General features: G+C 39.1%; 2 protein-coding genes across 2 annotated transcripts; both read right to left on the reverse strand.

Moving 5' to 3' along the window:
• Positions 1 to 11462: 11462 nt before the first annotated feature.
• Positions 11463 to 12112, reverse strand: LOC118889076 (frataxin, mitochondrial-like). The gene has a single exon (XM_036840694.1). The coding sequence runs from the start codon at positions 12110 to 12112 to the stop codon at positions 11465 to 11467; it is 648 nt and encodes a 215-aa protein (XP_036696589.1). The 3' UTR covers positions 11463 to 11464.
• Positions 12113 to 49160: 37048 nt separating this feature from the next.
• Positions 49161 to 114563, reverse strand: EDA2R (ectodysplasin A2 receptor). The gene is made up of 8 exons (XM_036840010.1): positions 114400 to 114563; positions 100846 to 100942; positions 55209 to 55387; positions 54570 to 54655; positions 52767 to 52931; positions 52176 to 52177; positions 50131 to 50185; positions 49161 to 49958 (listed from the first exon to the last, which is right to left on the reverse strand). The coding sequence occupies exons 2-8, from the start codon at positions 100930 to 100932 to the stop codon at positions 49576 to 49578; spliced, it is 957 nt and encodes a 318-aa protein (XP_036695905.1). The 5' UTR covers positions 100933 to 100942; positions 114400 to 114563; the 3' UTR covers positions 49161 to 49575.
• Positions 114564 to 144179: the final 29616 nt, after the last annotated feature.

Raw genomic sequence — 144179 nt, forward strand, 5'->3', positions numbered from 1 at the left:
CCATGCTAGGGTTAGAGGGAAAAGAAGGGAGATGTTTTAAGAGAATAGATGAGATGATGCTGAAAAGAAAGTCACTAGATAAATAATTCAAGACAAGTCTAACCTTGTGATACTTTCATTTCTTTTTTCTTTCTTTTTTTTTTCCCCTCGGGCCTGGACCCGCCAGGTGGCCCTGACTCCTTGGTGGCAGGTGGCATGGCGGGCCCTGCTCGCTCGGGCAAAAGCGCTCAGCATCTACTCCTGCCCTCGGCCAGGTTTGCGGGGAGCGGAGGTGGATAAGGGGTGGGGTGGGGCTGGGCGAGAGCAAGGGCGCAGAGAGTGCACACAGACAGCGCCCATCCAAGATGCAAGCCCAGTCAGAGAAGATGGCGGAAGAGTAAGACGCCGAGATCACCTTCCTCCCCACAGATACATCAGAAATACATCTACACATGGAACTGCTCCTATAGAACACCCACTGAATGCTGGCAGAAGAACTCAGACCTCCCAAAAGGCAAGAAATTCCTCACATACTTGGGTAGGGCAAAAGAAAAAAGAAAAAACAGAGACAAAAGAATAGGGACGGGACCTGCACCAGTGGGAGGGAGCTGTGAAGGAGGAAAGGTTTCCACACACTAGGAAGCCCGTTCACGGACGGAGACTGCGGGTGGTGGCGGGGGGAAGCTTTGGAGCCGTGGAGGAGAGTGCAGCAACAGAGGTGCAGAAGGCAAAGTGGAGAGATTCCCGCACAGAGGATCGGTGCCGACCAGCACTCACCAGCCCGAGAGACTTGTCTGCTCACCCGCTGGGGCGGGCGGGGGCTGGGAGCTGAGGCTTGGGCTTTGGTCAGATCCCAGGGAGAGGACTGGGGTTGGCGGCGTGAAAACAGCCTGAAGGGGTTAGTGCACCATGGCTAGCCGGGAGGGAGTCCGGGAAGAAGTCTGGAGCTGCCGAAGAGGCAAGAGACTTTTTCTTCCCTCTTTGTTTCCTGGTGCGCGAGGAGAGGGGATTAAGAGCACTGCTTAAAGGAGCTCCAGAGACGGGCGTGAGCCATGGCTTTCAGCGCGGACCCCAGAGACAGGCATGAGACGCTAAGGCTGCTGCTGCTGCCACCAAGAAGCCTGTGTGCAAGCACAGGTCACTATCCACACCTCCCCTCCAAGGAGCCTGTGCAGCCTGCCACTGCCAGGGTCCCGTTATCCTGGGACAACTTCCCCAGGAGAATGCACGGCACACCTCAGGCTGGTGCAACATCACGCTGGACTCTGCCGCCGCAGGCTCGCCCAACATCCATACCCCTCCCTCCCCCCAGCCTGAGTGAGCCAGAGACCCCGAATCAGCTGCTCCTTTAACCCATCCTGTCTGAGTGAAGAACAGACGCCCTCAGGCGACCTACACGCAGAGGCGGGGCCAAATCCAAAGCTGAACACTGGGAGCTGTTCGAACAAAGAAGAGAAAGGGAAATCCCTCCCAGCAGCCTCAGGAGCAGCAGATTAAACCTCCACAATCAACTTGATATACCTGCATCTGTGGAATACCTGAATAGACAACAAATCATCCCAAATTGAGGAGGTGGACTTTGGGAGCAAGATATATTATTTTCCCCCCTTTTCCACTTTTTGTGAGTGGCCGTGTGGATGAAAGGCTCTTGGTGCTCCAGCCAGGAGTCAGTGCAGTGCCTCTGAGGTGGAGAGCCAACTTCAGGACACTGGTCCACAAGAGACCTCCCAACTCCACGTAATATCAAACAGCGAAAATCTCCCAGAGATCTCCATCTCAAAACCAAGACCCAGCTTCACTCAACGACCAGCAAGCTACAGTGCTGAACACCCTATGCCAAACAACTAGCAAGACAGGAGCACAGCCCCATCCATTAGCAGAGAAGCTGCCTAAAATCATAATAAGGCCACAGACACCCCAAAACACACCACCAGACGTGGACTTGTCCACCAGAAAGACAAGATCCAGCCTCATCCACCAGAACACAGGCACTAGTCCCCTCCACCAGGAAGCCTACACAACCCACTGAACCAACCTTAGCCACTGGGGACAGACACTGAAAACAACGGGAACTGCGAACCTGCAGCCTGCAAAAAGGAGACCCCAAACACAGTAAGATAAGCAAAATGAGAAGACAGAAAAACACACAGCAGATGAAGGAGCAAGGTAAAAACCCACCAGACCTAACAAATGAAGAGGAAATAGTCAGTCTACCTGAAAAAGAATTCAGAATAATGATAGTAAAGATGATCCAAAATCATGGAAATAGAATAGAGAAAATGCAACAAACATTTAACTAGGGCCTAGAAGAACTAAAGAGGAAACAAGCAATGATGAACAACACAATAAATGAAATTAAAAATACTCTAGAAGGGATCAGTAGCAGAATAACTGAGGCAGAAGAACAGATAAGTGACCTGGAAGATAAAATAGTGGAAATAAATACTGCAGAGCAGAATAAAGAAAAAAGAATGAAAAGAACTGAGGACAGTCTCAGAGTCCTCTGGGACAACATTAAACGCACCAACATTCGAATGATAGGGGTCCCAGAAGAAGAAGAGAAAAAGAAAGGGACTGAGAAAATATTTGAAGACATTATAGTTGAAAACTTCCCTAATATGGGAAAGGAAATAGTTAATTAAGTTGAGGAAGCACAGAGAGTCCCATACAGGATAAATCCAAGGAGAAACATGCCAAGACACATATTAATCAAACTATCAGAAATTAAATACAAAGAAAACGTGTTAAAAGAAGCAAGGGAAAAACAACAGATAACACACAAGTGAATCCCCATAAGGTTAACAGCTGATCTTTCAGCAGAAACTCTGCAAGCCAGAAGAGAGAGGCAGGACATATTTAAAGTGATGAAGGAGAAAATTCTACAACCAAGATTACTCTACCCAGCAAGGATCTCATTCAGATTTGATGGAGAAATTAAAGCCTTTACAGACAAGCAAAAGCTGACAGAGTTCAGCACCACCAAACCAGCTTTACAAAAAATGCTTAAGGAACTTCTCTAGGCAAGAAACACAAGAGAAGGAAAACACCTACAATAACAAACCCAAAACAATTAAGAAAATGGGAATAGGAACATATATTTCGATAATTACCTTAAATGTAAATGGATTAAATGCTCCCACCAAAAGACACAGACTGGCTGAATGGATACAAAAAGAAGACCCATATATATGCTGTCTACAAGAGACCCACTTCAGACCTAGGGTTACATACAGACTAAAAGTGAGGGGATGGAAAAAGATATTCCATGCAAATGGAAATCAAAAGAAAGCTGTAGTAGCAATTCTCATATCAGACAAAATAGACTTTAAAATAAAGACTATTACAAGAGACAAAGAAGGACACTACATAATGATCAAGGAATTGATCCAAGAAGAAGATATAACAATTGTAAATATTTATGCACCCAACATAGGAGCACCTCAATATATAAGGCAAATGCTAACAGCCATAAACGGGGAAATCGACAGTAACACAATAATAGTGGGGGATTTTAACACTCAGCTTACACAAATGGACAGATCATCCAGACAGAAAATAAATACAGAAACACAAACGTTAAATGACACAATAGACCAAATAGATTTAATTGATATTTATATGACATTCTACCCGAAAGTAGCAGAAAACACTTTCTTCTCAAGTGCTAAAGAACATTTTCCAGGATAGATCACATCTTGGGTCACAAATCAATCTTCGGTAAATTTAAGAAAATCAAAATGATATCAAGCATCTTTTCTGACCACAATGTTATGATATTACAAATCAATTACAGGAAAATAAAACTGTAAAAATCACAAACACCTGGACGCTAAACAATATGCTACTAAATAACCAAAAAATCAGTAAAGAAATGAAAGAGGAAATGAAAAACTACGTAAAAATAAGTGACAATGAAAACACAATGACCCAAAACATATGGGATGCAGCAAAAACAATTTTAAGAAGGAAGTTTTTTAGCAGTAAAATCCTACCTCAAAAAATCAGAAAAATCTCAAATAAACCACCGAAGCTTACACCTAAAGCAAGTAGAGAAAGAAGAACAAAAACAACAACAACAACAAAAAAAACCAAAGTTAGTAGAAGAAATCATAAGGATCAGAGGAGAAATAAATGAAATAGAAATGAAGAAAACAACAACAATGGGACTTCCCTGGTGGCATAATGGTTAAGAATCCATCTGCCATTGCAGGGGACACGAGTTTTATCCCTGGTCCAAGAAGATCCCACATACCACAGAGCAACTAAGCCTGTGTTGCACAACTACTCAGCCTGCACTCTAGAGCCCACAAACCACAACTACTGAGCCTGTGTGCCTCAACTACTGAAGCCCACACGCCTAGAGCTCATGTTCCGCAACAAGAGAAGTCACCACAATGAGAAGCCCACACACCACCATGAAGATTATCCCCCAGTCAATGCAACTAGAGAAAGCCTGCGTGCAGTAACAAAGACACAACACAGACAAAAATAAATAAATAAATAAGAAAACAATGGCAAAGAGTAGTAAAAATAAAAGTTCATACTTTGAGAAGATGAACATAATTGATAAAACTTTAACGAGACTCATCAAAAAAAAAAAAGGAAGAGGACTCAAATCAATAAAATTACACATGAAAAAGGAGAAGTTACAACTGACACATCAGAAATACAAAAGATGATAAGACAATACTACAAGTAACTATATGCCAATAAAATGGACAACCTGGAAGAAATAGACAAATTCTTACAAAAGTACAACCTTCCAAGACTGAACCAGGAAGAAATAGAAAATATGAACAGACTAATCACAAGTAATGAAATTGAAACTGTGATTAAAAATAGTCCAAAAACAAAAAGTCCAGGAATTGATGGCTTCACAGGTAAATTCTATCAAACATTTAGAGAAGACATAACCCCTATCCTTCACAAACCCTTCCAAAAAATTACAGAGAGTGGAACACTCAAACTCATTGTACGAAGCCACCATCACCCTGATACCAAAACCAGACAAGGATATCACAAAAAAGAAAATTATAGGCCACTATCACTGATGAACATAGACACAAAAGTCCTCAACAAAATACTAGCAAACCGAATCCAAAAGCACGTTAAAAGCATCATACACCATGATCAAGTGGGATTTACCCCAGGGACGTAAGGATTCTTCAATATAGGCAAATCAATCAATGTGATAAACCATATTAACAAACTGAAGAATAAAAATTATATGACCATCTCAATAGGTGCAGAAAAAGCTTTTGACAAAATTTAACACCGATTCATGATAAAAATCTCTCCAGAAAGTGGGCATAGAGGGAATCTAACTCAACATAATAATGTCCATATATGACAAACACACAGCAAACATCATTCTCAATGGTGAAAATCTGAAAACATTTCCTCTAAGATCAGGAACAAGACAAGGGTGTCCACTCTCACTACTATTATTCAACATAGTTTTGGAAGTCCTAGCCACGGCAATCAGAGAATAAAAACAAATAAAAGGAAACCAAATTGGAAAAGAAGTAAAATTGTCACTATTGGGCTTCCCTGGTGGCACAGTGGTTGAGAATCTGCCTGCCAATGCAGGGGACACAGGTTCGAGCCCCGGTCTGGGAAGATCTCATATGCCGCAGAGCAACTGGGCCCGTGAGCCACAACTACTGAGCCTGTGCGTCTGGAGCCTGTGCTCCACAACAAGAGAGGCTGCAATAGTGAGAGGCCCATGCACCGCGATGAAGAGTGGCCCCCACTTGCCGCAACTAGGGAAAGCCCTCACACAGAAACGAAGACCCAACACAGCCAATAAATAAATAAATAAATAAATAAATAAATAAATAAATAAATAATTAAAAAAAATTGTCACTATTTGCAGATGACATGATACTATACATAGAAAATCCTAAAGATGCCACCAGAAATCTACAAAAGCTAATCAATGTATTTAGTAAAGTTGCAGTATACAAAATTAACACAGAAATCTCTTGCATTCCTATACACTAATAATGAAAGATCAGAAAGAGAAATTAAGGAAACATTCCCATTTACCATTGCAGCAAATAGAATAAAATACCAAGGAATAAAACTACCTGAGGCAAAAATCCTGTACAGAGAAAACTATAAGATACTGATGAAAGGAATCAAAGATGACACAAACAGATGGAGAGATATACCATGTTCTTGGATTGGAAGAATCAGTATTGTGAAAATGACTATACTACTCAAAGCTACCTACAGATTCAATGCAATCTCTATCAAATTACTGATGAGATTTTTCACAGAATTAGAAGAAAAAAATTTACAATTTGTATGGAAACACAAAAGACCCTGAATAGCCAATGCTATCTTGAGAAAGAAAAATGGAACTGGAGAAATCTGGCTCCCTGACTTCAGACTATACTACAAACCTACAGCAATTAAGACAGTATGGTACTGACACCAAACCAGAAATGTACATCAATGGCACAGGATAGAAAGCCCAGAGATAAACCCACACACCTATGGTAACCTAATCTATGACAAAGGAGGAAAAATATACAATGGAGGAAAGACAGCCTCTTCAATAAATGGTGCTGGGAAAACTAGACAGCCACATGTAAAAGAATGAAATTAGAACACCCCCTAACACCAGACACAAAAATATACTCAAAATGGATTAAAGACCTAAATGTAAGGCCAGACACTATAAAACTCTTAGACGAAAACATAGGCAGAACACTCTTTGACATAAATCACAGCAAGATTTTTTTTGACCCACCTCCTAGAGTAATGAAAATAAAAACAAAAATAAACAAATGGGACCTAAGGAAACTTAAAAGCTTTCACACAGCAAAGGAAATGATAGACAAGACAAAAGGACAACATTCAGAATGGGGGAAAATATTTGCAAATGAAGTAACTGACAAAGGATTAATGTTTAAAATATACAAGCAGCTCATGCAGATCAATATAAAACAAAAACAAAAACAAAAAAACAACCCGACCTAAATACACCTTTTTCCAGAGAAGACATATAGATTGCCAACAAACACATGAAAAGATTCTCTGCATCAGCAATTATTAGAGAAATGCAAATGAAAACTACAGTGAGATATCACCTCACACCAGTCAGAATGGCTATGATCACAAAATCTACAGACAATAACTGCTGGAGAGGATGTGGAAAAAAGGGAACCCTCTGCACTGTTGGTGGGAATGTAAATTGGTATAGCCACTATGGAAAACAGTATGGATGTTCCTTCAGAAACTAAAAATAGGACTACCCTATGACACAGCAATCCCACTACTGGACATATATCCTGAGAAACCCATAATTCAAAAAGACACATGTTCCCCAATATTCATTGCTACACTATTTACAATAACCAGGATGTGGAGGCAACCTAAATGTCCATCAACAGATGAATGGATAAAGAAGATGTGGTACATATATACAATGGACTATTACTCAGCCATTAAAGGGAACGAAATTGGGTCATTTGTAGAGACTTGGATGGACCTAGAGAGTGTCATACAGAGTGAAGTGAGTCCAGAAGAGAAAAACAAATATTGTATATTAACGCATATATGTGGAATCTAGAAAAATGGTTCAGATGATCTTATTTGCAAAGCAGAATTAGAGACACAGACATAGAGAACAAATGTATGGATACCAAGGGGGAAAGGGGGGGTGTGGGAGGAATTGGGGGATTGGGATTGGCACATATACACTGTTGATACTATGTATAAAATAGACAACTAATGAGAACATACTGTATAGCACAGGGGACCCTAGTTAATGCATTTTGGTGACCCAAATTGGAAGGAAATCCAAAAAGAAGAGGTTGTGTGTATATGTATGGCTGATTCATTTTGTTGTGCAGTGGAAGTTAGCACAACATTGTGAAGTAACTATACTCCATTAAAAATTAATTAAAAATAAAATAAAATATCCATTTAAGGAAATACCTGGAGACAAATGCAAACAAAAATACAATGATCCAAAATCTATGGAATGCAACAAAAGCAGTTCTAAGAAGGAAGTTTATAGTGATTCAAGCTTACCTCAGGAAACAAGAAAAATGTCAAAGAAACAACCTAACCTTACATGAACTAGAAAAAGAACAAACAAAACACAATGTTAGTGGAAGGAAAGAAATCATAAATATCAGAGCAGGAATGAGTGAAATAAAGAGAAAATATTGGAAAAGGTCAATGAACTAGGAGCTTGTACTTTGAAAAGATAAACAAAACTGATACACTTTTTGCTAGACTCATCAAAAAAAAAAAAAAAAAGAGAGGGCCCAAGCCAATTAAATCAGAAATGAAAAAGAAGTTACAGTTGACACCACAGAGATATAAAGGATCATAAGAGACAACTATGAACAACTGTATGCCAGCAAAATGAACAACCTAGAAAAAAAAAAGACAAATTCTTAGAAATTTACGATCTCCCAAGGCTGAACCAAGAAGAAATAGAAAATATGAGCAGGTCAATTACTAGTAATTCAATTGTATTAGTAATAAAAAATCCCAAGAAACAAAAGTCTAGGAACAGGCTTTACAGGTGAATTCTACCAAGGATTTAAAGAGTTAACACCTATTCTTTTCAAACTATTTGAAAACGTTGTAGAGGACAGAATGCTTCTAAACTCATTCTACAAGGCCAGAATCACCCTGGCTAGATACCAAAACCGGACAAGCATATCACAATAAAAAGGAAAATTATAGGCCAATATCACTGATGAATATAGATGCAGAAATCTTCAAAAAAAATATTAGCAAACTGAATCACAGTACATTAAAAGGATTATACACCATGATGAAGTGGGATTTATCCCAGGGATGCAAAGATTTTTCAGTATCTGCAAATCAATCAATGTGATGCACTACATAAACAAATTCAAGAATAAAAACCATATGATCATCTCAACAGACATAGAAAAAGCTGATGGCAAAATTCAACATCCATTTATGATAAAAACTCTCAAGCAATAGGGCATAGAATGAACATATCTCAACATAATAAAGGCAATATGTGACAAACCCACAGCTAACATCTTACTCGATGGTGAAAAGCTGAAAGCATTTCCTCTAAGATCAGGAACAAGACAAGGATGCCCACTCTTGCCACTGTTATTCAACATGTTATTGAAAATCCTAGCCCTAGCAATCAGACAAGAAAAAAAAATACAAGGAATCCAAATTGGGAAGGAAGAAGTAAAATAGTCACTGTCTGTAGATGACATGATACTGTACACAGAAAATCCTAAAGATGTCACCAGAAAACTATTAGAGCTCATCAGTGAGTTTAGTAAAGTTGCAGGATGCAAAATTAATATACAGAAATATGTTTCATTTCTATACACTAACAACAAACTATTGGAAAGAGAAATTAAGGAAACAACCCCATTTACCATCACATCAAAAAGAATAAAATGCCTAGGAATAAGCCTACCTACGTAGGTAAAATAACTGTACTCGGAAAACTATAAGACATGGATGAAAGAAATTGGAGACAATACAAACAGATGGAAATATATACCATGTTCATGGATAAGAGGAAGTAATATTTTTAAAATGACCATAGCACCCAAGACAAACTACAGATTCCATAAAATCCCTATCAAAACACCAAGGATCTTTTTCATAGAACTAGAACAAATAATTTTAAAATCTGTATGGAAACACAAAAGACCCTGAACAGCCATAAAAATCTTGAGAAAAAAGAACAGATCTGGAGGAATATCACTGCCTGACTTCAGACTATACTACAAAGCTACAGTATTGAAAACAGTATGGTACTGGCGTAAAAACAGACACATAGACCAGTGAAACAGAATAGAGAGCACAGAAATATACCCATATATTTATGGCCAATTAATCTATGACAAAGGAGGCAAGAATGTACAATGGAGAAAAGACAGTCTCTTCAATAAGTGGTGCTGGGAAAACTAGAGGGTTACATGTAAAATAATGAAATAAGAACATTCTCTAACACCATATACAAAAATAAACTCAAAATAGATTAAAGACCTACATGTAAGACTGGAAATCATTAAACTACTAGAGGAAAACAGAGGCAGAACACCTTTTTTTTTTTTTCTTGGCTTATAAACAGAAATTTATTTCTCATAGTTCTGGAGGCTGGGAAGTCCAAGATCAAGGCCCCAGCAGACTGGGTGTCTGGTGAAGGCTTGCTTCTTTCTTCATAGACAGCTGCCTTCTCTCTGTGTCCTCACATGGTGAAAGGGATGAAGGAGCTCTCTGTGGTCTCTCTTATAAGGGCACTAATCTCATTTATGAGGGCTGTGATTGGGGGTTAGGATCAACACCTTAACATTCAGCCTACAGCCCAGGCTTAGCACAGTAATGGCACAATAAAAGATGATCATTTGAACATGAATTCAACTGAAATTCAAGTAGAACAAAACCCAAAACCATATACTTACTCTATAGCTTAAAGTTCACTGTCATTTCCTCTACTAGAAGGAATTAAAGCTGGCCTGTTAAGTTGCCTGACAGGACCATTAAATGTCTAAATTGGGGATCGACTATATTCTATCCAGTTTAACCCTCTCTGTTAACACGGGAAAACAGAGGTCCCGGGAGTTCAAGAAACTTGCCCAGAGACAGACAACTACTTTTGGGCTGGGCCAAGTGTAAGACTGGGGTTCCTTTCATTAACACCAACATCTTTTCATTTATGTGGCCTTTCACAATTTACCAAGCACCTCCTCAGCTCCATGACCTCATTTATTATACTATATCCATGAGCTTACAGAGATGGCTTTTGGGAGATTTTTTGCATCCTCAGACCAGTGTTGTGATAGCTTATTTTATACTGACCCTTAAATTTAAAAAATATATATGTACACACACATGTAAATGTGTGTGTACATATATATGCACATATGGAAGACACGGCACCACATCTCCCTGTGTCACCCCATGCGAGCCACACCCTGACAGTCACAAAGCACAGAGAGAAAATGGTATTCGGTTTGAGAATTCCCGAGTTGCTACTGATGTTTCAATACTAAAGGGCTTAGAAGTGTTTACACTTTCAAGAGGAGTAGGAATGTTTTAGGCTTCCCTTTAATGAGTCTCATTTTGAGACAGGATGGCAAGGTTGGCCAGCCACTCTTCATGCAGTTATTGTAGTAAGTCTTTCAGAGAATGAATGGTGAAGCCAATTCATTTCTCCTCCTGGAATTTGTCCTTCTTCTTTTTCTTTGTTGTGAGGTTATATATTAAAGGTATGGGCATACAGACATTATGAAATATAAGGGCTATCACTTGAGGGAGGAAATCAGACAATAAATACAAAGAAACCAGTGGAAATTAAAAATCTGTACTTAGGGGCAGGGCAGAAGTTGACACGGTCTTTTCACAGAGCCGTTACACATAATGCAACTGTCCTCAAAAGCAGGAATGGAAAAAACTAGCCATTCAGCTGCAGAATGAAACTGGGATCTTGGCTTTAGAGCTTTCAATGTCTTTAGCATTAGGCTGGGCAGCAAGTGCCTTTTCCAGAGTAGGCCAGAGAAGATAAGTCCAATTTGGTTTTTAAGGCTTGAGTCAGCTCTGTGGCCAGCAGCTCGTGGAGGGACACACCATCGTGGGAGTACATCCAGTTTCTCCCAATCCAGTCGTAACACTTGGGGCCACTGGATGGTGAAGATAACCAGATTTTCTTGTTTGGGGTCTGTTTGTTGATCACGTACGTTCCTAGATCTCCACCCAGTTTAATTGTTAAAACACCACTCCCAAAGGAGACATCATAGTCTTCAAATGTGTAAGGTTTGTCTGCAAGGTCTTCAAAAAACCCTGCTAAGGAGTCCAGCGTCTCCTCGGCCAGTCTTTCATAGGTGGTATCGTCCAGAGGGCCAGCGTCATCCAAAGTTCCCATTGTCCTCAAATTCATCCAACAGACACACTGCTTTTTGACATTCAGGATCTGGTTGAGGCAGCAGAGGCTCAGACTGGGCTGACTGGGTGTGCCGGCCGCAGCGATCCCGGTGCGCAGGCCCCGGCAGCCATAGAGCTGGGGGTCCTTCATTGGCCGCAGGGCCCTGGCGTGGGCCTGGGCAGAACCCTGTGGGGCCGAGCAGGGCAAGAGGCTGGCAGCCGCTCGGCGCCCTAGCGTCCACATCCAGAACACCCTTTGACATAAATGGTAGCAATATTTTTTGGATATGTCTTCTAAAATAAAGGAAATAAAAGCAAAAATAAACAAATGGGACCTAATTAATCTTAAAAGCTTTTGCACAACAAAGGTAACTATCAACAAAATAAAAATATAACCTGCTGAATGGGAGAAAATATTTGCAAATGACATGACTGATAAGGAGTTAATGTCTAAAATATATAAACAGCTCATAGAACTCAACATCAGAAAATAAACAACTCAATTAAAAAGTGGGCAGAAGACCTGAATAGATATTTTTCCAAAGGGGAAATGAAAGGATTCAAATTACAGCATTTTGTTGAACACAACAGTTCCAGAAAGCATTGATTGTGTAAGCAAGGGTTTTTTTTAAAGGAGTGCTTTTTGGAAGACTAAGACCAAGTTGAGAAAGTAGGCAGACTGGGAGTCTAGCCCAGGTTGGAGCTGAATAATGGAACATGGTAACTGAGGCTTATGTCCAGAATGGAAGTGTAGGGTATGCGGCAGAGGGCAGTTGTCAAGGCACTGGGCTAGGCAGTTGCACACAAATTAGTAAAACGTCAACCCATGTAGCCCTTATGACAAACCTGTGAGAAAAAAATGAGGCTCAGAGAGGTTGTTACTTCCTTAAGTTAACAAAAATGGAAAGTGACACAGCTGAGGGCTAAACCCAGGTCTCTTCGAACTAAATTCTATGTTCCTACCAATACTCATGCTGCCCTAGTACACTGTCTGCTAGGGTTGTGGGAGAGAGGGGCCAGGGAGCCCCATTCATACCAGGCTGTGCGGAGTGTTGCCAGGGAAGCCACTAAATCTTGAAAGTTTAGCTCCTCCACAAACATCCAACAAGAGATCAAGAGGAAGTCAATTGAAGTAAAGTTTTCATACTTCACTCAAAGTGGTAAAATGTTCATATTAGTAGACTTATAAGTCATATATGTAGTGATCGAAAATAAAGAGCATATCCAAATAGCATAGCCTCAAAATACATGAGGCAAAAAATGATAGAGTTAAAAAGAGATAGACAAATGCAGAATTATAGTAGGAGATTTCAACATTCCTCTCTGAGCAACTGACAGAATTAAGAGACAGAAAATTAGCAAAGATTTATTAAATCTGAACAACTAATTCAACTAACAGGATCTAAATGAATATAACACTTCACCCAACAACAGCATAATACAAAATTTTTTCAAGTGCCCATAGAATTGTTACCAATGTATAGAAAATTTCAAGTGATAGAACAAACCTCAACAAATTTAAAAAAATTGAAATCATAATATTTAAAAAATTGAAATCATAATTTTCTGGTCATAATAGAATCAAACTAGAAATCAGTAACATAAAGAAATCAGAAAAAGCTTCAACATTTGGTTATTAAAGCACCCATGTTTAGTTATTCAATGACTCAAATAGAACGTCTCAAAGAAAATAAAAAGTACATAGATCTTAAGAGAGTGAAAAGACAAGCCACAAATTGGGAGAAAATAATTGTGAACTCACATCTGATAAAGAACTTGTATCCAAAAAAAAAAGTCTTAAAACTCAACAATAAGTAAATAAGCCACCCGATAAATAAGTGGGCCAAAGATCTGAACATATACCTCACCAAAGAATATATACAGATAGCAAGCAAACATATGAAAATGTGCTCAACATCATATGGCATTAGAGAATTGTAAATTAACAAAGATGAGTTACCACTACACACTTATTAGAATGGCTAAAATCCAAAACACTGACTCCACGATATACTGGCAAGGATGTGGAGGAGAAAAGATCTCTCATTGTTGGTCAGAATGCAAAATAGCACAACCACTTTGAAAGAAAGTTTGGCAGTTTTTTTATAAAACAAAATATACTCTTACCATATGTTTCAGAAATTACAGTCCTTGGCATTTACCCAAATGAGTTGAAAACTTATGTCCACACAAAAATTGTACACAGATGTTTACAGCAGTTTCATTCACAATTGCCAAAACTTGGAAGCAACTTAATGTCCTTCAGTAGTTGGATGGATAAATAAACTGTGGTACATCTAGACAATGGAATATTATTCAGCACTAAAAAGAAATGAGCTACCAAGCTATGAAAAGACATGTAGTAAATTCAAAGGCATATTACAAAGTGAAAGGATGTAAGCTGAAATGGTTACACACTGTATGCTTCCAACTACATAGCATTTTGGAAAAGATAAAACTATGAGACAGTAAAAAGATCAGTAGTTTCCAGGAACTTGTGGGGAGAGAGGAATGAATAGGCAGAGCACAGAGGACTTTTAGGGCATTGAAATTATTCTGTATGATACTATAGTGGTAGATATATGGACAACAAAAAGAGAACACTTGTGTAAACTATGGATTTGGGGCAATGACGATGTATCAATGTAAGTTTATCAATTGTAACAAATGTACCATTCTCAAATGTATTGAGAGTGGGAGAGGCTGTGTGCATGGTGGAGGACAGTGGTAAATGAGAATTCTCTGTACTTTTTGCTTAATTTTCCTGTGAACCTAAAATTTTTCTAGGAAATAGTCTATTTAAAAGAGGGGGAAATTAGAACTTCTCAAATCTTGTGAGGTGCAATGAGACCATCCTCTAAGGGAAATTTGTACCTCTAAATGTTTATGCTTGAAATAAGAAATGACTGAAGAAGTGATGTCACCAAATGGAGGAATAAAACATCTCCCACTAATATCCTCCTTCAACAGCAATTTGGCAACCAGTCACAGACAAAAGTGCCTTTGTGGGAGCTTTAATATTCGGGTAGAAGATTGTGAAACCCTAGTGGAGTCTGAGACCAAGGAGAGCTGTTTTGAGAAGAGAGAGAGAGCTCTGCACCCAGGCTCCTGACTTACTGACCAGGATCCTAGCTACAGTCCCAGAAATCGCTTTGTACACCTGAGGACTAGTCTACTGCCCCATCTTGTCTTGGTCCTGTTACCAGTATCATATGCCAATGCACCTGGGAGGAACCATGCCCTACCATGCCTTGGGTAATAGGCATAACAGAGCTCAGTTCCAGCTGTGGACCCTCAAGTAGCCCATGAACCTGCTCCATCTCCTCAGAGCTGTGAACCAGGGGCTCCAGGAAGGAAGTAAGCCTGCTAACCTCAGTCAGACTGTAGATCCTGAAAGGGCCCCATACTTGGTTCTAGGTCCCTCCAGCTGAAGTCTACATACCATTCCTGCTGGCACAGGGACCAAGCAGGACACACATCCCACCTGCACCTCAGGAGATATTGAAGCATCTCTATTCTTGACTCCAATCCCTCCAGCTGTGGTAAGGAAACATCCAGCCCAGAGACCTGGTGGGAAACATTCCCATCCATACATCAAAAGCAAGGTTTACAGACATCAGTCTTGGCAGTGGGACCTGAAATAGTCCTGGAACTCAGTTCCAGTGCTTCTCAGCCATGATCCAAGGGACCATGCAGCCATCCAGCCTGGATCCCCCCAATGACCAGGCAGGAGCTCTCCCAGGACCTGGTGGGAGCTACACCTAATTGTACACTTTGCAATAGGCCTGTGGTCTGTGGTCTGCAGTCAACTTTGGACCTTGAGGAAGACCCTTGTCCCAGAGCCTCCCTACCAAACAAGGTACTGGAGGGAGTCCCATCTACCCAGGGGCCAGACAGGATCCATGGAAACTTGAGTTCCTGTTAACTTGCCAACTGTGAACTCCACTGTAGACTCACCAACAGCCTCATAACCTGGCTCCAAGCCAGGACAACTGCAATTCTGGAGGTTCTCTTATCAGCCCAGTGAACTGAAAGCAGGAGGTCAAAATCAATCTGTAATGACTGGAAGAGGTGTTTTCTATTTAAAATTCTTAGACACCAAAATAAAACTACACAGACCACAAAAAATCAGGCAAAATGGCACCACCAAAAGAAACTAATAAAGTTCCAGTAATTGACCCTAAAGAAATGGAGATTTAGGGCTTCCCTGGTGGTGCAGTGGTTGAGAATCCTCCTGCCAATGCAGGGGACACAGGTTCGAACCCTGGTCTGGGAGGATCCTACATGTCACCGAGCAGCTGAGCCCTTGAGCCACAACTACTGAGCCTGCGTGTCTGGAACCTGTGCTCTGCAACAAGAGAGGCCGTGATGGTGAGAGGCCCGTGCACCGCGATGAAGAGTGGCCCCCGCTCGCCACAACTAGAGAAGGCCCTCACACAGAAACGAAGACCCAACACAGCCAAAAATAAATAAATAAATAAATTTATTAAAAAAAATAGAAATGGAGATTTACAAATTGCCTGATAAAGAATTCAAGATAATCATTTAAAATAAATTAAATGAAATGCTAGAGGAAACATATAGACTACTAAATGAAAACAGGAAAACAATGCATGAACAAAATGAGAAGTTTAATTAAAAAATAGAAACTATGAAAAAGAACCAAACAGAAATTCTGGAGCTGAGACTCTTTCAAGAATTGAAAAATTCAGCAGAGATCTTCAACAACAGAATTGATCACACAGAAGAAAAAGTCAGAGAACTCATGTGAAATTAGCCAGTTAAAGGAACAAAAAGAAGAAAACAGAATGAAGAAGAGAAAAGAAAGCATACTTGAATTATGGGACATCATGAAGCAAATGAACATTCACATGATGGAAGAAGAAGAAGAAGAAGGAGAAGGAGGAGAAGGAGAAGGAGAAGAGAAGAAGAAGAAGGAGAAGGAGAAGGAGAAGGAGAAGGAGAAGAAGAAGAAGAAGAAGAGGAAATAGAAGGAGAAGGAGAAGAAGGAGAAGGAGGAGGAGGAGAAGGGAAAAGAGAAGAAAATTATTTTAAAAAATTAGAGTTGAAAACTTCCCAAATCTTGTGAGAGATAAGGACATCCAGGTAGAGGAAGCTCAAATGACCTCCAAAAAAGAACAGCCCAAAGAAGATTACCTCAAGACAGATTATAATCAAAATGTTAGAAAAAATAAGACAAAGTTTTGGAAGCAACAAGAGGAAAAACAACTCATCTGATACAAGGGAACCCCCATAAGGCCATCAGCAGATTTTTCTACAGAAACTTTGCAAGCCAGGAGGAGATGGACTATATTTAAAGAACTGAAATAAAAAATGGCAACTTAGAGTACTATATTTAGTAAAAGAGTCCTTCAGAAATTAAGGAAAAATAAAGACTTTCCCAGACAACGAAAGCTGAGGTACTTCACCAACATTAGACCTGTTTTACAAGAAATGCCAAAGGGAGTTCTTCAAACTGAAGTAAAAGGATGATAAAAAACAACATAAAAACATATAAAACTATTAAACTCACTGGTAAAGGTAAATATAGAGTCAAATTCAGAATATCCTAATGTAATGGTGATACATAAATCACATTTATCTTTAGTATAAAAGTTAAAGGCCAAAAGTATTAAAAGTACCTATAGATAAAATAATTTGTTATTTGATGCACAATATAAAAGTGTTAAGTGTGACACCAATAGCATAAAATATGGGGAGAGGAGAAGTAAAAGTTTATAGGTTTTATGTGGAACTAAAGGTAAGTGTTTATCAGTTAAAAACAGACTGTTATATCTATGAGATGTTTTATGTAAGACTCATGGTAATCACAAAGGAAAATACTATAGCAGATACCAAAAAGATAAACAGAAAAGAATTAAAGCATGCCACTAATATATAAATATATAAGGCAGAAACAAGAGAATAAAGATACAAAGGAAGTTAGAAAACAGAAAACAGTGAACAAAATGATAACAGTAGGCCCTTACCTATCAATAAATACTTTAAACATAAGTGGATTAAATTTGTCAAATCAAAAAGACAGAGTGGCTGATTGAATTAAAAAATAAGATCCAAAAATATACTGCCAACAAGAGATTTGCTTTAGCTTTAAAAAATACACATAGGCTAAAAGTAAAAGGATAGGAAAAAATATTCCATACAAATAGAAACCCAAAGAGAGCAGGAGTGGCTATATTTATATCAGATAAATTAGATTTTCAGTTACAGTTGGTCACAAGAGACAAAGAATGTCCCTATATAGTGATAAAGAGATTAATTCATAAAGAGGCTATAAAATTATAAATATATATGGACCCAGTATTGGAGGGCCTAAATATTTAAAGCAAATATTAACAAAACTGAAGGGAGAAATAGAAAGCAATGCAATGATAGTAGGAGAATTCAGTACCTCACTTTTTTTTTAAAGATTTATTTATTTTATTGATTGATTGATTGATTGCTATGTTGGGTCTTTGTTTCTGTGCTAGGGCTTTCTCTAGTTGCAGAAAGTGGGAGCCACTCTTCATCATGGTGTGCGGGCCTCTCATGTTGTGGAGCACGGGCTCCAGATGCACAGGCTCAGTAGTTGTGGCTCACGGGCCTAGTTGTGCCGTGGCATGTGGGATCTTCCCAGACCAGGGCTCAAACCCATGTCCCCTGCGTTAGCAGGCAGATTCTCAACCACTGCGCCACCAGGGAAGCCCCAGTACCTCACTTTTAATAATGGATATACTTTACCCAGACAGAAAACTAATGAGGATACAATGTATCTGAATAACACTAAACACCAAATGGAAATTATTGAAAAAAAATGACCAAATGGACCTAAAAGAAATATACAGAAAATTCCACCTAACAGCATCAGAATACATATTCTTCTCAAGTGCACATGAAATACTGTCCAGGATAGACCATATGTTAGAACACAAAGCAAGCTTTAACAAATTTAAGACTTAAATCATATTAAGTATCTTTTCTGACTAACATGGCATGAAACTAGAAATCAATAACAGGAGGAAAACTAGAATATACACAATATGTAGAAATTAAACAACACACTCCTGAGAAACCAATGGGTCAAAGAAGAAATCGAAAGGGAAATCACAAATTACCTTGAGACAAGATAAAAGCACAACATACCAAAACTTATCTGGATGTAGCCAAAGTGGTTCTAAGGGGACATTTATAGTGATACATTCCTACATTAAGAAAAAATAAAAATCTCAAATAACAACTTAATTTTACACCTCAAGGAATTAGATAAGGAAGAAAAAATAAGCCCATAGTCAGCAGAAGAAAATAGCAAGAGAGCAGAAATAAGTGACATAGAGAATAGGAAAAAATAATCACTGATAGTAGGAGTTGTTTCTTTTGAAAAAAATAATAAAACTGACAAAATTTTATTTAGACTAAGAAAAAAAAAAGAGGACTCAAACAAAATTATAAATGAAAGAAGCCACATTATAACTCACAACACAGAAATACCAAGGATCATGAGACTACTATGAACAATTATATGACAACAAACTGTTAAACTGTTTTGTGTTCAGTCACAAACTAACAATAGTCACACTATCAGCTAGAATGCCTGGGAGCACTCACTAGGCTCTGTGCTACTTGTGGCTAACATCTACAGAAATTTGACAAGAGATAATCTTGTGGCTGGTCCAGCCCTTGTGGTTCTTATTATGATTGCAAGATGCACCCCAGAAACATCAATCAGGGAATTTTGGAAAAACAAGGTTTAGTACTCACAGGTCCTGGAGGGTACATGTCAGGCACAGGACCACACAGTGAAGTCATAGGTAGAGAGAAAAAGAGAAGACAAGGGAGAAGGAGAGGGAGAAGGAGAGGAAGGGAGGAAGGGAGAGAGGGAGAGAGAGAGAGAGAGAGAGAGAGCGAGAGAGAGAGAGAGAGGGAAGATCTGAGTTTCTGCCTTTATTGAGATTGGGAGTGGGATGCCTAGGATTTCATGGGTTCACTCTTTATTTGCAAATTAAAAAAAAATATGAGTAGGAATTAAAGTGTGGAGAAGGGAATGTGGGGTCACTCAAGTGGTCAGTTATCTAGTTTACCCAGGGCTTTCTAAAAGGGGAACATCATGGGTGGGGTAGCTTTGTTCTTTATCTAGTTGTGTATCTGGCAACATGTTCATTTGAAGTAAATGTCTTTGAAATGGATGCTTTGGAAATCAAAAGCTTAATGTCAGGCATTTACATCACAATCAAAGGAGCTTATTGTTAGGCACTTACGCTACAATAACCTATAAGAAATTGTTACATTTCTAGAAACATACAAGCTATCAAGACTGAATCATGAAGAAATAGAAAATCTGTAATGACCAGTAATGACTACAGACATTGAAGTAGTAATGAAAAAACCTCTCAGCAAAGAAAACCCAGGACCAGATTGTTTCAATGGTGAATTCTGCCAAACATTTATAGAATTAGTGTCAATCCTTCTCAAACTCATTCAAAAAAAATTAAGGAAGAGAACGTGCCCAAACTAATGTTACAAGTCCAACATTATTCTGATGCCAAGATCAGACAAGGAGAATATAACAAAAGAAAACTACAAGCTAATATCTCTGATAAATATAGATGCAAAATTTCAAAACAAAATACTAGCAAACTGAATTCCACAGCACATAAAAGTATCATACACCATGATCAGGTAAGATTTATCCCTGTGATGCAAGGATGGTTCAACATATGCAAATCACTAAACATGATATACTACATTAATAGAATGAAGGATAAAAATCATATGACCCATTCAATAAATGCAGAAAAAAAGAGTTTGAGAAAATTCAGCACACTTTCATGGTAAAAACTCCTAATAAGTTAGGTATAGAAGCAACATGCCTCAACATAATAAAGATCATATATGACAAACATACAGCTAACGTCATACACAATCAATGGTGAGAATTTGAAAGCTTTTCCTCTAAGACAAGGAAGAAAATAAGAGTACCCATTTCTTTTTTTTTTTTTTTTTTTATTCACACACACACACACTGTATTTTATTTTTACAAGACATAAGTAGACTGACACCAAGCATTGTACATGGATGACCACAACAAAAGCAACACTGATTGCAATTACCAAACATGAAACACACTCATACTATGTCATAATATTGACATTCAGTCCAGTAATCCTCCACTGTAACAGCTCCTTTACTTTGCAGTGAAAATTGATTTGTATATTCTTTGCCTCTGAGTCCTTGTGGGATTTTTTTTTTTTTTAATTCAGACAGAAAGTCACAGAAATTATACTCATCCTCATCAGTTCACTCAGTCCCATGTAATTAATTTTTTTTTTCATCTTGATCTTTTGTTAGCACTTTTATGAGTTCATCAGTTTTTCATTAGAGTTCTGAAAATGCTTATTCATTCAGTTCAGCAGTACAGTCAGTTACCAGAAACCTGTACTTGTCAGAGTCTTTTCCATGAATTTCTTGAAGATGAAACCCTTTTATAGGAACATATTTGCAAAATCATCAAAGTACACCCAGAACTGTCTGTAAATGACAAAAGACTTAAAAATGACCACGGTTAAAGATTTGATGAAAGTTCATAATAATGCAATTGACAAGAAAATTAGTTATTTCTGAGATATACATTTTAAAGTAATAACTAGGATTATGACTTATAACATTATACCAGAACATATAAGATTTTTAGAAATTTCATGTAATGTCTGAAACATTTATATTAACATATTTCCATACATATTTCCATACAAATACAAATATAAGATTTTTAGAAATTTCATGTAATGTCTGAAACATTTATATTAACATATTTCCATACATATTTCCATACAAATACAAATATAAGATTTTTAGAAATTTCATGTAATGTCTGAAACATTTATATTAACATATTTCCATACAAATAACCCAATGAAAGTTTAGTATTAGTTGTTTTGTTTGTTTTTTATACTGCAGGTTCTTATTAGGCATCAGTTTTATACACATCAGTGTATACATGTCAATCCCAATTGCCCAATTCAGCACACCACCATCCCCACCTCACCGCAGTTTTCCCCCCTTGGTGTCCATATGACCATTCTCTACATTTGTGTCTCAACTTCTGCCCTGCAAACTGGCTCATCTGTACCATTTTTCTAGGTTCCGCATACATGCATTAATATACGATATTTGTTTTTCTCTTTCTGACTTACTTCACTCTGTATGACAGTCTCTAGATCCATCCATGTCTCAACAAATGACTCAATTTCGTTCCTTTTTATGGCTGAGTAATATTCCATTGTATATATGTACCACAACTTCTTTATCCATTCGTCTGTTGATGGGCATTTAGGTTGCTTCCATGACCTGGCTATTGTAAATAGTGCTGCAATGAACATTCGGGTGCATGTGTCTTTTTGAATTACGGTTTTCTCTGGGTATATGCCCAGTAGTGGGATTGCTGGGTCATATGGTAATTCTATTTTTAGTTTTTTAAGGAACCTCCATATTGTTCTCCATAGTGGCTGTATCAATTTACATTCCCACCAACAGTGCAAGAGGGTTCCCTTTTCTCCACACCCTCTCCAGCATTTGTTGTTTGTAGATTTTCTGATGATGCCCATTCTAACAGGAGTGAGGTGATACCTCATTGTAGTTTTGATTTGCATTTCTCTAATAATTAGTGATGTTGAGCATCTTTTCATGTGCTTCGTGGCCGTCTGTATGTCTTCTTTGGAGAAATGTCTATTTAGGTCTTCTGCCCATTTTTGGATTGGGGTGTTTGTTTCTTTGATATTGAGCTGAATGAGCTGTTTATATATTTTGGAGATTAATCCTTTGTCCGTTGATTCATTTGCAAATATTTTCTCCCATTCTGAGGGTTGTCTTTTCGTCTTGTTTATGGTTTCCTTTGCTGTGCAAAAGCTTTGAAGTTTCATTAGGTCCCATTTGTTTATTTTTGTTTTTATTTCCATTACTCTAGTAGGTGGATCAAAAAAGACCTTGCTGTGATTTATGTCAAAGAGTGTTCTTCCTATGTTTTCCTCTAAGAGTTTTATAGTGTCCAGTCTTACATTTAGGTCTCTAATCCATTTTGAGTTTATTTTTGTGTATGGTGTTAGGGAGTATTCTAATTTCATTCTTTTACATGTAGCTGTCCAGTTTTCCCAGCACCACTTATTGAAGAGACTGTATTTTCTCCATTGTATATCTTTGCCTCCTTTGTCATAGATTAGTTGACCATAGGTGTGTGGGTTAATCTCTGGGCTTTCTATCTTGTTCCATTGATCTATGTTTCTGTTTTTGTGCCAGTACCATACTGTCTTGATTACTGTAGCTTTGTAGTATAGTCTGAAGTCAGGGAGTCTGATTCCTCCAGCTCCATTTTTTTCCCTCAAGACTGCTTTGGCTATTCGGGGTCTTTTGTGTCTCCATACAAGTTTTAAGATGATTTGTTCTAGCTCCGTAAAAAATGCCATTGGTAATTTGATAGGGATTGCATTGAATCTGTAGATTGCTTTGGGTAGTATACTCATTTTCACAATGTTGATTCTTCCAATCCAAGAACATGGTATATCTCTCCATCTGTTGGTATCATCTTTAATTTCTTTCATCAGTGTCTTATAGTTTTCTGCATACAGGTCTTTCGTCTCCCTAGGTAGGTTTATTCCTAGGTATTTTATTCTTTTTGTTGCAATGGTAAATGGGAGTGTTTCCATAATTTCTCTTTCAGATTTTTCATCATTAGTGTATAGGAATGCAAGAGATTTCTGTGCATTAATTTTGTATCCTGCAACTTTACCATATTCATTAATTAGCTCTAGCAGTTTTCTGGTGGCAGTTTTAGGATTCTCTATGTATAGTATCATGTCATCCGCAAACAGTGACAGTTTTACTTCTTCTTTTCAAATTTGTATTCCTTTTATTTCTTTTTCTTCTCTGATTGCCGTGGCTAGGACTTCCAGAACTATGTTGAATAATAGTGGTGAGAATGGACATCCTTATCTCGTTCCTGATCTTAGAGGAAATGCTTTCAGTTTTTCACCATTGAGAATGATGTTTGCTGTGGGTTTGTCATATATGGCCTTTATTATGTTGAGGTAGGTTCCCTCTATGCCCACTTTCTGGAGAGTTTTTATCATAAATGGGTGTTGAATTTTGTCAAAAGCTTTTTCTGCATCTATTGAGATGATCATATGGTTTTTATTCTTCAATTTGTTAATATGGTGTATCACATTGATTGATTTGCGTATATTGAAGAATCCTTGCATCCCTGGGATAAATCCCACTTGATCGTGGTGTATGATCCTTTTAATGTGTTGCTGGATTCTGTTTGCTAGTATTTTGTTGAGGATTTTTGCATCTATATTCATCAGTGATATTGGTCTGTAATTTTCTTTTTTTGTAGTGTCTTTGTCTGGTTTTGGTATCAGGGTGATGGTGGCCTCATAGAATGAGTTTGGGAGTGTTCCTTCCTCTGCAATTTTTTGGAAGAGTTTGAGAAGGATGGGTGTTAGCTCTTCTCTAAATGTTTGATAGAATTCACCTGTGAAGCCATCTGGTCCTGGACTTTTGTTTGCTGGAAGATTTTTAATCACAGTTTCAATTTCATTACTTGTGATTGGTCTGTTCATATTTTCTGTTTCTTCCTGATTCAGTCTGGGAAGGTTATACCTTTCTAAGAATTTGTCCATTTCTTCCAGGTTGTCCATTTTATTGGCATAAAGTTGCTTGTAGTAGTCTCTTAGGATGCTTTGTATTTCTGCGGTGTCTGTTGTAACTTCTCCTTTTTCATTTCTGATTTTATTGATTTGAGTCCTCTCCCTCTTTTTCTTGATGAGTCTGGCTAATGGCTTATCAATTTTGTTTATCTTCTCAAAGAACCAACTTTTAGTTTTATTGATCTTTGCTATTGTTTTCTTTGTTTCTATTTCATTTATTTCTGCTCTGATCTTTATGATTTCTTTCCTTCTGCTAACTTTGGGTTTTGTTTGTTCTTCTTTCTCTAGTTTCTTTAGGTGTAAGGTTAGATTGTTTACTTGAGATTTTTCTTGTTTCTTTAGGTAGGCTTGTATAGCTATAAACTTCCCTCTTAGAACCGCTTTTGCTGCATCCCATAGGTTTTGGGTCGTCGTGTTTTCATTGTCATTTGTCTCTAGGTATTTTTTGATTTCCTCTTTGATTTCTTCAGTGATCTCTTGGTTATTTAGTAACGTATTGTTTAGCCTCCATGTGTTTGTCCTTTTTACGTTTTTTTCCCTGTAATTCATTTCTAATCTCATAGCGTTGTGGTCAGAAAAGATGCTTGATATGATTTCAATTTTCTTAAATTTACTGAGGCTTGATTTGTGACCCAAGATGTGATCTATCCTGGAGAATGTTCCGTGCGCACTTGAGAAGAACGTGTAATCTGCTGTTTTTGGATGGAATGTCCTATATATATCAATTAAATCTATCTGGTCTATTGTGTCATTTAAAGCTTCTGTTTCCTTATTTATTTTCATTTTGGATGATCTGTCCATTGGTGTAAGTGAGGTGTTAAAGTCCCCCACTATTATTGTGTTACTGTCGATTTCCTCTTTTATAGCTGTTAGCAGTTGCCTTATGTATTGAGGTGCTCCTATGTTGGGTGCATATATATTTATAATTGTTATATCTTCTTCTTGGATTGATCCCTGGATCATTATGTAGTGTCCTTCCTTGTCTCTTGTAACATTCTTTATTTTAAAGTCTATTTTATCTGATATGAGTATAGCTACTCCAGCTTTCTTTTGTTTTCCATTTGCATGGAATATCTTTTTCCATCCCCTCACTTTCAGTCTGTGTGTGTCCCTAGGTCTAAAGTGGGTCTCTTGTAGACAGCATATATATGGGTCTTGTTTTTGTATCCATTCAGCCAGTCTATGTCTTTTGGTTGGGGCATTTAATCCATTCACATTTAAGGTAATTATCGATATGTATGTTCCTATGACCATTTTCTTAATTGTTTTGGGTTTGTTTTTGTAGGTCCTTTTCTTCTCTTGTGTTTCCCACTTAGAGAAGTTCCTTTAGCATTTGTTGTAGAGCTGGTTTGGTGGTGCTGAATTCTCTTAGCTTTTGCTTGTCTGCAAAGCTTTTGATTTCTCCATCAAATCTAAATGAGATCCTTGCCGGGTAGAGTAATCTTGGTTGTAGGTTCTTCCCTTTCATCACTTTAAGTATATCATGCCACTCCCTTCTGGCTTGCAGAGTTTCTGCTGAGAAATCAGCTGTTAACCTTATGGGAGTTCCCTTGTATGTTATTTGTCATTTTTCCCTTGCTGCTTTCAATAATTTTTCTTTGTCTTTAATTTTTGCCACTTTGATTACTATGTGTCTCGGCGTGTTTCTCCTTGGGTTTATTCTGTATGGGACTCTCTGCGCTTCCTGGACTTGGGTGGCTGTTTCCTTTCCCATGTTAGGGAAGTTTTCGACTATAATCTCTTCAAATATTTTCTCTGGTCCTTTCTCTCTCTCTTCTCCTTCTGGGACCCCTATAATGCGAATGTTGTTGCGTTTAATGTTGTCCCAGAGGTCTCTTAGGCTGTCTTCATTTCTTTTCATTCTTTTTTCTTTAGTCTGTTCTGCAGCAGTGAATTCCACCATTCTGTCTTCCAGGTCACTTATCCGTTCTTCTGCCTCAGTTATTCTGCTATTGATTCCTTCTAGTGTAGTTTTCATTTCAGTTATTGTATTGGTGATCTCTGTTTGTTTGTTCTTTAATTCTTCTAGGTCTTTGTTAATCATTTCTTGCATCTTCTCAATCTTTGCCTCCATTCTTATTCCGAGGTCCTGGATCATCTTCACTATCATTATTCTGAATTCTTTTTCTGGAAGGTTGCCTATCTCCACTTCATTTAGTTGTTTTTCTGGGGTTTTTTTCTTGTTCCTTCATCTGGTACATAGCCCTCTGCCTTTTCATCTTCTCTATCTTTCTGTAACTGTGGTTTTTGTTCCACAGGCTGCAGGATCGTAGTTTTTCTTGCTTCTGTTGTCTGCCCTCTGGTGGTTGAGGCTATCTAAGAGGCTTGATGGGAGGCTCTGGTGGTGGGTAGAGCTGACTGTTGCTGTGGCGGTCAGAGCTCAGTAAAACCTTAATCCACTTGACTGTTGATGGGTGGGGCTGGGTTCCCTCCCTGTTGCTGTGGCGGTCAGAGCTCAGTAAAACCTTAATCCACTTGACTGTTGATGGGTGGGGCTGGGTTCCCTCCCTGTTGGTTGTTTTGCCTGAGGCAACCCAACACTGGAGCCTACCGGTGCTCTTTGGTGGGGTTAATGGCAGACTCTCGGAGGGCTCACGCCAAGGAGAACTTCCCAGAACCTCTGCTGCCAGTGTCCTTATCCCCACGGTGAAACAGAGCCACTACTCGCCTCTGCAGGAGACCCCCCAACACCAGCAGGTAGGTCTGGTTCAGTCTCCCCCAGGGTCACTGCTCCTTCCCCTGGGTCCCGATGCACACATTACTTTGTGTGTGCCCTCCAAGAGTGGGGTCTCTGTTTCCCCCAGTTCTGTCAAAGTCCTGCAATCAATTCCCACTAGGCTTCAAAGTCTGATTCTCTAGGAATTCCTCCTCCCGTTGCCGGACCCCCAGGTTGGGAAGCCTGACGTGGGGCTCAGAACCTTCACTCCAGTGGGTGGAATTCTGTGGTATAAGTGTTCGCCAGTCTGTGAGTCACCCACCCAGCAGTTATGGGATTTGATTTTACTCTGATTGCGCCCCTCCTACCGTCTCACTGTGGCTTCTCCTCTGTCCTTGGACGTGGGGTATCCTCCTTGGTCTGTGACTTTCTCGTTCATTTTCCTTCTCTGTCCTGGGCTGCAGATCGAAGTGCCGGGAGCGGCATCCCTCTTCACCGGGGCTACCTTAAATTGCAGTGCCAAGAGTACCCATTTCTATTCAACATGGTACTGGAAGTCCTAGCCAGAGCAATTAGAAAAGAAAAATAAATAAAAGCCATCCAAATCAGAAAGGAAGAAGTAAAATTGTCTTTGCAGATGGCACCATCTTATATATAGAACTCTAAGGACTTCACAAAAAACTGTAAGAATTAATTAACAAATTCAGTAAAAATGCAGGATGTAAAATTAATATACAAAATTTAGTTGCATTTCTATACACTAATACTAAACTATCAGAAAGAGAAATGAAGAAAGTCTCATTTACAATAGCATCAAAAATAATGAAATATGGCTTCCCTGGTGGCGCAGTGATTGAGAATCTGCCTGCCAATGCAGGGGACACGGGTTCGAGCCCTGGTCTGGGAAGATCCCACATGACACGGAGCAACTGGGCCCGTGAGCCACAATTAATGAGCCTGCGCGTCTGGAGCCTGTGCTCCGCAACAAGAGAGGCCGCGATAGTGAGAGGCCTGCGCACCGCGATGAAGAGTGATCCCCACTTGCCACAACTAGAGAAAGCCCTCGCACAGAAACGAAGACCCAACACAGCAATAAATAAATAAATAAATAAATAAATAAATAAATAAACATGAATTTCTAAAAAAAATAAATAAATAATGAAATCATTATGAATAACTTTAACCAAGGAGGTGAAAGATCTGTACAGTGGAAACAAAAGACATTGATGAAAGAAATTGATGAAAGACACAAATAAGTGGAATGATATGCCGTGTTCATGGATTGGAAGAGTTAATATTATTTAAATGTCCATACTATCCCAAATCATCTATAGATTGAATGTAAATTCCTATCAAAATCCCAATGGTATTTTTCACAAAACTAGGAGGAAAAAATCCCAAAATATATATGGAACCACAGAAGACCCTGAATAGCCAAAGCAATCTTGAGAAACACAAACAAACCTGGAGCATAATACTTCCTGATCAAACTACTTTATAGAACTATAGTAATCAAAATAGATTGGTAATGTCTTAGAAACAGACACATAGATTAGTGGAACTGAATCAAGGGCCCTTGCATATTTCATCCATACAAACGAATGTCTGACAAGGGATTGAAGAATACTCAATGGGGAGAAAATAATCTCTTCAATAAATAGTGTTTTGAAAACTGGATATTCACATGCAAAAGAATGAAACCGAACCCCTAACTCTTATATCATTTACAAAAATTTGCTTGAAATAGATTAAAGACTTAAATGTAATATGTTAAATCATAAAACTCCTAGAAGAAAACATACGGAAAAACCTCCTTGATATTGGTCTTGTCAATGTTTTTTTGGATATGACACCAAAATCACAAGCAACAAAAACAAAAATAAACAGGTTGGACTACGTCAAACTAAAAAGCTTATGCACAGTCAAAAAAAGACCAACAAAATGAAAAGCCAACCTACAGAATGGGAGAAAATGTTTGCAAACCATATGTTTGATAAGGGGCTAATTTCCAAAATATGTAAGTAACTTATACAATTCAATAACAAAAATTCATCATCATCATCATCATTATCATCCTAATCTGATTTTTAAATGGACAATGGACTTGAATTTTTCCAAAGAAGACATCCAAATGGCCAACAGGTATGTGAAAACGTGCTCACTAATCATAAGGAAAATATAAATCAAAACCACAATGAGATATCACCTCAAATCTGTTACAATGACCATTATCAAAAAGACAAGAGAAAAATGCTGGCAAGGATGTGGTGAGAACACCCTTGTACACTGTCGGTGGGAATGTAAATTGATACAGCCGCTATAGAAAACAGTATGGAAGTTTCTTAAAAAATTAAAAATAGAGCTACCATAGGATCCAGCAATCCCAATTCTGCGTATATATCCAAAGGAAATGAAATCACTATCTCATAGAAATATCTGTACCCCCATGTACATTGTATATTATTTGAGATAGCTGACATGGAAACAACATAAGTGTCTGTCAATGGGTGAATGGATGAAGAAAATATGGTATTTTAAAATATATAATGAGATATTATTCAGCCATAAAAAATTTTTAAAAATATTCTGCATACGCCTGAAGATGGCGGAAGAGTAAGACGCGGAGATCACCTTCCTTCCCACAGATACAGTAGAAATACATCTACACGTGGAACTGCTCCTACAGAACACCCACTGAACGCTGGCAGAAAACGTCAGACCTCCCAAAAGGCAAGAAACTCCCCCCGTACTTGGGTAGGGCAAAAGAAAAAAGAAATAACAGAGACAAAAGAATAGGGACGGCACCTGCACCAGTGGGAGGGAGCTGTGAAGGAGGAAAGACTTCCACGCACTAGGAAGCCCCTTCGCGGGCAGAGACTGCGGGTGGCAGAGGGGGGAAGCTTCGGAGCCACGGAGGAGAGCGCAGCCAAAGGGGTGTGGAGGGCAAAGCGGAGAGATTCCCGCACTTCCCGCACGGAGGCTCGGCGCTGACCAGCACTCACCAGCCCGAGAGGCTTGTCTGCTCAGCCGCCGGGGCGGGCGGGGCTGGGAGCTGAGGCTCGGGCTTCGGTCGGATCGCAGGGAGAGGACTGGGGTTGGCGGCGTGAAAACAGCCTGAAGGGGTTAGTGCACCACAGCTAGCCGGGAGGGAGTCCGGGAAAAAGTCTGCAGCTGCCGAAGAGGCAAGAGACTTTTTCTTCCCTGTTTCCTGGTGCGCGAGGAGAGGGGATTCAGAGCGCCGCCTAAACGAACTTCAGAGACGGGCTCGAGCCGCGGCTAACAGCGCGGATCCCACAGCAACAGGGGCGCAGAGGGAAAAACGGAGAGATTCCCGCCCAGAGGCTCGGTGCCGAGCAGCGCTCACCAGCCCGAGAGGCTTGTCTGCTCCCCCGCCAGGGCGGGCGGGGCTGGGAGCGGAGGCTCGGGCTTCGGTCGGATCGCAGGGAGAGGACTGGGGTTGGCGGCGTGAACACAGCCTGAAGGGGTTAGCGCACCACAGCTGGCTGGGAGGGAGACCGGGAAAAAGTCTGCAGCTGCCGAAGAGGCAAGAGACTTTTTCTTGCCTCTTTGTCTCATGGCAACTGACAAAGGATTAATCTCCAAGATTTACAAGCAGCTCATGCAGCTCAATAACAAAAAAACGAACAACCCAATCCAAAAATGGGCAGAAGACCTAAATAGACATTTCTCCAAAGAAGATATACAGATGGCCTACAGACACATGAAAGAATGCTCAACATCATTAATCATTAGAGAAATGCAAATCAAAACTACAATGAGATATCATCTCACACCGGTCAGAATGGCCATCATCAAAAAATCTAGAAACAATAAATGCTGGAGAGGGTGTGGAGGAAAGGGAACACTCTTGCACTGTTGGTGGGAATGTAAATTGATGCAGCCACTATGGAGAACAGTATGGAGGTTCCTCAAAAAACTACAAGTAGAACTACCATACGACCCAGCAATCCCACTACTGGGCATATACCCTGAGAAAACCATAGGTCAAAAAGAGTCATGTACCAAAATGTTCATTGCAGCTCTATTTACAATAGCCAGGACATGGAAGCAACCTAAATGTCCATCAACAGATGAATGGATAAAGAAGATGTGGCACATATATACAATGGAATATTACTCAGCCATAAAAAGAAATGAAATGGAGGTATTTGTAATGAGGTGGATGGAGTTAGAGTCTGTCATACAGAGTGAAGTAAGTCAGAAAGAGAAAAACAAATACAGTATGCTAACACATATATACGGAATCTAAGGGGAAAAAAAAGGCCATGAAGAACCTAGTGGCAAGACGGGAATAAAGACACAGACCTACTAGAGAATGGACTTGAGGATATGGGGAGGGGGTGGGGTGAGATGTGACAGGGTAAGAGAGTGTCATGGACATATATACACTACCAAATGTAAAATAGATAGCTAGTGGGAAGCAGCCGCATAGCACAGGGAGATCAGCTCGGTGCTTTGTGACCACCTAGAGGGGTGGGATGGGGAGGGTGGGAGGGAGGGAGATGCAAGAGGGAAGAGATATGGGGACACATGTATATGTATAACTGATTCACGTTTTTGTAAAGCAGAAACTGACACACCATTGTAAAGCAATTATACTCTAATAAAGATGTTTAAAAAAAATATTCTGCCATTTGCAACAACATGGATGAACCTAGGGATAATTTTGCTTAGTGAAATATGTCAGATAGACAAAGACAAATACTGTATGATCTTACTTATATGTTGAATCTAAAGAAGATGAACTCATAGAAACAAAGAGTGGAATAGTGGTTCTCAGGGGCTGCAGGGAAAGGGGAAATGGGTTATGATGGTCAAAGGGTATAAACAAACTTCCAGTTATCAGATGAATAAGTTCTGGTGACCTAATGTACAGCATGTTGACTATAGTTAATGATACTGTATTGTACACCTGAGAGTTGCTAAGAGAGTAGATCTTAAATATTATCACCACACACACACACAATTGGTAACTATTTGTGGTGATGGATATGCTAATCTATAAATAGCATTTATAAACATAAATTCAAAAATGTTCAACAAACTTTTAGCAAATCAAATCAATATATAATAGTAAACCATAAAAAGAATTTATTTCATAAATGTAAAACTAGTTCAATATTCAAAAGAAATGTAAAATATCATATTAACAGTATAAAAAACCCCCACATAATTATATAAAAGCATTTTATAAAATTCAATACCATTTAGCTCAGGAATTGTCACCAAATTTTAAATAAAAAGGAATGCCCTCAATCTGATAAAGAACATGTACGAAATACCCACAGTTAACATTATCCTTAGTGGTGAAAAACTGAATGTCTTCCTCCTAAGTTTGTGAAGAGGGCAATTTTGTGCAGGCACCACTGCTATTACACATAATACTGAAAGTCCTAGCCGGTGCAATAAGGCAATAAAATATGTACAGATTGGACAGGGAGAAATTAACTTGTCACTATTATCAGATGGCATGGTTGTCTACATACAAAAACTCAAAGGAGCTACAGAGAGAGACACACACACACAGAGAGAGAGAGAGGGAGAGAGAGAGAAGAGAACAGAACTAATAAGGAAGTTTAACAATGGCACAGTATAAAAGTTCAATGCACAAAAGTCAATTGCATCTCTTTACATTACCAACGAAAAATTAGAAATCACATTTACAACACAATAACATTTATAATAGGCACAAAATAAAATAAGATCTTTAAGTATAAATATAACTAAATATGTAGGATCTATGTGCTGAAAACTACAAAATGTTGATTAAAGAACTTAAAAAAAATGGAGAGATATACTTTATTCACAGATTGGGAAACTCAAGAAAGAAAAGATTTCAATTCTCCCCAATTTGATCTATATGTTTAATACAATTTCTACAAAAATCCCAGCAGGATTCTTTTCTACATATTGACAAGCTTAATCTAAAATTGATAAGGTAAGTCAAAGGAACTAAAATAGCTATAACAATTTTTAAAAGAAGAATAAAATGGGAAAAACCACTCTATCAATTTAAAAGCTTGTATAGCTACATTAATCAGGACAGTGTGTTAATAGTGGGGGGTGGACACATATTTCAATAGAAAAGAATAGAGGGTTCTAAAATAGACTCATGCAAGTACAGCCAACTGCATTTTAACAAAACTTCAAAAAAAATACAAGAAAGGATAGCTTCAAACAATGGTGATTAGATTACATAAGCAACAAGGAACAAACATCCCCCCCCCCAAAATCCTTGCTGTAAACTTCATACCTTATTAAAAAAAGTAACTCATTCTATGACATACATCTAAGTATAAAATGTTCAGAGGATGTGACTATGAAGATTACTACTTAGAAGTTATTTAGAACAATTCTGTATCATAATTGTGGTGGTAGTTACATCAGTCTATCTATACATGTAATAGAATTTGATAGAAATACACACACACACACACACACACACACACACACACAATTCAGAGCAGAGCAATGAAGGAGACTTCCTGTTGCTCCACATCCTCATGAGCATTCACTGTTGTCAGTGTTCTGGATGTTTGACATTTCAATAAGTGTCTAATTGCAACTCATTGTTTTTTTTAAATTTGAATTTCCCTGATGACATATGGTTTGGAGCATCTTCTCATGAGCTTATGTTCCATCTGTGTATCTCTTTGGTGAGGTGTCTGTTAAGGTCTTCAGCCCATTTTTTAATCAGTTTGTTTTCATATTGCTTAGTTTTAAGAGTTCTTTATATATTCTGGATAACAGTCCTCTATCAGATATGTCTTTTGCAAATACTTTCTCTCAGTCTGTGGCATGTCTTTTCATTCTCTTGATGGTGTCTTCTGCAGAGCAGAAATTTTTAGTTTTAATGAGGTCCAGCTTATCAATTCGTTTTTTCATGGACTGTGCCTTTGGTGTGGTACCTAAAAACTCACCAACAAACCCAAAGTTGTCTAGATTTTTTCCTATGTTACATTTAGTTTTATAGTTTTGCATTTTACATTTTGGCCTGTGATTTATTTGGGGTTTATTTTTGTGAGGAGTGTAAGTTCTGTGCTTAGATTTATGTTTTTGCATGTAGGTGCCCACTTGTTCCAGCACCATTTGTTGAAAAGACTATCTTTGTTCCATTGTATTGTCTTTCCTCCCTTGTCAAAAATCAGTTAACTATATTTATGTGGTTCTACTTCTGGACCCTTCTGTTCCATTGATCTATATTTGTCTATTCTTTCACCAATACCACGCTGTCTTGATTACTGTAGATTTATAGTAAGTGTTGAATTCAAGCAGTGTAATGGAGCAGGACCCTATGGGGCCTTCCCAGGACAGACGTCCCCCAACCCAAGTCCTCTGACTGCCTCTTGTCTGTAGAAAAACTTTAGGCAAAGAATAAATTTAATCATAGAAGTAGAAAAATGCAGGAGAAAAGAAAAGCAGTCAAGCAGCACAAAATAATAATAGTTTAGTCATTAAACAAAATCAAGGACATTGAGTTCCTCCTCAAGGGCTATAGATAATATTCTGAGCTATCTCCTTTGGGCTGTTTTACAGGTACTGAAAACCCCCACCAGGTGAAAGAAGTTAACTACACTATGACCAGACTGTAGCCATGATATAAGCTTCTCCATCTTGCACAATTTCGAGAACTGGCCTCAAAGAAATGGGAACAAACCAACCCTGGAACTGAAGAGTAACTGTACTTAAAACAATCAAGATGATGCTGATCAGACCACTGCATGAGCAATTTCAAGATGATTGCTGGAGCTGACTGTGCTGTTCTGCACCTAGCACCCTTCCTCCACCTATACACTCCTGAAACTCCCCTTTAAAAGCTCTTTCTCCCTGATTGATAGTGTGAAGTTGGCTTTTGGACATGAGTCCACCTTCTCACTAGGTTGCCGGCCTCCTGAATAAAACAATCTTTCCTTTCCTACCAACATTTGTCTTTCGAGTGTTGGCTTTCAAGTGGCAAGCAGCCAAACCTGAGTTTGATAACAGTAATATCAGTCCTCTAACTTTGTTCTTGTCTTTCAATATTGTGTTCACTATTCTGGGTCTTTTGCCTGTTTATATAAACTTTAGAATCAGCTTGTCAATATCCACCACATAGCTTGCTGGGATTTTGATTGGGATTGCATTGAATCAATAAATCAAATTAGGAAGAACTGACATTTTGACGATATTGAGTCTCCCTATCCATGAACATGGAATATCTCTCCATTTACTTAGTTTTTTTTTTTTTTTTGATTTCTTCATCAGAGTTTTGTAGTTTTCCTCATAAAGATCTTGTACATATTGTGTTAGACTTATAACTAAGTATTTCCTTTGGGAGAGGTGCTAGTGTAAATAACACTGTGATTAAATTTCAAATTCCAGTTATTCATCGCCAGTATCTTGGTTCCTTTTTTTTTAAGTTTATTTTTCCTCTGTTGTTCTAATTGGATAATTAATATTATTGTATATTCAAGTTCAGTGATCTTTTCTCTCTTCTTCACTGTGCTCTTGAGTCCATCCATTGAGTTATTACAAGTATTGCATCTTTGAGTTATTACAAGTATTGCATCTTTCAGTTCTAAAAGTTATTTGGTCCTTCTATTTCTTTGCTGAGACTGTTATTTTGTTTTGTTTTGTTTTGTTATTTCCATTTGCTTCAAGCAAATTCATAATTGCTCACTGAACAATTTTTATGATGGCTGCTTCAACATCTTTGTGAGATAATAATATCTATGTCATTTCATTGACATCTGTTGTCTTTTATCATTTGCAATTTTCCTGGTTCTTCTTATGAACGTGATGTTTTATTTTATATGGGCATTTTGTGTATTATATTATAAGACCTTGGGTATTTTCAATATATTCTGTTTAGCAGGCCTCCTCTGACATCACACCAGTGGGAGAAGGAGAGTCACTCTTTCATTACTGACAGGTGGGGAGTAGAAAATCAGGTCTCCCACCAGCTTTCCTTGACACCCTAGAGTAAAGGGGTGACTCCTTACTGCTGGGAAAAGGTGGGAGTTTCAGATTTTCACTGGGGGTCTGATGGTACCACCCTGGCTAGGAGGAGGAGTGGCACCATTTTATTGCTCCCCATGTGGCCTCCACTGACATCTCTGGGTGGGGAGATGCTTTGTTACTTCTGGATGGTAGTGAATATTCTGGATTCCCACTCATCCTTCACTGACACTGGAGGGGAATGGGAAGAATGCCTTGTTATCACTGGGGAGGGGTAGAATTCCACCCCCCCACACACTAGGCCTCTACTGATACAATGGAGGGATGCTTGTTGCCACAAGACAGTAAAGTTCCCAGTCCTCATTTGGTCTTCTCTGATACCACCCTGGCAAGAAGGGAAGGGATAGTTCATTAGAGTAGGGAAAGGGTAGAAGTCTTGGTTCCCCACACTGCTTTTATTGACAAGGATGATGATGGGGTCACAGTTATTTCCACAATTTAGGGCAGTTATTAGCTAGAAGGTTTCTATCTTGCTAGGTTGCCTCTTTCTTTGCCTTTTAGCTGGAAAGAATAGGGTTTCCTTGGGGAATTTATTGGCATTTATTGCTCATTGGCATTTCTGTGTCACTGGATTTTCTTCCACCCAGTCTGAGATATATGCAACAAAAAGAAAACCCAGGGAACTCACTGCTGTATCACTCATCAGGTTCCATAGCCCCTAGATGGTCTGACTTCTTCTCTCCACTTTTCAGGGCTTTCTCTTATTTGTTTATTTTATTTTATTTATCTATTTTTATTTTTACATCTTTATTGGAGTATAATTGCTTTACAATGTTGTGTTAGTTTCTGCTGTACAACAAAGTGAATCAGCTATATGTATACATATATCCCCACATCTCCTCCCTCTTGAGCCTCCCTAGCACCCTCCCTATCCCACCCCTCTAGGTCATCACAAAGCACCAGGCTGATCTCCCTGTGCTATGCAGCAGCTTCCCACTAGCTATCTATTTTACATTTGGTAGTGTATATATGTCAATGTTACTCTCTCGCTTCATCCCAACCTCCCCTTCTCCCCCGTGTCCTCAAGTACATTCTCTATGTCTGTGTCTTTATTCTTGCCCTGCCACTAGGTTCATCAATACCATTTTTCTAGATTCCATATATATGCATTAGCATATGGTATTTGTTTTTCTCTTTCTGACCTACCTCCCTCTGTATGACAGACTCTAGGTTCATCCACCTCACTACAAATAACTCAATTTTGTTCCTTTTCATGGCTGAGTGATATTCTATTGTATATATGTGCCACATTTCTTTATCCATTCATCTGTTGATGGACACTTAGGTTGCTTCCATGCCCTGTCTATTGTAAATAGAGCTGGAATGAATATTTTGGTGCATGACTCTTTTTGAATTATGGTTTTCTCAGGGTATATGCCCAGTAGTGGGGTTGCTGGGTCGCATGGTAGTTCTATTTTTAGTTTTTTAAGGAACTTCCATACTGTTCTCCATAGTGGCTATATCAATTTACATTCCCACCAACAGTGCAAGAGGATTCCCTTTTCTCCACACCCTCTCCAGCATTTGTTTGTAGATTTTTTGATGATGGCCATTCTGACCGGTGTGAGATGATATCTCATTGTAGTTTCGATTTGCTTTTCTCTAATGATTAATGATGTTGAGCATTCTTTCATGTGTTTGTTGGCAATCTGTATATCTTCTTTGGAGAAATGTCTATTTAGGTCTTCTGCCCATTTTTGGATTGGGTTGTTTGTTTTTTTGATAGTGAGCTGCATGAGCTGCTTGTATGTTTTGGAGATTAATCCTTTGTCAGTTGCTTCGTTTGCAAATATTTTCTCCCATTCTGAGGGTTGTCTTTTCATCTTGTTTATGGTTTCCTTTGCTGTGCAAAAGCTTTTCCGTTTCATTAGGTCCCATTTGTTTATTTTTGTTTTTATTTCAATTACTCTAAGAGGTGGGTCAAAAGGATCTTGCTGTGATTTATGTCATAGAATGTCCTGCCTATGTTTCTCTCTAAGAGTTTTATAGTCATATTTGTTTTAAATATAATGTCCAGGGATTTTAGCTGTGCTTAGGAGGAGGGGTGGTAGAGAAATGCATCTCTTCCTCTGTGGTCTGGAACCTGAGACCCTTTTTTAAAGTGAGCTTTGGATGTTGCTTGTTTTCACAGCCTGAAGATTCTGCCCAGGAAGCTGGCATATTAGAAACCATCTGTACCTGAGCATAAGTTTACACTTGATCCTGTAATTGGGATGATTTGTAGGGGATTAGTTAATATAGATTAGGAAGAATACCAATTTCAACCTCAAAGGGCAAAGAGTTAAGTTTAAGAGATGTATGGAGAGGCAGGAAACAAACAGATGATGGAAGTTTTAAAAGGGCCTTTTAACAGAGTAAATAGATTACCTGTGGCCATGATAAAGAAAGCCATGAGTAGGAGAATTTTTCTATAGGGAAGAGGTTCTCAACCCTGGCTACTCATTAGTATCACCTGGGGAGGTGTTTTTTTGTTTGTTTGTTTGTTTGTTTGTTTGTTTTTTAATACTCAGGCTGTATTTCAGAACGATTAATTTAAAATCTCTAGGTCTGAGGTCTATGCATCAGCATTTTTAAATCTCCCCAAGTGATTCCAGTATAAAGCCAAGGTTAAGAATCACTGCTGTAGAGGTGTTGGACTAGAGTAGGAAGGTTCAACTAATGTTAATAAGAAACTCATCCCATACAAGACAAAGGGAAGGTAGAATGAAGAAAAGATTAATCAGTGATTGTGAACAACTAGGGCTTCTTGGAGAAAGGGTCTCTAACCAACCCCAGGTGTTTTAATCTTTATCCATATGTGTTGTTTAATATAATATAATATTTTTCAATACTGTTACTGATTTACTACTTTAACAAGAGATCTAGTGTTATATAGAGCACGTAAATGAGAAGAAAAGTGCATCATGGTCTGTCTCTTTGTCGTTCTTACTTATGGAAAGCTTACTTTCTCAGATGCATCTGGAGGATCTGAAAATAATCCCTAGAGGCACGCTTAATGGAGATGATTCCAAAATGGAATGGAAAACATCAATAAAGCCCATAGGTTAAAAAATTAAGCCCCTGTTATTTACTCAGTCGTATTATAGTTACCATTTCTGGTTATCTTCTCTGTCCTTCCTCTCCGTTGAGATCTCCTGCTACCAAGAGTCTATAGCAAAGCTAGGTCTTGTAAGTTTATTGCACATCAGTGTTGGAAGGCTCTTAGAGATCATTGAGTTCAATCTCCTTTGTGTACCATGGGGGAAACTGAGGCCAAGAAAAGTACCCTTTTCTTACTCCATCTAGGGGATGATGAAGGTGAAACAAGAACTCATATCTCCAGCATGCTCTTTCAATGACAACATTGTGGCCAAGGAGATAGCATGATCAATGTGATCCTTCTGATTACATGGGAATGATTAATATATCATGAGCTGATAATACTTTGACACTACTATGTGATACTTAGAGAGACTTAGAGAGTCTCCTAGGGAGACTCTCTGATGTAGCCTCCCAAGCTGGGAACTACGAGAGATCCAGTGGGATAAATTGTATTCTCTTTCCTGAGGTCTGTCTTAGGGAGGCAGCTGAGGCATGGTGGGAAGTGTTTGTGCCTCAGAGTCAGATAGACTTAGACTGGAATTCTAGCACATCATTTACTACTGTATAACCATAGAAAAATCATTAAATCTGTGATCTTCTTTTGTAAAATGAAGGTTGTAAAGAGCACCTACCACCTAGGGACATCATGAGGATTGAATGAGACAAAATATGAAAGTGAGAAAGCACATGAGAGATAACCGCTAAATATTGACTGTACTTTCCCCTTCTATTTCACTTTTGCACTATTCCTTAGGAAAGAGATGTTAAGGAAGGGAATTTACTGGCACTAGAAACCACAAGGAAAAAAGGCTTTGGGGATATAATCATGTGACTAGGCAGCTGCTCTCATTGGGGATCCATTTTTTCCAGGCAGGCAGCATTTGAACCACCACACACACACACACACACACACACACACACACACACAGTTTCTAAGGCCTTAAAAGACTAACTGTTGGGCATACAGAAACTTGCCAATCATGTTGTGAACATAAAGTGAAAGATCATCATACCAGCAGAAATAGCAAGTGTTCCTAGTCCCTAATAAAAGGGTTATTAACAATCACCTAATAATCCCCTATTTGATAGTCTGATGACTTGTTTGTGCTTTAATCCATCTGTTTACAGAGCTCTGATTTCCCCATGTCCTTCTTGGGTAAGGAGTAGGACTTCACTGCCCTATGACTGGCACAAGCACACACTGACATCAACTCCAACAGATAAGTGTTAACACTTCCTGTGCCTTAATCACCATCCATAAATTAGAGGGTTAAATATCTCCTACTGTACCAGCATTCAAAATTTTGAGTAAGAATGGGAGGCCTGGTTGGGCAAAAAGGTCTTTTCAGACACAAAGGCTGGACAGACTTACCACAAATCCTGGCCTCTTACCTGCCAACTAATTCCCAGTTATTCCTCCTTTATTCTGTGATAGTTCCCTCAAAAAACTCCTCTGTAGCCTGTGGTGGTATCTCCCAATATCTCTTTTCCTATACCCATCCCTGAATCTATAATAGTTTCCTTTGTTCTTCCTCCTTTTGTTTTGAATGATACCTCCTGTAAGTTCCTTCTAGATGCATCCTTTCTCTTTCCTTGAGGCTATGTAGAGAGTTCAAAATGAAAAGAACCAAATAGGACTCTAGTTCTGTTTCTTTCTTTTGTCCTAATTGAGTAATCGGGTCGTGTGTGTGTGTGTCTGTCGTCTGTCTGAGAGAGAGAGAGAGAGAGAGAGAGAGAGAGAGAGAGAGATTATTTCTGGCAATGCAGGTGTTTGGAAAGTAATCAAATTGTTAAAGCAACACCAGTCTACTCAGATCGATGATCACAGAATATTTTTTAAAACAGTTTTATTGAGGTGTATTTTACATATGATAAAATTCATCCATTTCGAGTGTGCATTTCAACAATTTTTATTTACTGAGTGTTGCAGCAATCATCGTAGCTCAATTTTAGAACATTTTTATCCCCAAATAAGATCCCTCATGCCTATTTACATTTACAGATTTTCCTTGACTTACAACCGGGTTACATCCTGATAAATTCATCATATTTGAAAATATCCTAAGTGTAAAATGCATTTAATACTCTTAACCTACCAAACACCACAGCTTAGCACAGCCTGCCTTAAATGTGCTCAGAACACTTACATTAGCCTACAGTTGGGAAAAAATCATCAAACACAAAGCTTATTTTATAATAAAGTATTGAATATCTCATGTAATTTACTGAATACTGCACTGAAAGTGAAAAACAAAATGGTTGTATGGGTAGAGAATGGTTATAAGTGTGTGTATCAGTTGGTTACCTTTGTGATTGCATGGCTGACTGGGAGCTGTGGCTCCCAGCATTACAAGAGAGTATTAGAGCACATATTGCTAGCCCAGGAAAAGACCAAAATTCAAAATTTGAAGTATGTTTCCTACTGAATGTTTATCACTTTCACACCATCATAAAGTCAAAAAGTTGTAAATTGAATCAACATAAATTGGGGACCATTTTTAACCCCTTTTCTCACCCCCCAGCCTGAGGCAACCATTAATCTACCTTCTGTCTCCATTAGCTTGCCTATATGGAAATTTTGTATAAATGGAATCATACAATATGTGGTCTCTTGTGTCTGGCTTTTTCACTTAGCTTGCTTTGAGGTTCATTTATGACATATTGTGCGTCAGTTCAATCTTTTTAATTACTGAATATTCTATTATATGTATACTTGACAATTTGTTTATCCATTCATCAGCTGATAGACATTTAGGTTGTTTCCACTTTTTGGATACTATAAATAATGTTTCTATGAATATTTGTGTAAAAGTTTTGTGTGTGCATATATTTTTAATTATCTTGGTGTACATACATAGTGGAATTATTGGATTATATAGTAATTCTAACTTTAACTTTTAGAGGAATTGCCAGGCTGTTTTCAAAAGTGGGTGTACCATTTTACAATCCCACCAGTAAGGTATGAGAGGTCCCATTCTCCACATCCTTGCCAACATGTTTTGTTGTCAGGATCATAGCATATTAAAGATGGGAGGAACTTGATTTCTCTAGCTCTTAAATAAGATTATAGTAAAGCACAGCATTCAAAGTTAAATATTATCTCCTTAGGTGCTTCTTTAAATCCAACGAGATTGTAAACACAGACTCTGAAATGGCCAGGTAGTGCTTTTAAGAGATAATAATCCAGATGGTCTAAATAAAATATGCTTATATTTTTTTAAAAGAATATTATAGTCAAAATGAAAATACACACAATCTCTGAGAGATTTTGCAGACCTCACAAGACATGTGCACAGTCCTCTTAGGGCATGGAACCTGTTTTAAGAAGTATTAGTTTAGAACTCAAGAAGTTCTAGTAGATCTGTAGCCCAGAAAAAAAGATAAATGTCATAAGCAATTCAAAAATATAGAAGGAGAGCTTGGACTATAACCCAGACCTCTTGGGTGGCAAGTCAGTGGATCCTACTATCCCTGGTGATGGATCCACTGATAAGAAACACATTTCCTTGCTGTACTCACTGAGCAAAGACACACCAGCCAAATGAGGCACCTTGTTATTTGAAAGTAGAGGAATAAACAAGGTGTTTGGATGTATTTTTCTTTATTGGCTAATATGAAATATTTCCAGAGCATCAGAAATAAAACATAACTCTGCCAGTAGCCACATATGCATATGGCTCAAGATTGAACAAAAGCTCTATAAATAACCAATTTAGGAGGGAAAAATAATTAAAATTTACCTACATTGAATGTAAAACACCAGAGACCTTCTTAGTGAGGCGAGCAGGGGGTTAGGTGCATAAGAGATTATCTTCCCAGTATAGTAGGGTTTGTGTTGTGGAGAGGGTGCTACAGTATTGACACTGTTACCAAGCCTGGATCTGAGAACCTTGGAGGAGAAAGTTGCTCTCCTAGGCTCCTCCCTGTCAAAATCCAAATCCAGATATACAGAGAAGAAAATACGAAACCAAAAATCTAAACTCATCCTCAGTAAATACCTCCCCTCCCTTACAAGCAAGAACAACTTTCTTTTGCTAGTTCAAATATAGACAACTCAACTATTTTCTAGTCTTAGGGACATGTTGAAAACTTTTCTGTCACATGTCCTTTGTGCTTCCACTGACCAATAACCCCCAAATAGAAAAGATACATGAAAGCAAGTCACTCAAAGATGCCCATACTTTAAAAGCAATGAAATATTTAAAAACCCTCCCCAGGAACAAATGCTTGAGTGTGACATTTGCCATGGCCAAGCAGCAATTATAAGGAAAAAAAGCATGCTTCACCTTACCTCTACCCAAGATATCTTAAAAAGCAAAGTAAAACATTTCCTTAGTTCAATTGCTAACCACAATTTTTTAACTTCAGAATGAAAGTTAGAACCAAGGTGATGCTGGGTATGACTTGGGATGGTCACACAATGTTCATACCATGAGGACCTTGCTCCTTGTCGGCACACCTGTGCACTGGGGTAGCCCCAGAAACCAAGGCTGTTGTCTTAATTGCTACAGAAAATATCATTGCTAAGAAGTTATTCTGGGCTGGGTATTCTAGCCAGGAAGTTTCTTGTCTTGGATGGGGCTCACAATGAGCTTTGCAGTAATTGTGTTTATGGATATACCATTGGGGAATTTTGCTACATGATTGCTGTTTTTATCTGCAATGTTGCCCTCAGTGCCACTGTGGTAACTGTACCATCCTAAAGCAGTTGTTAAGGGGAAACAGTGGAGAAAGCCCTGGTCTGGGGATCAGGAGACTTGGGTCAGACTGATCTCTGGCCTGACAAGCCACATATCTAATATGAGCTGTTTTACTTTTCTTCAAAAGGGATATAATAACATCTTATTCAGGGGTTTGGGAGGATGAAATGAGACCATAAACATAAAAGAGCTTTGTAAATTATAAAGTCTAGAGCAGGCACAATGAATAAGGCTGGCTGTAACATTTTATCATAATGTCATTATGACTGTGACAAAATCATTACCTTTGCAATAGATGCAGCAGTGTTAGACTTGGGCTTGAACCACTGCCAGGCACATGGTGACCTTTGAACACCTAAGGCCTGCCCAAGCTGAATCATCTTCTGTTTGGATACTAGTTCTTGCCCTACCAGAAGCTGCAGACATGACTAATTAGAGCCAGTGAGATAAGAATAAACTGTCCCAGAAAGAAAAGAACAGAGAACCTAAAGGTCAAGGCCTAAACACTTGGCTCACACATATTTGCCAATACCTGTGTTAAGTCAGGCTGCTTGGTGCAGGCTAGTAATTCAATTGCTTCTAATCCCCAGTCCAGTACAATGGGGCCTATTTACTTTTTCCCAGGTGCTTTTAGCACCCTGACCAATGGGTTGTCCCAGGAGCCCTTAATCAATGTTTGTAGATGAACTGTCCCTAAAGATGCATTTAATAAAATCCTGAAAGCAGAGGTTTTGTGGTAGAGAGCATTCATTTGCCAGGGCTAGGACCTAATGAAGTTCACATGATATTTAATGTACTTAATTAACCACCAAGTACTTGTTGGACAGAACTAGCTGTACAGGCCTCAGAAAGCCAGATAATAAAGAAGAATACAACCTCCAAGTTGCTTGTTCCTTCCTGGTCATGAGATGTATAGGTAAGAATTAAAGCAAAAACACACTTCGGAAAGAATCAAATGGGAAGGGGTGGTGGGAGATCTGAGATCCAACTGACATGTTAATAGAAAGCGGCAGTGGGGCTCCCTTCCTCTCCCCACTCAGCTACTCCCAAGTATATTGGAAGGTATCTTTGGAGGACTGCTGGGAGGTAGTTTGGGGAAATCAGGCCCCAGAGGGAAGGTCACCTTGGCTCAGAAATTTTCCGTAAGGTTCCAATAGGGAAAATTCCAGCCTGGTTCCCTGCCGGAGGTGGAGAGTTATAGCACTTCAAATAAAGGGTGAGGCCCAGGAGATCCACAGGGAAATTATTTGCCCTGCCCTATGCTGCAACACAGGACCATCACTCTTCAAACATGCATAAGATCTTCCAGCTAACCCAGGGAGTGTGGTGAGTCTAGAGGGACCTGGAAGAAGGGAGGGGAAACCTTGTAGGCCATAGGAGGTAAGAGCTATAGGGGAGAGTAAAGCCAAAAAAACCCCCAAGAAACAAAAAACAAAGAAACCCTCTCCATCCTGGATGTGGATGAAGTCATGTGCTATTTTTCAGTGGAAGACTACACTGCTGCCTCCGTAGCACTTAGACTATGGGCCCAGCTGTTTTTTTCTGGTGGTGGAGATGAATTGCCTTATTCAATCTCCTGTTTCTTCCCTATGTTCCTTAATGATATTTTAAGGGTTATTTAGGCAGTGTCTAGTGGATAGAAATAACTAGTGCCCTCCAACACCTCTGCCTGTCCTTCTGCCATAGCCAAGAGCAGTTTCTGCTCTAACTGCCCTTCCCTGGCTCTATTCTCAGCCATGGAATCCACACTTCAGTCTGGGGGTGGGAGTGTGGAGCAGGCTGCCTTTCCAAAATATGAATTGCTTTGGGTAAGTTACTACTTCTCTCTAGGACTCAGGTTCCTCATCTTTAAATTAGGCATGTATGAATGAACTTTTTTAGACTGTAAAACACTAAAGTGTTATAATTGACAGACTTGCTCAAATATCTGCAATCTACCTGGGAGAGGCTTTTAAAGATGGGATATTTGCCCCCCTCCCACCTCTAAAGTTAAAGTCTCAAGTCATTGTCCAAACTAAGATCAGAGACTCTTAAATTGAATAGAGGAATATAGGAGGGAGGACAAGTAGGATGGATATTCCTACTGGCTCCAACCTTTATACCTTCTTTCTTACCCCCAGTGGCAAAAGGAGGTAAGATAGACAGATAGAAAGAGTTTTGTCTGACCTTGCAGCTCTTCTCACTTTTTGATCTCTTGAGAGACAGTGCTGAATGGAAAGTCTCTTACCTTTCCACTGGGGTCAGATCTGGCAGAGAATATACATCCAGGCTGGCTACAGGGTGGGAGTAGGGGAGCTGATGGGAGGGGGAGAGAATAGGTTTGGTATTGTAGGCAAGGATATTACCTCATTCACATTCAGGCATAAGGGCCTTATTTGTCCCTCCACCCCTTTTGCTTCCAAAAAGAGTTGTTTTCTGGAACAGATATGCCAGAAAAGCTACTACTTTAAAACACTGTCTTCTAGAAAATGAAGATTTCAAGATATTGGAGAGGACCCTAGCCTTGATAATTACCCCATACATTACTGAGTGCAGTCACCTTCCATTTCCGAGCCTCAGCTTCATCATCTGCAACCTGGGGATGGTAATCCTTGCCCTGCCCACCTCAGGGTGTGTATAAAGATCCAAAGAGATGATTGCTGTGAATGCACACTGCAAACTGTAAAGTGCAGCACATATACGTAGTAAATTCCAGCATTCCCACCCTAAGATACAGTCTTGGTTTTCACAAATTAAGTCACATCCAACATTCTGGAGTATATAGGTTGCTCCCAAACAAAGGAGATAGTTGCTCTACTCATCTGGGCAAGTTTTCTTTCAAAATCTGACCCACAGTGAGGGAGTGGGTATCAGCCCTAGTAGCCCATTATGGACATAAGGGAGACTTAAAAACAATCCATGGTGCCCACATCTGAGCCTTGATGTTCTCATCTGCCCTGTGGCATCAGAGAAGTTCCACTTTATTCTGAGAAGCATGTGAAACTGTTGGTGAGGGCTCAGCAACTGATTGGTTTTTCTCTAAACCAAGAAAGCACCAATAGTCCCTGAGCAGCCCTAGGGCAGGCTTCATTGAAAACCTAAGCTCCTAAGTGTCCCCCCCCTAGATCTCAGGGATTTCATGGCCACTCCAAAGATGAAAGCTCTGAGCTCTGAGTTTGGCCCTGGGGATCTAGAGGCTCAGCCTTGGGCTTAAGAAGACAAGGCACCAGGAAGGGACAAAAGAGGCAAGAAAAGAAGAGAAATAAGATAAAAGGAACTTTAGGAAGTATCATTTTAAAAGTCAAAAAGACACTGAGTTGGATCCCAACTAAAAAAAGTAAGAAACCTATAAGTGGAGAGGAAGACCCCAGGGGGCAAAGGGGTTAGCTCCGTGATTGTCACAGCCACAGAAGTCTAAGAGATGTGTGGGGAATCAAGGTTTCAGGCCTCTCCTAAGATGTGTGTAGGTGTGTGTGTGTGTGTGTGTACTGGGGAGGGGGGGCAGTGCGGAGGAGAGAAAGGGGGAAGAGTTTGATTTTGTCCCTAAAGTGCTAGGTAGATGTATCAATAGGGTACTGAGAGGCTCCTCCTTCAGGTTCACCTGACCAAAGATGCAGGCAGTAAAACTCTACCCCATTCATTGCCATCCCCTCCCCTCCTCTCTATAATCAAGCTGAGCTAGGAACATGTCTGGTAGTCCCATGACTGGGGAATCTGGCTCTCCAGGCTATCTAGGATAGGAAAGCAAAAAATGCTGCTGGTCAGTCTTGGGAAAATGATGAAGAATCAATTCTTTGGTGGGATGGGATAGGATGTGCCCCGTCTGTAGAGTACAGGCTGTTGTGGATACCATATCCCATGCCCCTGCTGCTGTTGTGGTATAGGAACAAGGCAGGAGAGTCCAGGGAGAACAACTGGGCTGCCAGGAGCCCAAGAGACCTAGGGAGGGAGCAGAGCAAGTTAGAAACCTATGGGGCAATCTCACTAGCTCCTTTCTCTTCCCATGCCTCAAAAAAAATGGTTTAGGCCAGTGGTTAGGGTACAATAGCAGAAAAACATCACTTGTGTGGGGTGGACATGATGACAGTTCTACCCTACTCTGTGTTGGTGAGACAATTCCTCATGAAACTGGGTTGTTTTAAGCCCCCCATACTTTAAAGGAACCCAAAGTGGTACTTTCCAGAGAGGAGATGCTATCTTTAGACTTCTTCAGGGCTATCACAAGACACAGGAAGCAGATGAGGTCTGTGTGGCCCAAGGAGCAGAGCAGGACCCAAGGGTGGTTATTATAAGAAGACAGAAAGTTTTTCTTTACACTGAGCTCAAATCCACCAGTCATAGCTGCAATACATGTTGGGCAGTAGTGAGCTCTCTGATACTGTAAGTATGTGAGCAAGGATGACATAAACACTTCGTGGGGATATTATAAAAGGGACTCAAGCATGGATTGGAGGAGTTGGAAGGGAGGTTGGCCTAGATGACCTTGAAGGTATCTAGGCTGACCGGTTTAATAGGAGTCTTGGCTTTCGTCTACATATTGTTTATATTTTCTTAGGTAAGATATAGGGAGGGGGAGTCATTGGGGGACCTGGACAATATCATAGCTGGAGAAATATGGAAATGGGGGTGAAAGTAATTGGTTAGTTGAAAAATAGGAATCCACCCCCATGCTTCATACTGCCCCTTGTTACTTGGAGCTCCAAAACCTGGGCTCTAACCCAGTTCTGCCACTGACATGCTCTGTGACTTTAAGCAAATCACTTTCCCTCTCTGCGTCTCAGTTCCTGCCTCTATAAAGTGAAGCTAACAAACCCTGACCTGCTTACCACAAAGGTATGTTATGAAGACCAGACGAGTGTAGTGTATATGTAAGGATGTATTGGGTTGGCCAAAAAGTTCATTTGGGTTTTTCCATAAGACATTATGGAAAAACCCGAACAAACTTTTTGGCCAACCCAATATAAATTGCGACTGGGGGCAAGGGAGGGAAAGACAAACTAATATGATTTAAACACCTCTAATGCATTAGACACTGTAAAAGGCACTTGCACATGCATTTCTCATTCAACTCTCACAATATAAGGTGAATAGTATTTTCTACTTTTCACAGATTAAGGACCTGAGACTCAGAGAGGTGAAGGGATTTACACAAGCTTCACACAGATATTTATTAAGGAATGGAGGTAGATTTGAAATATAAGGCTTCTAGGTGCCAAGGTTTGTATATTTTCCCACTGTACCTTGGTGCTTGAATACATGATGGGAGATAACTGAATATAACTATTAGACAGTGGGGCCCTGAGAGATATTGCAAAAGGCCAGGATAGAAAAACTGGTGTCATGTCAACCTGGCCAGTTCCTTGACAACTGTAGGCTCAGATATATGATGTATGACTGACTGGCTCAAAAGATTAACATTATCACAGTTGTCCCTCCATCCACCAATGTTCCTAGCTTGCTGTTCCTCTGACACTAGCCCTACTGAACAACAGTACTCCAAGGGATAATTCCTTTTGGGGGTGGTCCCCAATTTCTGGTCTTTCTACCCTACCTTTCCAGCTCACCTCAGTAGAGTTAAAGGCTGGGTACTTCAAAGGGTACAGTGAGCTCCAGTCTGTCTCCAGAGCTTTCAGCTGTGTTCCCCCTCAAGGTCTCAGCTCCAGTATAGGAAGCAGAGCTGGAAAACTTTCGCAGGTCCAGCTCTGTGCATTCGATGGGAGTGTGGACCCAGTGGAAGTGGCTCTCTGAGGCACAGGAGGCCAAGGTAAAAGACTCCTGTGTGGGGAAGCCACGAGTCGAGCTGCAGTCGTCATCCAGGATGGGGTTAAGTGCCTGGGTCTCAAAGATGCTTTCACTCAGTGGGGACTCAGGACTGGTCTCCTGGCCAGGTGGCATGGGGAAGAGAGATTCCTCCTCCGCTGCCTCGTCAGCCTCATACTGCAGCGAACCTCCTGAAACTTGAAGCAGAAAGCCACTGGGTCACCCAAAGGTAGGGGCTCCTCTCAACGGGGCACCTGGTCCTGAGCACAAAGTCAGGAAAGATCTGGGAACTAGTGCTCCCCCTCCCATCCCTGGGGACCAGAGCACCTAGCACCAGGCTGAGGTGACACAGCTGAGAAACATATTTACATTGAGGTATCAGATTGAGGCTACCTGGTGGTGGATCAGGGAAAATTGTCAGTTTCTCCAGAGAAAGAGAAACCTTTGTGGGAAGCAGGATTTTAACAACCCCCACACCAGACATGATCTTTATTCCCTGATGTTATGCTTGTGTATATGTTGTGTTATATGGCAAAAGGCACTTTGCAGGTGGAATTAAGATTATGGACCTTAAAATGGTAGGTTAGCCTGGATTACCCAGGTGGGCCCAATGTAATCACATGTGTCCTTAAAAAGGGAAGAGGGAGGCAGAAGAGTCAGAGAGAGTATCAGATATGTGAAAGGAAAAGGACTTGACCACCACTGCTAGTTTTGAAAATGGAAATGGGTCATAAGTCAAAGAGTGGGTGGTGTCTAGAAACTGGGAATGGTCCTCAGCAGACAGTCAGCAAGGAAATGGAACCTCAACCTTATAACTGCAAGGAACTGAATTCTTCCACCTTTCTGAATGATCAAGGAAATGGATTCACCTCTTGAGCTTCCAGAAAGGAATGCAGCCTTGGCAACACCTTGATTTCAGCCTAGTGAGACTCTGAGTCGAGATCCAGCCAAGCTTACAAAGCTTCTGATCTATGGCAATGGTGAGATAATAAATGGGTGTTGTTTTAAGCCATTAAATTTGTCGTAATTTGTTCTGGCAGTGATAGAAAATTAAAACACCTTTCATGCATAAGTCTGATTCAGCATCAGGTTACAAACTGAGAGCCTATGGGATGTGTGTTGGTTTTACCCCGGCATTGTGGTTGTGGTAGTTTTTAATTATAACTCAATGCCATAACTTAAAAATATTTCATATAAAAATCCAGCGTTTTGGCTTCTCTTGAAAATTCAGAAGATCTTGAAACATTGAATATTCCTACATGGTAACAAACAGCTGAAGCTGAGTAGTAGATTCCTCTTTAGACAGGGGATGAACTATTCAGTTTGCCACAGTCTCTACTCCTCTCTAATGAACCTTATATTGGATCCAATTCACATATTAATCTCCCTTATACAACCCTAGTATGCATGTAAGTTAGTGACTCCTGATAAACACCTCCTGATAAATGAGAAAATGTCTAATCTTATTTCCCCTGTGGAGACCCTGAGGGAGCTGCCTGCCCTCGTATCCCCAGAAAAGGGTACTGCATTATTATCTTGAGGACAGAGGAGGAGCAGAGAAGCGTTACCCATTTCTCTTCTCCTGAGGCAGGAGGAGGGAGACAGGCAGCTCTCAGATGTTGCCTCATCTTCTTCTTTCCAGGCCCTGGGGCCCAAATGCTTCATTGCCCATGTTTCATGCCCATGCCCAGGGACTGGGCAACAGCTCTTATCTGAGAAACTGGCCTCCAAAGTCAGAGACAGGATGATCCACCCTGAGCCACAATGTTCCAGGAGACACCAGAGAGTAGAGGAGAGAGAATTAGAGTTTGAGAAGGGTCATAAAGGGATAACAGTGTTGCCCTTGTGCCCTGCATCCCCTGAAATTCTAGATTCATCTCCACTTCAGTGAGAGGTAGAGCCAAACATATCTTCTAGGCTTTTTGAAGATCATCTGGCAGACCCTAGATCCAAAGTGACCAAGGTAGGCCTATATAAGCAGGATCTTTCCACACAAACAGAGAGGTTGCAAAAAGTTCTGTTGCTTTGGGCCCAGTATCCCGTGGGCTGAGGAGGAGTCCTTAGCACCTGTGTATCTAGTAGAATGTATCCTCCTCTTTCCTTACTAAATCAACTCCGCTTACTAGCCTGGGTTCCTATTTTGGTGTTTCTGCCTAGCTCTCAGCTCCCTTGATGGCACTGAAGCTGCACTGAACCTCAGTACTCTTGACTAAAGATCTAAACCCTTCTCTGGTCTTGGCCAGCCACCATCCCACCTCCCCTATATCTGCCCTCAGTGACCTGGAATTCCTGTCTCACATTCTTGGCTAATGGCTGCACTTGTGCTGAAAATAGATCATGATGTTACTCCTGATTTTAAATATGACCTTCCATCTAAAATTTCATATGGCCATCTCCTATGGGCTGGGCCAGACCTCTGGTTATAATTATTATCTGAGGAAAAATGTCTAAGTTTGCCAATTCCTCTGGACATTGGGCTCTCAGTTACCCACATTTGGTATATTACTATACCGATAACCATTGCCTGAGACCTCACCCACTTTTATTATAGTCATGTCTCATTCCAGCCAGCCTTCCTCCTTTCCTGACATGCTCCAGAATCTATACCTATTAGTAGATATAACTAATTGGAAAAGAACTTAGAAATCAACTCCATCTCTCATTTTAAAGATTAAGGAGAAAGAGGCCCAAAGAAGCTAGATGACTTGTCTAAAGTTACACAGTGATTTAGAGTTAGATTGGACTAGGACTTCAGATGCCTTTCCCAAGGGTTTTCCCATAATGTTGTAGCCCTTTATGAATCACCACACCTTAATGAACCAGGTCCTATAAACTCACAGGGTCAGCCTCAATCATCTCTGAAGTCCTGTGCATTCTATTGCCACCCCCAGATATTTCAGCACTGTAGGGAAGGTCCATTAACTCTCAACCCCAGGAAATTCCTCTCTTCTGCTAGTTAGAACCTTGTTCCTGATTCATGTAATACGTGAAGCAGCTACCCTTACCACGCTGGCAATTTCTGTTGAAGAACTGCTTGCAGTAGAGGAAGAAGAGCCCCAGGAAGGCCAGGGTAAACACCATGAGCAGACTGCTCACCAGTGCAACAAGTGTGACCTCCTGAGGGGATACTGTGGGTACATCTGCCTTCACTAAGCTCAACTGGAAGGCACCTGTGAGACAAGAAAGTGGGGGAGGTCAGTCACTGTAGGTAGTCAATAGTCACCCTGACACTAGGCCTGGACTTCCTCAGGCCAGCACCCTCTCCCCAGGGTCTTCCTCAACTAGGGCTGCTAAACTGGTTCTACTTCTTTGTAGAGCAGGGAAAAGTATAAAGAAAAAAGTGGAGGAACTAGCATATACTGCTGGTATGGTATAAATTAGTATAGTTATTTGAAGATGCACATATCCTGTGGTCTTTCTGTGTCACATTCAGTTATATAACCTAGGCAAATAGAAACAAACTAAAATGTTCATCAGTAGGGCACAGGATAAATAAATCATGATATAATTCTATGATGTAATATTATTATATAGCATTTAAAATAAAAGACCTGTATGGATCAATATAAATAATCCAGAGAGGAAAAGCAAATTGGAGAAAGAGAGTATATAACTTGATATCATTTATATAAAACATTATAAAATATAAAAAATAGCATTTAGAATATATTGCTTATGAATATATATATATATATATATATATATATATATATCAAAAAAGAATACAAGTAACAAAACATGGGTGGAGAGTATGGCAGAGTCATAGTGCTCACCAGTTATCCACATGCTTCTCTGCATTTCCCATACACCCTTGTAGTAAGGCCATAAGAGTACTTCTGGCCAATGGACTGTGAGTGGAAGTAATGTGTGTCACTTGCAGACTGAAGTAGTTAAAAGCCAGTATGTCTCCTCTATCTCATACCCTGTCCCATCAACCTGGAAGCCACATGGTTTGATGGTATAGTTACAAGACAGAGTAAGATCTTTGCATATGAAAAATAAACTTTTATTGCATGAAATCACTGAGATTTGGGGGTTTGTTACTGTAGCATAGCCTACCAACAAGATACACACAATTTCATGATAGTGGTTGCCTTTGGGGAGGTAAGGAGAGAATGGAACTCAGAAAGGATCAAAACACAAATTCCACGAAGCCTGTGGAATCTTCATTTAAAAAACAAATCTGAAGCAAATATGCAAAATTTTAAGATTTATTAATTATTGATGCTCTGTAACTGAGCATTTTTATTTTTATATTTTTCTGCATTTAAAATATTTCTACATGTTTGAAATACTTCATGTTTTAAAAGATATCAATAAATTAAAAAAATAAGTGAGTAGACATATAGTTGGTAGACAGACAAAAATGATAGACAGATAAATGGATAGTGATATGGGCACAGACTAGATCCTAGTACTTCATTCAGCCTTTTACTAGTCCTAAGCATTAGGGACTCCTATAAACTTCAAATAAATAATCCACAAGTGTACAAATGTTATAATCTACAAAATGCTTTCTAACCTTATTTCACTAGAACTAGGCAGCATCCCATAAGGTATGAAGAACAATGATTTTCATGACTTACATTTTTTTTCAGATGAGGGAAATGAGATTCAATGAGATTCAATGATTTATAGAAGGTTACACAGATAATATATTGCAAAACTATTACTCAAATCTAACCAATTCCCTTGCCAATCTACCCTATAGGAAGTAGTATGAGGAGGTAGAGGAAGTCTTTACTATGCTGTCTTGCTGTCACCCAATGGATTGGGGAAGAAAGGGGAGAAGAGAACTGGATACACACACTGAACCTCAGAGGTGGGGGTCTGCTTCGTGCACGGGATACACTCTTGATCCTGCAGGCCTCCAATACGTGTCTTTTGGTAGAACCTGTAGTCAGAGCAATAAGAAATGGCAAGGTGATCAAACAAGCAATGTACTTGGATTGGTCCTTCTTGAACCATAGGCAGCTTCTAAGAGTCTTGTCCTCCAGGAAGCCATCACTCACTCTGACCCCTCATGAGTTCTCTGCCTCTATGTCTGATTCCGACTCAGAGTCCCAGACGCTCCACCTCTTCCCCCATTCACCAAACCCTATAACCAAAAGGGGAACTAGTCTCACAAGAGAAGGAAATACTGCTTTGACACCAACTGCTTCCTAATCTCTTTTAGGTCTACAGTGAGATTTACCTTGAAACTTGGCCCTGAGCTAAGCATGCCAGCATGATAAACCAGCTGTTTAGTACTCATCTGTAATTGACTGTGTGCTAAGTACTTTATAGGGGGATCTTGAAAAAATACTGCATCTCCCTCATGGGAGCTTAAACTCATCGTGATATGGACAGTTAGAATACTTCAACTAGGCCCTGAGAGGTAAGGATGAGGGAGACCTCCAAGGGCTAGAGAATGCCCAGAAGAGCTTGGCCTTATATAGCAGGCTCACCTGGGCAGACAGTCCCCACAGACGGCATTAGAGGTAGCTGTACAGTTCTCCTTCTGGATACGATTGATGACAGCACAGGTGATGCAAGTCTGACATCTATGGTGGCCCCAGCTGCTTTTGTATCTGCGGGGAGGGCAGGCTGTGCAGTATGCATCTCCACCTTCTCCATAACCACAATCCTTCAGTAAAATGGGAGTCACTAACATTACTCTACAGAAACTTGGAGAGAGGATTAGCTATGGGACAAGTGGACATTGTATGGAGTAGCATTTTACAAACTGCAAGTTGCAACCCATTACTGAGTCATGACATCAATTTACAGTCAGCATAGGTTAGGTTATGCTATTGTAAAAAAGTAAACTCCAAACCTCAGTGTCTTAAAAGAACAAAAATTTATTTCTCACTCACACTATTTTGCTTACCAGAGATTTCCTGGGGGCTCTGTTTTACATTATACTTACTGGGTTACCCAGAGTGACAGAGGCGTCATCTTTGTGCTACCATGATTGGAGCATCAGAGAAAAGAGAATATTGTGATCTGTGCACTGGCTCTTAAAATCTTCCCCCAGAAATAACTCATTTCATTTTGCTCACGTCCTTCACCACACACATCACCTGATTATTAGTAACTACAAAAGTAAAAGAAAGTATAATTCTATAATGTGCCAGAGCTGGGGAGCTGGAAATACTTGACAATGAATGCTAATCACTACCTATCTTACTATTGTTTTGTAGAACTTTTACAGATGAAATATGTAAGTATGTGTTGGGTTGTGATGAAAAATTTATTTCTTACATTTTACTGAACTATAGTTGACTCACAACATTATATTAGTTTCAGGAGTACAACACAGTGATTCAATATTTTTATAGATTACACATCATACAAAGTTATTATACTATTGACTGTAATCCCTGTGATGTACATTACATCTCTGTGATGTATTCATTTTATAACTGGTAGTTTGTACCTCTTAATTCCCTTCACCTATTGGGCTGTCCAAAAAGTTCATTCGGGTTTTTCTGCAGGATGTTAGGAAAAACCTGAACGAACGTTTTGGCCAATCCAATATTTTGCCCCTACCCCTACCCTCCTCACTTCTGCCAACCACTAGTTTGTTCTCTGTATCTGTGAGCCTGTTTCTGTTTGGTTATATTTGTGTATTTGTTTTTCAGATTCCACATATAAGTGAAAACATACAGTATTTGTTTTTCCCTGTCTGATTTCACCTATTACTCCACCCCTCTCCTCTCTGGTAACTACTAGTTTGGTCTCTACATCTGTGATTGTCTCTGTTTTGTTACATTTATTTGTTTGTTTTGTATTTTTAGATTCCACATATAAGTGAAGACATACTGTATTTGTCTTTCTCTCTGACTTATTTCACTTAGCATAATACCATCTAGATCCATCCATGTTGTTGTAAATGACAAGATTTCATTATTGTTTATGGCTGAGTAATATTTCATTGTGTATATATATATATATAGATATATATATGTGTGTGTATATATATATATATATATATTTATATACCACATCTTCTTTATCCATTCACCTGTTGATGGACACTTAGGTTGCTTCTACATCTTGGCTATTATAAATAATGCTTCAATGAACACTGGGATGCATATATCTTTTTGAATTAGTGTTTTCATTTTCTTCAGATAGATACCCAAGAGTGGAATTGCTGGATCAAATGGTAGTTATATTTTTAATTTTTTTAGGAACCTTTATATTGTTTTCCATAATGGTTGTACCAATTTATATTCCTACCAACAGTGCATGAGGGTTCCCTTTTCTCCACATCCTCTCCAACATTTGTTATTTCTTGTCTTTTTGATGATAGCCATTCTGACAGGTGTGAGGTGATACCTCATTGTGATTTTGATTTGCATTTCCCTGATGATTAGTGATGTTGAACATCTTTTCATGTGTCTGTTGGCCATCTATATGTCTTCTTTGGAAAAATGTCTATTCTGGTCCTCTGCCCATTTTTAATTGGGTTGTTTGTGTTTTTTTGATGTTGACTGTTATGAGTTATTTGTATATTTTGGATATTAACCTCTTAGTGGACATTTCATTTGCAAATATATTCTCCTATTCAGTAAGTTGCCTTTTTGTTTTGTCGATGTGCTTTGCTGTGCAAGTTACAGACAATATCACAGAAATACAAATAATCATGAGAATACTATGAACAATTATATGCCAACAAATTGGACAACCTAGAAAAAATGGATACATTTCTAGAAATATACAATCTTTTAAGATTGAATCTTACTCTTGGAAATGCTCAAACATGTTTGAATGAAGATGGTATAGAGGAAAGATGAGTGATCCAGCTGGATATTGTCTCAGGTCTGGTATTGACTCAGTGTGATCTGGCTAGCCCCTCTCCATTTCCAAGCATCAGAGTCCCAAACATCTGAGGATATTAAAATAAATGGTCTCTAAATATTCTCCCAGCTCTGGAATTCTAACCTAGGAACAAGGCTCCTGCCTGTTATATCATAGCTCTTTGTCAAAGACACAACTCTACTTAACAAGGGATATTAGTTATTTGTTTGTTGTGGAAGAAGTTGGCTGGTTGTTCACTAAACTCATTGACCTTTCTTCCTGGGAATACCACTTGTCAACATTTTCTAACCCCACACAAGTCTGTAGGGCCATGTGCCTAATTTCTAGCCAATGGAATACGGATAAAATGATGTATGCGTCTCTCAGGCCTAGCTCAACAAAATACTGTCTTTTTTCTTTATACTTATTTTATAATTAAAATATCCTTAATTTTCTTTATGCTTTGATCTTCTGGCACACAGGGACACCCAGAGAGATGTTGGAATTAATATATTAAAATCAACAGAGGACATCAGGGATATGGAGGAGGCAGCAGCTCTGAGCTTTCATTCCCTCACAGAAGTGTAGCAACACAAACAGAAACTGTCAGAATCAATGTTGTCAGAACTCTGGGAAACAGTCAAACATTTACAACAATGAAGCAAATGTTGAACCAAGAAAAAAGCATCTTGAAAATTATAGGAAAGCTTTGTGCCATTTTTACTTGCCCTTACTGCACCCCTCTCCCCAGCAACAGTCCTAAAGTGAAGGCAGTCTTAAATTAGCAGCAGCCTATGTACCTAGTGTGAAACCCTCACCCCTAGTTCCAGAGTAAGCTAAGCAAAACTTATTCAAAAATTATTGTGTATGTCTATTTTAACCTGTTATCTGAAGGATAGATACAAGGTGCTCATCTCTGTTTCACTCAATTCAGAATGCAGGCTGGAAAATGGGTGGGCATTTGTTAAAAAATTTTGCAAAGCAAACTAATAAACCAGAGGTGCCTGGGACAAGAAATTATGGGTGGAGACATATAATAGACTGCTTAAGTCTGGAGCAAAAGCTGGAGAAGATTCTTTGGGAAATTAGGACATTCAAAAGCACCAATATATATGGGGGCAGTTTAGAAAGGCCCATGTATGTCCAGGGCAAGACACATGACTAGAAAAATATGGAGAAGACCCAAAGTTTACACACCGACTGATACATAGGCTAAGTGCCAGTTTGGCTAAGTGTTGAAGTAGTGCTTCAGCACAGAGCCAATGTTCAAAGACTGGGAGAGATATGTGGGTTTTTTGGTTGCTACTGCTGTTGTTTACTTTTAACTGCTGGCACTCAAGGAAATTCCTGTCAAAATATTAGCTGAACAAGATCCATACAGACTTCAGTGATCACATATGACAAAGAATACAGTCTTTGCACAAATAGTTTGGTTAAAACACCTAAACAAATGGACTACTACAGCCATCATCAAATAAAGTAACAACAACAGAAAACAGCTAAATATGGGGAAGGGGGAGAATCTGATTTCCAGTTACCACATTATAATTAAAACAGTTTTCAACAACAACAACAACAAAAACATAAGGCATAAAAAGAAACAGGAATGTATGGCCCACTTAAAGTAACAAATAAAATTGACAAACTGTTCCGGAGGAAGTCCAGACATCAGACTTACTAGACAAAGACTAAAAAGTACTGTCTTAAATATGTTCAAAGAAAAACATAGACAAAGAACTAAAGAATATAAGAAAATAAATGTATGAAAAAAATGGGAATATCAAAAAAGAAAAATTGTAAAAAGGAACCAAACAGAAATACTAGAATTGAAAAGTAAAATAACTGAAATTTAAAATTCACTAGAAGAGTTCAACAGCAGATCTGAACAGGTAGAAGAACAAATGATGAAACTTGAAACATGACAGTTGAAATTATTAAGGCTGAGGAGCAGAAACTTAAAAAGAATGAAGTAAAAGTAAACAAAACCTAACAGACATCATTAAGTGGACCAATATACACATTATGGGAGTCCCAGAAGTAAGAGAGAGAGAAAGATAAAGAAGCAGAAAGAATATTTGAATAAATAATGGCTGAAATTTCTCAAAATTGACAAAAGATATGAATAACACATCCACGATGCTCAACAAACTTTGAGTTGGAAAAACTCAAAAAGACCCATATGAGACATAAACAAGATGTGGATAACCAAAGACAAAATGAAAATCTTGAAGCAGAAGGAGAGAAACGATCTGTCAAGTACAAGCGATCCTCAATAAGATTCAAAGTTGATTTCTCTTCAGAACCTGGAAGCTGGAAGGCAATAAGATAATATATTTAAGTGTCAAAAGGAATAAACTATTAACCAAGAATTTTATACCCAGCAAAAAATCCTTCAAAAATGAGGGAGAAATTAAAATATTCCTAGATAAATAAAAGAAGCTAAAGGAGTTTGATACTACTAGACTTGTACTTCAATAAATGCTAAAGGGAGTTCTTCAGGTTAAAATGAAAGGACCCTAGATAGTAACTCAAAGCCATAAAAAGAAGTCAATATCTCTGGTAAAGGTAAATACATGGGCAAATACAGAAGGCAGCATTATTGAATATTTGGTTTGGAACTCTGTCTTTTATTTCCTATATTATTTAAAAGAAAAAATAATAAAATAGTAACAACAATAATAATAAATCTATGTTATTGAACTTACAATGATTAAGATAAAAACAAAAGTGACAAAAATAACATAAAGTTGATATCAAACTGTGTAAGTGTAGAGTTTTTGTATGTTATTGAAATTAACTTGGTATTAATTCAAAATATATTGTTAAAATTTAGTATGTAATATATAAAATAGATAATTGATAAGGACTTACTGTATAGCACAGGGAACTCTACTCAATACTCTGTAATGGCCTATGTGGGAAAAGAATCTAAAAAAGAGTGGATATATGTATATGTATAACTGATTCATCTTGCTGTACACCTGAAACTAACACAACATTGTAAATCAACTATACTCCAATAAATTATTTTTAAAATAAATAAAATTTAGTATGTTAAAGGGAATCCACATGGTAATCACAAAGAAAATATATTTAAAAAAACCCACACACAAAAGAAATGATAAGGGAATTAAAACTTTTCACTGCAAAAAAATCAACTAGCACAAAAATGGCAATGAGGAAGAAAATGATAAACAAAAATGGCATAAGAAATACATAAAACAAATAATTAAATGTCAGAAGTACTCTCTTATCAGTACTAACCTTTATGTATATGGATTAAACTCTCCAAAGGTACAGATTGATGGATTGGATAAAAATAACATAATCCACTTATATACTATATGAAGAGATTCATTTAGATCCAAAGACACAAATGGGTTGGAAGTAAAAGAAAGGAAACATATTCCATGCAAACAGTACTGAGAAGAGAATTGGGATGTCTATACTGATATCAGACAAAATAGACTTTAAGTTAAAACTTTTACAAGAGAAAGGGAAGGACATTATATATTTATAAATGGTCAATACATCAAGAAGATATAACAACTTTGAACATACATACACCAAATAACAAATCCCCCCAAATCTATGCAGCATTGACAAAATTTAAGTGAGTAATAGTGGTTCTACAAAAATAGTTGGAGACTTGAATACCAACTTCAATAACAGATTGGATATCGAGACAGAATATCAATAACAATGTAGAGGGCTTTAACAACACTATAAAACAACTAGACATAACTGACATTTATAGAACACTACACCTAACAAAAGAAGAATATACATTCTTCTCCATTGCACATGAAACATTCTGTAAGTTAGACCACATATGTTAGGTTATGAAACAAGTTTCAATGAATTTTAAAAGACTGAAATCATACAAAGTGTCTTTTCTGATCACAAGACAATGATGATATAAATCAATAACAGAAAGAAAATTGGAAAATACACAAACATGTGGAATTAAATACCACATTCTTAAAAAACTACAGGGTCAAAGAAAAAATCTTAAGTGAAACTGTAAATTACTTAAAGCTGAATGAAAATAAAAACACCACATACCAAAATGTATGAGATACAGCAAGGCAGTAGTAGTCTGAGGAAAATTTATACCTGTAAATGCCTATATTAAAAAAGAAAAGAGATTTCAAATAAATAATCTAAATTTATACCACGAGGAACTAGAAAAAAATAACAAAGTAAGCCCAAAGCTAGCTGAAGGAAGTAAATAATAGATTAGAGTGGAGATAAACAGAGTAGAAAAACAATAGAATCAATGAAAAGTAGATTCTTTGAAAAGATGAAAAAATTGGCAATTCTTCAGCTATACTGACAAAGAAAAAAGAGAGAAGATGAAGATGACTAAAATCAGAAATGAAAGTGTGGGATTCCTGACAGAATGGCAGAGTAGGAGGACCTGAGCCCACCTCTTCTCACAAAAACACCAAAATCACGACTACCTGCTGAACAACCATTGACAAAAAAGGACTGGAAACTACCAAAAAACATATTTTACATCCAAAGACAAAGAAGAAGTCACAATGAGATGATAGGATCCTGTACCTGCCAGGTGGGCAACCAACAAACTTTAAAATAATTATATTGCAGAGGTTCTCCCACAGGAGTGAGAATTCTGAGCCCCACATCAGGCTCCTTAGTCTGCTGGTCTGGTATCAGGAGGAGGAGCCCCCAGAGCATTTGTCTTTGAAGGCCAGTGGGGCTTGATGGCAGGAACTCCACAAGACTTGGGTAAATTGAACGAATATTTTTAGAGGACATACACAAGGTTCGTACAAACTGGGACCTAGGGGGAAAAGCAGTGACTTCATAGCAGCCTGGGTCAGACCTACCTGCTGGTCCTGGAGGGTCTCCTGGGGAGGGGGGCGGCTGTGGCTCACTTCAGGGACAAGGACACTGGTGGCAGAGGTACTAGGGAGTACTCATTGGTTTGAGCTGTCTGAGGCTGCCATTTTGACACCAAGACTTGGTCCCACACAATAGCCCTTAGGCTCCAGTGCTAGGATGCCTAAGGCCAAACAACAAACAGGATGGGAACACAGCACCAACCATCAGAAGACAGACTGCTTAAAGTTTTCCTGAGAACACAGCCGCCTTTAAACATACCCCTTGACACAGCCCTGTCAACCAGAGGGACACGACCCAGCTCTACCCACCAGTGGGCAGGCACCAGTCCCTCTCACAAGGAAGCCTGCACAAGCCTCTTAGACCAGCCTCACCCAACAGGGGGCAGACACCAGAAACAAGAGGAACTACAATCCTGCAGCCTGTGGGATCACAAACACCAAAAGTTAGGCAAAATGAGATAGCAGAGGAATATGTTCCAGATGAAGAAACAAGATAAAACCCCAGAACAACTAAGTGAAGTGGAGATAGGCAATCTACCCAACAAAGAGTTCAGAGTAATGACTGTAAAGATGATCCAAGAAGGTATGAAAAGAATGGATGCACAGAGCGAGAAATTACAAGAAGTTTTTAACAAAAAATTAGAAAATACAAAGAATAACCAAACAGAGTTGAAGAATAAAATAGCAAAAATGAAAAATACACTAGAAGGAACCAATAGCAGAATAAATGAGGCAGAAGAATGGATAAGTGAGCTGAAGAAAGAATGGTGGAAATTACTGCCGAAGAACAGAATAAAGAAAAAAAAAATGAAAAGAAGTGAGGACAATCTCAGAGACCTCTGAGACACATCAACATTCACATTATAGGGGTCCCAGAAAGAGAAGAGAGAGATAAAAGGCATGAGAAAATATTTGAAGACATAATAACTGAAAAATTCCCTAACAGGGGAAAGGAAACAATCACCCAAGTCCAGGAATCACAGAGAGTCTCATACATGATAAACCCAAGGAGGAACACACTGAAACACACAATAATAAAATTGACAAAAATCACAGACAAAGAGAAAATATTAAAAGCAACAAGGGAGAAGCAAAAAATAACATACAAGTAAATCCAGATAAGGTTATCAGTTGAGTTTTCACCAGAAACTCTGCAGGCCAGAAAGGAGTAGCACTATACTGTATATTTAAAGTGATGAAAGGGTAAAACCTACAACCAAGAATACTCTACACACCAAGGCTCTCATTCAGATTTGAGGGAGAAATCAAAAACTTTACAGACAAGCGAAGGCTAAGAGAATTCAACACCACCAAACGAGCTTTACAACGAATGCTGAAGGAGCTTCTATAGGCAGAAAATAAAAGGCCACAATTAGAAACAAGAAAATTATGAAATGGGAAAGCTCAATGGTAAATGTAAACATACAGCAAAGGTAGTAAATCATCCACACACAAACATATTGTCAAAACCAGCAATGATGAGAAGAGGAGAATACAAATGTAGGATATTGGAAATGCATTTGAAATTAATAGACCAGCAACTTACAACAATCTGGTATATATATAGGGTGCATGCCAACACTTCATGGGAACCACAAAATAAAAATCTGCAATAGATATACAAAAAAAGAGAAAAAGGAATCCAAAGGGAACTCTAACGATACACATCAAATACCTAGAGGACAGAACAAAAGTGGAAGGAAAGAAAAAAGACCTAAAAAACAAATCCAAAAAATTAACAAAATAGCATTAATATATAAATATCAGTGAGTATGTTAAATGTAAAAGGATTAAATGCTACAAGCAAAAGACATAGACTGGCTGAATGGATTCAAAAACAAGACCTATATATATGCTGTCTACAAGAGACCCAGTTCAAATCTAGGGACACATACAGAAAGTGAGGGGATAGAAAAAGGTACTCCATGCCAATGGAAATCAAAAGAAAGTTGGAGTAGCAATACTTACATTAGAAAAAATATATTTAAAAATAAAGACTGTTACAAGAGACAAAGAAGGACACTACATAATGATCAAGGTATCAATCCATTTCTAATTCTATTGATTTGAGTCTTCTCCATTTTTTTCTTGATGAGTCTGGCTAATGGTTTATCAATTTTGTTTATCTTCTCAAAGAACCAGCTTTTAGTTTTATTGATCATTGCTATTGTTTCCTTCATTTCTTTTTCATTTATTTCTGATCTGATCTTTATGATTTCTTTCCTTCTGCTAACTTTGGGTTTTTTTTGTTCTTCTTTCTCTAATTGCTTTAGGTGTAAGGTTAGGTGGTTTATTTGAGATGTTTCTTGTTTCTTGAGGTAGGATTATATTGCTATAAACTTCCCACTTAGAACTGCTGGAGAGGGTGTGGACAAAAGGGAACCCTCTTGCACTGTTGGTGGGAATGTAAATTGATACAGCCACTATGGAGAACAGTATGGAGGTTCCTTAAAAAACTAAAAATAGAACTACCATATGACCCAGCAATCTCATTACTGGGCATATACCCTGAGAAAACCATAATTCAAAAAGAGTCATGTACCACAATGTTCACTGCAGCTCTATTTACAATAGCCAGGACATGGAAGCAACCTAAGTGTCCACTGACAGATGAATGGATAAAGAAGATGTGGCACATATATACAATGGGATATTACTCAGCCATAAAAAGAAACGAAATGGAGTTATTTGTAGTGAGGTGGATGGACCTAGGGTCTGTCATACAGACAGAAGTAAGTCAGAAAGAGAAAAACAAATACCGTATGCTAACACATATATATGGAATCTAAAAAAAAAAAAAAGGTTATGATGAACCTCAGGGCAGGACAGGAATAAAGATGCAGATGTAGAGAATGGACTTGAGGACACAGGGAGGGGGAAGGGTAAGTTGGGACGAAGTGAGAGAGTGACATGGACTTATATATACTACCAAATGTAAAATAGATAGCTAGTGGGAAGCAGCCACATAGCACAGGGAGATCAGCACGGTGCTTTGTGACCACCTAGATGGGTGGGATAGGGAAGGTGGGAGGAAGATGCAAGAGGGAGGAGATATGGTGATATATGTATATGTATAGCTGATTCACTTTGTTATAAAGCAGAAACTAACACACCATTGTAAAGCAATTATACTCCAATAAAGATGTTAAAAATAAAATAAAATTATTTAAAAAAGGTATCAATCCAAGAAGAAGATATAACAATTGTAAATACATATGCACCCAACATTGGAGCACCCGTATATATAAAGTGTATGCTAACAGCCATTAAAGGAGAAATAGTAACACAATAATAGTAGGGAACTTTAACACCCCAATTACATCAGTGAGCATCCAGACAGAAAATCAATAAGGAAACACAGGCTTTAAACGACACGTTAGACTAGATGGACTTAACTGATATTTATAGGGCATTCCAACAAAAAGTAGCAGAACACACATTCTTCTCAAGTGCACATGGAATATTTTCCAGGATAGATAGCACGCTGGGCCATAAAGGAAGCCTCAATATAAATTTCAGAAAACTGAAATCATATCAAGCATATTTTCCAACCACAATGCTGTGAAATTAGAAATCAACTACAAGAAAAAAAAATTGTAAAAAAAAAAAGGAGGCTAAACAACATAGTACTAAACAATGTTTCACTGAAGAAATCAACAAGCAAAACATAAAGTACCTAGAGTCAAATGAAAATGATAACATGACGATCCAAAAATTATGGGATGCAGCATATGCAGTGCTAAGAGGGAAGTTTACAGCAATGCAATCGTACCTCAGGAAACAATTAAAATCACAAATAAACAACCTAAACTTACACCTAAAGCAACTAGAGAAAGAAGAACAAACAAACCCCAAAGATAGCAGGACAGAAATAATGATCAGAGCAGTAATAAATGCAAAAGACTGAAAAAAAAATAGAAAAAGGTCAATGAAGATAAAAGCTGGTTCTTTGAAAGATAAGCAAAATTGATAAACCTTTAACCAGACACATCAAGATAAAAAGGGAGAGGGCCCAAGTCAATGAAATTAGAAATGAAAAAGAAGTTAAAACTGATGCCACAGAAATACAAAAGATCATAAGAGGCTACTATAAGCAACTATATGCAAAAAAATGGACAACCAAGAAGAAATGGACAAATTCTTAGAAAGGTATAATCTCCCAAGACTGAACCAGGAAGAAAAACAAAATATGAACAGATCAATCATGAGTACTGAAATTGAAAGTGTGATCAAAGAAACACCCAGCAAACAAAAGTCCAGGACCAGATGACTTCACAGGTGAATTCTATCAAACATTTAGAGAAGAGTTAACAACTATCCTTCTAACACCTATCCTTCTGAAACTCTTCCAAAAAATTGCAGAGGCAGGAACACTTCAGAATTCATTCTATGAGGTCACCATCACCCTGATACCAAAACCAGACAAAGATATCACAAAAAAAGAAAATTACAGGCCAATGTCACTGATGAATATAGAGACAAAAATCCTCAACAAAATACTAGCAACCAAATCAAAGAATATATTAAAAAAAATCATACATACATGATCAAGTGGGATTTATCCCAGGGATGTAAGGAGTTTTCAATATCCACAAATCAATCAGTGTGATACATCACATTAACAAATTGAGGAATAAAACCCTATGATCATCTCAATAGATGCAGAAAAAGCTTTTGATAAAATTCAACATGTACTTATGATAAAAGCTCTCCAGAAGGTGGGCATAGAGGGAACCTAGCTTGACATAATGAAGGCCATATATGACAATCGCACAGCTAACATCATACTCAACAGTGAAAAGCTGAAATAATTTTCTCTAAGATCAGGAACAAGACAAGGATGTCCACTCTCAATACTTTTACTCAACATAGTTTTGGAAATCCTAGCTATGGAAATCAGAGAAGAAAAAGAAATAAAAGGAATCCAAAATGGAAAAGAAGAAGTAAAACTGTCAATGTCTGAAGATGACATGACACTATACATAGAAAGTCCTAAAGATGCCACCAGAAAACTATTACAGGTCACCAATGAATTTGGTAAAGTTACAGGATACAAAATTAATATGCAGAAATTTGTTGCATCCCTATATGCTAACAAAGAAAGATCAGAAAGAGAAATAAAGGAAACGATAACATTTACCATTGCATCAAAAAGAATAAAATACCTAACAATAAATCTACCTAAGGAGACAAAAGACCTGTTCTTTGAAAATTATAAGATGGTGATGAAAGAAATCAAAGATGACACAAACAAATGGAAAGATATACCATGTTCTTGGATTGGAAGAATAAATACTGTCAAAATGACTATACTACCCAAGGTGATCTACAGATTCAATGCAATCCCTATCAAATTGCCAATGGCATTTTTTTTTCAGATCTAGAACCAAAATCTTAAAATTTGTATGGAAACACAAAAGTCCCTGACTAGTCAAAGCAATCTTGAGAAAGAAAAACGGAGCTGGAGGAGTCAAGTTCTCTGACTTCAGACTATGCTATAAAGCTACAGTAATCAAAAACATATGGTACTGGCACAAAGACAGACTTATAGATTAATGGAACAGGATAGAAAGCTTAGAAATAAACCCATGCACGTGTGGTCAATTAATCTATGACAAATGAGGCAAAAATATACAATGGAGAAAAGACAGTCTCTTCAATAAATGGTGCTGGGAAAACTGGCCTACTACATGTAAAAAAATAGAATTAGAACCTTCTCTTACACCATACACAAAAATAAACTCAAAATGGATTAAGGACCTAAATGTAAGATCAGATACTATAAAACTTAGAGGAAAACATAAGCAGAACACAGTTTGACATAAATTGTAGCAATATCTTTTTAGATCCACATCCTAGAGTAATAAAATAGAAACAAATATAAACAAATGGGACCCAATTAAACGTAAAAGCTTTTGCACAGCAATGGAAACTATAAACAAAAAGAAAAGGCAACCCACAGAATGGGAGAAAATATTTGCAAATGATGCAGTGGACAAGGGATTATCTCCAAAATATACAAATAGCTCAGTATCAAAAAAAACCAAGCAACCCAATCAAAATAGACATTTCTCCAAAGAAGACATACAGATGGCCATAAAGCACATTAGTTCAATATCACTATTTATTACAGAATTGCAAGTCAAAACTACAATGAGGTATCACCTCACACCAGTCAGAATGTCAAAACTGCAATGAGGTATCACCTCACACCAGTCAGAATGTCAAAACTACAATGAGGTATCACCTCACACCAGTCAGAATGGCCATCATCAAAAAATTTACAAACAATAAATGCTGGAGAGGATGTGGAGAAAAGGGAACCTTCCTACACTATTGGTGGATATGTAAATTGGTACAGAACACTATGGAGAGTAGTATGGAGGTTCTTTAAAAAAACTGAAAATACAGCTAACATATGATCCAGGAATCCCAATACCGGGCATATATCTGGAGAAAACCATACTTTGGAAAGATACTTTCACCCCAGTATTCACTGCAGCACTATTTACAATTGCCAAGACATGGAAGCAGCCTAAATGTCCACTGACAGATGAAAGTATAAAGAAGATATGGTACATATATATAATGAAATATTACTCAGCCATAAAAAGATTGAAATAATGCCATTTGCAGCAACATGGATGGACCTAGAGATTATCACACTAAGTGAAGTAAATCAGACAGAGAAAGACAAATATCATATGATATCATTTATAAGTGGAATCTAAAAAATGATTTAAATGAACTTATTCACAAAACAGAAAGAGACTCACAGACTTAGAAAACATACTTATGGTTACCAAAGGGGAATGGTGGGTGGAGGTATAAATTAGGAGGTTGGGATTAACAGATACACACTAGTATTTATAAAATAGATAATCAACAAGGACCTACTGTATAGCACAGGAAACTCTACTCAGTAATCTGTAATAACCTATTTGGGAAAATTATCTAAAAAAATAATAGATATATGTATATGTATATGTATAATTGAACCACTTTGCTGTACACATGAAACTAACACAACATTGTAAATCAACTATACTCCAATATAAAATAAATATTAATAAAAAAGAAATGAATGTGGGGATATTACTAACAACCTCACAGAAATTAAACAAAATTATAAAAGAATGTTTGAACAATTATATAGCAACAAATTAGATAATCTAGATGAAATGGATAAATTCCTATAAATCCACAAAATACCTAAGCTGAGTCAAGAAGAAATAGACAATATCAACAGACTTATACCAAGTAAAGAGATTGAATCAGTAATCATAAATCTCTCAATGAAGAAAAATCCAGGAAGAGATGGCTCCTCTGGTGAATTCTAACAAACCTTAAAATAATTACTCCTAATCTTTTCAAAATTTACCAAAAAAAATTTTAATTTAATACCTAACTCATGTTATGAGGCCAGCAATAACCTGATTAAAAATACATCACAAGAAAAGAAAATTACACACCAGTATCCCTCATGTATATTCATGTAAAAGTCTTCAACAAAATACGAGCATAATGAATCCTATAGCATATTAAAATGATTTTACACCAAGAGGAGTTTATCATAAGAATGAAAGGATGATTTAACATAAGAAAATCAATGTTAATATAGCTCATTAATAGAATAAAGGGGAAAAAAACACATGCTCATCTCAATTGTCAAAGAAAACTAGGAATAAAAGTGAACTTCTTCGACATGGTAAAAAACACGTATGAAAAATCCACAGCTAACATCATACTCAATGGTAAAAGACTGACACCTTTCCCCCTATGATTAGAAACAAAAAAAGCATAGTCACTTTTACCACTGCAATTCAACATCTTACTGGAAATCCTAGCCAGAGCTATTACAGAAGGCAAAGAAATAAAACGGATACAAATTGGAAATAAAGAAGTACAACTAGGGACTTCCCTGGCAGATCAGTAGTTAGGACTCTGCACTTCCAATACAGTGGGTGCAGGTTTGATTCCTGGTTGGGGAACTAAGATCGTACATGCTGCGAAGCATGGCCAAAAAAATAAATAAGTAAAACTATATTCATAGATAACATATTCCTATGTAGAAAATATCCTAATTACTCCACATGAAAGCTAGTAGAGGAAATAAATTTTTATGGGCTGAATTATCTCCCACCCCTAAATCATATGTTGAAGCCATAACTCTTGGTACCTCAGAAAGTGGCTGTATTTCAGAGATGGGACCTTTACAAAGATAATTAAATTAAAATGGGATAGTTAGGGTGGGTCCTAATCCAATATGACTAGTATCCTTACAAGAAGAAGAGATTAGGACATAGAGAAAGGGGAAGACCAGACACATGCTTATACATGCATAGAGAGACAACCATGTGAACACACAGCAAGAAGGCAGACATATGCAAGCCAGAGAGGGCCTCAGAAGAAACAAAAGTCAGTCTACACCTTGATCTCAGTATTCTAACCTCAAGAACTTTTAGAAAGTAAAATTTCACTGTATATATATATATATATATATATATATATATATATATAGTTATAGTTATAGTTATAGTTATAGCTGTAGTTACAGTTATAGCAGCCCTAGCAAAGTAATACATATACAGCAGCCCTAGCAAAGTAATACATATACAAAGTCAGAAAAGTTGCAGGATACAAGGTAAACACACAAAAGTCTGGTGTGTTTCCATATACCAGCAAGAAACAATCCAAAAAGATTAAAAAGCAATTATATTTCATAATACCTAAAAGCATAAAATATCTGGAAATAAATTTAACTGAAGAGGGGATTGTCCAAAATGGTAGAATAGGAAGAATCTGAGCTTATCTTCTGCCATGGGCACATCAATATTACAATTATTTACAGAGCAACTATAGATGAGAAAGGCTGGAAGATTAGAAGAAAAGATCTTCAACAGCTAAAGATAAAGAAGGAACCACAACAAACAGGTAGGAGGGGCTGAAATGGGTATCGTCAAGACCCATACCCCAAAGTGGGTGACCCACAAGCAGGAGGATGATTACAATTGCAGAGGTTCTCCCCAAGGAGCGAGGGGACAGAGCCCCACGTTGGGGTCTCCAGCCTGGGGGTCCTAAACTGGGAACATGTGTCCCCAGAACGTTTGGCTTTGAAGGCCAGCAGGGCTTAATTTCAGGAGAGCCAGAGGGTTGTGAAAAATAAAGACACCACTCTTAAAGGGTGCACACAAAATCTTACACACTCCAGGACCCAGGGCAGAAGCAGTAATTTGATAGGAGCCTGGGTCAGACCCACCTGCTGGTCTTGGATAGTCTCCTGGAGAGACCAGAGGCAACTGGAGCTCACCCTGAGGATATAAACACTAGTTGCAGTAATTTTTTGTGAGCTGCTTCTACCATGAAGATGCTGGTGCTGGTAAGTGCCATTTTGGAATCCTCCTTCTAGCTTATTAGTGCAGGGAGCCAGCCCTGCCTGTCAGGCTGTCAGCACCAGTATTGGGACACCTACAGCCAAGCAACTAGCCACCAGGGAGAGACACAGACCCACTGATGAGCAGGATGGCTGCCTTAAGATCCCTTGAGCCCACAGACAACCTGAAACCCAACTCAGTCCACCAGAGGGCCTAGGACTCTGGCCTGCACACCAGTGCACCAGCATTAGACCTGGGAACCCAAGGGCCTTGCAGCCAGAGATGCTGGAATCTGGCTATGTCCACCACTGGACCAGCATTAGCTCTGAGATCAGCTTCACCCACCAGTTGACAGAACCAGTCCCAGGACCCATTGAGTCCCAGTCCTGCCCACCAGCAATCTGAAACACCAACACTAGGATCCCTAGTGTCCTACAGCCAGAGAACCTGGTGCCCAGCTCCATCACCATTGAGCTGGCACTAGCCCTGAGAACTCCTGCGCCTCAGCCCTGCCCACCAGAAGGCCAACACCAGCTCTGGGATGGCTGGGTCCTGTAGCCAGAGTCCTCAGGACACAGTTCTGTCCACCAGTGGGCCAGCACTAGCCCCAGGACATGAGTTCACCCACCAGTGGGTGGGCAACTGCCCAGAGATACCTTGGACACTTAGCCAGGTGACCCATGATGTAGATCCACTCACTAGTGGGCCAGCACCAGCTTTCGGACATCCCAGACGCAACACCCAGTTATGTCAGGATCTGGCCTGGCCTGGCAGCAGAACAACAATAGATCTTGAACACTGGCCCTGCAGTCCACCCAATGCAGAACCTGACTCCACCCACCAGGGGGCCAGCACTAGCCCTGGGAAAACAGGGGGCTCTGCAGCCAGCTACCTGGTGACCTGGCTCTACCCATCAGTGGCAGGCAGCCTCTTCACAAGGAAGGGTCTAGCCACCAACTGGAATGGGGGTGAGACACACCCACCAGACCACCCACAGTAGTCATCTTGCCACTACAGAAGGACCCACACAACCCACATGGGGGACAACCCTAACTCTGATAACCAGAAAGGAGTGCAATGCTGGGGTGCATAGGACATTTCCCACAAAAGGTCACTTCTCCAACATAACCAACCTACCAAATACATAGAAATGAAAAGAGAAAATTAGGCAAAATGAATATGTTCCAAATGAAGGAACATGATAAAACTACAGAAGAACTAAGTGAAGTGGACATAGACAATCTACCCAATAAAGAGTTTGAGGTAATGTTCATAAAGATGCTCAAAGAACTCAGGAGAAGATGGTATAAACAGAGTGAGAAGTTAAAAAGTTTTTAACAGAGAGTTAGAAAATATAAAGAACAACAAAGGAGATGAAAAATGAAACAACCGAAGTGAAAAATACAATAGAAGGGGTGAACAGTAGATTACATGACACAGAAGAACAGATCAGTGACCTGGAAGACAAAGTAGTGGAAATCACTGAAGCTGAACAGAAAAAAGAAAAAAAAAAAAGAATTAAAAAAAAAAAAAAAAAAGGAGACAAGCTTGAGCTCGAGATGGTGGAGTAGAAGGACGTGGGCTCACCCCTTCTTAAAAAGAAAAACAAAATCACAACTAAATGCTGAACAACCAAAGACAGAAAAACACTGAAACCTATCAAAAAAGATTCCCTACAGCCAAAGACAAAGAAGAAGCCAAAATGAGACAGTATGAGGGGTGCAATCGTGATAAGATCAAACCCCATACCTGCCAGGAGGGCAACCCATGGACTGGAGAGCAATTGTACCACAGAGGCCCTCCCAAAGGAGTGAAGGTCATGAGCCCCATGTCAGGCTTCCCAGCCAGGGGTCCAGCATTGGGAGGAGAAGCTCCCAGAGAATCTGACTTAAAAGCCAGCAGTGTTTGATCACAGGAAATCCATGGGACTGGGGGAAACAGAGACCCACTCTTGGAGGGTGCACACAAGGTTCCATGTGCATCAGAACCCAGGGGAAAAAAGCAGTGACCTCATAAGAAACTGGGCCAGACCTACCTGCTAGCATTAGAGGGTCTCCTGCAGAGGTGGGGGGTGGCTGTGGCTCACTGTGGGGACAAAGGAAATGGCAGCAGCAGTTCTAGGAAGTACTCATTGGTGTGAGCCCTCCCAGAGGCTGCCATTAGTCCCACCCAACAGCCTGTTGGCTCCAGTCCTGGGACGCCTCAGGCCAAACAACCAACAAGGTGGGAAGACAGCTGCACCCATCAGCATAAGCTGCTTAAAGTTTTCCTGAGCATGGCCCTGCCCACAAGAGGGAGAAAACCCAGCTGCACCCACTAGTGGAGTCCCTCCACTGCCTTATCCATCAGAGAGCAAACAGCAGAAGCAAGAAGAATTACAATCCTGCAGCCTATGGAACAGAAACCACAATCACAGAAAGTTAGGCAAAATGAGATTGCAGACGAACATGTCCCAGATGAAGGAACTAGATAAAACCCCAGAAGAACCACTAAGTGAAGTGGAGATAGACAACCTGCCAGAAAAACAGTTCGGAATAATGGTAGTGAAGATGAGCAAAGACCTCAGAAAAAGAATGGAGGGAAGGATTGAGAAGATGCAAGAAGTGTTTAAGAAAGACCTAGAAGAACTAAAGAACAAACAAACAGAGATAAACAATACAATAACTGAAATAAAAAATACACTAGAAGGAATCAATTGTAGAGTAACTGAGGCAGAAGAACAGAATGGATAAGTGACCTGGAAGACAGATGGTGGAAATCACTGCCATGGAAAAGAATAAAGAAAGAGGAATGAAAAGAAATGAGGACAGTCTAAGAGACCTCTGGGATGATATTAAACACACTAACATTCTCATTATACGGGTCCCAGAAGGAAAAGAGAGAGAGAGAGAAAGGACCTGAGAAAATATGAAGAGGTAATAGATAACAGACATCTAGGTCCATGAAGCACAGAAAGTTCCCAAGAAGTTCAATCCAAAGAGGACCACACCAAGTCACTCTGCAATTAAAGTAGCAAAAATTCAATGTACAGAGAGAATATTAAAAGCAGAGATGGAAATCAACAAGTTGTGTACAAGGGAAATCCCACAAGGCTATCAGCTGCCTTTTAAGCAGAAACTGCAGGCCAGAAGGGAGTGGCACAATATATTTAAAATGATGAAAGGAAAAAAACTATAACTAAGAATGTTATACCTGGTAAGGATTTAATTCAAATTTAATAGGGTTACCAAAAGTTTTACAGACAAGCAAAAGCTAAAAGTTCATCCACAGCAAGCCAGCTTTACAAGAAATGTTAAAGGGTATTCTCTAATTTTAAACAAAAAAGGCCACAACTAGAAATATGAAAATCAGGAACAGAAAAATCTCATTGGTAAAGGCAAATATACTGTAAATGTAGTAGTAAATCAACAACACATAAAGCTACTAGAAAGATTAAAGAGTAAAATCAACTATATTCACAATGAGTAATTAAGAGACACAAACAAAAAGAAGATGTAAAATATGTGAAAAACAGTTGATGCGGGAGGAGGGTAGTAAAAATGCAGTGCTGTTTAAAAACATTTGAAATTAAGAGATCAGTAGCTTAAAATAATCATGTATATATAGCAAATTCTATCTGTTAACCTCATGGTAACCACAAACCAAAATTCTATAATAGAACACCAACAGAAAAAGAGAGAAAGGAATCCAAACATAACACTAAAGATAGTAATCAAATCACAAGGGAAGAGTGCAAAAGAAGAAGAAAGAAAGAAAAAAAGAAATACAAAAAGAACACCAAATCAATTAACAAAATGAAAATAATTACACACTTGTCAGTAGTTACTTCAAATTTAAATGGACTAAATGCTCTAATCGAAAGACATAGAGTGGCTGAATGAATACAAAAAGACCCATATATATGCTGCTTTCACAAGACTCACTTCAGATCTAAAGACACAGAGAGACTGAAAGTGAGGGGATGGAAAAAAGTATTCCATGAAAAGGGAAATGAAAAGAAAGCCAGGGTAGAGATACTTATATCACACAAAATAGACTTTAGAACAAAGACTATACCAAAGATGAAGAAGGACATTACAAAATGATTAAGGGATCAATCCAAGAGATATAACAAAAATATATATGAACCTAACATAGGAGCCCCTAAATACATAATGGAAATATTAACAGAAGTACAGAGAAAAATTGACAGTAACAAAGTAAGAGTAGGGCACTTTAACACCCAACATACATATATAGACATATCATCCAGACAGAAAATCAATAAGGAAACACTGGCCCTAAACAACACATTACACCAAATGAATGTAATAAATCTATATAGAACATTCCATCCAAAAGCAACAGAGTGCACATCCTTTTCAAGTGCACATGGAACATTCTCCAGGACTGATCACATGCTAGGCTACTAAACAAGCCTTGGTAAATTTAAGAAAATTAAAATCATATCAAGCATCTTTTCCAACCACAACACTATGAGACTAGAAAACAACTACAAGATAAAAACTGCAAAAACCACAAACACGTGGAGGCTAAAAAATATGCTACTAAACAACAAATGTGTCACTGAAGAAATCAGAGGAAATCAAGAAATACCTGGAGACAAATAAAAACAGAAACACAATGATCCAAAATCTACAGGATGTGGCAAAATCAGTTCTCAGGAGGAAGTTTATAGTGATACAAGCTTACCTTAGGGAACAAGAAAAATCTCAAGTAAACAACTTAACCTTACACCTAAAGGAACTAGAAAAAGAAGAACAAGCAAAACCCAATGTTGGGACTTCCCTGGTGGTGCAGTGGTTAAGAATCCGCCTGCCAATGCAGGGGACACGGGTTTAAGCCCTGGTCTGGGAAGATCCCACATGCTGAGGAGCAACTAAATTCGTGCACCACAACTACTGAGCCTTTGCTCTAGAGCCTGTGAGCCACAACTACTGAAGTCCATGTGCCTAGAGCCTGTGTTCCACAACAAAGAGAAGCCACCACAATAAGCTTCTGCACCACAATGAAGAGTAGCCCCTGCTCGCCACAACTAGAGAAAGCCCGTGCACAGCAACGAAGACCCAATGCAGCCAAAAATATAATTAATTAATTAATTAATTTTAAAAAACCCAGTGTTAGTAGAAGGAAAGAAATCATAAAGATCAGAGCAGAAATAAGTGAAATAGAGACTAAAATATTAGACAAGATCAATGAAACTAAGAAATGGTTGTTTGAAAAGATAAACAAAATTGATAAACCAGACTCATCAAGAAAAAAGGGAAAGGGCCTAAATCAATAAAATCAGAAATGCAGTAGCAGAAGTTACAACCCACACTATAGAAATATAAAGAATCAGAAGAGATGACTATGAAAAACTATACCCCAATAAAATGGACAACATAGTAGAAATGGACAAATTCTTAGAAATTTACAATCCCCCAAGACTGAACCAGGAAGAAATAGAAAATATGAGCAGACCAAATACCAGTAATGAAATTTAATCGGTAATAAAAAAAAAACCAAAAAAAACCTCAACAAACAAAAGTACAGAACCAGAAGTTTTCACAGGTGAATTCTACCAAACATTTAGAGTTAACATGTATCATCCTTAAACTATAAAAAAAACTGCAGAAGAAGGAACGCTGCCAAACTCACCCTGATACAAAAACTTGACAAAGATATCACACAAAATAAGAAAATAACAGGCCAATATCACTGATTAACGTAGATGCAAAAATCATCAACAAAATATTAATAAGCTGAATCCAATAATACATTCAAAGGATCATACTCCATGATAGAGTGGGATTTATTCCAGGATGCAAGGATTATTCAGTATCCACAAGTGAATCACTGTGATACAGCACTGTAACAAACTGAAGAATAAAAATCATATGATCATCTCAATAGATTCAGAAGAACATTTTGACAAATTAAACATCTATTTATGAAAAAAAAATCAACAAGATGGGTAGAGAGGGAACATACCTCAACACAGTTAAGGTGATATATGATAAGCCCACAGCTAATATCATACTCAGTGGTGAAAACTGAAAACTTTTCCTCTAAGATCAGGAACAACACAAGGATGCTCACTCTCACTCCTTTTATTCAACATAGTATTGGAAGTCCTATACACAGCAATCAGAAAAGAAAAAGAAATAAAACTGGAAAAGAAGAAGTAAAACTGTCACTGTATACGAATGACATGATAACATATATATATCAAAAATCTTAAATATGCCACCAAAAAACTATTAGAGTTCATCAACAAATTCATTAAAGTTGCAGGATACAAAATTAATATACAGAAATATTTGTTGAAAGCTTTGATTTTTCTGTTAAAGGCTTTGGCCTTTCTGTTAGCACTTGTTTGGCACTTTGGACTGACTCTTTGAAATCAGGCTGTCCCTACTGGAACTGTGCTAGCTTTTGCTCTAATTCCTTTTGGAAGCAGTCTGTTCCTATTGGAACTGTGCTGCTAAGCCTTTGGTCCAGTTCCTTTGGAACTGGGCTGTTTTTCCTATTGGAACTGTGCTGTTTAGGATTTTTTCCCCTTTGCTCTAGAGAAAAAAAATCTCTACGAAATGGGATCCCAGTCATATAATGCGTTGAGTATGCCCCTACTTCAGGGATCCTAGCCAGTTTAATGTTTAAAAACTGCAGTTCCTCCCCATGTGCATTTCTAACTAAATGGATCAACTTAATTTAGAACACTAATGGCCATTATGGGGGACTTTTGAACTCCCCAAACATACTTTTCTTAAAACGGAATTGAAAGCCATGGCTCTAAAATTGTCAAAAGTGAATAGCACACCTATTTTAATTGGTATTTTGAAGCTTCCAAATGTGATCATAAGAATCTAAAATTGCCTCACTGCAAAATAAAAATTTTTAAAATAACTGAGGCAAACAAACTGTTGAAGAAAGACAAAATGGCTTCTAAGGCCTCTCTTTCCGCTCCTCCATCTTCCATCCCTGGATGTGCTCAAACCCTACCTCTGGTGCCATCTTCCTCCTTCCCTTATGGACTGCCTCCATTTCCTCTATATCCTCTATACCCTCTATTCCTCTCTCTAATTCTCTTGCTGAACTTCCCGTTTTTCTTAAATCTCTCCCTGCTCCTTCCTCCTCTGAACCTATTAGAACCTGCCCCTATAAAGTTAAGTCTTCTGATCCAAACAAACCCCCCAGGTTTGCTGATGAATTTAACATAGTTATTCAAACTTACTAACCTGGTTTTTCAGATCTGTATCAGTTAGTCCACATGTTTGTTGGTGAGGGTCAAGCCAAACACTGGATAAACTTGCCGGATGGTAAAGTCTTGAAAGAGATTTAGAAAAGTAAACCCCTAACTTTTGGCAAGAGGCTAAAACATTTGCTGGAGAACTCCAGTGAGCAATTACAGTAGCTTTCCCTAAGCCTATTGATTGAAACAAAATTCAGGGTGGCAGACAAAAATCTAGTGAACCTGTTCACGACTATTATAATTTACTTAAGACTATTTTCAAAGGAAATTCTGGGCTTCCTTCAGGTATTAAATATAATTGGGTAGGTTTTAATTGTGTGTTTACTAATGGGCTGAAACAGGATCTTTCTCTTTTAGTTAAAAGGAGCAGGGTGGAATGGGAAACTATGTCTACCTTAGATTAGGTTAATCTGGCTTAAGCTTGCTTGCACCCTAGATGTGTCACTAAATGAAAAACTGCTAAAATTCTTAATTTTCAACTCTGACAAATGAAGGACCCTAAACAAAACAAACAAACAAAAAAACCTCTTAGTTTCAGCTGTTACTGCAAAGAGCCAGGACATTGGCAAAAAGATTATCACAAACTTAAGCACTTTAGGTGCCTTCAGCCCTTTAACCAGAATTTCCACTGCCCTCCCATTTCTGAAAAATTGGGGCTCCAAGGATCTACAGGGGCTCCTCCCAATCCTTCCTCTTAATTGGCAGATAAACAACTCTCCACATTGGGAATGAATCTCTTACTGTCCTTATTGACACTGGAGTCACACTGTCAGTGTTCAATCCCACTGCTATAAAGCAGCTCCTGCCTCGGAATACTAAAATAGTTCAAATAAGGAAGATTTCTAGTGAACCGCAAAAGGTTCCTGTCTCTGAACCCAGTCCATCTTGATTAGGCCCCTTGAGAGATAACCACTGTTTTCTCCTTAGTCCCTCCACCCATATCCATTTATCAGGTGAGACTTCTTAGAAAAGTATCATGCTGGAATTTCTTTCTACCAGAAGGGGGAAATAATTCTAGAATTTGACAGTAGCAATGAAGATAGCCAACCAGATAAATTAAATGACCCTTCAACATCTTTCATTTTCTCTGTCTCTGATGGTACTTGAGCTGGTTCTGGAGACACTGATAATTTGTCCTTATTGAGCCAATTCCAACCCTTCTTATGGGCAAAATATCCAACTGATATTGCCAAAATACACAGTGCACCTCCCATCAAGACTCATATAGATCCCTCAAAACCTCTCCCTAGAATTAATTAATACCCTATAAGTAAAGAAGCACTTCAAGGTATAAAGCCCATAAAAGAAGGTTTCAAGGCTCAGGGCCTCATTATACCTTGCACTAGTTTCTGTAATACTCCTATTTTACCTTTGAGAAAACCCAAGGAGGTATGTCCAGGACCTCTGAGCAATAAACAACATTATCGCTCAACACCCTGTTGTTCCTACCCCCATACATTACTAACATCCATTCTAACAGAAGGAAAAATTTTCACCATAATTGATCTATGCAGTACATTTTTCAGTATTCCAGTTGATAAGGCTAGCCAATATTTTTCTGCCTTCACCTGGGAAGGATGACAATACATCTGGACAGTAAAGCTCCAGGGTTTCCTTTTTTTTTCTTTCTTTTTTTGGCCACACCATGTGGCTTGTGGAATCTTATTTCCTGGACCAGTGATTGAACCCATGTCCTCAGCAGTGAAAGCATGGAGTCCTAACCACTGGACAACCAGGGAATTCCCAGTAAGTGCCTCTTAATTTTCACAAATCTTGAAAGCTGATGTGGATGATACAAAGTTTTCTACAGGTTCGAAGTTGTTACAATATATAGATGATTTGCTTCTATGCTCTCCTGCTCAAACCTCTTCACACGAAGACAGCATACATCTGTTAAAACTTTTCGCCTTAAAGGGACCATAAACTCTCCAAAGAAAAATTGCAGTTTGATCAAACTCAGGTTGGATATTTAGGGCACCTGATCTCTGAACAATGACTACATTTGGATCTATGTAGGCTTCATGGAATCCTGAGGTTCCCAAAACCTAAAACTAAGTGTCAATTATGAGGTTTTATTGGGTTAGCTGGCTACTGTCAAAATTGAATTCCAAAATTTTTTTCTTATCACCCAGCACTTATATGCTTTATTAAAAAAGATAAAACCTGAAAAGGGGCACAGATACCAGGAACAGGAAATGCCTCCCTGCAGTATACAAACTCAGAATGTGCAGAGAGGCTGTGTTTGGATTTGAAGAAGGAGCCTTCAAGATGGCAGAGGATTAAGACGTGGAGGTCACCTTCCTCCCCACAAATACATAAAAATTACAACTACATGTGGAACAACTCTTACAGAACACCTAATGAATGCTGGCAGAAGACCTCAGACTTCCCAAAAGCTTTTCTTTTGCCATTTGTACTAGGGTTCTGACTGTCCGTTATTTTTATTTTGTTTTTTCTTTTTAGTATAGTTTCTAGCACTTGTTATCATTGGAGGATTTGTTTTTTTGGTGTGGTTGCTCTCTTCTTTCTTTCTCTTTCTTTATTATTTTTTATTTTTAATAATTATTTTCTATTTTAATAACTTTATTTTATTTTATTTTATTTTATTTATTTTCTTTCTTTCTTTCTTTTTTTCTCCCTTTTCTTCTGACCCGTGTGGCTGACAGGATCTTGGTGCTCTGGTAGGGGGTCAGGCCTGAGCCTCTGAGGTGGGAGAGGTGAGTTCAGGACACTGGTCCACCAGAGACCTCCCGGCCCCACATAATATAAAATGGTGAAAGCTCTCCCAGAGATCTCCCTTTCAATGCTAAGACCCAGCTCCACTCAATGAACAGCAAGCTACAGTGCAGGACACCCTATTCCAAACAACTAGCAAGACAGGAACACAAACCCACCCATTAAAAGAGAGGCTGCCTAAAATCATAAAAACTTCACAAACACCCCAAAACACACCACAGGATGTGTTCCTGCCCACCAGAAAGAAAAGATCCAGACTCATCCACCAGAACACAGGCACCACTCCCCTCCACCAGAAAGCCTACAAAACCCACTGAACCAAATTTACCCACTGGGAGTAGACACCAAAAACAATGGGAAGTAATGAACCTGCAGCCTGTGAAACAGAGACCCCAAATGCAGTAGGTTATGCAAAATGAGAAGACAGAGAAATTCACAGCAGATGAAGGAGCAAGGTAAAAACCCACTAGACTAAACAAATAAAGAGGAAATAGGCAGTCTACCTAAAAAAGAATTCAGAATAATGGTAGAAAAGATGATCCAAAATCTTGGAAATAGAATGGAGAAAATACAGAAACATTTAACAAGGACAGAGAAGAACTAAAGAGCAAACAAAAAAAGATGAACAACAAAATAAATGAAATTAAAAATTCTCTAGAAGGAATCAATAGCAGAATAACTGGGGTAAAAGAATGGATAAGTGACTTGGAAGATAAAATAGTGGAAATAACTACTGCAGAGCAGAATAAAGAAAAAAGAATGAAAAGAACTGAGGACAAGCTCAGAGACCTTTGTGACAACATTAAATATGCCAATATTCGAATTATAGGGGTCCCAGAAGAAGAAGAGAGAAAAAAAAAGGGACTGAGAAAATATTTGAGGAGATTATACTTGAAAAATTCCACAATATAGGTAAGGAAATACTCAGTCAAGTCCAGGAAGGGGAGAGAGTCCATACAGGATAAATCCAAGGACAAACACACCAGACACATATTAATCAAACTATCAAAAATTAAATACAAACAAAAAACATTAATAGCAGCAAGGGAAAAGCAACAATTAACATACAAGGGAATTCCCATAAGGTAAACAGTGAAACTTTCAGCAAAAACTATGCAAGCTAGAAAGGAGTGATAGGACATAATTAAAGTGATGAAAGATAACAACCTACAGCCAAGATTTCTCAACAGAGCAAGGAAATCATTCAGATTTGAAGGAGAAATTAAAAACTTTAGAAACAAGCAAAAGCTAAGAGAATTCAGCAACACCAAATGAGCCCTACAACAAATGCTAAAGGAACTTCTCTAAGCAGGAAACACAAGACAAGGAAAAGAATTACAATAACAAACACAAAACAATTAAGAAAATGGTAATAGGAACATATATATCGATAACTACCTTAAATATAAATGGATTAAATCCTCCCACCAAAAGACATAAACTGTCTGAATGGATACAAAAACAAGACCTGTACGTATGCTGTCTACAAGAGACCCACTTTAGTCCTAGGGACACATACAGACTGAAAGTGAAGGGATGGAAAAAGATACTCCATGAAAATGGAAATCAAAAGACAGCTGGAGTAGCAATTCTCATATCAGACAAAATAGACTTTAAAATAAAGACCATTACAAGAGGTAAAGAAGGAAACTATATAATGATCAAGGGATAAATCCAAGAAAAAGATATAACAATTGTAAATATTTATGCACCCAACATAGGAGCACCTCAATACATAAGGCAAATGCTAACAGCCATAAAAGGGGAAAATGACAGTAACACAATAATAGTAGGGGATATTAACACCCCAATTTCACCAATGGACAGATCATCCAAAAGGAAAATAAATAAGGAAACACAAGCCTTAAATGATACATTAAACAAGATGGACTTAATTGATATTTATAGGACATTCCAAACAAAAACAGCAGATTACACTTTCTTGTCAAGGGCTCACAGAACATTCTCCAAGACAGATCATATCCTGGGTCACAAAAGAAGCCTTGGTAATTTTAGGAAAATTGAAATCGTATCAAGTATCTTTTCTGACCACAACGCTATGAGCCTAGATATCAATTACAGGAAAAAATATGTAAAAAATACAAACACATGGAGGCTAAACAATACATTACTAAATAACCAAGAGATCACTGAAGAAATCAAAGAGGAAATCAGAAAATACCTAGCAACAAATGACAATGAAAACACGATGATCCAAAACCTATGTGATGCAGCAAAAGCAGTTCTAAGAGGGAAGGTTATACAATACAATCCTACCTCCAGAAACAAGAAACATCTCAAATAAACAACCTAACCATACACATAAAGGAATTAGAGAAAGAAGAACAAAAAAACCCCAAAGTTAGCAGAAGGAAAGAAATCATAAAGATCAGAACAGAAATAAATGAAAAAGAAATGAAGGAAAGGATAGCAAAGACCAATAAAACTAAAATCTGGTTCTTTGAGAAGATAAACAAAATTGATAAACCATTAGCCAGACTCATTACAAATAAAAGTGAGAAGACTCAAATCAATAGAAGTAGAAATGAAAAAGGAGAGGTAACAACTGTCATTGCAGAAATACAAAGGATCATGAGAGATTATTACCAGCAACTATACGCCAATAAAATAGACGACCTGGAAAAAATGGACTAATTTTTAAAAAAGCACAACCTTCCAAGACTGAACCAGGAAGAAATAGAAAATATAAACAGACCAATCACAAACACTGAAATTGAAACTGATTAAAAATATTCCAACAAACAAAAGCCCAGCACCAGGTGACTTGACAGGCGAATTCTATCAAACACTTAGAGAAGAGCTAACACCTATAATTCTCAAACTCTTCTAAAATATAGCAGAGGGAGGAACACTCCCACACTCATTCTATGAGGCCACCATCACCCTGATACCAAAACCAAAGATGACCCAAAAAAGAAAACTACAGGCCAATATCACTGATGAAGATAGATGCAAAAATCCTCAACTAAATACTAGGAAACAGAATCCAACAACACAGCAAAAGGATAATATACCATGATCAAGTGGGGTTTATCCCAGGAATGCAAGGATTCTGCAATATACCAAATCAATCAATGTGATAAACCATATTAACCAATTGAAGGAGAAAAACCATATGATCATTTCAGTAGATGCAGAAAAAGCTTTCCACAAAATTCAACACCCAATTTTTATAAAAACACTCCAGGAAGTAGGCATAGAGGGAACTTAACTCACCATAATAAAGGCCATATATGACAAACCCACAGCCAACATCGATATCAATGGTGAAAAATTGAAACCATTTCCACTGAGATCAGGAACAACACAAGGTTGTCCACTCTCACCACTATTATTCAACATAGTTTTGGAAGTTTTAGTCACAGCAATCAGAGAAGAAAAAGAAATAAAAGGAATCCAATTCCGAAAAGAAGAAGGAAAACTCAATGTTTGCAGATGACATGACATTATACATAGAGAATCCGAAAGACGCTACCAGAAAACTATTAGAGATAATCAGTGAGTTTGGTAGAGTAGCAAGATACAAAATTAATGCACATAAATCTCTTGCATTCATATACACTAAAGTGATGAAAAATTTGGAAGAGAAATTAAGGAAATGCTCCCATTTACCATTGCAACAAAAAAGAATAAAACACGTAGGAATAAACCTACCCAAGGAGACAAAAGACCTGTATGCAGAAAACTATAAGACACTGATGAAAGAAATAAGATGATACAAACAGATGGGGAGACATACCATGTTCTTTGATTGGAAGAATCAACATTGTGAAAATGACTATACTACCCAAAGCAATCTACAGATTCAATGTAATGCCTATCAAACTACCAATGCCATTTTTCACAGAACTAGAACAAAAAAGTTCACAATTTGTATGGAAACACAAAAGACCTCGAATAGCCAAAGCAAAGTTGAGAAAGCTAAACAGAGCTGGAGAAATCAGGCTCCTGGGCTTCAGACTGTACTACAAAGCTACAGTAATCAAGACAGTTTGGTACTGGCAGAAAAACAAAAATGGAACAGGAAAGAAATCCCAGAGGTAAATGCACACACATATGGTCACTTTATCTTTGATAAAAGAGGCAAGAATATTCAATGGAGAAAAGACTGCTTCTCCAATAAGCGGTGCTCAGAAAACTAGACAGCTACATGTAAAAGAATGGAATTAGAACACTCCCTAACACCATACACAAAAATAAACTCAAAATGGATCAAAGACCTAAATGTAAGGACAGACACTATAAAACTCTTAGAGGAAAACACAGGCAGGACACTCTATGACATAAATCACAGCAAGATACTTTTTGACCCACCTCCTAGAGAAATGGAAATAACAAAAATAAATAAATGGGACATAAGGAAACTTAAAAGTTTTTGCACAGCATAGGATACCATAAACAAGACAAAAAGACAACCCTCAGAATGGGAGCATTAGTGGCAAGGGTTTCAGTTTTTCACCATTGAGAACAATGGTGTCTGTGGGTTTGCCATATATGGCCTTTACTATGTTGAGGTAAGTTCCCTCTATGCCTACTTTCTAGAAGTTCTTTATCATACATAGGTGTTGAATTTGTCAAAAGCTTTTTCTGCATCTATTGAGAGGATAATAGGGTTTTTCTTCTTCAATTTGTTAATATGGTTTATCATATTGACTGATTTGTGTATATTGAAGAATCCTTGCATTCCTGGGATAAACCCCACTTGATCATGGTGTATGATCCATTAATATGCTGTTGGATTCTGTTTGCTAGCATTTTGTTGAGGATTTTTGCATCTATGTTCATCAGTGATATTGGCCTGTAGTTTTCTTTCTTTGTGACATCTTTGTCTGGTTTTGGTATTAGGGTGATGGTGGCCTCACAGAATGAGTTTGGGAGTGTTCCTCCCTCTTCTATATTTTGGAAGAGTTTGAGAAGGATAGTTGTTAGCTCTTCTCTTAATGTTTGATAGAATTCGCCTGTGAAGCCATCTGATACTGGGCTTTTGTTTGTTGGAAGATTTTTAGTCACAGTCTCAATTTCAGTGCTTCTGTATGGTCTGTTTATATTTTCTATTTCTTCCTGGTTCAGTCTCGGAAGGTTGTGCTTTTCTAAGCATTTGTCCATTTCTTCCAGGTTGTCCATTTTATTGGCATATAGTTGCTTGTAGTAATCTCTCATGATCCTTTGTGTTTCTGCAGTGTCAGTTGTTACTTCTCCTTTCTCTTTTCTAATTCTATTGATTTGAGTCTTCTCCCTTTTTTTCTTGATGAGTCTGGGTAAGGGTTTATCAATTTTGTTTATCTTCTCAAAGAACCAGCTTTTAGTTTTATTGATCTTTGCTATCGTTTCCTTCATTTCTTTATCATTTATTTCTGATCTGATATTTATGATTTCTTTCCTTCTGTTAACATTGGGGTTTTTTTTTTGTTCTTCTTTCTCTAATTGTTTTAGGTGTAAAGTCAGCTTGTTTATTTGAGATGTTTCTTGTTTCTTGAGGTAGGTTTTTAATGCTGTAAACTTCCCTCTTAGAACTGCTTTTGGTGCATCCGATAGGTTTTGGGTCTTTGTGTTTTCATTGTTATTTGTTTCTAGTTATTTTTTTGATTTTCTCAGTGATCTCTTGGTTATTAAGTAGTGTATTGTTTAGCCTCCACGTGTTTGTATCTTTTACAGTGTTTTTCCTGTAATTGAAATCTAGTCTCATAATGTTGTGGTCAGAAAAGATACTTGATACGATTTCAATTTTCTTAAATTTACCAAGGTTTGATTTGTGAACCACGATATGATCTATCCTGGAGAATGTTCCATGAGCACTTGAGAAGAAAGTGTAATATACTGTTTTTGGATGGAATGTCCTATAATCATCAATTAAGTCCATCTTGTTTAATGTATCATTTAAAGCTTGTGTTTCCCTATTTATTTTCATTTTGGATGATCTGTTTATTGGTGAAAGTGGGGACTTAAAGTCCCCTACTATCATTGTGTTACTTTCGATTACCCCTTTTATGGCTGTTAGCATTTGCCTTATGTATTGAAGTGCTCCTGTGTTGGGTGCATAAATGTTTACAATTGTTATATCTTCTTCTTGGATTGATCCCTTGATCATTATGCAGTGTCCTTCTTTGTCTCTTGTAATAGTCTTTATTTTAAAACTATTTTGTCTGATATGAGAATTGCTCCTCCACCTGTCTTTTGATTTCCATTTTCATGGAATATCTTTTTCCGTCCTCTCACTTTCAGTCTGTATGTGTCCCTAGGACAAAAGTGGGTCTCTTGTAGACAGCATACGTACAGGTCTTGTTTTTGTATCCAATCAGCCAGTCTAGGTCTTTTGGTTGGAGCATTTAATCCATTTACATTTAAGGTAAGTATCTATATATGTTCTTATTACCATTTTCTTTTTTTTTATCATCTTTATTGAAGTATAATTGCTTTACAATGGTGTGTTAATTTCTGCTTTATAACAAAGTGAATCATACATACATATACATATACATATGCTATTACCATTTTCTTAATTGTTTTAGGTTTGTTATTGTAAGTCTTTTGCTTGTCTTGTGTTTCCTGTCGAGAGAAGTTTCTTTAGCATTTGATGTAAGGCTGGTTTGGTGATGATGTATCCTCTTAGCTTTGGCTTGTCTGTAAAGCTTTTAATTTCTCCATCGAATCTGAGTGAGATCCTTGCTGGTTAGTGTAATCTTGGTTGTAGGCATTTCCCTTTCATCACTTTAAATATGTCCTGCCACTCCCTTCTGGCTTGCAGAATTTCTGGTGAAAGATCAGCTGTTAACCTTATGGGGATTCCCTTGTATGTTAATTGTTGCTTTTTCCTTGCTGCTTTAAATATTTTTCCTTTATATTTAATTTTTGATAGTTTGATTAATATATGTCTTGGCGTGTTTCTCCTTGGATTTATCCTGTATGGGACTCTCTGCACTTCCTGGACTTTACTATTTCCTTTCCCACATTAGGGAAGGTTTCAACTATAATCTCTTCAAATATTTTCTCAGTCCCGTTTTTTCCCTCTTTTTCTTCTGGGACCCCTATAATTCAAATTTTTGCATGTTTAATGTTGTCCCAGATGTCTCTGAGACTTTCCTCAATTATTTTCATTCTTTTTCCTTTATTCTGCCCTGCAGTAGTTATTTCCACTATTTTATCTTCCAGGTCACTTATCTGTTCTTCTGCCTCATTTATTCTTCTATTGATTCCTTCTGGAGAATTTTTAATTTCATTTATTGTGTTATTCTTCATTGTTTGTTTGCTCTTTAGTTCTTCTAGGTCCTTGTTAAACGTTTCTTGTATTTTCTCCATTCTATTTCCAAGATTTTGGATCATCTTTACTATCATTACTCTGAATTCTGTTTCAGGTAGCCTGCTTATTTCCTATTCATTTGTTTGTTCTGGTGGGTTTTTACCTTGCTCCTTCATCTGCTGCATATTTATCTTCTCCTTTTATTTAACTTACTGTGTTTGGGGTCTCCTTTTTGCAGGCTGCGTGTTCATAGTTCCTGTTGGTCTTGGTGTCTGTCCCCAGTGGCTAACTTTGGTTCAGTGTGTTGTGTAGCCTTCTTGGTGGAGGGGACTGTTGCCTGTGTTCTGGTGGATGAGGCTGGATCTTGTCTTTCTGGTGGGCATGACCACGTCTGGTGGTGTGTTTTGGGGTGTCTGTGCACTGTGATTTTAGGCATCCTCTCTGTTATTGGGTGGTGTTGTGTTCTTGTCTTGCTAGTTGTTTGGCATAAGGTGTCCATCACTGTAGTTTGCTTGTCATCGACTGGAGCTGGATTTTAGCGTTGAGATGGAGGTCTCTGGGAAAGCTTTCGCCATTTGATATTACATGGGGCCAAGAGGTTGCTGGTGGACCAGTATCCTGAACTGAGATCTCCAACCTCTGAAGCTCAGCCCTGACACCCAGTTGGACCACCAAGACCCTGTCAGCCACACGGCTCAGAAGAAAATGGAGAAGAAAAAAGAAAGAAGGAAAGAAAGAAAAGAAAAGAAACAAAATTATTAAAATTAAAATATTATTTAAAGCAAAAAATTAAAAAAACTAATTAAAAAAAAAAGAAACAGAGCAACCAAACCAAAAAAGAAATTCACCAGTGATAACAAGCACTAAAGACTCTATGAAAAAAAAATACCAAACAAAAAAAAGGAAAGAGAGAACCCTAGGAGAAGTGGCAAAAGTAAAGCTGTACAGACAAAATCATACAAAGAAGCATGCATATACACACTCACCAAAAGAGAAAAGGAAAAAAATATATATATATATAAAGATAGAGAGCAAAGAAATCAATAAACAAATCTACAGGTAATAATAATCTCTAAGTATTAAACTAAGATAAACATAAAACCAGAAACAAATTAGATGCAGAATGCAAACCCCCAGTCTACATTTGCCCCCAAAGTCCACCCCCTGAATTTTGGGATGCTTCATTGTCTATTCAGGTATTCCAGAGATACAGGGTACATGAAGTTGATTGTGGAGATTTATTCTGGTGTTCCTGAGGCTGCTGGGAGTAATTTCCCTTTCTCATCTTTGTTTGCACATATCCTGGGTTTCAGCTTTGGATTTCGCCCCACCTCTGTGTGAAGGTCACCTGAGGATGTTTATTTTCCACCCAGACAGGACGGGGTTAAAGTAGCAGCTGATTAGGTGGCTCTGGCTCACTTGGGCCGGGTGGAGGGAGGGGTATGGAATGCGGGGCGAGCCTGGGGCAGCAGAGGCCAGTATGATGTTGCAACAGCCTGAGGCACGCCATGTGTTCTCCCAGGGAAGTTGTCCCTGGATCACGGGACCCTGGCATGTAGGGCTGCACAGGCTCCCGGGAATGGAGGTGTGGCTAGTGACCTGTGCTTGCATACAGGCTACTTGGTGGCTCCAACAGCAGCCTTAGCATTTCATGCCCTTCTTTGGTGTTTGTGCTGATAGCCGCGACTTACGCCTGTCTCTGGAGCTCTTTTAGGATGTGCTCTGAATCCCCTCTCCTTGCACACCCCAAAACAATGGTCTCTTGCCTCTTAGGCAGGTCCAGACTTTTTCCTGGACTCCCTCCCAGCTAGCTGTGGTGCACTAGCCCCCTTCAGGCTGTGTTCATGCAGCCAACCCCAGTCCGCTCCCTGGGATCTGAACTCCGAACCCTGTGCCTCAGCTCCCAGCCCCCACCAGCCCCACTGGGTGAGCAGACAAGCCTTGCAGGCTGGTGAGTGCTGGTCAGTTCCAATCCTCTGTGTGGGAATCTCTCCGCTTTGCCCTCTGCACCCCTGTTGCTGTGCTCTCCTCCATGCCTCAATGCTCATCCCCCCTCCACCCCTCGTCTCCACCAGTGAAGGGGCTTCCTTGTGTGTGGAAACTTTTCCTCCTTCACAACTCCCTCCCAGAAGTGCAGGTCCCGTCCCTATTCTTTTGTCTCTGTTTTTCCTTTTTTCTTTGGCCCTACCCAGGTACGTGGGGAGTTTCTTGCCTTTTGGGAAGTCTGAGGACTTCTGCCAGTGTCCAGTAGGTGTTCTGTAGGAGTTTTTCCACATGTAGATGTATTTTTGATGTATTTCTTGGGAGGAAGGTGATCTCCACTTCTTACTCCTCTGCCATCTTGAAGGTCCCCCTCAACACCCATTTATATAAAAACTCCCCAGAAAGTTGGCAAAGAGGGAACCTAATTCAACATAATAAAGGCTATATACAAAAAACCCACAGCAAACATCATTTTCAGTGGTGAAAAACTGTAACATTTCCTCCAGGATCAGGAACAAGACAGGGATGTCCACTTATGCCACTATTATTCAACATAGTTTGGGAAGTCCTAACCATGGCAATCAGAGAAGAAAGAAGTAAAAGGAATCCAAATTGGAAAAGAAGAATTAAAACTGTCCCTGTTTGCTGATGACATGATACTATGCATTGAAACTCATAAATATGCTACAGGAAAACTACTAGAGCTCATCAACGAATTTGGTAAAGTTGCAGGATACAAAATTAATACACAGAAATCTCTTGCTTTCCTATACACTAACAATAAAAATCAGCAAGAGGAATTAAGGAAACAATCTCATTTACCGTCACAGCGAAGATAATAAAATAACTAGGAATAAACCTACCTAAGGAGGCAAAAGACCTGTACTCAGAAATCTATAAGATACTGATGAAAGTAATCCAAGACAACACAAACAGATGGAGAGATATACCACGTTCCTGGATTGGAAGAATCAATACTGTGAAAATAACTATACTACACAAAGCAATCTACACATTCAGCACAATTCCTATCAAATAACCAATGGCATTTTTTACTGAATTAGCTCAAAAATTTTACAATTTGTATGGAAACACAAAAGACCCTGAAGAGCCAAATCAATCCTGAGAAGGAAAAATGAAGTTGGAGGAAACAGGTTCCCTGACTTCAGACTATGCTATAAAGCTATGGTCATCAAGACAGTATGGTTCTGGCACAAAAACAAAACTATAGATGAGTGGAGCAGGATAGACAGCCCATAGTTAAACTCACGCACCTACGGTCACCTAATAGATGACAAAGCAGCAAGAATATACAATGGAGAGAAAAGAGTCTCTTCAAAGTGTGGTGTTGAGAAAACTGAATAGCTACATGTAAAAGAATAAAATTAGAACACTCCCTAACACCATACACAAAAATAAACTCAAAATGGATTAAAGACCTGAATGTAAGGCCACACCCTGTAAAACTCTTAGAGGAAAACATAGGCAGAACACTGCTTGTTGTAAATCACAGCAAGATCTTTTTTGACCTACCATGTAGAGTAATGATAATAAGAAGAAAAACAAATGGGACCTAGTTAAACTTAAAAGTTTTTGCAATGCAAAGGTATCCATAAACAAAATGAAAAGACAACCCTCAGAATGGGACAAAATATATTGGGTTGGCCAAAATGTCAGTTTGGGGATTTCCATAAGATGGTACAGAAAAACACGAATGAACTTTTTTGTCAACCAAATATTTGCAAATGAAAGAACTGACAATGGATTAATTGCCAAAGTATACAAACAGGTCATGCAGCTCAATATCATAAAAACAAAGAACCCAATCCAAAAATGGGCAGAATGCCTAAAATTACATTTTTCCCAAGGAGACATACAGATGGCCAACAAACACAGGAGAAGCTGCTCAACATCACTAATTATTTGAGAAATGTGAATCAAAACTACAATGAAGTATCACCTCACACCGGTCAGAATGTAGATCATCAGAAAATCTATAAACAGTAAATGCTGAAGAGGATGTAAAAAAAGGGAACACTCCTACACTGTTGGTAGGAATATAAATTGGTACAGTCACTATGGAGAACAGTATGGAGGTTCCTTAAAAACTAAAAATAGAACTACCATACAACCCAGCAATCCCACTACTGGGCATATACCCTGAGAAAGCCATAATTCAAAAAGAGTCATGTACCACAATGTTCACTGCAGCACTATTTACCATAGCCAGGACATGGAAGCAACCTAAACATCCATCAACAGAGGAATGGATAAAGAAGATGGGGTACATATATACAATGGGATATTACTCAGCCATAAAAAGGAATGAAATTGGGTCATTTGTAGAGACGTGGATGCATCTAAAGACTGTCATACAGAGTGAAATAAGTCAGAAAGAGAAAAACAAATATCGTATATTAAAGCATATATGTGGAACCTAGAAAATGGTACAGATGAACCGGCTTGCAGAGCAGAAATTGAGACATAGAAGTAGAGAACAAACGTATGGACACTAAGGGGGGAAAGTGGCGGGGGCTGGGGGTTGTGGTGTGATGAATTGGGAGATTGGGATTGACATGTATGCACTGATGTGTATAAAATGGATGACTAATAAGAAATAAATAAATAAACATTTAAAAAAAGAAAAGAAAAAAAAAAGAAGGAAGTGTAACAATATAGTCCCTGACACATAGTAGGGCCTCAAATAGTAATAATAATTATTTATATTGTAATTCTTTCATATGTCTACTTACTAGTAATAATTACAGCAAATCCTCACACAGCACTTTAGTGAGGTAGTGCTACGGGTTAAACTGTGTCCCTCCCAAAATTCAAAAGTTAAAATTCTAAACCCCAGTAACTAAGAATGTGACTTTATTTGGAAATAGGTCACTGCAGATGTATTAGTTAAGATGAGGTTATATTGGAGTAGGATGGGCCCCTACTCCAATCATAAAAAAAGAAAAAGAGCATCGGAGTAAAAAGACATGAGCCTCACTCCTCCCGTGTTCACTTGCTAGAGAAGAGAATGATGAGAGCTAGCTAACTAGCATTTATTGAGAATAACCATGTGTTAGCCATGCCTCTTTATTTTATTCATCAATTCATTAATTTGGAAAATACTTAATGAGCAACTACTATGTGTCAGGATGCTATTCTGGATGTTGTGACTAAATTGAATCAACCAGACAAATTCCTGCTCTCATGGTCTTATATTCTTGTTTATTCTCCACAAAACTCTGTAAGTTGTGCATTATCATCTATGTTTCACAAATAAGCAGGCTTGAGGCATAATGATGTATCACAACAAGTGACCCATCCTGGGAAACTTCTTCCATAACAGAGACACCAGGCTGCAGTGGGTGCAAGGGGGATTTCAAAACAACACATAACCAGTCCAAGAGGCCTCTTTGTCCTGTCGTCTGAGACTTCTCCCTCACCTAGAGATGTGTGGCCATGGTGCATTTCAGTGGTATCCTATCACAGGAAGTGGTCTGGCCTGAGAAATATCCTTTCTCCCACAACTCAGAGACTTCCTTCCTCTAATCTAGATGCACCAGTGACCTGGCCCAATTCCTTACACCCCTTAGGCAGCACCAGCAGAGAGTAGTGAGAGCCGTAGCAGCACCAGATAAACCACACAGACCAAAATCACAACCACAAAGACCCTGAAAATTAAATTGTTGTTAGAACCAGACTCACAAAAGTAGGCTAGGACCTGTGTGATAAACCTAAACAGGTAACTGCCTGCTAAAATAAAAGATTTAACCAGAACCCTGAGTCTCCTAATATAATTGACAAAAATGTCCAAAATATGAAAGAAAAATCTCCTGTCATAACAAGAATCAGGGAACTACAACATGAATAAGAAAAAACAATCAACTGACACCAACACTTAGATGAAACAGATGTTGGAATGATCTGACAAGGATTTTAAGGCAGACATCATAAAATGTTTCAACAAGCAATCACAAATTATCTTGAAACAAAAGGAGAAATTAAAAATCTCGAAAAAGAAATAGGAATTATAAAAATATGTAATTTTAGATAGAAATTATAAAAATAAAAAATAAATCTCACTGTATGAACTCAATAGTAGGGAGGAGATGACAGATAATAGAATCACTGAACTTGAGGACACAAAAATAGAATGTATGCTATCATGGACCTGTGGGACAACAATGAAAGATCAAACAATTATATTATCAGAGTCTCATGAAAAGAGAAGGAAAATATGTGTCTGAAAATATTTTCAAGGAAATAAAAGTTGAATACTTCACAAATTTGGCAAAAGATCTACAGATTCAAGAAGATGAGAAATTCCCAAATAGAAGAAATTCAAAGAAATGAACACCAATACACATTGTAATGAAAGTTCTAAAAACTAAAGACAAAGAAAAAATCTTGGAAGTAGCTGCAAAATAAATGACATTAACTAAAGACCATACCAATAGGATGACAGCAGGTTTCTATCTGAAGCCATGGAGGCCAGAATGAAGTGGTCAATGTTTTTCAAGTGCTGAAAGAAAAGAACTGTCACAAGTTCAAATTCTATATCCATTGAAAACATCCTTCAGGAATTAACATGAAATTAAGACATTCTAAGGCAAAGGAAAACTAAAAGAATTTGTTGCTAGTAGATGTACCCTTAAAGAATGGCTAAAAGGAGTTCTTCAAACAGAAAGAAAATTTCAAACAGAAAGGAAATGATAAAATGACAGAAGAAGGAATTTTGGAGCATCAGGAAGGAAAAAAAGAACATTGGAAGAACAAAAATATGGCTATATACAATAAACTGTACTTCTCATGAGTTTTATATATTGTTTAATGATTAAAAGAAAAAACATAAAATTATCTGATACTCAAAGCAATGATATTTGAAAGTGAGGAAAGTAAAGGAACCTAAGTAGAAGTAATGTTTCCATACAGTACTAAAAATGGTAAAATGTTGATAACAGTGGAGAGTGTTAAGTCACATGTGTATATTGTAATACAGTAAGTCCCCTACATACGAACGAGTTCCATTCCAAGACCATGTTCATTAAGTCCAATTTGTTCGTAAGTCCAACAAAGTTAGCCTAGGTACCCAACTAATACAATCGACTATATAGTACTGTGTGTAATAGGTTTATAATACTTTTCACACAAATAATACATAACAAACAAACAAACACAAAAATAAAGAAAACATTTGAATCTTACAGTATAGTACCTTGAAAAGTATAGTAGTACAGTACAACAGCTGGCATACAGGGGCTGGCATTGAGTGAACAGGCAAGAAGAGTTACTGACTGGAGGAGGGAGAGGAGGTGGGAGATGGTAGAGCTGAAGGATCGTCAGCAATAGGAGACGGAAAACAAGCTTCAATTTCACTCACACCTGATGTTGATAGAATGTATTTTCACATCTTTGAAAGTTCGCAACTTGGACTTTGTAGGTGACTTACTGTACCCAGAATGATTTCAAGGAAACTACAAAAACACTACAAATAAATCAAGATGGAATCCTAAAAAAAAATGTTCAAGTAACCCACAGGGGGGCAAGAAAAGACAAACGGAAGAACAAGAAACAGAAAAAAATAAAATGATCAAATGGTCTAACATATCAACAATTACCTTAAATATAAATGGTTTAAGTACACCAATTAAGAGCAGAGATTGGCATAGTGGATAAACACTATCAAATTGTCCTCAACAAGAATTCCTTGAATAAACAGATGTTTCATTTCTTAAGAAATTAAAAAGGAAGAAATCATCATGAAAAATTTATATTGAAAATTTTCTTTCCTAATGAGGAAGCAAAGAAAATTTGTTCAAATGATCAAGTCCCCCAAAACTCTTTTGCTACTAACCAGTTTTATAACCAGAGAAACATTGATTTTCTTAATTAATTTTACCAAGCTAGCACAGTTCTTATATAAGTTTTGAATCTGATAGCACTGAGTACTTATTTATTATAAATAAAATATTAACTTATAAAACATAAGAGGGCATTTAATCCAAAATCACAATAAAATTATCCTCGGGATGCAAGATACTTTAATTTTGGAATTTATTAATATATGTCATCAAATTAATATATCAAAGGGACATACATGAGATAGTCAAGAGATAATGAATGATAAAATGAAATAAAATTCAAAACCATTTCTGATTTTTAAAAGTATTACACATTATATAAATGATTTTTAAAATACCCCATATTCTGCTATCTGTTTTTCTATGCAGGTGCCTTACCTGAGTGAAGAATGAACAATAAACAATGAATAGAACAGAAAAAACAAGCAAACAGAAACAGTTCACAAAACTGCAAATAAACAAACACCAAAAGGTGATATTTCCCCCTATCAAATAGAAAACAGTAAAAAAAAAAATTAACATAAAGTCCTCATATGTTAGTAATTTAATGTTACAAAGGAAGACATAAAATTAATAGATGATAGAAACACACATTATTTATGTGTGGTTAGGCTTCTAGGATATAAGAATTCCATGAACTGTTGAAAATAAATGTAATTATAGTGGAAATTAGTAAAAAAAAATCACAAGTGTTATCTGCTAATATATTACAGGAATCTTAAAACTGTATGCATTATTTAGCTTGAAAATTATACTTCTAAAAATGTGTCCTGAGGAAAGTGTTGATTTTCTCTAAAGAGTTACTTACAGTGATGTTTATGGTTCATATGAGTGAACTTTGAAACTAAATAAAAGAAATTATAAAAACAAGACTGTATCAGATGCTGTTAGCTCCTTATCCAAAAGTCATTGCCCATTTTCTTCCTTACTAACAGAACATTGATTTCATTCTGGGTGGCAAAGTGACCAACCTCAAGAACTGACTCTCCCTTCCTTCCCTCCCTTCCTTCCTTTCTGGCTGCATTGGGTCTTTGTTGCTTCGCGAGGGCTTTCTCTAGTTGCCTCGAGGCGGGGCTCCTCTTCATTGTGGTGTGTGGGCTTCTCATTGCGGTGGCTTCTGTTGTTGCAGAGCATGAGCTCTAGGCACACGGGCTTCAGTAGTTGTGGCACACGGGCTCAGTAGTTGTGGCTTGTGGGCTCTAGAGCTCAGGCTCAGTAGTTGTGGCACACGGGCTTGGTTGCTCTGTGACATGTGGGATCCTCCCGGACCAGGGCTCGAACCTCTGTCCTCTGCATTGGCAGGTGGATTCGTAACCACTGCACCACCAGGGAAGTCCAAGAAGTGATTCTTGATTGGTCTTAGTCCATTATGGAAATCCCATTTTTGTTTGCCAGGCATTCATGTCCTAGCACTCCCAGCAGTTTTGAGATACTTATAATGCCCAACTCTGGCCCATAACATACAAAGGGAAATCTGTTGGGGAGCTTCTAGGAAAATACTTCTTCACTAACAACGTCATGCTACTTTGTCTCTGCTCCTTCTTCCTGAATTTGACTCTGATGTGAAGATGTAATGCTTTGAGTTATGGTAACCAAGAGGCCACAAGCATGAGGAAAAAATAACAAGGTGCCCAGGATGTAGGATAAAAAGAGCCTGGGTCCTTGACAATATTGTTGATCTGCCCACCCAACCACAAGGATCCCTGCTTCCAAATTTCATTACATAAATAAATGTGTTTATGGTTCAAGTCACTGGTAAGTTTTATGTTACTTTTAACTTAGTACATCCTAATTTAATCAAAGATTAACTAATTTGCCCACAGCAAAGCTGGGACTCAAACCCATGTGTATCCAATTTTTACTGAACCACTGTGACTTTGACCAAGTCACATATGCTCTCTGAGTCTCAGTTTCAACATCTAAAATGGGGCTAATAATACCTTCTTGGTGAGACTCGAGAGCCAAATGAGATAATGCACATGAAAGCTCTTTACAAAATACAGACTGCTATACAAGTACAAGCTGTTTTTACATAAAGCAGTTGCAGGAACACAATACTGCAGTTCATTCATTTTTTCTGAGCTTTCTAGTGGTGCTGAAATAAATGACAACCAAAAAGGTGCTTAGACAAATGCACATTTCATCATGGGCCACTTTTTGAGAATTCGGTAACAGCAGTTTAACAGAAAGACCTATTTTTCTCCCTTGGAGAAGTTCAGGTTTGTAAATATGGATGGTTTTAAAGGTAATGACCATGTACATGACAGGAACACTTCTCAGAGCTTGTTTTTATAGGAGTGCCAAGACTTTTGATCATGAAGATGAATGTGATATTTAAAATTGTCAAGCTAAGTAGCTTATTCCATTGGGTCCATCCTAATGTCTAGCATGACCTAACTTCTGAAGACTTTTCCTTGGTCTTGGGATCCCTTGTTAACCATGTGGGCACCCCACTGTGGTATAGAATGCTATGTGTAAAGAGTTAAAATTAGAGTTAGTGCTTGTCTGTTAATATCCCTGGACCTTAGTCTCTTCATTTGTGAAATAGGGAGGTAGGAAGGAGGCGGGCTAAATAATTGATACATTTTGTTTCAGTCAGAGTATCATGTCACTCTCCTACCTAAAATCATCCAAAGGGTTCCTGGTGTGCTTTTTAAAAAATTAAAATTTCTCATCATAAACTTAAAGATTCCCATGGTTTGGCCGATACCTCCCTCTGTGACCTCATTATGTACTACTCTACCTCTCACTCACCAATCATCAGCTGCACTTACCTTCTTCCTCTTTCTTGAACATGCCTAGCTCATTCTCACCTTGGAACTCTGCACTAGCTGTATCCTCTCCCCAGAAGGCACCTCCTTAGAGAGGCCTTCCCTTGCTACCTGATCTAAGCAGCCACCCAGTCACTCTGTATCAGGTCACTGTAAATAATTCTTGTCATACTTCCATATCTATGTATGTATCTTGTTCATTGTTTGCTCCACTAATTAAAAGGTAAGGTTCATGAAGGCAAATAATTTTGTCTGTTTTGCCATACCCACAGTGGCTACAACCATGCCTGCCACTTTGTAGGTGTTCAGTAAGTAATTGCTGAATTAAGGAACGACTGCATAAAATATATGAGTGTGAAAAAAAAAAATCTGCTGGCTGTCTGTTCCCAGCCTTTGTGCTCCCAGCTGCAGCCTAAATTTAATACCATCCCCAGGTTCTGGGACCAACAGGGACCTGAAGCAGGAACAATTAAGCAGCTCCAGCTCTGCAAGCCAGGGCTGTGTATAAAATCCCTGCTTTGTGGGTGGTTTTGTTCTGACCCTTACCACTAATTGGGATTCTAGACCCTCACTAGTTCCCCATCAACGAAGCCTCTCTTGCAGTTTCCTCAGTGGCCCAGTCCCTCTAGACAGAGACCACATTTCAGGCTACTCAGTTCTCTCTCTTTCCCATACCCAAGACCGGATATCTGGCTCCTGAGCCCCAAACAAGTGGGCCCTGCTTTAGTTGACATATGTCCCTAATACCAAACAGCCTTCCTAGGCCTTTGTATTACACATTTATTCTTGAAATACCCCACTATCTCATGGAATCCTCCCCTGCCCCTGATGCTGCCAGGTTGACTTCTTAATGGAGCTGTGACTGCTATTGTTATAATTTTTGTTTTCTGGTTTTTTTTGATGTGGACCATTTTTTTTTAAAGTCTACTGAATTTGTTACAATATTGCTTCTGATTTATGTTTTGGTTTTTTTGGCCCTGAGGCATGTGGGATCTTAGCTCCCCGACCAGGGGTCGAACCCGCACCCCCTGTATTGGAAGGTGAAGTCTTAACCACTGGACCACCAGAGAAGTCCCCTGTCATAATCTTTGGTTTGTTTTATCTACTAAACTGATTAGACACAGATGGGGCTGACTCTCCTAATCTTGGACTCTCTTGGTTGCCAGTCTGGTTCCTAAGATGTGACAGAAATAAGTATCCTGACCAGGGGGACTTACCTTGGAGAGCTCTTGTCCAGGCCCACAGAGTTGGCAAGTGACACACCGTCCCCATTGGTCCCAGTACTCATTTTCTTGGCAATCCATGGTGGGAATGCTATGGGTACAGAACATAACAATTAGGGAACTAGTGGAAAGGGATTTCAAAGTAAGTAGTGGCTTCCATGTCAATTGGTTTATGGGCCTCTTAATCTAGTCTCTGATCCTGGGTTATAAGGGTTGAGAAAGCCAACCCAAAACAGCTAATGCATATATAGCACTGACCATGTGCCAAGAACTCTTAAATGGTTTACAAGTAATAATTCAACCTTTAAAACAACCATATCAAGAATTATTATTAGCCTAATTTTGCATATGAGGAAAATGAAGCACAGAGACCAAGGGATTCACCAAAGTTCACACAGTTAGTGGTTATAACACTTGCTGAACTGGAAAGAGAATAAGACAAGAAGCTGGTTTCTGCCTAGGGAGTAGAGAATAACCACAATCTCTCACATGTTTCCAGCTATTAACAGTTTAGAAAGCACTTTAATACCCATTATATTTGATCCATACAACATCCATGTGAGGTAAGAAATATAGAGATTATCATCCTTCTTTTGTGGATGAGAAAGCTGAAACATGGTTCCCTTTTGCCAAAACTGTCTTTAACTTTGAGGAGAACTAGCTGTCATTGCTTCTGTCCTTGGCTGGGTAGGTGGGGAGAATGACCCAGCATGAAGAAATGTGCTGGTACACTATGGTGTAGAGAAAAGGAAACACTAGTCGGATAACAGTTCTCATAATACAAATGGCATAGGGCAGTGGCACTAGCATTGGTCAGAGTGTTGGGAGATATGGGTTCTATCCTGGATATAGGGTAACCAATCATCCAGGTTCGCTTAGGACTAAGAAGCTTCCTCAGGACATGGGACTTTCAGTGTTAAAACTGGGACAGTCTCAGGTAAATTGGGATGGTTGGTCAACTTACTTGGCTCTTCTTTCAACCTATGATCCTGTATGATTCACTTTATTTTTTCTGGCCTTAGTTACTTAATTTGAAGAAAGGGGGAAGTATATTCCTCACCTACCTTATATAGCTCTTGGGATGATTAAATGAGCTAAGGTCCATCAAAGCATTCTGAAGGATTTGAAAATTTATACAAAATAAGACAGAGTTAAGTATGTAGAGAGTGAGTTTTCTACAAAGATGAATTTTAATGTAAGTAACTGATACATGGGGCTTGCACTGCTCAAAGAGAAAGGTGGAGTGAGATTCTTTTGTTCACTCCTTAACCTCATGCCAAGGTGAACTTCAGGTGGCTTCTCAAAGTACTGAGAGTCCTAAGTATGTACTTCCAGTCAGAAGAGAGGAGAGTGTGAATGTGCACCTTGAGGGACCATCACTCCTTCCTTCAAAAGTCCCCAATAGCGATGGGGTAAGTCATCCTGTCTGGCATTTTTGCTTGAATGCACCTTTTCCCACCATCAACTGGGCCATTCTTTCCCATGCATTCATTCAGAAGAAAGTGGGCTACAAAATCCATTTTTGCACAAGCTGAAGATGCTCCCTCCTATGTTGTTTTGATTACTGGCCCATAGTGTCACCCTCAGTAGGTACGCTCCCCTCCCTACCCCATCTTCTCATTAAGAACAAAAACCATCAGTGGTCTCACAGCCCTCATGACAAGGGAATTAAGTGTCATGGGCACAGGACCAGCATACTGGTCTGGACAACTCCCCTGTATCCTTCTCTTGCCCACAAAAACAGAAAAACATTGTCAGGAGCCAAAGAGCAGTCCTGCCCTTGAGATAAGCTCCCGATATAGGCATCTGAAATCTCCATAGCAGCTGTTTCTGGCCTTTGGGTGTCTGAGACACCCTATTCTGTTTAGTATCCAGAGCCCCTCCCATGTAATAAACATCATGTGGCATGAATTTTAACATGTCCCTCTAACTTTGGCTTTGAGACCTGTGTCTAGGCAAGTCAGGCATATTGCCAAATCCCCATATCAGGTCCCAGGGGATGAACAAAGGACTTTTTCTCCTTCTTTTGTCAAACTGTTTATCCAAAGCATACAAGTTAAACTGTCTTTCATTATAAGTTTAACAAATTGCCTTTTCAAAAGAGAAGAAAGCCACATAGACTCTGATCTGTTCTGAAGAAGTCAGGGCATATGGGTAAAATTGTCTAATAATGGTTAAATTATTACCCAGGGACAAACTCAGACCTTATGTAAAGTTCTTCCCTGTGGTCAGCAGTGTCCTGTGGTAGATGTACTGCCTTTTTATTTTAAGAGAAGGTGAGAGAGAATAATTAGGTTTTGAGAAAATCAGAGCTACTCTGAAGCATCCTATAACTGCAGTTAACACTCTTCTAAAATGTCACAGAAGATATGTCTGAATCTTCCAAACTGCTGTATAAGTCAGCAATATAGACAGACCTATAAGATTTTGACATATGTATATACTCATACAAACACTATCCAGATAAAGATACAAAACCTTTCCATTACCTCAGTAGACCCTTTCATGCCCCTTCCCAGTCAATGCCATCCCCTTCTCCCAGGCAATTTCTATTCTGGCTTCTATCACAATTATTAGTTTAACCTGTCCTTGAACTTCATATAAATTGGATTCATATAAGAGCACTCTTGGGATTTCCCTCGTGGTCCACTGGCTAAGACTGTGTGCTCCCAATGCAGGAGGCCCGGTTTTGATCCCTGGTCAGGGAACTAGATCCCACACGCTGCAACTAAATATCCCACATGCCACAACTAAAAGATCCCGCATGTGGCAAAAGAAGATCCCACGTGCCACAACTAAGACCCTGTGCAGCCAAATAAATAACTAAATAAATATTTCAAAAAAAGAGCACTTTTTTTGTTTCTGGCTTTCTTTGCTCAATGTAATGTCTGTGAGATTTATCCATTACACTGTATGTAGCAATATTCATTCCTTACCATTGCTGTGTAGTACCCCATTGTATGGATATGACACAATTTATTTATGCATTTTTTTGGTTGATGGACATTGAGCTGTTTCTGATTTGTGGCCATTTATAATAAAGTTGCTATACTATGGTCAATTGATTTTCAAAAAGAGTGCCAAGACAATTCAATGGGAAAGGAACAGGCTTTTCAAAAAAAGGCATTGTGACAACTGGGTATCCACATAAAAAAGAATCAAATTGGACCCTTACCTCACACCATGTATAAAATTAACTCAAAATGGAACAAAGCTCTAAATGAAAGATATAAACCTATAAAACTCTTAAAAGAACTTTATAAGAAAACATAAAAATGTTTATAATTAAATATTTCTTTCTTATAAGAAAATATAGGTATAAATATTTGTGACCTTTGATTAGGTTATGGTTTCTTAGATACAACACCAAAAGGAAAGCAACAAGACAGAAAAAATGATAAATTTTACTTAATCAAAATTTAAAACTTTTGTGCTTCAAGGACAATATCAAGAAAATAAAAAGACAACCCACATAATGGGAGAAAAAAACCCTATAAATTATAGAGAACTGATAAGATATATATATATAATAATAGAGAAATCTTATAACTCAACAATAAAAATGCAAATAACCTAATTAAATATGGGCAAAGTAATTGAATATACATTGCTCCAAGAAGATATAAAAATGGCCAATGAGGATATTAAAAGATGCTCAACGTCATTAGCAATTAGGGTAATGCAAATCAAAATCACCATGAAATCCCACTTCATACCCACTAAGGTGGCTATAATAAAAAAGGGGATGATTAAGGATCAAGGCAAGGATGTGGATAAATTGCAGCCCTCATATATTGCTGGTGAGAATGTAAAGTGGTGCAGTCCTTTTGGAAAATGGTTTTGCAGTTCCTCAAAATATTAAACAAAGTTACCACATGATCCAGCAATTCCAATATTTGGTATATAGCCAAAAGTACTGAAAATATATATCCACACAAAAATTTGTACATGAATGTTCCTAGCAGCATTATACATAATAGCCAAAAATGTAGAAACAACTCAAATGTAAATCAACTACGTGGATAAACAAAATGTGGTCTATCAATGCAATTAAATATTATTCAGCCAGAAAAAGGAATGAAGTACTTGATGAGGACTACAACATGGATGAAACTTGAAAATATTATGCTAAGTGAAAGAAGCCACACAAAAGGAAAACTATATGATTCCATTTATATGAAATGTTCAGAATAGGCAATTCATAGAGACAGAAAGTAGGCTAGTAGTTGCCAGGGGCTGGGGAAAGGAGAGAATGGGAAATAGCTACTTAATGGATATGAGTTTCATTTCGGGGTGATGAAATGGTTTGGAACTAGATAGTAGTGATGGTTGTACAACTTGGTGAATATGTTAAAAAACAGTGAATTATGCACTTTAAAAAGTGAATTTTATGGTATGTGAATTATGTTTCAATTTTTTAAAAAACCTAGTTCTTCAGCTTTTTCTTTAATCCTGTGAACTACCCTGTATCATTCTAATAGACATTGCTTAAGTTATTCCCCAAATTAAAATTTTAAAAAGCTACTATAAATATTCTTATATATGCCTCCAAATGATTTTTTTTTACCTAAATTTATCTAATAAGTGCTATTTGGGTATATTGATTGGGTTTAACCAGAGGGGCTGACAAGTGGCAAGATGACTAGAATATCTCCTTATTTTGTCTGTCTCTGTCATGTGACTGATCACTCTGTCCATCCCCCTGTCATGATCCCCTCCCTCCCCCAAAAAAATAACCTAGGAAAATAAGAATGCAACCTGACAGGGAAAAGGAGAAGTAATGAGGCTGACATTAATAATAATTCCCACATGAGCTCATTGTGCCCTAAAAAGTTGATGTTGGCTAAGTTTCTCCTGGATGTTAGGTACTCAGACTACTGCCAGTGCAGCTGCCTCTGGCCACAGCTTACGATTGCTGCTCTTCTCAACTTGCACATGCCTGTGGGATGAAACATTCTGTCTCTAGGACGGGTGGGCAGAACAAGATGACAGTTCTAAATTAAGAACTCAGGACTTCATGGAAGATATTTGCTTTTCCTGGGCAGTGCAGGAGGTGTGGGATTAAAAAGGATGAGGAAGACAGCAGCTGGTCCATGCCCTGCCCATTCCTCTCCTTGTGAGCCTACCCAGTCACCCACGTGCAGAGGACTGGCAAAAATCAAAGTAGTTGCTCAGTCTGGCCATGAGAACAGTGCTTTCTTTGAAAATCAAGCTTCTAATCTGTGCAGTGCCCTCATCATTTCCAGATGCTTGGCCTATAATTCAGATGTTGCTTTATCATTTGGTGCTGGCTCTCAGCCTTCTCCTTCCTGGCCTGGCCCAGGGTTACTCCTATCCCAGCTTTCTCTTGCCCATTATCTGCTTCCAAACTATCAAACATCTTATCTTCCTCCTGCCCAAGTATTTGTGAATTCTGCATTCCTCAGAATGGTGAGTGGTCCCAGGTCCAGCTCTGCCATCAGAAGCATGATCCTCCCCACTGCCAAACTCAAGGTCTCAATCATACCATGAGGATTTGGTCAATCTCTTTGACTAGTGGTTCTCAGTATAGGCTGCACCTTGGGAGCTTCAAAAAAACACTTATACCTGGGTCACATTCCTGAGATTCTGATGTATTTGGAATTTTAAAAATTCACCAGGTGATTCTCATGTGCAGCCAACTTTGAAAATCATTGTTTTAAGGGCTCTTTTTGGCTCTTGTATGTTTCACCTGAATATAAGGTGCAGTCAGAAAAAAGTCCTTCTGTTCCCCCATATTCAGAGGGAACTTGGTGAGGGAGTAACCTGGGGCCTACCCATTTTTTTTTTTTTCTGGAAAGAATGGGTGATAGAGTTATAAGGGCTAAGGGTGGAATGGTTCTTTTAAAACATGTTAGATCATGTCATTTCCAACCTCAAAATCCATCGATGTCTCTCCACCTCACTCAATAAACTAAAGTCCTTATAATGGTCAATGAGGTTTTAGATGATCTGCCTACCGCCCCATCACCTCTTTGACTCCATGATCTACTATTCTTCCTATTATTCCCTTAACTCCAGCCATGCCAACCTCCTTGCTCTTCCTCAAACTAACCAGGAAATGCTTCTACCTTAAGGCCTTAACACTCGCTGTTCCCTTATTCAGGCATGTTTTCCCCCAGATATCCACATGACTACCTTCCTCATCTTCTTCAGTTCTTTGATCACAAACTATCTTCTTAGTGAGGCTTCTTGACCACTATTTCAAAACTGCAAGTTCCCTCCATATTCCCTATCCCTTCTCCTGTTTCATTCTTCTCAGTAGCACTTGTGACCATCTGACACACACTACATCTTACTTATTTACTTCTTTATTGCCTGATTCTACCCCAACTAGAATGTGAGCACCATGAGATCATAGCCCTGTTGTGGTCACTACTTCATCCCCCCTGCTTAGAACAGTGCCTGGCATACAATAGGCACTAAATAAATATTTGTTGGATGAGTGAATGGTAAAAATTTACAAAATAATGGTAACAATCTTCTGTCTGAGCGAAAGGTTTCACAGTTTGAAAGGGTTTCATATCAGTTAGCTCAATATTTCCTTCCAGTAACCCTGAGAATAAGCCATGGATTATTATCACCAATTCATAGATTTTAAAAACTGTGGCTTAAAGAAAATAAAATGCCTCTAAATTTATTTAACTAGCATTAAATAAAGCCAGAACTCACAGGTGATTTAAGACTCATGAGTTTGGCATGCTTTCCAAGGCAGTATTGAACTCTAAAATAGGGAATGAAGGTCCTCCCAGGCTGTCACTTAAATTTACTATTTCATCAGCAATCTTTTAGGTTGGGACAAAGGTATTTTCTGAATACTAATCTGTGCTTTAAAGAATGGCTAGACAGGGTTTCTGCTCAAGCCCTAGGAGACAAGGGCCAGGACAAAGATGGTAGCAATAAGAACAAGAAGGAAGTGATGGTGGGAGATACAGATCTTACAAAGTAAGTCCATAGGACCTTACAATTACATGGATGTGAGAGCCAAGAGAAAGACATAAGTCAGAGAAGATTCTGAGGGTTTCTGCCTGGGAAACCAGGAGAACCTCAGGGCACAAAAAGTGTGAAAGGGGAGTTGCTTGTTAGGAAAAAAAGAGACAATACACTCAGTTTTTCAAATTGTTTTAAGTATGGAAAGTTTGAGGGGACAAAGGAACATGTCAGTTGTGGTGCCTAGCAGGCAATTAAAATATGTGGAACACAGGTTGGGGCTAGAGATAAGTCAAATGCATAAAAATACCAGCTCGTGGATGCACATCAGAATCGTCTGGGGTACTTTAAAACATACCTATTCCCTAGACCAATTAAATAAAATCTTCAGAAGGTATTGGCCTAGGTAAATCATGGCAGAGGCTTAGATGAGCAAAGAAAAATGCCAAGGACAAAACACTAAGGAACATCCATATGTGAAGCTGGAAGAGGAAGATTAGTCAGCAGCAACCAAGAAGGGGAATCCAGGGAAGAAAGAATAGAACTCAGATGGGACAGTACAGGACAAAGTTTTAAGAAGTAAAAGGTGAGCAACAGTGTCAGCTGTTGGTACAGGGAGGTGAAGGAGCATCAAGACTGGAAATACATTATTTTGTTGGTATGTGACAAAAGTAAATTGTCTTAATATTCAAGCATATCACAATATGTGCATGGGATAGAAATAATTCAGAGACCACAGGTGGTTGTTACAGTTTTTAACAAGCTTCTCTTTCCATTTCCAAAGTGGCTGAAGAATTTCAACTGTTAGTGATAGCAACATTTGGTCCAGTAATGTCAGGATTAGTATATCAACAGAGGAGAATGAAGGAAGCTGTGCAAAATTAAAGAAGTCACATCTATTTACCTTGTTCTTTACTCTGGTGTACAGAGCAACAGATAATGGCTCAGCAAGAATAAAGATGCTGGAGTAGAAAAATAAAGAAAATTTTATTAAAAACAATTGTTACTGTACAGATAGAATTAATATCCAGTTGGATCATTTCAATTCAGCCAAAAGCAAATGTTAACCATGTGAGTTAAAATCTTTCTCCTTCAAAACATGTGGAAGCACACACATCCACAACAAAAAAGCACAAATCTAAAAAAGGCAAACATAACTTAAAAGACTGTAAATTGAGGGAGAGAAAAAGTTAAAAAAATATATAAATATTTGGTTAGTGTCTGGAACTGCTGAAAAAAAATGTTAAAGGGAGGGGAGAAAAGAACTGTGTAGCCAAGAATATGGTGATATAATTAAGACCATCAATCTTTGGGCTGATTATGAGAGGAAAATATCATTTAATGATTGCTGAAACAGTCTTCCCAAGTGGGAGCAAAGGTACGGAAACTACCGTGGATGATGTTCAAGGGAAAAATGAGATAATGTATGTGAGAGTGCTCCGGAAACTCCAAATTGTGCTACACATGTGAGGGGTTGCTATGACTGTTGTTTCTATTCCACCCAGAGTTTGGGAACAAAGAACATTGGAGAGAGGCTACAGGCCAGACAAACAACCAATACCCAAAACCCCTGCTTTTGTTCCACAGTGTCCCTAGCCAAAGTGAGTCACATTCATGTACCAACCACCACAAGATACAATGAAATTAGTGGTATCATCAAAAATTAGTTACATCGCCAGCAGTACTAGGTGACTTCCCAGAGAGGATATGCTTTTGACTGAGTTCTCCCAGCTGAAAACTGGATTCATGGTATGATTTCTTTACAGGGCTAGGAACTGGATAAAACTCAGTCAAGTGCTCTTATTTCTGATTTTTATTAATGTTCTTTGGTCTTGCCCCACATTCTCTCCACCCTGTCCAGTTTACCAACTATCTAGAATAGTTGTATCTCTCTGAAGATGTCAGTAAGAACAGTGCCCTTTCTCCCACAGCAATGTAAATTCTATCATGTACACTATCCCTTCCTCATAGGCCAGAAGTATCCTAAAGAAACAGATATACAAACTGACGAGCATTTGCAAGCACAGCTAAGGGCTACTTATCCTTCCAATCTGAATGGGAGAATCAGTCCATAGAATGAAGCCTGTCTGTACAGGATGAGATATTGATGCCAAAACATTTCTTGCCTTTTACTTTTTAGGCTGCCTAAGAAAAAGAAAGGTGGCGGGGTAGTGGGGAAAAGATGAAACTGATACAACAAGAAGCCTATGATTACATATGTAAATGCACATTCTATAAAACAATTTTCAGAATCGTAGATGGGAGCTTAAAACTCATCTTAGTCCCAGCTGCCTGTTACCCAATAAAGAAATACCATCCATATCTACTTGAACTCACCTCAAATAGAGTAACAGACACCTCAGTACTCATACGACAGCACATTTCATTATGGTTTATTTTTTTTCTCCTCTTTGGTAACTGGCTAAAACTTCAAACCATCAGATAATTGAAAACATATTCTCATGGAATCCCAAAAGGATTCTTCAAGACAACCTAACCTCATTCCCTTGATGATCCATATGGGGAGACTGAGGCCCCTCTAGAAGGAATAAAATTTCCCCCAATTCACATAGTTGGTCAGCACAGAGCCAGGACTAGAATCCAAAGTCTCCAAATTTAGGGCCCAGTGCCAAAATTAGAAAACAAAACAAAACAAAACAATACTGACCTTGGAGTAACAAAAATCTGGTTTCTAGTTTTGTTCAGACACTTACTAACTAAATGATCTCTAGCAAGTTTCATTTTCTTTGAGCCTATTTGGCTACCTGTACAATTAAGACAAGAGGACCTGGACCGTCCCTAGTTGGGATGAGGAGTCAGTGGGATTATGGATTTGAAAGTACCTGGCACACAGTGGGAACTTAAGAAATAATTTACAAAGGAACTTGTCACATTCACCCATCCTGTTCCTTTTACAGTGTTTCTGATCACTTTGAAGGTACCACCATCACCCCAGCTTATATAGCTCAAAGCCTCAGAGTCTTATTTTACTTGACGGCATGCTATAAGAGAAATGATGGAAGAGCTGGGCTGTTTGACCTGGGAATGAAAGATGAATGGGGATCTGTTTCTTGGTTTTCAGATCTCTGAGGAGCTATCATGGCAGAGAATGAGCAGACTGAGCAGAGTTCTCTGAGTGGCCCCAGGGAGAATGACTACAACCTCTGGAAGCCGCAGGGAGACTGAATTCAGTTTAACAAACGGAAGAACTTTTGCAGAGTCAAGGCTTTCTATGAAGGGAATTGACTCTCTCAGAGATCTGTAAGTACACTCGCTTTGAAAGTATTCAGGCAGAGACTAGCAAAGATGTTATAAGGTGAAGTCAATTGGGGTGAAAGAAAATTATGATTCATGAACTTCCTACTATGAATTTTCTACCTACTATGCATCAGATATTGTGCTAGATACTTCAAAGGGATTATTTCTTTTAATCCTTCCAACAAAACTATGACATGTCTACTATTCTCCCTTCAGACTGAGTTTTGGAGACGTTCAGTATTTCTCACTGGGGTTACTAATGGTATTATAAGCGGGTGGTGCTCAACATCAGTAATCATTAGAGGAATGCAAATCAAAACTACAATGAGGTATCACCTCACACCAGTCAGAATGACCATCATCAAAAATCTACAAACAATAAATGCTGGAAAGGGTGTGGAGAAAAGGGAACCCTCTTGCACTGTTGGTGGGAATGTAAATTGATACAGCCACTATGGAGAACAGTATGGAGGTTCCTTAAAAAACTAAAAATAGAACTACCATATGACCCAGCAATCCCACTACTGGGCATATATCCTGAGAAAACCATAATTCAAAAAGAGTCATGTACCACAATGTTCATTGCAGCTCAATTTACAATATCCAGGACATGGAAGCAACCTAAGTGTCCATCGACAGATGAATGAATAAAGAAGATATGGCACATATATACAATGGAATATTACTCAGCCATAAAAAGAAACAAAATTGAGTTATTTGTAGTGAGGTGGATGGACCTAGGGTCTGTCATACAGAGTGAAGTAAGTCAGAAAGAGAAAAACAAATACCATATTCTAACACATATATATGGAATCTAAAAAAAAGGTTATGAAGAACCTAGGGACAGGACAGGAATAAAGACGCCGACATAGAGAATGGACTTGAGGACATGGGGAGGGGGAAGGGTAAGCTGGGACGAAGTAAGTGAGTGGCATGGACATATAGACACTACCAAATGTAAAATAGATAGCTAGTGGGAAGCAGCTGCATAGCACAGGGAGATCAGCTCGGTGCTTTGTGACCACCTAGAGGGGTGGGATAGGGAGGGTGGGAGGGAGACGCAAGAAGGAGGAGATATGGGGATATACGTAAATGTATAGCTGATTCACTCTGTTGTAAAGCAGAAACTAACACACCATTGCAAAGCAATTATACTCCAATAAAGATACTAAAAAAATAAAATAAATAAGTGGGTGAGAAGAACAATACTTTGCTGTCTCAAACTGGTTGGTACTAAATTCAGTAGTACTTCATTCTTTGTGCAAAAAAATCACACTCTCAACACATATTTCTAAATGCCCTATGGATATCGTATTGATCCTGTTTGGGAATGATGGATAAATAATATGTTTAGGATCACAAACAGCAGGTAAGTAGCAGACCCAGGACTTGAATAAGCTGTGTCTAACTCAGAAAGTAGATATCCTTTCTATTTGTACCATCCACAGAAATGGATGGAATTGGGATTGGAATACACAACCTTTTAAAGTCTAAACCAATTCCAAGAGATAGTGATTCTCTCATTCTTCTCTTTTCAATCTCATATAATTTATCAACTTCTAAATTCTGCAGATTCAACTTCTGTGATGTATTGTTAAATTCATTGCCTCCTTTCTATTCCCATAATCACCACCTCAGTTCAGGGTCTCATTCCCTCTCTGCATCTGGTTTATCCACATCTCATGTTTTCCTATTCCAATTCAGTTAATGCATGTTTACCAGATTATTCTTCCTGAAACACAGATTTACCTTTTTTCTTTAGCTCAGAGACTTTCAATGATTTTCCACAGTGTGACGAATTGAACAGAAAATCTAGCATCCAAAAGTCTTCCACAGTTTGTCATCAATCTACCATGGCAACTTTAACTTTCACTTTCCACGTAACTGTACTCTAAAATCCAGTTCAGCTGGTGTTCTTTTCACATGACCTGAGCTTCCCTGCCTCCAAACAGTTGTTCCTGTTTTTCTTCTGGCTTGGACTGCCTTCTCTCCTGCCTCCACCTGTTGAAATCCTATCTGTGTTTCATGGCCCATCTTAAATAATAATAATAGTTAACATTTATTGAGTGCTTATTTTGGTCCAGCCACTGTGCTAAGTGTGTGCAAGTATTTCACATGGATTATCTAATTTAAGCCTCACAAAAACTTGATAAAGTAAGCTCTATCATTATCTCCATTCTAGACTAGATTAAAACAGCATTCAGACAGGGGAAAGTAATTAGGCTTGTCCAATGTCACACAAGTTAATAAATGGTAGGGATGGGATTTGAACTCAAGTAGTCTGGCTCTGGAGCCCTGAAAGGTGATACAATGTCAAAAACCAAACAATCAAAAAACACTTTCTGATTTACTCTGGCTCAACTGGATGTGATCCTTACCTGACAATACCAAAGCATACTTTAACTGGACCTTTAAAGCTATCTTGTGTTATATTTATTTGTTCTTATACCCATGATGAGGTCCCAGTGGGCATAGACTATGTCTTAGGCATTTGTCTGTCTCACACAGTGGTGGCACAGAGTAGGTGCTCAGTGAGTCTGTTATGTTGAATTGAAGGTATGTTGGGGTGAAAGAGGGGACAGGAGAGTTATGTAGGGGAAGATGCCCATACTCTCCTGCCTTAGCCACCCTGCAATGGTGTGATACTGGTCAGCACTGCCAACACCTGTCCAAACAAGACCTTGCAGTCTCTGCTTCCCCAGCCTAGTTTCTGGCGGGTCTCTACTTGCCCCCCAGTTCTCACAGCTGCCTCGGCCTTTTGGCCAATGTTTGATGTAAAGCAGGATCAAAATATCACTGCCTTGGGCTCAGTTTCCAGGAGTGAGGGATCAAGTGAAACCCAGCCAGGTGGGTGAGACTGAAAGCCCCCAAATAGAGCTTGCAAACTCTTTACACAAGCCTCGACTTGCCCAGGGGCCAAGTGGGTAGGCCAGCAGCTCAACGTCCCTCGGGATGCTTCACAAATCTGATCCAACTCCTCCCTCTCTCCCCTAAGCTCCTAGCCTCCTTCTCTTTTCTCTTCCTTATCTCCTAACTGGAGATACTCAGGGTGGTTGGGCAGGTCCAGGCATGTTCCCAGAGGCCATAAGGGTCCAGTACAAGCCTACCCCAGGGGAACTGGCTCACCAAAGCCATCAGGGTATTAGCTCAGGTCCATGGCACCTTACACAACACTCTCTGGATACAGATGGATGGGCAGACAGACAGCCACAGGACACCTTCCCAGCCATTCTGACTTTGTAGCACCTTAGCAGGGTCATCCTAACCTGATCCTGAACTCTCATCTCTATGCCTCACAGGTCCAAGCCACCTTGCCATGCCAGAGGGTGTTCCCACACTTACCCTGTAAATGAATGGATGGATGGATCTTGCTCCAGTAACGGAATTCCTGGACAAACGTACCTCAGCACAGGCCAGACATCCCACCAAGCCCCCACCTCTCAGCCCCCAGTCTCCATACTACACTCACAGTAGATGAAATTCTTTACAGTCAAAGCTCTGCTCTGACTCATTTCACGTCCACGTGTAGCAACAACAGCAAGAACCTATTCTCTTTTCTTTTCATGCTACGCCTACTTCTCCGCCCCCGTGAAGCAGCTATTGGACCACTTGAGTGTCTAGGCGTGGCTACACAAAAAAGTTTCACCCCTGACAGTGAGAGTGGGGGAGGAGTTGGGGAAGAGCGGGTGAATAGTGACCAAGCCACGCCTTTGGCAGGAACAGAAAAGCTTCAGGGACTGAAGCAGGGAGAGAGGGAATGGAAGCAGGAGAGATTGTGGAGCTGAAGTTAAGATCTGTGGTGTCAAGGGAGGATTTGTGTCTTCATGGCAGAGTGTCACATCCTCATATAAGCCTCACTCATCCAAGTCCTGCCCTGTCCACTGCACTCTATTTCCTTACTGGCACTGAATTGTAATCTGTAATAATTTAATTGATTAATTTCCTTGATTGTTTAATGTCTGTCCTTTCCCTTCCACTAATTGGTAAGCATCATGAGCTAATACTTAATAACTAACACTTATGCAACACTTGCTATCTGCCAGGCACTCTTCTCAATATTTTACATATATTAGCTCATTTAATCCTTATAACTAGGATTAAATTGTAATTAATAATTACAATTATATTATTGTATAAGTAATAATTAAGTATAAGTACTTAAATAATAAGTATAAGTAACAATTACTTATAATTGTGAATAAAACCCTAGTTTTATTCACAATTTAGAGATAAGAAAACTAAGGCATAGACTGATTGCCCAATTGTCAAACAGCTAGTAAGTGACAGGTCTGGGAAGAAGTCTGGTACACAGCAGAGGAATAAATAAATTAACTAGAGAACCAGGTGTAAAGGACAAAATGGGAGAGGTCAGAAAGACTTTGAATATGTTGAACTTAGCCAAAGAGCCCTACAGATGAAGAAATGTGAGCTGGCAGCAAGAGGACCCTTTAGCCTGGGGGTACTCTCCCACCTGACACAACCCTGCTGCCTTTTATTTTTTATTTATTTATTTATTTTGCCTTTTAGTTTTTAAACACAAGTCCTTTCCAGCTAAGTTGGGAACATTCTTCAAGGTCAGGATTAGGGGCCTTTCAACAACCCTAGCCTCAAGAGCTCAAGAGCTCCCCCTCCCCTGCTCCCTATGAACCATGTCTCTCTTTTTTTTTAACTTTATTTTTTATTTTCAAAAAATGTTTATTGGAGTATAGTGGATTTACAATGTTGTATTAGTTACTGCTATACAGCAAAGTGAATCAGTTATACATATACATATATCCACTCTTTTTTAGATTCTTTTCCCATATAAGCCATTAGAAAGTGTTGAGTACAGTTCCCTGTGCTATACAGTAGGTCCTTATTAGTTATCTGTTTTATATATAGTAGTGTATATATGTCAATCCGTATCTCCCAGTTTATCCCTCCCCCCTTTCCCCCAGGTAACCATAAATTTGTTTTCTACATCTGTAACTCTGTTTCCGTTTTGTAGATAAGTTCATTTGTATGCTTTTTTTTTAGGTTCCACATATAAGCGATATCATACGATATTTCTCTTTCTCTTTTCGACTTACTTCACTCAGTAGAACCATGCCTCATTTTAAAAGTCCTCTCTCACTGGTATCTTTATTATTTACCTTCCACCTTATGTCCAAACCTTCTACCCCACAAACATATTCGAATTCTTCCCACTGCAAAATAAAATCTCCCCCACTGTCTCCTCCTAAAATAACAGCCTCATCTCTCTTCCTTCTTCAGCCAAATTTCTGGCCAGAGTAGTCTCCACTCACTGTTTCCATGTCTTTACTTTCCATTAGCTTCCCAATTTATTGCAACCTGGCTTCCAGCCCAATGTTCTTTCCCTGAGATCACAAGTGACCTTTTTTACTGCCACATTTTAGGGAACATTTTCACTCATTTTCTTATTTATCTGCAGTTTTTATCCAGTGCTAGCCACTCTTTTCTTTGGGAAACATTCTTTCTTGTGTTGGAAAACACTACTCGGCTCCTGGTTTCCCTCTATTTCTCTAACCCCTCTTTCTCAGATTGTGTCACTGGATATTCTCCAGTATCTCATTCCATAATGTTGGTGATGCTGGGGCCTTCACAACACTTTATACATACAATCTCATTTATACCACAGAACAACTCTTAGAGGTATTATTTTCCTTATTTTATACATGTGGCAACTCTGGATCAGACAAGTTAACTGAATTGCCCAAAGGCACACAGCAAGTACAAGCTTAATCCAGAACTATAACTAGTACCTGATTCTAGGCATGCTACATCATGCTGTCTTGCTCCAGTGAGTAAGGACATGGCATAGCAATAGAGTGGCTTTGGAGTCTAAATTGGCATCCCAGATCTGTCACTTAAAATTTGCATGCTGGGGGCTTCCCTGGTGGCGCAGTGGCTGGGAGTCTGCCTGCCGATGCAGGGGACACGGGTTCGAGCTCTGGTCTGGGAGGATCCCACATGCCGCGGAGCAACTGGGCCCGTGAGCCACAACTGCTGAGCCTGCGCGTCTGGAGCCTGTGCTCTGCAACAAGAGAGGCCACGATAGTGAGAGGCCCGCGCATCGCGATGAGGAGTGGCCCCCGCTTGCTGCAAGTAGAGAAAGCCCTCGCACAGAAACGAAGACCCAACACAGCCAAAAATAAAATAAAATCAATTAATTAATTTAAAAAATTTGCATGCTGTGTGATCTTAGACAAGTACTTTAACCTCTCAGAGATTCAGTTTCCCTATCTATAAAATGTGGAAAGAAACAAGCTTGCTGGGAAGATTTGAGAGGAATATTTATAGACTTCTGAACCCAGTTCCAGACACAATAACTGAGATCTATTAGAATGACAGTGGTAATGAGGACTATAATTATCAACCTTTTCCCCCTACCTAATTTTCTTACCTTTTATTGTTAGTCTAACCTTATTAGTCTACATTCTTGTCACTAGTTCCTAATTTTATTTGTTTTTGCCTGACTCAGTCCTCCTCTGAGAGAATGCAATTTCGACTGAGGCAATTAGCCAAACTCCTGTGTTTTCTCTACACCCTACCTTCTCAGGCCTAGGATTGGAAATTCAGCACACACCGACCAGAAGGCTGTGCAACTCTGACTCTTCTACACATGTATTTGCTAATAATATTACTTTAAAACAATAGGTAGCATAGTCCTCTAGAGTTCTTTACACAGGTATCTCATTCAATCCTTATAACCACGGGAAGGTGCCATTACTATTACCATGCCAATTTACTAATTGGAAAGGGCAGAAATACCATCTCTTGGATGTGTACTATATGCAGGCACTGAGATAGGCAATTTATATGTTATCTCACTAACCCTTCAAGAGCACTTCCATGATCTGGTGATTATTACATCCATTTTAAAAATAAAAAAAAATAAGTTGGATATATAAAACATTATGTGACATCCAAATGAGCACAGAATTGCTAAGCAGAGGTGTTGAGATTTGAACTCGAATTTTCTAAGGCCAACCCTGAAGCTCTTTTTAGTATACCATGCTATTTCTCACCTACAGACAGCCTTGTGGGGACAGAAAACTATCACTGGGGTTGCAAAAAAAGATTTAGATACTTCATTCTAAAACTCTACTTATGGGATGAGGGCCATAGGGCTTTGAAGCAGCATTTCTGCAAAATATTAGGATTGTTTAGGTCAGTTCAATTTCAAAAGGAATTCACAGCATGATATGCCTGGCACAAAAAATAAATAAACAATAAATAAATTAATAAGTACATAATAGGAGAAAGAATGGCAACACTAAGGGATACACAATCATATAAAAGATTCATAATCATATAAGAGATATATCTAGTGTCCAGAGGGCAGGTTCTAAAATTCTTATTCTCCTTAGCATTGGTGAGACATCCAGACACTCATTGCACTGCCATCACCCACCACTATGTTTGGTCTGAGAAGACTCAAGAGGACTTGGTCACTTTCTGCCAACATCTGAAGGGCTGTCACAGGGTAGAAGGAACTGATGAGATTTGTATCTTAAGGGGGCAAAATGAGGCCATATGGGTAGAATATACAGGCAGACAGATTTATACTCAGTATAAGGAATTGTTTTCTAATAATCACAGTGAAGGGTCAGGTCAGTCTCCAGGGCTCCAGATAGCAGTCTTTCCCATTTATCTTCACTTATATAATGTTGCCAGCCTGGAGTTGGCAGCTAAGGTCATTTTCCTCAGTGTGTGCCTCCAGCCTGTATGGATTCAGAGTGATTCCTCTAGGGGAGAGTTTAGACCTAAGATTCTTTCCAGCCATCTCTCAAGACCTCTCCCTAGCAGGGCTTTGTGGGCTTTGGCTGTGCTTCCACTCAGAGTGAGGTGCAAGTTGGCCTCTTATGGGAAAGGTCAGAAAGCTCAAGGCAAACCAGGCAGGCTAGAGGAGGTAGTGAATGTAGGCTTAGGTGTAGAATCTACAGGCAGAGTTACTACTGAGGTTCAGGGAGCAGGTCTCTCCAGATATATCCCTAGAAACCAGTCAGCACCTAGGAGTGAGGTGAAGGCAATTTTAGGGCCTGGACTTAGAGATAAGGGTAGGACAAAGAGAAGAAGTTGCCAGAAAAAATAACTGCCCAGTCTTCTTGGATTTCCAACTATCCTTGAGTACTCCATATTTCTCCCAAGTTACTATCAGGCCCTGTTCTAAGTGCTTCATGTGTCTTAACTAATTTAATTTTCATAACAGCTTTATGAGATAGGTACTATGATTATCATCCTTAACTTTCAGATGAGAAATCAAGATAGAGTGGCCAAGGAGTTTGTTCATGGTAATACAGCCAGAAAACTCAATGGATTCAAGAACTCTCACTCAGGTCTCTGGCAGCAGAATCATCATTACCTGGAAACTTATTTTTTCAATGCAAATTCTCTAGTCCCAACCCATATCTAATGAATCAGAAATTTCCAGTGTTAGGCCCAGAAATCTGTGTTTTAACAAGCTCTCTAGGGTGATTCTAACTCAAGTTTGAATACCACTGTTCTAAAGCACTAAGTGAAGTAATTTCTCTCCTTCCCAATTAGAGGGTCCTCCCATCTTCCCTGCACAGCTATTCTAAACTTCTACATTTTCCCTAAAGTCCCTACTTTGGCACCTAGTTATCAGTCCAGAAAAATGAACCCCTATCCTTATCATCAAGAAAACAGATGCTATTAGGTATGAAGTCCTTCCACCACTTTCCCTTATGCCAGTAAATTTCTCTCTCCATCCATCCTGGTCTTTCCTTTTGGTGGAGAGGAGGAGAGCATGAGCCTCTTCCCCCTTCCCTGTCCCCTATGGACCATGCTTTATTTTTAACCCCTCTCTCACAGGTACCTTTATTATTCACCTTTCCTCTGTATCCAGCCACTCTACCCACAAACATATTTGAATTCCTCCCACTGGTGGAGGAGAGACCCTTCCCTCTTGACTCCTTCATGAATTACTATGCCTCTCTTTATTTCAAAAGACTTCAAGATTCTCCAGCCATAACCCCATGCATACCTGCATCCAACCACTTCCCTCTAACAACCTCATCTCCCTCATCCCAGCCTTCCACCTATGGAAAACTAGCCTCATTAAGCTCAGTGGTCCCCCCCACCTGATCCACCTAGAAACCAATCTTCAACACCAAAACACCATTTGTTGTCAGGTCACCCCTGCTGGGGAGCCTCTACACTTAAGAATTGAGAAGAAGCATCCACCCACTTCCTTTATCACTACTATTCCCAAGAACTCGCACGAGAGCTTCCCACTGTGTATGGCATAAACTTTGAAGTCTTTTAATGCATTATTCTGATAATAACAGTAATAGCTATAATTTTGAGCATTGAGTGCCTAGAACTATGTTAAGTACTTTGTCTGAATTATCTAAGCCTCAAAGGAATCTTGAGGTACACCTATCTCCAGGCTCTGAGAGGTTAAATGACTTACCTAAGGATATGCAGTTAGGCAATAGCAACATCAAGATATAAACATAGCCGCTGTTCTGACAACAAACTCCTTAATAACATTAACTACCATTAAATCACTGTATAATATATACTATTTATTATGCCAGGTACATTTTGAAAATAGTAGTAAGACTAGTAGTAGTCCATTTATCAAGGGCCTAATATGTGCCCTGTGTTACGTTAAACCCTTTCATTTCATACATTATTTCATTTAATACAATGGCACCATGAGACAGAGCTGATATTCTTGCCTCTTGGATGATGCAACTAAGACTTAAAAAGTGATAGGTCTAAGGTCATTAAGATAGAAGGAATAAAAAACTGGGTTTGGAACAAGGTGTTTTTGACTGAAAATTCTTTGCTCTTTCAACTAAAGCATCTTGGCTCTTATCAATCAATAATGAAATGGGATTAGAATACAGTAGAAAGGGCATGAGCTTTAGTGAGGACGGTTCTGAGTTCAAACCCTGAGTTGTGACTTTGATCAAGTTTCTTCATGTGAAATATGTTAGAAATACAGTAAGTCCCCTACATATGAACCTTCAAGTTATGAACTTTCAAAGATGCTAACGTGCGTTCCATCAATGTCAGGCGTGAGTGAAATTGCATCTTGCCCTTCATCTCCTAGTGCTGATGATCCTTCAGCTCTGCCATCTCCCACCTCCCCTCCCTCCTCCAGTCAGTAACTCTTTTTGCCTGTTCACTCGATGCCAGCCTCTGTATGCCAGCTGTTGTACTGTACTACAGTATTTTTCAAGGTACTGTACCGTAAGATTAAAAATGTTTCCTTTATTTTTTTGTTTGTTTGTTATGTATTATTTGTGTGGAAAGTATGATAAACCTATTATAGTACAGTATATTACTATATAGCCGATTGTGTTAGTTGGGTACCTAGGCTAACTTTGTTGGACTTAAAAACAAATTGGACTTACAAATGCACTCTCAGGCTGGAACTCGTTCGTATGTAGGGGACTTACTGTATCTTTAGTTCTGGTGTCCCACCCTTTCTATAATCTCCTTCCCTTGTTTTTGTTTTGCAAATTCTAGTACCTCAGGCTTTGGTTGGTTGATAATAAAAATTTTCTGCCTTGTGCCTACCATAAAAGAAAAGGAGTGGGCTCTGGTCCTTTGTGTGAGTGGTGGGTGTTCTGATTCCAATTCATACACACCACCAGTGAAAGCCATGGATAATTTCATCATTAGTTACCTAAGAAGTAAGCACACCTTACCAAACAGAGCATTAATTTTTCCCAGGACAGAGTTTAGTCTCACATGAGGGAAGTATGTATTCCTTGTTGACATTATTTTGTCCCTGATAGTTTTGGGAAATAATAGTCTTGTAATTGTTATGCTTTCTGAGCTTAGCTTACATTACAAGAGGTATGGGAATCTATATTTCAGACACCTTCATGTGTGGCATTGGCTTTAAGTAGATTTTTTTCTGGTCTCCATATCTTTTCCTTAATAGAAGAGAAGAGAGTGGGCCCTAATCTCATCTTGAGATCTGTCATATACCTATGACAGAGGAGAGAGTGAACAAGGGATACATACCATTATTGTGAATAGAGGCAAAAATAAACAAATGACAAACATACAATATAATTTTAAGTATTGATAAACACTAGGAAGAAAAATAAAATATGGAAAGGGAGTGTATGATGGGGAGTAGCTATTTCGGATAGGATTGTCAGGGAAGGTCTCTCTGAGTCAGTGCTATCTGAGCAGTGACCTGAATGATGTGAGGAATCAAACCATGAAAAGGTCTGGGGAAAGAGTGTTCCAAGCTGAGTGAAAAGCAAGGGCAAAGTCTTAGAGATGGGATGCTCAAAGAATAACAAAAATACCAGTCTTAGAGGTCAGAAATTGGCAAATAATGAAGGGCCTTGTAGACCATGGTAAGGAGTTTGGATTTTATTTTAAGTGTGTTGAGAGGGTTTTGGTCTGAGAAATATTATTTGAATTCTATTTCAAAAGGATGACTGTGGTTTAACTGTGGACAATGGACCTTATGGGGCAAGAGTGGATATGAGGAGATATGCTAAGTGACTGCAGAAGTAGCCAAGGCAACAAATAATGTTGGTTTGGACTTGGATGAAAGTGTTAAGAAACAGTTGGATTCTGTATTTGCTTTGGCGTTAAGATTTAGATGATTTTCTACATAATTGGGCAGTGTGAAAAAATTGGAATCAATGATGATCAATCAAAAAAAAATTGGAATCAATGATGATTCCTAGGTTTAGGCCCGAGCAAGTGGATGAATGGTGATGACATTTATTCAGATGAGAAGACTGGGGGAGAAGCAAGTTTTATTGGGGTAGGGAATCAAGTGTGTGGTTTTGGACATATTAACTTTTTTTTTTTCAAAATAGTGATGATTGCAACTGATATTTTTTTCTTTTTTTTCAATTAATTTTTATTGGAGTATAGTTGATTTACAGTGTTGTGTTAGTTTCTGCTGTACAGCAAAGTGAATCAGTTATACATATACATATATCCACTCTTTTTTAGATTCTTTCCACATGTAGGATATTACAGACCATTGAGTAGAGTTCCCTGTGCTATACAGTAGGTTCTTATTAGTTACCTATGTTATATATACTGCAAACGTGTATATGTCACGTTTATATATGACGTGTATATGACATAATGTGTATATGTCAATCCCGATCTCCTAATTTATCTCTCCCCCCGCTTCCCCCTTGGTAACCATAAGTTTGTTTTCTACACCTGTGACTCTATTTCTGTTTTGTAAATAGGTTCATTTGTACCATTTTTTAAGATTCCACATATAAACAATATCAGTTTGTATTTCTCTGACTTACTTCACTCAGTATGACAATCTCTAGGTTCATCCATGTCACGGCAAATGGCATTATTTTGTTCTTTTCTTTGGCTGAATAATATTCCATTGTATATATGTACTACATCTTCTTTATCCATTCATATGTCGATGGACATTTAGGTTGCTTCCATGTCCTGGCTATTGTAAGTAGAGCTGCAATGAACATTTTGGTACATGACTCTTTTTGACCTATGGTTTTCTCAGGGTATATGCCCAGTAGTGGGATTGCTGGGTCGTATGGTAGTTCTATTTGTAGTTTTTTAAGGAACCTCCATACTGTTCTCCATAGTGGCTGTATCAATTTACATTCCCACCAAAAGTGCAAGATTGTTCCCTTTCCTCCACACCTTCTCCAGCATTTATTGTTTCTAGATTTTTTGATGATGGCCATTCTGACCGGTGTGAGATGATATCTCATTTTAGTTTTGATTTGCATTTCTCTAATGATTAATGATGTTAAGCGTTCTTTCATGTGTCTGTAGGCCATCTGTATATCTTCTTTGGAGAAATGTCTATTTAGGTCTTCTGCCCATTTTTGGATTGGGTTGTTCGTTTTTTTGTTATTGAGCTGCATGAGCTGCTTGTAAATCTTGGAGATTAATCCTTTGTCAGTTGCTTCATTTGCAAATATTTTCTCCCATTCTGAGGGTTGTCTTTTGGTCTTGTTTATGGTTTCCTTTGCTGTGCAAAAGCTTTTAAGTTTCATTAGGTCACATTTGTTTATTTGTGTTCTTATTTCCATTTCTCTGGGAGCTGGGTCAAAAAGAATCTTGCTGTGATGTATGTCATAGAGTGTTCTGCCTATGTTTTCCTCTAAGAGTTTGATAGTGTCTGCTCTTAAACATAGGTCTTTAATCCATTTTGAGTTTATTTTTGTGCATGGTGTCAGGGAGTGTTCTAATTTCACACTTTTACATGTAGCTGTCCAATTTTCCCAGCACCACTTATTGAAGAGGCTGTCTTTTCTCCACTGTATATGCTTGCCTTCTTTATCAAAGATAAGGTGACCATATGTGTGTGGGTTTATCTCTGGGCTGTCTATCCTGTTCCATTGAACTATATTTCTGTTTTTGGGCCAGTACCAAACTTTCCTGATTACTGAAGCTTTGTAATATAGTCTGAAGTCAGGGAGCCTGATTCCCCCAGCTCCATTTTTCGTTCTCAAGATTGCTTTGGCTATTCGGGTCTTTTGTGTCTCCATACAAATTGTGAAATTTTTTGTTCTAGTTCTGTGAAAAATGCCAGTGGTAGTTTGATAGGGATTGCATTGAATCTGTCGATTGCTTTGGGTAGTAGAGTCATTTTCACAATGTTGATTCTTCCAATCCAGGAACATGGTATATCTCTCCATCTATTTGTATCATCTTTAATTTCTTTCTTCAGTGTCCTATAATTTTCTGCATACAGGTCTTTTGTCTCCTTAGGTAGGTTTATTCCTAGATATTTTATTCTTTTTGTTGCAATGGTAAACGGGAGTGTTTTCTTAATTTCACTTTCAGATTTTTTGTCATTAGTGTATAGAAATGCAAGAGATTTCTGTGCATTAATTTTGTATCCTGCTACTTTACCAAATTCATTGATTAGCTCTAGGAGTTTTCTGGTAGCATCTTTAGGATTCTCTATGTATAGTATCATGTCATCTGCAAATTGTGACAGCTTTACTTCTTCTTTTCCAATTTGGATTCCTTTTCTTTCTTTGTCTTCTCTGATTGCTGTGGCTAACACTTCCAAAACTATGTTGAATAATAGTGGTGAGAGTGGGCAACCTTGTCTTGTTCCTGATCTTAGTGGAAATGGTTTCAGTTTTTCACCATTGAGCACAATGTTGGCTGTGGGTTTGTCATATATGGCCTTTATTATGTTGAGGAAAGTTCCCTCTATGCCTACTTTCTGCAGGGCTTTTATCATAAATGGGTGTTGAATTTTGTTGAAAGCTCTCTCTGCATCTATTGAGAGGATCATATGGTTTTTCTCCTTCAATTTGTTAATATGGTGTAGCACATTGATTGATTTGCGTATGTTGAAGAATCTTTGCATTACTGGGATAAACCCTACTTGATCATGGTGAATGATCCTTTTAATGTGCTGTTGGGTTCTGTTTGCTAGCATTTTGTTGAGGATTTTTGCATCTATGTTCATCAGTGATATTGGCCTGTAGTTTTATTTCGTGGTGACATCTTTGTCTGGTTTTGGTATCAGGGTGATGGTGGCCTCGTAGAATGAGTTGGGGAGTGTTCCTCCCTCTGCAATATTTTGGAAAAGTTTGAGAAGGATAGGTGTTAGCTCTTCTCTAAATGTTTGATAGAATTCGCCTGTGAAGCCATCTGGTCCTGGGCTTTTGTTTGTTGGAAGGTTTTTCATCACAGTTTCAATTTCAGTGCTTGTGATTGGTCTGTTCATATTTTCTATTTCTTCCTGGTTCAGTCTCGGCAGGTTGTGCATTTCTAAGAATCTGTCCATTTCTTCCAAGTTGTCCATTTTATTGGCATAGCGTTGCTTGTAGTAATCTCTCATGATCTTTTGTATTTCTGCAGTGTCAGTGGTTACCTCTCCTCTTTCATTTCTAATTCTATTGATTTGAGTCTTCTCCCTTTTTCTCTTGATGAGTCTGGCTAATGGTTTATCAATTTTGTTTATCTTCTCAAAGAACCAGCTTTTAGTTTCATTGATTTTTGCTATTGTTTCCTTCGTTTCTTTTTCGTTTATTTCTGATCTGATCTTTATGATTTCTTTCCTTCTGCTAGCTTTGGGTTTTTTTTGTTCTTCTTTCTCTAATTGCTTTAGGTGCAAGGTTAGGTTGTTTATTCGAGATGTTTCCTGTTTCTTGAGGTAGGCTTGTATTGCTATAAACTTCCCTCTTAGCACTGCTTTTGATGCGTCCCATAGGTTTTGGGTTGTCGTGTCTCCATTGTCATTTGTTTCTAGATATTTTTTGATTTCCCCTTTGATTTCTTCAGTGATCACTTCGTTATTAAGTAGTGTATTGTGTAGCCTCCATGTGTTTGTATTTTGTACAGATATTTTCCTGTAATTGATATCTAGTCTCATAGCGTTGTGGTTGGAAAAGATACTTGATACGATTTCAATTTTCTTAAATTTACCAAGGCTTGATTTGTGACCCAAGATATGATCTATCCTGGAGAATGTTCCATGAGCACTTGAGAAAAATGTGTATTCTGTTGTTTTTGGGTGGAATGTCCTATAAATATCAATTAAGTCCATCTTGTTTAATGTATCATTTAAAGCTTGTGTTTCCTTATTTATTTTCATTTTGGATGATCTGTCCATTGGTGAAAGTGGGGTGTTAAAGTCCCCTACTATGATTGTGTTGCTGTTGATTTCCCCTTTTATGGCTGTTAGTATTTGCCTTATTTATTGAGGTGCTCCTATGTTGGGTGCATAAATATTTACAATTGTTTTGTCTTCTTCTTGGATCGATCCCTTGATCATTATATAGTGTCCTTCTTTGTCTCTTGTAATAGTCTTTATTTTAAAGTCTATTTTGTCTGATATGAGAATTGCTACTCCAGCTTTCTTTTGATTTCCATTTGCATGGAATATCTTTTTCCATCCCCTCACTTTCAGTCTGTATGTGTCTCTAGGTATGAAGTGGGTCTCTTGTAGACAACATATATATGGGTCTTGGTTTTGTATCCATTCAGCCAGCCTGTGTCTTTTGGTGGGAGCATTTAATCCATTTACATTCAAGGTAATTATCGATATGTATGTTCCTATTCCCATTTTCTTAAATGTTTTGGGTTTGTTATTGTAGGTGTTTTCCTTCTCTTGTGTTTCTTGCCTAGAGAAGTTTCTTTAGCATTTGTTGTAAAGCTGGTTTGGTGGTGCTGAACTCTCTCAGCTTTTGCTTGTCTGTAAAGTTTTTAATTTCTCCATCACATCTGAATGAGATCCTTGCTGGGTAGAGTAATCTTGGTTGTAGGTTTTTCTCCTTCATGACTTTAAGTATATCCTGCCACTCCCTTCTGGCTTGCAGAGTTTCTGCTGAAAGATCACATGTTAACCTTATGGGGATTCCCTTGTGTGTTATTTGTTGTTTTTCCCTTGCTGCTTTTAATATGTTTTCCTTATATTTAATTTTTGACAGTTTGATTAATATGTGTCTTGGCGTGTTTCTCCTTGGGTTTATCCTGTATGGGACTCTCTGTGCTTCCAGGACTTGATTAACTATTTCCTTTCCCATATTAGGGAAGTTTTCAACTATAATCCCTTCAAATATTTTCTCAGTCCCTTTCTTTTTCTCTTCTTCTTCTGGGACCCGTATAATTCAAATGTTGGTGCGTTTAATGTTGTCCCAGAGGTCTCTGAGACTGTCCTCAGTTCTTTTCATTATTTTATCTTTATCCTGCTCTGCAGTAGTTATTTCCACCATTTTATCTTCCAGGTCACTTATCCTTTCTTCTGCCTCAGTTATTCTGCTGTTGATTCCTTCTAGAGAAGTCTTAATTTCATCTATTGTGTTGTTCATCACTGTTTGTTTGCTCTTTAGTTATTCTATGTCCTTGTTAAACGTTTCTTGTATTTTGTCTATTCTATTTCCCAGATTTTGGATCATCCTTACTATCATTATTTTGAATTCTTTTTCAGGTAGACTACCTATTTCCTCTTCATTTGTTAAGTCTGGTGTGTTTTGACCCTGCTCCTTCACCTGCTGTGTGTTTTTTTATCTTCTCATTTTGCTTATCTTACTGTGTTTGGGGTCTCCTTTTCACAGGCTGCAGGTTCGTAGTTCCCGTTGTTTTTGGTATCTGTCCCCAGTGGCTAAGGTTGGTTCAGTGGGTTGTGTAGGCTTCCTGGTGGAGGGAACTAGTGCCTGAGTTCTGGTGGATGAGGCTGGATCTTGTCTTTCTGGAGGGCACGTCCATGTCTGGTGGTGTATTTTGGGGTGTCTGTGGCCTTATTATGATTTTAGGCAGCCTCTCTGCTAATGGATGGGGCTGTGTTCCTGTCTTGCTAGTTGTTTGGCATAGGGTGTTCAGCACTGTAGCTTGCTGGTCATTGAGTGATGCTGGGTCTTGATGTTGAGATGGGGATCTCTGAGAGATTTTTGCCGTTTGGTATTACGTGGAGCTGGGAGATCTCTTGTGGACCAGTGTCCTGAAGTTGGCTCTCCCACCTCAGAGGTACAGCCCTGATGCCTGGCTGGAGCACCAAGAGCCTTTCGTCCACACGGCTGAGAGTAAAAGGGAGAAAAAATAGAAAGAAAGAAAGAAAGAGGCTATAATATAGTGAAGTAAAATAAAGCTATTATAAAGCAAAACTATACAGACAAAATCTCACCCAGAAGCATATACATATACACTCACAAAAAAAAAAAAAGGAAAAGGCGAAAAATTAATATATCCTGCTCCCAAAGTCCACCTCCTGAATTTGGGATGATTCGTTGTGTATTCAGGTATTCAACAGATGCAGGCACATCAAGTTGTTTGTGGAGTTTTAATCCGCTGCTTCTGAGGCTGCTGGGGGAGATTTCCCCTTCTCTTCTCTGTTCGCACAGCTCCCGGGGTTCAGCTTTGGATTTGGACCTGCCTCTGCATGTAGGTCGCCTGAGGGTGTCTGTTCCCTGCCCAGACAGGACGGGGTTAAAGGAGCAGCTGCTTCAGGGGCTCTGGCTCGCCCAGGCCGCGGGGAGGGAGGGGTACAGAGGAGGCGGGGTGAGCCTGCGGCAGCAGAGGCCGGCGTGACGTTGCACCTGCCTGAGGTGCGCAGTGCGTTCTCCCGGGGAAGTTGTCCCTGGATCACGGGACCCTGGCAGTGGCGGGCTGCACAGGCTCCCGGGAGGGGCGGTGTGGAGAGTGAACTGCGCTCACACACAGGATTTTTGGAGGCAGCAGCAGCAGCCTCAGCGTCTCATGCCCGTCTCTGTGGTCCGCGCTGATAGCCGCGGCTTGTGCTAGTCTCTGGAGTTTGTTTAGGCGGCGCTCTGAATCCCCTCTCCTTGCGCGCCGTGAAACAAAGAGGCAAGAAAAAGTCTCTTGCCTCTTCGGCAGCTGCAGACTTTTTCCCGGTCTCCCTCCCAGCCAGCTGTGGTGCGCTAACCCCTTCAGGCTGTGTTCACGCCGCCAACCCCAGTCCTCTCCCTGCGATCCGACCAAAGCTGAGCCTCAGCTCCCAGGCCCGCCTGCCCCGGCGGCTGAGCAGACAAGCCTCTCGGGCTGGTGAGTGCTGCTCGGCGCCGAGCCTCTGTGCGGGAATCTCTCCACTTTTTCCTCTGCGCCCCTGTTGCTGTGGGTTCTGCGCTGATAGCCACGGCTCGCGCCTGTCTCTGAAGTTCGTTTATGAGGCGCTCTGAATCCCCTCTCCTCACGCACCAGGAAACAAAGAGGGAAGAAAAAGTCTCTTGCCTCTTCGGCAGCTGCAGACTTTTTCCCGGTCTCCCTCCCAGCCAGCTGTGGTGCGCTAACCCCTTCAGGCTGTGTTCACGCCGCCAACCCCAGTCCTCTCCCTGTTATCTGACTGAAGCCTGAGCCTCAGCTCCCAGCCCCGCCCGCCCCTGCGGCTGAGCAGACAAGCCTCTCGGGCTGGTGAGTGCTGGTCAGAACTGATCCTCCATGCGGGAATCTCTCCGCTTTGCCCTCCGCACCCCTGTGGCTGCGCTCTCCTCCGTGGCTCCGAAGCTCCCCCCTCTGCCACCCGCAGTCTCTGCCCGCGAAGGGGCTTCCTAGTGCGTGGAAATCTTTCCTCCTTCACAGCTCCCTCCCACTGGTGCAGGTGCCGTCCCTATTCTTTTGTCTCTGTTATTTCTTTTTTCTTTTGCCCTACCCAAGTATGGGGGGAGTTTCTTGCCTTTTGGGAGGTCTGACGTTTTTTGCCAGCGTTCAGTGGGTGTTCTGTAGGAGCAGTTCCACGTGTAGATGTATTTCTACTGTATCTGTGGGAAGGAAGGTGATCTCCGCGTCTTACTCTTCCGCCATCTTCTCTCCTCCCCTCCTTGATATCTGCCCTCATTTTTATAGATTCTTTTTTTTATTCTATTCTGCAGCAGTGATTTCCAACACTCTGTCTTCCAGCTCACTTATTTGTTTTTTTCTGCTTAATTTATTTTGCTATTTATTCCTTCCAGTGTATTTTTCATTTCAGTTATTTTATTGTTCATCTCTGTTTGTTCTTTAAGTAATGAACTAATGATACACAAACAACTTTGATAAAATTATGCTGAGTGAAAAAAAAAAAGCCCGATGTGTGTTTAATGGAGAAACAACCTGAAATATTCAAGTGATTAATGTGCCACCTCCTGATTCAGGTTGCTCATTCCATTACCTTAGTGAAGTTATATGAAGCACAGTTAGAGATGATGTGCATGAAATTGGTGGACCTTGCTAAATGACATAGAACTGAAGTCATAAACTTGGGAGTTTTCCCCACTTATGAACTGTTGGCAAGTCTTGTCAGTTTTACTATCCCTCTGGCCACTTTATTAATATAGGCCATTGACAGCTCTTGCCTGGGCTACTGCACCAGCCTCTTTCCTTTTTTCCCTGCCTCTGCTGTCAGCTCCCTCCAACCCAATCTCCACACACCGTCCAGAGTGATGTCTTTAGCATATTAATCACTCAAAACTCTTCAGTGACTCCCCATTACTATAAAGATAAAATACAAAATCCTTAGTGTAATGCATGAGGCACTTAAGCCTTTGTCCCTTTCTACTTCTTCAACTTCATATCCCACCACTCTCCTCTAGGAACCTAATTGTTGAGAATACCCTCCCCTGCAAATTTTCCTTTGCATATATTGATCTATCAGCCTGAAGCGTCTTTCCTCCCAAGTCCATTTCTTTACTTCATCCTTCATATCTTAGCTCTTATATTTCCTTCATTGACCACTGTCATCAAGCAAGGAGTCTTGCAGGACTACCCCCATCTGGAGGGAGAATCCCATACAAGGCAAACCAGAGTTACAAACTTACCAAAGTGTTCATTCTTTTCTAGACACTGACAGTGTTAAAATGGATTCAACTGGTATTTTTTAATTAATTAATTAATTTAATTTATTTTATTTTTGGCTGCATTGGGTCTTTGTTGCTGTAAGCGGGCTTTCTCTAGTTGTGGTGAGTGGGGGCTACTCTTCCTTGCGGTGTGCGGGCTTCTCATTGCAGTGGCTTCTCTTGTTGTAGAGCACAGGCTCTAGGCATGAGGGCTTCAGTAGTTGTGGCATGCAGGCTCAGTAGTTGTGGCTCATGGGCTCTATAGTGCAGGCTCAGTAGTAGTGGTGCATGGGCTTAGTTGCTGTGCGGCATGTTTGATCTTCCCAGACCATGGCTCGAACCTGTGACCCCTGCATTGGCCAGTGGATTTTTAACAACTGTGCCACCAGGGAAACCCTCAACTGGTATTTTTTAGTTACTTGTATTACAGAGATAACTTTACAAAATTGCCCATTCTTGCTAATTAAAAGATTAATGTTAATTAGTAAAGGAAGGATACTGTGGACACCAGGTGGTACAGTGGTTCCATCTTAGTGTTATCTTTCCTTGTAGACACTTGTTAGTTTTGCATTCTGTTTTGAATTCTTGTAGTTCTATGTCAAAGTTATTTAATGTGAAGTTAGACCAGAGGATATTTCTGAACTGTAAAAGGTTATTATATTGGAGTGAAGTAGACAGGCAAAAGGCCCCAGACTTTCATCAAAACAGGGGGCTTGGGGAACACTTCAGCTCTGTTTGCAGACATATCCTTTTTTTTTTTTTTTTTACGAAGATGAATTTGGAGACCAGAAGACCCAAACATACACCAGCACAATTTCTTGAGGTGGTGAGGGATACTGCTCCTTCACATTTCATCAGTCAACTTAATGCAGGTGTGAGTGAAGTGTAGCTTTAATGATGACAATGAGACAGATATGGTGTCTTGTGTTACTGATACTAAAATAGCAGATAACATCAGGAATACTTCCTGAAAGGGCACTAATGATACCTTACTATAATACTATTTCTAACTTGTAAAGCACTTTGCATTTAGCAAAGCACTTTCATTAATTCCCCTACTCTTATGGGGTAGGCATTTTAAACTTCATTTTACAGATGAGGAAACTGACATTCAGAGAGGAGCATGGGACTAATCAAGAATTACATAGCCAAGCAGTTGAGCTGTGATAAAAATGGAACACTTTTGACTTCCAATTTAGTGTTTTCTTCATTATACTACTTTGCATCTGATATTGGTGTGGATTTTTGTTTGTTTTTTGCTTGTTAGAATTTTGCCATTTTATTAATCTTTCATCATCAATTTTTTTCTTTTACATGCTGTCCAGTGGCACCTGAAATTTTTTAGTTACAATTAAGATGCCTGTAAAACATCTCCACTAGCCGTCATCATTTTTTTTTGAATTTTATTTTACTTATTATTATTATTTTTTTACTTTGTAGGCAACTGGCTTGGCTTTTGATTTACCCATTATGTTTCAAAAAAAGCAATCATGTTACCTTGTCCTGGAGTGCACTTAACCACACCTTTGTCATTCCACTTTTAGAGAAGAAAGCAAAATATAAAAAAGGAAACAAGCTATATACTTCAGACTCATTATTTTGATAGGTGCTGTGACACATACACAATTATATATACATCTTTGGCTCTGTCTCGGGCAATTCACAATAATGAGTGTTCTTAGAGATGGCCCCCAGTTTTTAAAGAAAAATCAAATAACATCATATATTTCAATACACTAAAGCAAGGAAGTTTGCAATGGTTCTCATTAAAAAGATTAAAATAAAGTTTAGCACTTAAATGCTTAAATCTTTCATATAACTTATTAGAACATTTCCCTTTCTGGCCATACAGGATAAATTTATTACAACTTGATTAAGACTCCTGTAAGCCTATCAGCAAACTCTAACTACTAATTCAACAAATATTTGCAGAGTCCTTATCACAAGTCAGGCACTGAGCTAGGTGGTGAGATATGCCATGATTTTCTAAGAAATAGATACTGCTCTGAATATGTTCACTTTCTAAACACCTCTTATTGTGAAGCACATTTTAACAGGTTGTTGGGTGGGGCCGGGTGTCAGTGTCAAAATGTGGACCTCTGGGAGAGCTCACTCTGATCAATATTCCCTGGCGCTTCCACTACCAGTGTCCTTGCCTCCACAGAGAGCTATAATAGACCTTCGCCTCCCCAGGATACCCTCCAAGACACCTAGGTAGGTGTAGGCCAGGTTCCTTTGGAGGTACCGCTTTCTGTTGGGTCCCAGTGCATGTGAAAACTTGTGTGCATCTTCCAGGAGTGGAGTGTCTGTTTACTCCAGCCCTGTGGAACTCCTGCACTCAAGCCCCACTGACCTTCAAGGTTAAATGCTTTGAGGGTGCTTCCTCCCGATGCCAGACCCTCAGACTCTCTTGGAGGGCTATTTTTTAAATTTATGTTTTATAGGAGTATACTTGATTTACAATGTAATATTGGTTTCTGCTGCACAGCAAACTGAATCAGTTATACATATACATATATACAACCTTTTTTAGATTCTATTCCCATATGTCATTACAAACTATTGAATAGAGTCCCCTGTGCTGTACAGTAGGTTTTTTATTAGTTATCTATCTTATATATAGTAATGTGTATACGTCAATCCCAATCTCCCATTTTCTCTCTCCCTTCCTTCCCCATTGGTAACAATAAGTTCGTTTTCTACACCTGTGACTGTATTTCTGTTTTGTAGATAAGTTCATTTGTAAAATTATTTAAGATTCCATATATAAGCGATATCAAATGATATTTGTCTTTCTCTGTCTGACTTACTTCACTCAGTATGACAATCTCTAGGTCCATCTATGTCACTGTAAATGGCATTATTTTGTTCTTTTATATGGCTGATTAATATTCTACTGTATATATGAAGCACATATTCTCTTTTTTTAACATCTTTATTGGAGTATAATTGCTTTAAAATGATGTGTTAGTTTCTGCTTTATGACAAAGTGAATCAGCTATACATATACATATATCCCCATATCTCCTCCCTCTTGCAACTTTCTCTCACACTCCCTATCCCACCCCTCTGGTGGACACAAGCACCGAGCTGATCTCCCAATGCTATGTGGCTGCTTCCCAATAGCTATCTATTTTACATTTAGCAGTGTACATATGTCCATGCCACTGGCGCACTTTGTCCCAGCTTACCCTTCCCCCTCCCCATGTCCTCAATTCCATTCTTTACGTCTGCGTCTTTATTCCTGTTCTGCCCGTAGGTTCTTCAGAACCTTTTTTTTTTTCATTCCATATATATGTGTTAGTTTATGGTATTTGTTTCTTCTTTGTGACTTACTTCACTCTGTATGACAGACTCTAGGTCAATTCACCTCACTACAAACAACTCAATTTAGTTTCTTTTATGGCTGAGTAATATTCCATTGTATATATGCACCATATCTTCTTTATCCATTCATCTGTTGATGGACATTTATTTGCTTCCATGTCCTGGCTATTGTAAATAGAGTTGCAATGAACATTGTGGTACATGACTCTTTTTGAACTATGGTTTCCTCAGGATATATGCCCAGTAGTGGGATCGGTGGGTCTTTAAGGAACTTCCATAATGTTCTCCATAGTGGCTGTATCAATTTACAATCCCACCAACAGTGCAAGAGGGTTTCCTTTTCTCCACACCCTCTCCAGCATTTACGGTTTGTAGATATTTTGAGGATGGCCATTCTGACTGGTGTGAGGGGATACCATATTGTAGTTTTGATTTGCATTTCTCTAATGACTAGTGATGTTCAACATTCTTTCATCTGTTTGTTGGCAATCTGTATATCTTCTTTGGAGAAGTATCTATTTAGGTCATCTGCCCATTTTTGGATTGGGTTATTTGTTTTTTCTGATATTGAGCTGCATGAGCTACTTACAAATTTTGGAGATTAATCCTTTGTCACTTGCTTCATTTGCAAATATTTTCTCCCATTCTGAGGATTGTCTTTTCATCTTGTTTGTGGTTTCCTTTGCTGTGCAAAAGCTTTTAAGTTTCATTAAATCCTATTTGTTTGCTTTTGTTTATATTTCCATTTCTCTAGAAGGTGGGTCAAAAAGTATCTTGCTGTGATTTATGTCATAGAGTGATCTGGCTGTGTTTTCCTCTAAGAGTTTTATAGTGTCTGGCCCTACATTAAGATCTTTAATCCATTTTGAGTTTATTTTTGTGTATGGTGTTAGGGAGTGTTCTAATTTCATTCTTTTACATGTAGCTGTCCAGTTTTCCCTGCACCACTTATTGAAGAGGCTGTCTTTTCTCCATTGTATATTCTTGCCTCCTTTATCAAAAATAAGGTGACCATATGTGCGTGGGTTTATCTCTGGGCTTTCTATCCTGTTCCATTGATCTATATTTATGTTTTTGTGCCAGTACCATACTGTCTTGATAACTGTAGCTTTGTAGTATAGTCTGAAGTCTGGTACCCTGATTCCTCAAGCTCTGTGTTTCTTTCTCAAGATTGCTTTGGCAATCTGGGGTCTTTTGTGTTTCCATACAAATTGTGATATTTTGTGTTCTATTTCTCTGAAAAATGCCTTTGGGAGTTTGATAGGGATTGCATTGAATCTGTAGATTGCTTTGGGTAGTATAGTCATTTTCACAATGTTGAATCTTCCAATCCAAGAACATGTATATCTCTCCATCTCTTTGTGTCATCTTTAATTTCTTTCATCAGTGATTTATAGTTTTCTGCATACAGGCCTTTTGTCTCCTTGGGTACGTTTATTACCAGGTATTTTATTCTTTTTGTTGCAATGGTAAATGGAAGCGTTTCTTTAACTTCTCTTTCAGATTTTTCATCACATTAGTGTATATGAATGCAAGAGATTTATGTGCATTAATTTTGTATCCTGCTACTCTACCAAAATTCATTGATTATCTCCAGTAGTTTTCTGGTAGCGTCTTTCGGATTCTCTATGTATAATGTCATGTCATCTGCAAACAGTGAGTTTTCCTACTTCTTTTCCGAATTGGCTTCCCTTTATTTCTTTTTCTTCTCTGATTGCTGTGCTGTGGCTAAAACTTCCAAAACTATGTTAGATAATAGTGGTGAGAGTGGACCACCTTGATTTGTTCCTGATCTTAGAGGAAATGTTTTCAGATTTTCACCTTTGAGAACAATGTTGGCTGTAGGTTTGTCATATATGGCGTTTATTATGTTGAGGTAAGTTCCCTCTCTGTCTACTTTCTGGAGGGTTTTTTAACATAAATGGGTGTTGAATTTTGTGGAAAGCTTTTTCTGCGTCTATTGAGATAATCATATGGTTTTTATCCTTCAATTTGTTAATATGGTGTATCACATTGTTTGATTTGCATATATTGAAGAATCCTTGCATTCCTGGGATAAAAACCAATTGATCATGTTGTATGATCCCTTTAATGTGCTGTTGGATTCTGTTTGCCAGTATTTGTTGAGTAATTTTACATCTATGTTCATCAGTGATACTGGATTCTAGTTTTCTCTCTTTGTGTCATCGTTTTCTGGTTTAGGTTGGAGGGTGATGGTAGCTTCCTAGAATGAGTTTGGGAGTGTTCCTCCCTCTTCTATATTTTGGAAACGTTTGACTAGGATAGGTGTTAACTCTTCTCTAAATGTTTGCTAGAACTTGTCTTTGAAGCCACCTTGTCCTGGGCTTTTGTTTGTTGGAAGATTTTTAATCACAGTTTCAATTTCATTGCTTGTGATTGGTCTGTTCATATTTTCTATTTCTTCCTAGTTCAGTCTCGGAAGGTTGTGCTTTTCTAAGAATGTGTCCATTTCTTCCAGGTTGTCCATTTTATTGGAATATAGTTGCTTGTAGTAATCTCTCATGATCCCTTGTATTTCTCCAGTGTCAGTTGTTACTTCTTTTTCTTTTCTAATTCTATGGATTTCTAATTCTATGGATTTCTAATTCTTCTCCCTTTTTTTCTTGATGAGTCTGTCTAATGGTTTATCAATTTTGTTTACCTTCTCAAAGAACCAGCCTTTAGTTTTATTGATCTTTGCTATTGTTTCCTTCGTTTCTTTTTCATTTATTTCTGATCTGATCTTTCTGATTTCTTTCCTTCTGCTATCTTTGGGGATTTTTTGTTCTTCTTTCTCTAATTGCTTTAGGTGTAAGGTTAAGTTGTTTCTTTGAGATGTTTCTTGTTTCTTGAGGTACGATTGTATTACTATAAACTTCCCTCTTAGAACTGCTTTTCTGCATGTCACAGGTTTTGGGTCGTCGTGTTTTCATTGTCATTTGTTCTAAGTATTTTTTGATTTCCTCTTTTATTTTTTCAGTGATCTGTTGGTTATTGAGTAGTGTAATGTTTAGCCTCTATGTGTTTGTGTTTTTTACATATTTTTTCCTGTAATTGAAATCTAGTCTCATAGTGTTGTGGTCAGAAAAGGTACTTGATATGAGTTCAAATTTCTTAAATTTACCAAGGATTGTTTTGTGTCCCAAGATATGATCTATCCTGGAGAATGTTCCATGAGCAATTGAGAAGAAAGTGTAATCTGCTGTTTTTGGATGGAGTGTCCTATAAATATCAATTAAGTCCATCTTGTTTAATCTATCATTTAAAGCTTGTGTTTCCTTATTTATTTTCATTTTGGATGATCTGTCCATTGGTGAAAGTGGTGTGTTAAAGTACCCTACTATGATTGTGTTACTGTCGATTTTCCCTTTTATGCCTGTTAGCATTTGCCTTATGTATTTTGGTGCATAAATATGTATGTTGGGTGCATAAATATTTACAATGCACCCAACATGTTATGTTTACAATGCACCCAACATGTTATGTTTACAATGCACCCAACATGTTATGTTGGGTGCATAAATATTTACATTCGTTCTATCTTCTTCTTGGATTGATCCCTTGATCATTATGTAGTGTCCTTCTTTGTTTCTCATAAGAGTCTTTATTTTAAAGTCTAATTTGTCTGTTAGGAGAATTGCTACTACAGCTTTCTTTTGATTTCCATTTGCATGGAATATCTTTTTCCATCCCCTCCCTTTCAGTCTGTATGTGTCCCTAGGTCTGAAGTGGGTCTCTTGTAGACAGCATATATATGGGTCTTGTTTTTGTATCCATTCAGCCAGTCTATGTCTTTTGGTGGGAGCATTTAATCCATTTACATTTAAGGTAGTTATCGATATGTATGTTCCTATTACCATTTTCTTAATTGTTTTGCGTTTACTCTTGTTGGTCTTTTCCTTCTCTTCTGTTTCCTGCCTATAGAAGTTCCTTTAGAATTTGTTGTAAAGCTGGTTTAGTGGTGCTGAATTCTCTTAGCTTTTGTCTTGTCTGTAAAATATTTAATTTCTCCATCAAATCTGAATGAGATCCTTGCTGCGTAGAGTAGTCTTGGTTGTAGGTTTTTCCCTTTCATCACTTTAAATGTGTCCTGCCACTCCCTTCTGCCTTGCAGAGTTTCTGCTGAAATATCTGCTAACCTTATGGGGATTCCCTTGTATGTTGTCTGTTTTTTTTTCCCTTGCTGTTTTTAATATTTTTTCTTTGTATGTAATTTTTGATAGTTTGATTAATATGTGTCTTAGCATGTTTCTCCTTGGATTTATCCTCTATGTGACTCTCTGTGCTTCCTGGACTTGATTATTTCCTTTTCCATATCAGGGAATTTTTCAACTATAATGTCTTCAAATATTTTCTCAGTCCCTTTCTTTTTCTCTTCCTCTTCTGGGACCCTTATCATTTGAATGTTGCTGTGTTTAATGTTGTCCCAGAGGTCTCTGAGACTGTCCTCATTTCTTTTCATTCTTTTTTGTTTATTCTGCTGTGCAGTTGTTAGTTTCACTATTTTATCTTCCAGGTCACTTATATATTCTTCTGCCTCAGTTATTCTGTAGTTGATTCCTTCTAGAGAAGTCTTAATTTCATCTATTGTGTTGTTCATCACTGTTTGTTTGCTCTTTAGTTATTCTATGTCCTTGTTAAACGTTTCTTGTATTTTCTTCTTTCTATATCCAAGATTTTGTATCATCTTTACTATCCTTACTCTGAATCATATTTCAGGTGGACTGCATATTTCCTCTTCATTTGTTTGGTCTCGTGGGTTTTTACATTGCTCCTTCATCTGCTGTTTGTTTCTCTGTGTAATCGTTTTGCTGAACTTACTGTGTTTGGGGTCTCCTTTTCACAGGTTTCAAGTTCATAGTTCCCATTGTTTTCTGTGTCTGCCCCAAGTGGCTAAAGTTGGTTCAGTGGGTTGTATAGGCTTCCTGGTGGAGGGGACTGGTGCCTGTGTTCTGGTGGATAAGGCTGGATCTTTTATTTTTGGTGGGTAGGACCACATCTGGTGGTGTGTTTTGGGGTGTCTGTGACCTTATTATGATTTTAGGCAGCCTCTCTACTAATGGGTGGGTTTGTGTTCCTGTCTTGCTGGTTGTTTGGTGTACAGTGTCCAGCCCTGTAGCTTGCTGGTCATTGAGTGGAGCTGGGTCTTAGCGTTGAGATGGCGATCTCTGGGAGAGCTTTCACTGTTTGATATTACGTGGAGCCGGGAGGTCTCTGGTGGACCAATGTCCTGAACTTGGACCTCCCACCTCAGAGATACAGGCCTGACACCCGGCTGGAGCACCAAGACCCTGTCAGCCACAGAGCTCAGAAGAAAAGGGAGAAAAAAGAAAGAAATAAAGAAAACAATAAAATAAAATTAATATATTAAAAAATAGTTAAAAATTAAAAAAATTAAAAAGTAATTTTAAAAAAAGAAGGAAAGAAAGAAGAGAGCAAACAAAGCAAAAAACATAAATCCACCAATGATAACAAGCGCTAAAAACTATACAAAAAACAAAGAAACCGACAGACAGCACCCTAGGACAAATGGTAAAAGCAAAGCTACACAGACAAAGTCACACAGAGACAGCCGCCTAAATTTTGGGATGATTCATTGTCTATTCATGTATTCCAGAGATGCTGTGTACCTAAAGTTGATTGGGAGATTTAGTCCACTGATCCTGAGGCTGCTGGGAGAAATTTCCCTTTCTCTTCTCTGTTCGCACAGCTCCTGGGGTTCAGCCTTGTGTTTTGCCCTGTCTCTGCGTGTAGGTCGCCTGAGGGCGTCTGTTTTCGCTCAGACAGGACAGGGTTAAAGTAGCAGCTGATTAGGCGGCTCTGGCTCACTCAGGCTGGGGGGAAAGAGGGGTACAGAATGCCATGTGAGGCTACTGCGGTAGAGGCTGGCATGATGTTTCAACAGCCTGAGGCGTGCCATGTGTTCTCCCGGGGAATTTGTCCATGGATCACGGGACCCTGGCAGTGGTGGGCTGTACTGGCTCCATGGAGGAGAGGTGGGATAGTGACCTGCTTGCACACAGGCTTCTTGGTGGCTACAGCAGCAGTGTTAGCGTTTCATGCCCGTCTCTGGTGTGCGCGCTGATAGCCGCAGCTCGCGCCCATCTCTGGAGCTCGTTTAGGCGGTGCTCTGAATCCCCTCTCCTCGCACCCCCCCAAAAAATGTTCTCTTTCCTCTTAGGCAGTTCCAGGCTTTATCCTGGACTCCCTCCCAGCTAGCTGTGGTGCACTAGCCCCCTTCAGGCTGTGTTCACACAGCCAACTCCAGTCCTCTCCCTTGGATCTGAACTCTGAAGCCGGAACTTCAGCTCCCAGCCCCCACCCATACTGGTGGGTGAGCAGACAAGCCTCTCAGGCTGTTGAGTGCTGGTCGGCACCAATCCTCTGTGTGGGAATCTCTGCAGTTTACCCTCTGCACCCCTTTTGCTGATCTCTCCTCTGTGGCTCCAAAGCTTCCCCACCATCCCCCCAGTCTCCGCCAGTGAAGGGGTTTCCTAGTGTGTGGAGACTTTTCCTCCTTCACTGCTCCTTCCCAGAGGTGCAGGTCCTGTCCCTATTCTTTTGTCTCTGTTTTTTCTTTTTTCTTTTGTCCTACCCAGGTACATGGGCAGTTTCTTGCCTTTTGGGAAATCTGAGGTCTTCTGCCAGTGTTCAGTAGGTGTTATGTAGGAGTTGTTCCACATGTAGATGTATTTCTGATGTATTTGTGGGGAGGAAGGTGATCTCCAGGTCTTATTCCTCCGCCATCTTGAAGGTCTCCATACTACATATTCTTTATCCATTCCTCTTTCAATGGACATTTAGGTTGTCTCCATGTCTTGGCTATTGTAAATAGTGCTGCTATGAACATTGTGGTGCATGTATCCTTTCAAATTATGGTATTCTCTAGATATATGCCCAGCAGTGGGATGGCTGGATCATACTGTAGCTCTATTTTTAGTTTTTTAAGGAATCTCCATATTGTTCTCCATAGTGGCTATACCAATTTACATTCCCACCAACAGTGTAGGTGGGTTCCCTTTTCTCCACGCCCTTGGAGGGCTATTTTTATGTGGAATGTCCTGGGTAGCTTGTGTGGGTTTAATGTTTTCTGGTGCAAAGGCTGTTTTTAGTATAGATGTCTGTCATCTCTTTCCTCAGTGTGTGCTGCCTGTTATCCCCTTGATAGTAGTTGTGACTGGTGTTGTGGTCACCAGAGCCTGTACTGGATATTGAGCAGGACCTCCCCTTTGCTCTGTGGCTGTCATCTCTCTGTGAGAGTTGTGATCTGCTCCCTAGTTGTTGGAGTAGAAGCCCCCAGATCTGTTTTTCAGCTGTGTTTCTTATCTGTGGTGTGAGATAGGCAAGATTGGAGCACTCCCACTGGGAGGGAAGTCACTGAGTATTCCTCCTTTAGAGCTGTTCACCTATGGTTGTGCTCTGTTGTGTCACCTTTCATCAATTGTGCGAGTTCTCAGATTACACTGTTTTTGGCACTGCTCTCGGCCCCACCTTAACAGTGTGTATGCCAGCAATTGGACCTGGTGCCTCTTAGACATTGTTTTTACCAGGCCACCAGCATATATCCACAGACATCAGGTCCCAGGATTGCAGTAATCATGGATCTGGACCCACTATGGGTGCTCTGGGGGCAGTTCAGACTCCGTCATTTCCCAACCTGTGCATATATGTGCCCACAAAGTCTACAGCTGATAAAGCTAGACCCATCTTGGCTGCAGGAGCACTCGTTATCCATTCAGATATTCTGTAGGTGCTGAGTTTACAAAGCTGGTGGCAGTGGTATCAATTCCCCATTTGGGCAGCTGTGAGGAGAGATTTCAGCTTTTTTTCCTTATTTGCATGGTCCCTGGAGCTAAGCTCTTGTTTCAACCCCACCTCTGCATGTGGGCCACACACAGGGGTCTGTTCCTGTGGCTGCCCCAGAGCACGTGAGTCTTCCCCGTGAGGAGGAGGGGCAGAGGGAGTGGTGGCCAGGGTCATGAGAGTGCACACTGCAGCAGGGACAGGATGCAGAGGAGAAGGCAGTGGCCACCAAGGTCGTGGGAGTCCTGGTGGGGATGGGTCGTGCAGGGGAGCCAGAATCCACGTGTGCAAGAGAACTGGCCCTGGTGGGGACTGGGTGCACAGGGGAGCTGGTGGCCATAGGAATGAGAGCCAGCCGCAGTGGGAGCCTTTCCTAGTGCCCAGGGAGGCAGGGGCCATTGTGTGGGGAGAGAGGCTGCAATGGCAGCCCCACCCCTCCCCTTTTGTGTCACTCAACAATGGTGCTTCACTTCCATGGCAGTCCGGGTTTCCTCCACAGACATTCCTGGTTGTGGATTTCCTCACTCCCATCCCATCAGGCTGTCTCCTCACAGCCAACAGCAGTCCTCTCCCTGGGTTTGCTCTCCAAACCCCACATTCCCTGTTTGCACCAGCGGACACACGTCTCAGGCTGGGGAACACAGGGCTCTGGCACAGACCATCTCTGTAGTTCTCACTCTGTTCTGCCTGCCACAGACCAGTTGCTGTGCTCTCCTCCAATAGACACCAAAGCTCCCCTTTTGTCCCAACTGATCTCTCTGCTGGTGAGGGGTCTTTCCCTGATGTGGGAACCTCTCCTCTCTTTCAGCTCCCCCACCCAGGGGTGCAGGTCCTGTCCTGCTTCCTCTCCTCTTCCTTTTCCCTTCTTCTTTCTTTCATCCTACCTGGTTATATGAAGATCTTTCTTGTCCTTTTAGGTGTCCGAGGTCTTCTGCTAGTGTTCAGCTGGTGCTCTGTGAAAATTTTTCCATTTGTAGATGTATTCTTGATGCATTTGTGGAGAGATATGAACTCCACGTCCTCCTTGACCCCTCCTGGAAAAATTAAATTTTAATGTGCTTATCAGATTTCCCAGAGGCTCAGCACACACTGATTTAGAAGCTGTGCCCACTGACTGAGTAACTGGGGTCAGGCAGTAGCAGGAGTCAAAGAAATGAGAACACCCAGATAATCAGAAGTTGACTGATATGGTTCTTCTTACAATGGGAGTTAGTAGAAAAAAAAGAAGGGGAACTAGAATGGCAAATGATAGAACCATGAAGTCAGAACGTTAAAGCTGGAAGAAAACTTTAAGTCCATCTAATACCACTTGCCATCTGATGCTGGAATCCCATCTACATCATCCCACCAAACTAATCCAGCCTATTCTTAATCACCTCCAGTGATGAGGATAAATTCATCCCAGGCTTTGAAGTTACCCATTTTCATCACCTGAAAAATAACTTGACTGCATTCAGATAGTAGCCCCTCACTACTCTGTTCCCATTAGATGTGTTTCCCTGCTGCCTGCATCATTCCCTTCTATCAGCCCTGTGCTTACTCCAACCTAGAGCTCTCGGATAACAGTAATACCCACCTGTCTTAATTAACATGTTAGAAAGAGAAATCAATATCAATGCTTAGTAATAATATATCCAAAGCATCCCCAATTTCCCTTATCTTCCTAATTAGGGTATTGCATCAGATATGGAATGCCATACCTTCATATTTCTATTGAAAAATTAAAGTATATTACAAGATGAAAGTCCCAAT

This window comes from Balaenoptera musculus, chromosome X (assembly GCF_009873245.2).
Source record: "Balaenoptera musculus isolate JJ_BM4_2016_0621 chromosome X, mBalMus1.pri.v3, whole genome shotgun sequence".
Lineage (NCBI taxonomy): Eukaryota > Metazoa > Chordata > Mammalia > Artiodactyla > Balaenopteridae > Balaenoptera > Balaenoptera musculus.

Coding starts and splice junctions, on each gene's coding strand:
- EDA2R (XM_036840010.1), bottom strand. CDS start 100,932: ATGGATTGCCAAGAAAATGAGTACTGGGACCAATGGGGACGGTGTGTC. Junction 55,388..100,845: donor CTGGACAAGAGCTCTCCAAG/GTAAGTCCCCCT, acceptor ATTTTACTGAAG/GATTGTGGTTATGGAGAAGG. Junction 54,656..55,208: donor TGTGGGGACTGTCTGCCCAG/GTGAGCCTGCTA, acceptor CTCTGACTACAG/GTTCTACCAAAAGACACGTA.
- LOC118889076 (XM_036840694.1), bottom strand. CDS start 12,112: ATGTGGACGCTAGGGCGCCGAGCGGCTGCCAGCCTCTTGCCCTGCTCG.